Source organism: Mus caroli, unplaced genomic scaffold (assembly GCF_978045245.1).
Source record: "Mus caroli unplaced genomic scaffold, Mus_caroli_1 scaffold_16, whole genome shotgun sequence".
NCBI lineage: Eukaryota > Metazoa > Chordata > Mammalia > Rodentia > Muridae > Mus > Mus caroli.
Window position 1 is genome coordinate 19338484 of NW_028227271.1, and position 120331 is coordinate 19458814.

Sequence of the window (120331 nt, forward strand, 5' to 3'; positions counted from 1 at the left end):
TGTCCTCGTGAGTATGTGTACATGTATAATATACACACATGTGCACACATAGGGTCAGAGGTCAGCGTTAAGTGCCTTCTTCCATCATTCTTCACCTTATTCCAAAACAAAACAAAATAAAACAGCACATCTGGGTGACTTGCCGCTTGCCCTTTAGCTAGACTTGACAGCCAGGGAGCTGCTTCTGGGATCCACCTATCTCTGCCCTCCCGTTACTCCCCCATTGTAATGTAATTACTTGTTAGCTAAAGTTGTTGCCATCTCATCTCATCCTAAATGTCTGGTCTGCAGGTCCAGTTACCCCATATCCTAATAACCTTTCTTTTCCACTATCTCTGGTTCCACTCACTGGACTGGTAATCCAATCTTCTACAGGAAGTGTAGGTCTCTCAAAGCAGAAAAGACGCTTAAGTGAGCACAGAAATAAGAGCTCAGAGCCAGGCATGTGGGGCACACCTTTAATCTCAGCACTCTGGAGACAGAGGCAAGCTGATCTCTGTGAGTTTGAGGCCAGTTTGGTTTACAAAGTGAGTCCCAGGACAGACAGGACTGTTACTCAGAGAAACCCTGCTAGGGGTGGGTGGTGAGAGAGTTCAGTTTTAGACTGGGTTTGGAGTAGCTGTGACTTATACCCTGCAGTTTATATTCTCATCAAGAATATTGTTCTGGAGAGATGGCTTAGTGGGTAAAGGTGTTTACAGCCAAGTCTGCACTCTCTCTCTCTCTCTCTCTCTCTCTCTCTCTCTCTCTCTCTCTCTCTCTCTCTCTCTCTCTCTCTCTCCCTCTCTCTCTCCCTCTCTCTCTCCCTCTCAACAAATATAATTTTGGGGCTAGAGAGATGGCTCAGAGGTTAAGAGCACTGACTGCTCTTCCAGAGGTCCTAAGTTCAAATTCCAGTAACCACATGGTGGTTTACAACCATCTGTAATGAGATCTGGTGCCCTCGTCTGGTGTGTCTGAAGGCAGCTACAATGCACTTACATATAATAAATAAATAAATAAATAAATAAATAAATCTTTAAAAATATAATTTTTTAAAACTTAAGAGGCAAGTTAAATATCAGGATACATTTAACAATGATAGAAAGAAACAGACACAAACAGGACCAGGTACCCCTGGTAACAGGTCTCAAGACTTGTGGCTAAGTTGGCAACTCTGTGACTCAAAGGAGCCTGACCCTGCACTACCCTGTGATCAGTGTCTTTGCTTTCCTGGACCTAAGAAGATGTCAGACTGACCTCTCCTCAAGGCCAGTCACCAGGCCCACCACCCCGGGGAGGGAGGCAGCTTGGAATGGTCTGTACCTTTTACTCCCAAGCCGATTTCTTCCTGTTTCTTCTTGCTTGATGAATCTGCATACTAATTAATAGCTGCTACTTCTCTCTCAGCAGCTTAGCCTGCTGACGAAAATTATGACAGAGTTAAAAATGAGCGATTGCCGAGATAGACTAATTACGTCTCCCGGGAAGAGCCTGAGATATTTAGCCTGTCTCTTCCTCCTCCTCACCTTCCCCTGAGAGTAGGTTTGCTTTAATCACTGCTGAGGACAGCAAGGTGTGTTGCCAGTTCTGTTCCCGGGGAGGGGGGGTGAGGGGTGCTGGTGAGGGGAAAAGCCAAAGGAAGGGGGTCTGTCAGTGAAGTGCCTGATGGCCTTTGAAGGGAAAGGGACCAAGCCCCATTGTTCTCTTCCTCCATGACACACCATCCCAGCACCTGCCTGAGGGTACTGAGGCAGAATCAGACCATGCCATCAAAGCTTGGAGGTACCATCTTTGGTTTATAGCCACCCCCACACCTCCATTGTTCTGGGATCTCTGGATTTTGTGTCATTGCCAGTGGCCCCATTTTTAATGTAGTTGATAGTGGAGGAAACCTAAGTCACAGTTCTCCACGATAGACTGATAAAGGGGCTGCAGGGAGAATGTCTGGCTGCAGCCTCCTCAGTTTATCCCTTCAGAGATTCGCAACAAGGCTGTGCCCTTCCCAGGACAGCACACTCTGTAGCTGGACACGAAAAACTGTAGATCAGGGTGGTGGGAAAACGTAACTGCTGAGTGGTGCACTAATGCCCTTTTAGAGATCCTTAGGGCAAAAATATTTTTAAATTTGTTAAAATCCATAGTTCAGATTCATAAGAGGCCTCTAGGTAGAACTAAGAAGGGTGTGTGTATAGTGTCCTGAATGTGTATACATGTGTGTATGTTTGTGTATGTGTGTGTATGTATAGGTATGTATATGTGAGTCCATGTATATATATGTGTATATATATGGGTGCGTCTGTGAGTATGTAATAGGTATGTGTGTATGAGGGTATACATGTGGGGGAAGTGTTATGTGTGTTACTTTAGTTTGTGTGTTGCTATTATATGTATATTGCTATGATGTGTGTGAGTGTGTGTGTGTTAGTAGGGTTTTATGCTGTGAAGAGACACCATGACCAAGTCAACTCTTATAAAGGAAAATATTTAACTAGGGTGGGCTTACAGCTTCAGAGGTTTAGTCCATTATCATCATGGCAGGAAGCACGGCAGCATCCAGGTAGATGTGGTGCTGGAGAAGGATCTGAGAGTTCTACATCTTGGTTGGAAGGCAGCAGAAGGAGACTGCGACACACTTCCTCTAACAACGCCACACCTCCTAATAGTGCCACTCTGTGGGCCAAACATTCACATGAGTCTATGGGGACCTTTTCTATTCAAACCACCAGTGTGTGTTGCTATGTTGTGGATGTGCCCCCAAATTCATGCCTTGGAAACTGCAATGGTGTTGGGAAGTATGGCTTAATGAAGAAGGTGCTGGGTCAGGAGAGCATAGCCCGTAAACGCAAGGATGTAATTACTCCATGCAGAGCATGACTTCCAAAGCAGAAGCTGCTCCCATGTTTTTACCTTAGCACAGGCTTGCAAAGTTCTTCATCAGTTTCTCAGTGAGGTTAAAGAAGATAGACCGAGACATCAAGCTGAAAGTCCAGCAGTCACAGGGGTCAAACATATCCAACCTAAGTGGGGAGGGGGGTAGGAGGTTAGGGGGACCATCTCCTTGTAGGCCCCTAACTGAACTGTGAAGGGCACAGGCTGCCTGTCACCAGGTCAGGTTTATTGTTTCCTGGGGAACTGTTTTAGATGCAATCCAGATTTTAAAGTGTTAACTCAATAATCAGTCCCTGTGGACTCTCGGATCCCAAGTTAATCGTTGGCTTTCTCTGCTTATGGCTCCTGTGTTTCTGGGTCTCTGGGACCAGCCAAGCTCACCTACTTGGTGAGTTCCAGGTCAGCCAGACCCTGTCCACTGTCTGTGAAGCAACCCACAAGGGTGTTCTTTGACCTGCACGTGGACTCACATACATGTTCACACTCGATATACAAACGTGCGCACACACACACACATGTACAGGAGGGAGAAAGGGAAGGTTGAAAGGATTGAAAGGGGTCAATCAGGGTGAGCTCGAGGTTCAGGCTCTGGTAACAGACCCAGGATAGCCTCCTTTTTACCTCTCTGCTCTGTTTTCATCTGCTGGCTTCATCTTCATACAAGCTGTCCCTAGGTAGCCACAAAGGTGGCAGACCTTTAGTGCCTCCTGTGCCTGTTTTCAGGCTTTTAGTCCCTGCAAGCTTAGCTTCTCCTGAGCCCACCTAGACCTGGGAGAAGTAGGGACATCCAAGCAGAATTGCAGAGTGAGAAACGGAACAAATAGCAGCGGCCAATGGAAAGAGAAGGGACCAGGTCAGGGGGGAAGCAGGAGGTGTGGAATGCTGGAGGCTGGGCCAGCGTTTGCTTGCAGTTAAGGTTTTATAAGAAATCAGGTCAACAAGTGGCTTTAACCCCCTACTCGTGGGACAGGGGCTCAAGGACTCTCTGATTCTCAACTGTGTCCTTTCTCCTGTACATGTGTGTGTGTGTGTGTGCACACACGTTTGTATATCGAGTGTGAACATGTATGCAAGTCCACGTGCAGGTCAAAGAACACCCTTGTGGGTTGTTTCACAGACAGTGGACAGGGTCTGGCTGACCTGGAACTCACCAAGTAGGTGAGCTTGGCTGGTCCCAGAGACCTGGAGGTCTTCCTGACTCCACCTCCCACTGCTGGAATAAAAAGCCACTGCACTTGACTTTTTTTTTTTTAATGTGGGTAGAACTCTGTTCTCATGTTTGTAAGGCAAGCAACATTACGGACTAGACTCTATCCCTGAGGCTCCACCACTGCATGTCTTAATAAAATGTGTGGGGTTTGGTGCTTGCAGCCAAGACCGATGATCTGAATTATTCCTGGGACGCACGTGGTGGAACAAGAGAACCAACTCTCAGAAATTGTCATAAAATAAATATTGGGTGAAAAATTAAAACCCTAGATTTAGTTTTGCTTCCTTCCCCATCCCCTTTTCGAGACAGGGTTTCTCTGTGTAGCCCTGGCTGTCCTGGAACTCACTCTGTAGACCAGGCTGGCCTGGAACTCAGAAACCCGCCTGCCTCTGTCTCCTGAGTGCTGGGATTAAAGGTGTGCACCAGCATGCTCATCATGTTTCTCCACCTTGATAGGAGCTGCTTACGATGTGCCAGGACCTGAGCCTTCTTACTAGAATAGACGAGGTTGGTGCAGGTTCAGAATTTGCTTCTTGAGATCTGGTGTTGTTATTATTATTATTTTATCATTTTGCATGCTCATTGCAGAAAACCTGAGAAATGTAAACAATTAGGAAGAGAGTCATTCCTGATGATGTCTCTAGAAGGTAGTCACACTGACAGCTGGCTACTTCCTTCCTATCTGGCTCGACTCATATTGTCTGCATAGCCTGAGTTGGTGTCTCAAAGATCATGATTGGGAAATCAGTGAGGGAGGCCCACAGAAGTGTCAGCCTCAAGACAGACCAAGTCAGCCTCTGGAGCTGGTTTGAAGCTCTGTGCTGATGGCCCCAGGGACTCCCATAGAGAGAATAGGAAGATGACAGGGAAAGGAGCCAGGTGAATCCTACAATACTGTCAAACAATCCACCCACTGTAATCCTAACCATTTCTTGAAGACCGGTGGCTGCACCAAGCATTGAAACCCAAGATTGGTTCCAGCAATGCCTGACTTTATTGGACCTGTCTGTCAATATGATGCGATAGGAGGGGCAGGGTACATGCCTCCAGAGCTAACCATCCTCTTCTGTCTCCTTTTCCTAAGTTACCACAGAATGAGTGAAGATGGTATCTGAATTCCATGGCTCCTAGACAGAAATCAGTGAGCCCTGGGCAGTGGCTCTCCTCCATACTTGGCCTATTCTGAAGAGCACTCTGGATATTCTCCATGGGGCAGGGTGGGTCCTGGAGGCTATTTTCCTCCATCATGTAAATCCATGCTTAGAGGAGTTGCACGCCACAGATTACACAGTCAGTGACCAAAATGATTCTTGCCGCTATCGCCTTCAGTAGTGAAAATCACACACACCACTTCATAAAGAAAATAATTTTTTTTCTCCTGGCAGTTCATAATAGCTCTCTGGAGTCATTAAGACCTCCGCAGTCTGTCCAGGGCTTGGGAAGGGGGGGAGTGGAGGAGATGAGAAGGGGAGAGGCTCAGCCTCGCACAAAACCCAGCAGGATAAAAATTGGCAGGCAGCTTCCTGGAACTCCAGCCCTTAACCACTTCTGCACTTAATGGGCTTGTAAATATCACCAAGTCCTCTTCCCCGGCTCTGTTGACAGCCTTCTGTGTGGCTGGCATCCAGCCCCCACTCTCAGCAAACTCTTTGTAATGCCCTGAGGAACAGCAGGCCGGGTCGGTGTGCACTGTACTGCGAATGCTATCCAGCACACAGCCAGAGGTTAACTCTACAGATTCTTCTCCTTTGTCCCTCTGTCCTTATCAGGGACGGTGGCAATCGTTGTCACTGACAGCTTTGTTGGCGATAGTGACAACAGTCAACATGTACTGGGCACACGCCATGGGTCTTGCAGGACTTCCTATGAAATCCTTTCTAAATCCTTCATATTAACCAGTTTTGTTCAACAGTGTGTGAGGGAAGCCCCCAATGTCATTTCCATTCTGCAAATTGAGAAACTGAGGCAGGAGATTTTTTTTTAAAAAAAGATTTATTTATTTATTATATGTACAGTGTAGCTGTCTTCAGACACCCCAGAAGAGGGCATCAGATCTCATTACAAATGGTTGTGAGCCACCATGTGGTTACAGGGATTTGAACTCAGGACCTTTAGAAGAGCAGTTAGCGCTCTTAACCACTGAGCCATCTCTCCAACCCAAGGCAGGAGATGTTAGTGACATGCCCTGTGTATGAGTCTAATCAGAAGCAGAACAAAGGTCTAGACCCAGATCACAGGCCTTGGGAGTCCAGCTACATACACAGCAGACTAAGGGCCACTTCAGAGATCATAGCAACTGGTTTTGAACTTGTTTCTCCACTGGGAATCTCAGTTTCCAGCTCTACTGATAACTTTCCTGTGCCTCAAAGCTAAGAGTCATCCCTTATCCCCTGCATATTTATAGTAAGTGCTCAATTCAGACTTGATGCCTGGCACTGACACCAGCATCAGCACCACCACCCCACAAGCAGACTGCAGCATGATTTTATTTCATAGTGACGAGCCCTTCTTTGGTTCTCATCTACTGAATGGAACATTGCAGTCTCATCTAAGACTCGTCAGATAGAAGCATGCTTCCAAGGCAGGAGGATGTCTGGAAGGGTGTGCTGAGGATCACACTGGGGCATTGGACTGGGAAGTGTAACTTTAATTTTTTCAAATGCCTATTTTTAATGATGGTCCTAAAACATTGTAACCTCCCTTTTAGCCCACCACCTACCAGAAGTAGTGGGAAAGAAAGGATACTGGAAAAGTGGACCTGTTTAGAAAGGTTCTTTGGAGCAGCTCCCATCTGTGTTGTTTGGAAATTGGCAGCTCAGTTCATAGAGAGTGGTACTATTAGAAGGTGTGGCCTTGTTGGAGGAAGTGGGCTTTGAGGTTTCAGATGCTCAAAGCCAGGCCCCATCACTCCCTCTTCCTGCTGCCTGTGGATCCAGATGTAGAACTCTCAGCTACCTCTCCAGCACCGTGTCTGTCCACTATGACAATAATTAGACCAAACCCCTGGACTGTAAGCCAGCCCCAATTAAATGCTTTCCTTTATGACCATGGCCATGGTGTCTCTTTACAACTTTCCACCAAAACCCTAAGACACTGGGTTTCCCTGGAACACATGATTTTCTTGCCTTAGCTTCCACAGTGCTGGAAGTATAAGTATTAGCTGCCACACTTATTATTGTTGGAGGATTCATGGCTATTTTTCCATTAGAGATACACAATACCTGGGGCTCCTTTAATGATATTGGCAGGTCCTGATTAATGTCAAGATCTGTGAGTCATTGGGTGCGGGAAGCAGGTGCGGCCGCAGGCCTCATGAAACCCACTTGTTTACTGCCTTGCCCAAGCATGCGCAGTGAGGCTGCATGCGTGGGCTGCCTGTCAGGCTGGACAGTTCCTCATGATCCAGACCTGTCAGCCTGTCTGTGAACGACCTAAGCTTGTGCCTGGAGCATGTGTGAATTCTGATTGGATGAGCTGGGGTGGAGCTAGAAGGGGAGGAGTCGCGAGTAGTGAGGGGAGTTGTTGTTTAGCCCTTGCCCTAGGTAGAAGCCAGAAGTAGAGTAGTGAGGAGTTTTAGCCCTTGCCGTGAGTAGAAGTAGAGTAAGAGAAGTAGAATAGGAGTAGTTTAGCCCTTACCCTAAGAAGAAGCTGCTGGGGAAGGGAGCTGTAAAAGAAAAAGCCCGAAGTAAAGTTGCTGTGTGAACCCGACTTGGTGTCTGTGTCATTCGTGTAGCCACCCTCGGAGGACCTGCGACAAATGGTGGCCCGCACAGGACGGGGAACTCATCACGTCGGTCAGCAAAGGTAAGTAAGAAAATTTTAGTAAACAGAGGTAAGGAAACCTTAGTAAACAGCGGTAGGAAAATTTTTGGTAAACAACAATAGGAAATTTTTGGTAAACAGTGGTAGGAAAATTTTGGTAAACAGTGGTAGGAAATTTTGGTAAACAGAGGTAAGGAAACCTTAGTAAACAGCGGTAGGAAATTTTAGTAAACAGCTGTAAGGAAATTTTGGTAAGCAACGGTATTTAAAGAAAGCACAGGCCTGTAAGGTTCCCAGGAAAAAAGGGACAAAGCATTGAGGTTCTCAGGAATAGAGACGAAGGGAATTTCAGCAACTAAAGAAAGCAAAGGCCTGATAGGTTTCCTGGAAAAAAGGGGTCAGAGCACTAAGGTTCTCAGGAATAGAGACGAAGGGAATTTCAGCAACATGGGTTCAACTGCGATTAAAATGACAGTAAAAGTGTTAGTCATCTGGATCTTGGTCAGGGCGTGCTTGAGGGACACCAGTGGAAAGTACAATAAGGAGATTGCTTCTCAGGCTAGCCGCTGAAAGCCTAAACAGCTTAGACAACAAACCAAAGATAAGAAAGAGAAGAAGGAATCTAGCTCTGAAGGGTCTACTAGTGACAGCGACGGGACTGACAGCGACAGTGACGTCTGTAGCCGGATGTTCCGCTGGAGGTTGAGGCACTGTAGGCCACCCGAACTGTCAGCCCCTCCGTTGCCTTCTCCTCCCTTCTATAAAGATGAGGGAGACAAAAAGGGAAAGCGTAGTATGGATGATATTTTGATTTGTGGATCCTCTAATGTGGACGTGGAAGAGGTATTTGGGACCCTAATTAAATACCTCTTGGAGAAGTGGAATTTGGTGATAGCCCCAGAAAAGGTTCAAAAGACAGAAGTAAAACACTATTTAAGTACTAAGTTGAGAGATGCTGTTGTCGAGCCACTAAAGCTGGAACTAAGGATGAATAAAATGCATACCTTGAATGATTTTCAGAAATTGTTAAGAGATATCAATTGGATTCAGTCATATTGTAATCTTCCCAATGCAGAGTTATGCCCATTATTCGATATTTTAAAAGGAGATAACGATTTACAATCTCCTCACCAATTAACACCCTTAGCCAGAGCTTGACTCATATGTCAGGAATGTGTGTAACCTCTGTTCAGTATCAGAATTTTTCTAGAGCTGCAAATCTGTGGTGTGCAATTGGTGCGATGCTGCTAGGAAATTGAAGTCATGATCTCGACACAAAGATGAAGGAATTGTGAGCATCGATTGTTGCCGTGAACAACACCCATGTGGAGATTGCAACTGCAAAGCAATGGCTGGAGATCATCCAGGGAACTGTGGGACTCTTAAAAAATTGGGGAGTGATGGCCTTTTGAGCGCTCCTGCTGACTGTTGTGTGTGGAGGAATGCTTTGGTGGATGGCATGTATGCGAAGGTGGCACAGGGCTGATAAACGAGCCTTAGTGAAGGCTATGGCAGCCTTGGAAGCAGGAACATCCCCCCAATGTTGGCTCAACATGCTGGATCAGTAATCAATGACGGGTAAGACCCTCACTTGCGCATACCAACCTAAGACAGGATGGCAAAAGTGAGTTTGTCACTCCCACAACAGGTAAGGATGTGGCATGGATGGGGGCAACCTAAGACAGATGCTGATCCCAGAGCTGCTAATAAAACAAAAAGGGGGAGATGTGTGAAGTGGGTGCTCCACAGGCCCCGTGAAACCCACTTGTTTACTGCCTTGCCCAAGCATGCACAGTGAGGCTGCATGCGTGGGCTGCCTGCCAGGCTGGACAGTTCCTCGTGATCCAGACCTGTCAGCCTATCTGTGAACGACCTAAGCTCGTGCCTGAAGTGTGTGTGAATTCTGATAGGATGAGGTGGGGTGGAGCTAGAGAGAGAGGAGTCTCGAGTAGCAAGTTGTTGTTTAGCCCTTGCCCTAGGTAGAGGCCAGAAGTAGAGTAGTGAGGAGTTTTAGCCCTTGCCGTGAGTAGAAGTAGAGTAAGAGAAGTAGAATAGGAGTAGTTTAGCCCTTACCCTAAGAAGAAGCTGCTGGGGAAGGGAGCTGTAAAAGAAAAAGCCTGAAGTAAAGTTGCTGTGTGAACCGGACTTGGTGTCTGTGTCGTTCGTGTTGTTGCCGGCTCATAGGACCTGCGACAATTGGGTGTTTCAACATGACAATATTTGATCATTGTTTCACTGAGTATCCTCCTTCTATTAAGAGATGGAGCCCTCTGGGGCTGGAGAGTTGGTTCAGTGGCTGAGATGATGCCCTGCTCTTACAGAGGAGCAGAGTTCAGTTCCCAGCATGCACCCTGGGTAGCTTACAACCACCTGTGTGACTCCAGTTCCAGGGGATCCAATACCCTCTTCTGGTGCTTGTACTCATGTGCACATAACATAATTAAATATAGAAAAAATTAAAATATTTAACAAAGAGAATCCTCCCTTCATCCCATCTGGCGACCAGGCGGTAAAGTCTGCGTAGGAAACGCCCCATTCTTTCTCTCATTTCTTAAGGTAACAAATGAGTCCCTTTCATGTCCCAGAGGTGGCCATTTACCTTCCTGTGATTATCAATGTGAGCTCATGAGCACAAGCATATTCCATAGGTCTCAATCTACTACCATAATTCCCTTTGGTCAGGGTTCAAATCGGGTTCTCCTAGCTAGCGAGGAAACTGTGTCAGCTCCTGAGTCCTTTTGGAGGGTCTTAGCAGCCATTCAACAGTTTCCTGGCTGTCTCCTATGACAAAACACTTCACACTTCTCTTGCACAGTTTTTTATTTTTCTTCATCAGCTATTTTCCCCAAGAATACCTCTATTTTTTTTTTTTTAAGTAAGAAATGAACTTGAAGACTGCAGCCCAGGCTTGAACTCAAGATGTTCAGTGCTGGGTGACTCAGTTAGCCAAGGTTCAGGACCTTCTCAGTATACAGGCTGGGCTTGGTGTTTCCATCTGAAGGAGACTTGGGGCTTTGGGATTTTTCTTGGCCTCTGGGTTACATGTTCAGTCAATTTTCATGACTGTAATGAAATAACTGAAACAGACTAACTTACAAAGAAGAGTGGTTTGTTCATCTCACAGTTATGGAGACTGCAAGTTGAAAAGTGGGGTCCAGGCTCTGGTGAGGGCTGCCCGCCCAGGCCACTTCAGTTCTTGGTGGAGTGTAGTGGCTTCGGTGTGTTCTAGATGTGAGATTCAGCTTGCCAGTTCTCAACAACCTCTGTGGGAGCTGACTAGGGCCCTGATGCCTAGGGTGCCTTGGATAGATCACTCTGCCAGAAAGCCTCTTCTTTACTTAAATACCAGCCCTTTCCCCTGGCCTCACCTCATCTCTTTCTTTCTGGAATCACCACTTCCTGCTATTTCTTTATCCCTGGCAAACCTCAGTGTTACTTTATGTGGTTATCAATTTAAAAAAAAATCCACTTTTTTTTTTTTTTTTTTTTGCAGTGTTAGGGATTGACCCCAGAGCCTCGTCATGCTAGGCAAATCCCTAGATGTCTCCAGATCTATGTGTTTTATACAAGTGACACCACACAATATTTGTCCCTTTGTGTCTGGACTCAAGGTCCATAGGGGATGTGTCAGAATCCCCTTCCCGTTTAAGGCTGAGCACTGTTCCTTGTATGGATGGCCACAGATGCTCATCCACCACATAGCAGGCATTCGTCTAGGTGAGATTCCACCTTTTGACTGCTGTGACTGGTGCTGCTATGCTCACAGGCTTACCGTTTCCTTTCTCAACAGTCATATAAATCCTATTGTTCCCAAGACTCACATCCCTGGTGACAGCCCTATGGTCTGTCTCTGTCTGTGGAGCCTCTTATTTGAGGACTTTGTGGAGCTGGCTGGCTCTATGACCATTTGTGTCCTTCCCAAAGCCCAAAACCCTGAACTGCACGCCTCCCGATCACTAGATGGCGCTGGAGAGCAGTTTGGATTTGGTCTTCTAGAGGAAGCTCTTTTTCTCTTCTAGGCTAGGGAAGGATTCTCAGGCCAGGTTTGGGAGGGAGAGTGGGTAGCTTTCCAGTGTCCCTGTCTTGGGTCATGTGACCTTCCCACTTGACAAGGGTTTTGGATTTCAAATGCCTTTATTAGGCAAGCCTCTGTAGTCTGGGTAAGAGCAGAATAGGTCTGGGAGTATTACTGTTAGAACTCCTGCGAGAGTGCTGCAAACCCCTGCATTTGAATCTCAGGTCCTTCAACAAGCTGTTTGTGTCCCTTCCACCTCTGTTCCTCTTCCTGTAAAAGGTCAAGGTGTCACAGGGTCAGATTCCTCGTGTGTGGGTGGGGGTGGGGAGTGTCTCTTCCTGAAGCCTTCTGTCCTCTGGGCTTCTTACAAGGACACTAATCCAATTTGACAAGGGCTCTGCCCTCATGATCTCATTAAATCGCAAGTATTCCTGTAAGGACCCTCCCTCCAAGTGTGGTTACACAGGAGATTATAGTCTCAACAAGAATTTTAGGGGGTGACACCAGTATTCAGTTCCTAATGTCTCACAGTACAGGGGTTCAAGATACTCTATCCCGTACTCACTGATCTCCCCAGGTACAGCCCCTCGCCCCCAGTTCTAACAAACAACGCCCCCTCATAATAAAATACAGAGTCCCATACAGACTCTCCTATCCCTCACTTCTGGAAAGACCCCTCGCCTGCCATCTGTCAGGCCCAGCCGGAAATCCATCCTCAGGGAGTCCTTTCTTTATAAAAGACATCCAATTATAGATACTAAATATGCAGTTTTGAAATATATTATTTGTACCCTCAAAGTTGGTTTTTTTTTTTTTTAACTATTGCTCTGGACTGAGCAGATGGCTCATCAGGTAAAGCACTTGCCACACAAGCCTCAGGATCGGAGTTTGGATCCCCGGAACCTACAGGAATGATGGGCAGGTATGGTGGGCATCCCAATACCTGGGAGGCAGAGACTGGATGGCTGGCTAGACTAGCCAAATCAGCAAGCTCTAGTTTCACATGGGAGGTCCCAGTGATTGGGCGTGTAACACTGGTCTCTATGCACATGAACGTGAGCACATGCACTATGTGAACACACACACACACACACACGAATGCATACACACACCAATTGCAAATTCTGTTTGTTTTATTTCCTCTTTGTCTTAGGGTTTTACTGCTGTGAACAGACACCATGACCAAGGCAAGTTTTATAAAAGACAACATTTAACTGGGGCTGGCTTAGAGGTTCAGAGGTTCAGTCCATTATCATTATCAAGGCAGGAACATGGCAGCATCCAGGCAGGCATGGTGCAGGAGGAGCTGAGAGTTCTACATCTCCATCTGAAGGCTGTTAGTGGAAGACTGGCTTCCAGGCATCTAGGGTGAGGGTCTTATAGCCAAGACCCACAGTGACACACGTACTCCAACAGGGCCACACCTTCTAATTGTACCACTCCCCGGGCTGAGCATTTACAAACAATCACACTCTCCTTTTGCCCATCCATTTAAAGTTTTCATTTGTGTCCTTGAGACTGCATCTTGCCGTGTAGCAAAGCCTGTCCTTAAACGCTGGGCCTCCCTTAACTCCATGTTAGGATTATAGCTGTGTGCCACTGCACCTGGCTCTGTGGTTTTTGGTTTTTGTGAGACAGGGTTTTTCCATATAGCCCTGGCTGTCCTGGAACTCACTTTGTAGACCAGGCTGGCCTCGAAATCAGAAATCCGCCTGCCTCTGCTTCCCAAGGGCTGGGATTAAAGGCGTGCGCCACCACTGCCCACACAGCACATGGCACCCACTCACATTATTCAACCTGGTGGGCCAAAGTGGGTGCCTCAGCCCGTGAGCCTACTCCAAACCGCATCAGGACACCTCCACTTCCTGGCTTCCCGAAGCCCCCTTTAGGTCCCTCCCTTCTGCTCCTCTTCGTCCCTTATCTCTAGGCTGCTTTCTTCCAGCCCCCATTTGCTGGCGTTTTCTAGATTTGCATATAAACTAAATCCTACTAGCTGTGACCCAGTGTGTCATTCAGCCCATCTGTCCATCCAGCATCCCAGTGTACAGACACCACCGTTTCCTTCCCCATTTTCCTGCTGATGGACTCCTGGGTTACTTTCAGTCCGGGGCTGGTAGGGATAACACTGTATAACGTGTGTAGAGATTTGGGGAGCACGCTCGCCTCATCCTCAGGAATCTAGATGTGAAGCAAGCCCCTGTGGTAGGGATAGTGGAGCATACGACTGTCAGTCAGACTTCTTGTTGTGACGGATACCCAAGAAAAGCAATTTAAAAGGCAGAAGGGCTTATCATGGCTCCCTGCTTCAAAGCTTTCAATGAATGGCCCCTTGGCCCTGTTGCTTTGTCTGTGAGGTAAGGCAGAACTTTGTGGAGGCAGGCATGTGTGGAGGGGCGGAGCTGCTTACCAGGAAGCAAAGAGGAGGAACAAGAAGAGGCTAGGGTTGAGGTATACCCTTCATAGGCACCCCTAAGCTTACCCAGAGACCCACTTCCTCCACCTTCCATTTTTATCACACACACACACACACCCTCCCCCCATGGTGGATTCAGATTTTGAACACATTGATGGATTAAACCAGGGCTTAGGTCAGAAATCCCCTCCCAGATGCAGGAGCGGCAGTTCTACTTTACAAATCCAGATGCCTTTCAGTCCAGGCAAGTTGAGAAGCAAGATTAACAATCACATGACCTTTCTCAGAAGCTGAGCGGTGTCACCAGCGATGGCGAGGGCTCCATCTGGCCTTACCCTCAATATTCTTGGAATTAACTTTTACATCTTTCTCTTAAAATTTTCTTAGAACTATATTTATGTGTGTGTATGTGAGTGGGTGAGAGTCCTGTGGGTGTGCAGGTACATACATGTGCCTGTGCACGTGTGTGTGTGTGTGTGTGTGTGTGTTTGCGCGTGCACACACATGTGCATGTTCTCTTGTGGACATGTGCCTTTCCCATAGTTTGGTGCTTCCTGCTTCCTCCTATCTTCATGACAACCAAGCCATCCTTTCAAGTGGAAGTGCTTACCCCTGAGCTGTCTCCATCACCAGACTTGGGATTTCTGTGAGATAGGGACAGATCCCTTTGCTCTGTGTCAGCCCAGCATGGCCTGGTGGGAGCCTAGAGGAGTTGCTTTAACTCTGCAGGAGTTTCCTCAGTTGGAGGCTGTGTCTTTACCTAGCTGCTACCCCTCTCTTTGCCATAGCCACGTGTCTGGGAGAAACGTGCCTAGTGTGCTACATGATAAATAGAAAACCGAGAGGTCCGTCGTTCCACTGAGGTACCCGAGTTACCATGTAGGAAGGTCTCGGAGGAGAGTAAAGTACCTGGAAGAAAATGTGTGTAGATCTAAAGGGAAAATCTAAAGGCTATTTGCTCCTCTTAATGTCGTAGAATCTAATAGGCACTGATTATATTAACATATGAGAATTCTGTGCCCAGGAGACTGCAGTGCCTCGGGTACAAATAGATTTCTATGATTAATTTTTAAAAACACTTTTAATGGAGCTAATCCAGTTATAGTGAGAGGAGATAATGTTGGCCGCCGTCCAGCAGCTGGCAAACACGCTGCGTTCGCCACAGTGGGTAGATCACACCTTCTCAGGAAAAACCATTTTTCAATGGGACTTCGTAGATGGGGGACTTTATAAAGCAGATAATACTCTTTCTGCGGGTTTTGTTTACGTTTATTTTTATTTTATGTGCATGAGTGTCTTGCCTGCATAATACATGTACACCACGTGCATGCCCGGTGCCTGTGGAGGCATGAAGAGAGTGTGTAGATCCCCTAGGACCAAAGCTAGACACGGTTGTGAGCCACGGTGCACGTGCTAGGAACAAAACTTGAATCCTTTGAAAGAGCAACAAGCATTCTTCATGGCTGATCCATCACTCTAGTCCTACTGTCTCGTTTTTTGAGACATTAGGATCTTGCTTTGTAGTCCTGGCTGGCCTGGTAGTCACTATGTAGCCCAACTTGGCCTTAAACTCAAGGTAATCCTCCTGCCCCAGCACCCCCAAGTGCTGGGATTATAGGTATGGGCCACCAAGTCCAGCTACTTTCTTTCATTTTTAAAAATGGTAGCAACATATATAGCATATAAGATGTCACCATTTTAAATGTTTTTGATGGAATTGTGTTCCTCCAAAAATGGACTGAAGAGATGGCTCAGCAGTTAAGAACACTTGTTGCTCTTCCAGAGAACCCAAGGTCGGTTCCTAGCATCCAGATCAGATAGTTCACAAACTCCTGTAACTCCACCTCCTGGGGGCTCTGAATTTGAGGCTGTCTTCTAACCATCCAGGGTATCTGTGTTTATGTGTATGTAGACACAAAGACATATACACATATGCATAAAAACTAAAATAATTCTTTTAAAAATACACACTGAAGATCTAGTTCCAGTGTGATTGTATTTAGGGATGGGACCTTTCAGGGATCATGTCAGGTCCTAGTCAGTACCGATGGTGTACTCATTAGAAAGGTCACAGCGAGAGCTGGAGAGACAGCTCAGAGGTTAAGAGCAGTGCCCAGAGGTCCTGAGTTCAATTCCCAGCAACCACACGGTGGCTCACAACTGTTCAACTCCAGTTCTCCAAGGAATATGACATGCTCAAACACCAATGTACATTAAGTAAACAAACAAACAAATAAATAAAACTTAAAAAAAAAGAAAGGTCACAGTGTGGGCTGGGGAGATGGCTCCATTTGGAAAGTGCTTGCCTTACAAGCATGGGGACTTGAGTTCAGTCTTCACAACCCAAGTGAAGAGCCAGGTATGGCGACTGATGCTTGTAATCTCAGCAGCAGGGAGGCACAGACAGGAGGAAACTTGGAGCTTGCTGTCACCTAATTTAACTAGGTCAGTGAGGCCAGGCCAGTGAGAGGGCCAGGTTTTTTTAAATACTTATTTATTTTAGGTATATGAGCACACTTAGCTGTACAGATGGTTGTGAGCCATCATGTGGTTGTTGGGAATTGAATTTCTTAGGACCTCTGCTTGCTCCCGTCAGCCCGCTCACTCAGTCCCTGCTCACTCCAGCCCAAAGATTTATTATTATAAATAAGTACACTGTAGCTGTCTTCAGACACACCAGAAGAGGGCGTCAGATCTCATTATAAATGGTTGTGAGCCACCATGCGGTTGCTGGGATTTGAATTCAGGACCTTCAGAAGAGTAATCAGTGTTCTTACCCGATGAGCCATCTCACCAGCCCGAGAGGGCCAGTTTTAAAAAGCAAGATGGATACCATCATGAGAAATGGACACCTAAGGTTGTCCTCTGTCATCTAAATCCATATACAAACATGTATATGTACCCTCAAACATTCATGCACCTGACCATATGTACACACACACACACACACACACACACACACACACATACACAGAGGATGTTCAGTTAAATTTGAATATCGTTTTTGTTTGTCTGTATGCTTGTTTGATTTTTGAGACAAGGTTTCTCTGGGTAGCTTTGACTGCACTAAAACTCACTCTGTAGATCTGGCCTTGAACTCAAGAGATCTGTCTGCCATTGCCTCCAGAGGGTGCCTGGCTCTAGATTTGAATTTCTTACACACGGTGAATGATTTTTGTATATGTCTATCCCTTGGGGTGTTTGAGAGACACACAGACCAACCAGCCCATTTGATGCTTCTCTGTGGTCAGAAATTCCTGACATTCTGTATTTTGCCTGTGATCCCGTGCCTTGGCTCTGTGGGTTTACACATCCTGCAATGCACTTAGCTTTAGTCCTTTAGTCACTGAGGTCCAGGGAATAAAACTCACGGCCCTGAGGTCTCACCATCATTTGCCTAAGCTCTAACTCTGTAACTCCCTACCCAGTGCTCTATCTCCAGCCATCCCTGCTGCCTCAGTGGAAGCAAGCCTGGGCCACCAGGCTGTCCCTCTTTCTTTCAAAGCTACCCTTCTCTGGAAGACAGTTTTGCTGCTATGGAGGTGCACTGTGGACAGCTTTCTCACAGAGAACCAAGGACAGCATACATTTGTGAGAGGCACCATCTGACCCTGTGGCAAAGTCTTGACTCAACTCTCCAAAATGACAGCCTCTCGCTAGGACCAGGCCACACCAGGGCTAGGAGTGCAGCCAGTGTCATTAGATGAAGCACCCTCAGCAGGCTCTGGCAGCCCTGAGCTGCCTGCCTCGTGCTCATCTGAGAGATGAGAACAGTTCAGCATCTTAGAACCTTCAGCACCAGGAAGCTTTTATGATGCCCAGGTTTCTCTCCAGTGGCCTTTCTCAAAGATGCCTTTAATCCCAGCACTCGAGCCAGAGGCAGAGGCAGAGGCAGAGGCAGAGGCAGAGGCAGAGGCAGAGGCAGAGGCAGAGGCAGAGGCAGAGGCAGAGGCAGAGGCAGAGGCAGAGGCAGAGGCAGAGGCAGAGGCAGAGGCAGAGGCAGGAGGCAGAGGCAGAAAGGATCTCTCTGAGTTCAAGGCCACCTTGGTCTACAGAGTAGATTTCTGCAGATACTGCATGCATAGGGTACACAGACATCCATACAGGCACTCATACACACAAAATGAGTCTCAGTGAGTTTCTCATTTATTTCTAAAACAAAGTGCTATGAAACTTGATATCATACCGAGTATACTTTTGGCTACGGTACAATTAAAACAGAAACCAAGAGCATAAAGAGAATGAGCGTGTCCCACTCAGACTCCATGTGTAAATATCAAAGAAGAAACTGGCGGAAGGGGAGATAGCCACATAGATGACTTTAAACTCTGTGGAAGCAGCGTTAGCAAAGGAAATTGGTTTCAAGGTTAGTTTTATTTAATTCTTCGTGAGCAAAGTATTATCTGTTCAGCATGCAGTCCACACAGGAACCAATGAGGTCTGCAGAAATAGCTCAGTATGTGATGCAGTCTACATAAGTGAGAGGGGATGCTAGCATTCTTCCCAGGTGTCTTTCTTTCATTTCTGTTGCTTGAGGAGAATGGTGTTACTTGGCTCACAGTTCCAGGCTCCAGTCCATCGTTGTACAGCCCACCCACAATGGTCTGGGTCTTCTCATATCAACTGACATAATCAAGACCCATAGATGTGCCCACAGACTAGATAGTTCTTCATAGAGACTCTCTGCTCGGGCGATTCTGTGCTGTGTCAAGTTGACAAAGCCAACCAACACATGGGGGTGAGTGGGGCACACTTTTAATCCTGGTGCAAGGGGAGCAGAGTCAGGCAGATCTTGGATCTTTAGCCAGTCAACCTAGCTTATTTGGTGAGCTTTGGGTTCATCGAGAGACCCTGCCTCAAAAAAAAAAAAAAAAACAAAAAAAAAAAAAAAAAAACAAAACCCAAAACAACCAACCAACCAACCAACCAACCAACCAACCAACCATGCTATATGGTTTGATAAACAACACCCAAGGTTGACCTCTAGCCCTGTGTCCACACATACACAGAAAGAAATTATTAACAAGATTCACTTTTCAGCACTGAGGAATCAAACCCAGAACTTTATAACACTTCACAGATGCTAGGCTAGGGCTCTGCTATGGAGCCACACCCCAGGCTAGGGAAATTTATACATGTCATTAGACAGTACTGCAGACACAGATGACAAAGATGTCTAGACAGTTGTCAGTAGGTAGAGAAATAGTGAAGAAATGAAAGTTTGGTTGAAAATTAACCTTACACCCTTGTGACTGAGCCATTCATGGATCCTGTTTGACCCCAGCTCAGACCATGGCTCATCTGACCCTGTGGACTGAATGTAAGGAGTCTCTCAGGGACAGGGACTCATCCTGAGAACATCCCATAATTCCTGTCCTGTCCACCCACTTACAGTCATGCCCAGTGTAACATTTTGATCCCAGTGTAATAGAGGGCTCATAGTCTATGTCAGCAGTGACACAGGAGCTGTCCTAGCTTGTGTAAATACAGTCTGTGACACCAATGTCCTGACTCTGCATTTCTCAGAATGGTGCCCTTTGTTAGGAACATGTGGCTGTATTTACCAAGAACTGATCCTCCTACTTGTCTCTTGCTTTGATGTAAACCCAAAGCCTCTCTCTTGACCCTAAGAGAATCTGAATACTGCTTCTAACTGCTACAGATGGGGGCCTCAGACTGGACCCTCTTACCTTTGCAGGGGTCCTTCTGCATCGTCAACCAGGGAGGGACTCCTCAGAAGAGATTGCTAGGTCTTGGGAAAGTGCCTTTCCACCTCTGCAAGGCCCTTACTTAACCTGAGACCCAATCTTGCTCAAACAGTGCAGTCTGGCAACAGGAAAATGCTGCTTTCTAACTGAGCTTGACTGCTCCCTCTGCCGGACTTCCATTTTTGTTGGGTTTTTGTTTTTGTCTTTGTTTTGTGGTACTGTGGGTTGGATCCACAGCTGCAGATGCACTCTAGCATGAAGCTACATTTCTACCTCCCCCTTTCCATTCTGTCTTCTTGAACTTCATCATTTGCAACTCTTTTTATGGCAAAAGAACACTAATAGTTAATATCCCTCACTCTCTGTTTCGGTCTTTGTCTATCTCTGTCTCTCTTTGTTTCTCTGTCTCTGTGTCTCTGTGTCTCTGTCTCTGTCTCTGTCTCTGTCTCTGTCTCTGTCTCTCTCTCTCTGGGCTTGCTATGCAACCCTGACTGGCACAGAAGTCACTCTGTAGACCAAGCTGGCCTCAAATTCTCAGAGATAGATATTCACCTACCTCTATCTCCCAAGTGATATCTATACTTAGCCAATGATGGTTAATCTTGACTATCAACTTGGTAGGATCAAGAAGCATCTAGGAGACAAGGCTGTAGGCATGGCTATGATGGAGTTTCTGGACTGGGTTAATTAAAGTAGGTAAATGAATCCTAACAATGGGCAGCACCAACCCAGGGTTGAAGTGCCCGAATCAAGGAGGAGAAGAAGAAGGAGAAGAAGAAAGAGAAGAAGAAGGAGAAGAAGGAGGAGGAGGGGGGAGGGGGAGAAGAAGAAGAAGAAGAAGAAGAAGAAGAAGAAGAAGAAGAAGAAGAAGAAGAAGAAATAGAACTGACTCTGTTTGCATTCTTCTCTCTAATTCCTCCTGACTGTGGAAGCAAAGTGGCCAGCAGCCACCGTGCCTTCTCCATCATGATGGGCTGCACACTCACACTGTGGGCCAGAACATCCCTTCTCTTCCTTACGTTGCTTTCATCTGGTGTTTTGTCACAGCAGTGAGACGAGTATACAAGACAAGTCTCATCAGCGCTTCTGCTTCTCCCCAGGTTCTGGGGAGGTGGAAAGGAATGGAGTTTAGAAGTCAAGGTACTCAACCCTGCTAGCCATTCTGTCCCCAGGAACATCTGGAAGCACTAGAGACATTTGTCACAGTTGGGCAGAGGAGCTGCAGGTGGAGAGAGCCTGAAGCTGCTGCTCCTGCCCTCGGTGTCTAGGACGTCCCTACTACAGAGGATGATGGTTCCAGCCTTGTGGGTTCCAGTGCTGAGTCCTAACCTTCCTGTTCCCTCACCTGCTCTCTGGATAGTCTTGCTCTCAGCCTGGCGACAGCCTCATCTCCTTCCCCTTTCCCATCTGCCTTCATGAAAGGACATCAGGTCTTGCTGAGCCTGAATCAGCAGCCTAGATGCTCTCCTAACCCAGACCCTCTTCCTGATCTCTGTTCTGAAAGAATCTTCCTCAGGTGAAATATCCACAATCCCCAGGCAAAAGCATATTTCATGTTCACTGACAGAGCTCAAGTATTACTCCAACAGCAGCCCGTCTGTCTGTCTGTCTGTCTGTCTGTCTGTCTGTCCTGGTCCAGGGTGACACTGGCTGTCTTTGGAAAGAAGACTGTAGTGAGGCTCCATCCGCTGTAGCCAACAGCATCCTCACACGTATGTGGATTATAGCAACCATCCCAATTCCTTGGGACTCAGAGGCTCTGCTGGGTATCTCTGAACAGCTGCAGTGCATACATAGCTACGCTCATCTTTTCTGGTCCTTCATACCTCCAGTCTGGGCTGGGACAACTGGGCTCTCTCTTTCCTGATCCCCTGCTGTGTGACTCTAAACATGTCCCGTAACTTCTCTGAACTGAATATGATACCCATCTCAGCTTATTCCAGTGGGAGTGGCATAGTTACTGTCGGCTTGGAACGAACACGGCCATTTCTACAGTCAGGTGGCCTGCCCACACCCAGGGGAGGAATGGCAAACAGAGTATCCTCATTAAGAGCAGTAGCCCCGTGTGTCTTAGTCAGGGTTTCTATTCCTGCACAAACACCATGACCAAGAAGCAAGTTGGGGAGGAAAGGGTTTATTCAGCTTACACTTCCACACCAAAGGAAGTCAGGACTGGAACTCAAGCAGATCAGGAAACAGGAGCTGATGCAGAGGCCATGGAGGGATGTTACTTACTGGCTTGCTTCCCCTGGCTTGCTCAGCCTGCTTTCTTATAGAACCCAAGACTACCAGCCCAGGGATGGTACCACCCACGACGGGCCCTCCCCCATTGATCACTAATTGAGAAAATGCCCCACAGCTGGATCTCATAGAGTCATTTCCTCAAGGGAGGCTCCTTTTTCTGCTATAACTCATCTTGTGTCAAGTTGACACATAAGGCAGCGAATGCACTGTGCAGAGAGAAAGAGCCCAGATGGAGGTGAGCAGGTTGTTACCTTCCTTGTCCTGTACTTAAGGATTATATAGGCAGTGCTGGGAGGTGGCTTAGCTGGTGAAGTGCTGTGCTTTGCAAGCCTCAGGTTTGAGCCCTAGACCCTGCCTTTAAAAAGCAAAGGGTTTTAGTCTCACACGTGATCCTAGTGCTGGAGAGATGGAGACTGGTAGATCCCCGGGGTTTGCTGCACAGCCAGCCTGGCCTGTTTGGTGAGGTCCAGGCCAGTGGGAGACATTTTGAAAAAGCAAACAAACAAACAAACAAACAAACAAACAATCAAACAGGGAAAAAACCTAACAGCAACAACAGGTGGAGGTGCTCTCTTGAGAAACAATACCTGAGGTTATCCTCTGTCCTCCATACAGATGTGTGCACATGTGCACAGACACATGTGCATCTGTGTATACACAAGCATGCACACACACACACACACACACACACACACTTCACACACACACACACACACACACACACACACACACACACTTCAGTAGAATTACAGAGGCCAGAGTGGGACATGGTGACTCAAGCTTAAAATCCTAGCACTCAGGAGGCTAAGGCAGGAGAACTGGTACAAGTTTGAGGCTAACTTGAAGTTCATGATTGAGTTCCAGGCCAGTCTGGGCTACACAGCAAGAACTTGCCTCCAAAACCCAAACAAAGGAGCAGGAGAGACAGCTTAATAGTTAAGAGCACTTGTTGTTCTTGCAGAGGACACAGGCTCAATTCCCAGCACTCACATGGCTGCTCTCCACCATCCACAATGATAATGCTAGGGGACTCCATTATCAGGGACTCCATTATCACCCTCTTCAGACCTCTGCAGGCAGCAGGCATACATGTGGGGCACATATATACGTGCTGGCAAAACACCCAAGCACACAGTTGTTTAAAAGTAAACAAACAAACAGAACTTTATATAAGTAAACAAACAAACAAATAAACAAACCCCAAAAGGAGACGTCCAGAGGGAGATCCACTGGGACACACGAGTTCACTCTTAGAACTAAGGATGATCCCCTTCTGGGAAGTTCTCAGCATTCCTCTGCCTGACTGAGTCACTGAGTCACTGATACTGTGTGTGTGTGTGTGTGTGTGTGTGTGTGTGTGTCTGTCTGTCTGCCTGGATGTGTGTATGTTTCTGTCAGTTTGTCCGTGTGTATATGTGTGTGTGTATGTCTCTGTGTGTATATGTATGTGTGTGCATGTGTGTACATATCCATATGTGTATATGTATGTTTATGTATGTGTGTGTGTGTGTGTGTGTGTGTCTGTCTGTCTGCCTGGATGTGTGTATGTTTCTGTCAGTTTGTCTGTGTGTATATGTGTGTGTGTATGTCTCTGTGTGTATATGTATGTGTGTGCATGTGTGTACATATCCATATGTGTATATGTATGTTTATGTGTGTGTGTGTGTGTGTGTCTGTCTGCCTGGATGTGTGTATGTTTCTGTCAGTTTGTCTGCGTGTATATGTGTGTGTGTATGTCTCTGTGTGTATATGTATGTGTGTGCATGTGTGTACATATCCATATGTGTATATGTATGTTTATGTGTGTGTGTGTGTGTGTGTGTGTGTGTCTGTCTGCCTGGATGTGTGTATGTTTCTGTCAGTTTGTCTGTGTGTATATGTGTGTGTGTATGTCTCTGTGTGTATATGTATGTGTGTGCACGTGTGTACATATCCATATGTGTATATGTATGTTTATGTGTGTGTGTGTGTGTGACAGTCTCTAACCCAGCTTAAAGCTTTGTTTCAGCCACAAGCTGCTCACAGCTCCCTGTGGGTAACCCATTTCCAGTTTGGAAAGGGTGTTTGGCACCAGTGTGACTAATGACTTCTACATTAGTCTGTGTGACAACTGCGGAAAATAAAAAGTGCGGCGTCATTTGAAGCTGTTTGAAAGCATCATCACTCTAACCACTCCTACTCATTCGCTCAGCTCTGCCTCGGCAGGACTATGGCAAGACACATGGTGCACAGACATAATTATAGGTGAAAACAGTCATACACATAAAATAAATCACCACAAAAACCATTGAGGTTTTTTTTTTTGTTTGTTTGTGGAGGCCATGTGGCGGTCAGAGGACAGCTTGTGGGGGTTGTTTCTCTCCTCCCACCATGTGACTCCACAAATTAAACTTGAACCAAGAAACAAGCGCTCTGGCCCCAAGCCACGTTGCTGGCCCCAAGCTCTTGTGTTATATGTATCTAAGGCTACAGCAGCATTGACATAACCTAGGTTCAGAGAAAGACCCACCCTGAAAACAATGGAAGTAACACAGGTTCAGACATCATAAGCTACAGACCAACTTCTGATTGTGTATACCCCATCCTTGATCTTACTGGGGGCTCTGTTGGGCTTGCCAAGTGCTGTCCAGATGTGACATCACAGCACATCTGTCCAAGCTACATCACTGGTGCCTGGCAGAGACAGGCCAGAGGCTTCCTGCTGCCATAGGACCTTTAAGGGCATATTATGGAATTACCGTTTAAGTCATGATGGTGTCTTCAGTGAATGGGTACCCCGTGCCCTCAGAGGATGGGTACCATTCAGGGTTCACAGCAATGCCAGCTTGTGAGTTCTAGTGCCTCCTGCGAACTTTCCCTCAGACCCTATCATCTGTGCCCTGGAGAAGAGGGATCCTTGAGGTCAGGGGCCGTCTTCTCCCTCAGACTGATCTCATTCCCTGGTTTGAATTGGCTTAAGTCAGGTTCTAGGGGACTAAAGAGGAGCTTTGGGGTGACCAAGGCAGAGAAGGGGATAGAGAAGGGAGCAAGAGGAGATCCTGGGATAGGCTCCTCTGGCTATGAGTATGGCAGACATCCTAGAAGTTTCTTGGGCAGATGTACTGCCTATACAGGCTATATCTGTTGAGGCCTGCCCTACTAGCATATCTGTAGCCACCTTGTTCCATGCCTTCCAGCTATTTCATATCGTTGCTGTAATATGCCTGCCAGTCATTGATGCAGGAAAATAACTTGACTCAGAACAGGGTCATGCTGGCCGCATAGCCAGTTATGTTCCGTATGTTATGAGGTTTGTTAATCTTAAGAAATTCCACAACTATAAACTTCATGTAGGACTCATCAAATTAAAGATCAAATATGAACTATTATGTCTAAAATGGCTTGCGTGAGGGCTGACCACTGGGCAGCACTTCCAGCACCTGTGTATGAGCTCATTGTGATTTTTGCGGTTTTGGCCTTTATAAGCTGGCCTGAAAAATGTCCAGTGCACAGCTTTGAGCTCTTGAGACTGAGCTGTTGCCCTGGTTGATTACAAGGTGTGTGTTTAATAAACCATCCTTATCTGATTGAGATCAGTGTTCACATGGTTTGTGGGATGACTCCTGGACCCCAACAATATCCTCAATAGAAGGACACATGAGGATTGCTGCCCCTGTTGGGTCCTGTGGGCATCTGGGATCAAGTGGTGTTTCTTTGTTTACACAAGGTGTCACAATGGAGTCCTGGCTAGCCTAGAATTCCCTATTTAGGCCTGCTGGCCTGGAACTCAGAGATCTGCCTGCCTCTGTCTCCCAGAGTGCTGGCATTAAAAGTTTGAACCATCTTCCTGTCTGTACAGTGTCCTCATAATCTATCCTCCTCTTCAGTGTCCCCTTGGTTCACCCTTCTGTACTCATGGTATCTTTGAAGTCTATCCCGATGGTTCTCAACCTTCCTGATGTTGCAACCCTTTAATACAGTTCCTCATGTCGTGGTGACCCTCAACCATAAATTTATTTTGTTGCTATTTCATAACTGTAATTTCGCTACTGTTATGAACCATATTGTATATATCTGGTAAGCAGGATAGCTGATATGTCACTGCAAGGGCTTGAGGCCCACAGGTTGAGAATTGCTGTTCTAAGGGGAGGTGAAATACATCCTGCATGGAAGCTCCCTAGGCTCAGAAAATAAACAACTCAAAAGCTTCAGGAATTCCCTGAAACTGACCTGATTCACTGAGTTCCGTCTTCCCCAGGCTTATATAAACAGTAAGGACTGCTGAGCCGGCTCAGTCAGCTGAGCTGCCTGGAAGAGGCTCAGACCAATTGCAGACTCTCCAACCTGTTGTGCCTCCTGCTGACTGTGCAGTGTTTCCATCTTTGCGTGAGCTGTCATCCATGCTGGGGTGGGTTTTGGCACAGTCAAAAAATGCCTTTGAGTCATTTCTGTGCCTGTAGGTAATTCCTTATTAATACTCCCACAAGTAACACTCAAAAAAGTTCATTGATTGACCAAGTTAGACTTTGCTGCTACCTGTACTTTTGGGAGTAGACATTTGTTTATGTCTCCTGAGGATAGTGTCACACAACAGTGGAGAAGCAAGCAAGGTCCCGTGCCACATCACTGTCGACGGAAGCCTCGTCTCCAGCCACAGACAAACCACGGCTGCTTCATTTTGCTCACAGGCTCCAATAACCACCCAGGCCATGTTTTTCTTTCTTGGAAAGTTTGGGAGGTGGGCGGTGACATTTTCAGCTGCTATTTTCACGCATCATTCTTAGTCACTGTGGGCAACTGGAAGCCAGCAGAAAACCCTCCCATTGCCCAGGGATGGATGGTCCCTCCCCTCGCTCCTACCTCCAGGAGAGAGTGGCACGAAGAGCCCCACAAAGCAGAGTCTTGGCACCTTTCAAAAGAAAGCGAGATAAACGTAGTCTTCCTGATAGAGCCAAGTCTAGAGTGATACCCGGCCTTTTTGAAGATGTTCTAGAATCTATCTGAACCATCTAGAACATTCTTAAGACTAGAAATAGCAAGTATGGAGCCTTAAACACTTGAAATAGATGCTCAGAGACTATCCCCTGAGACCTGTGACCAGTACTAAAAACGGCTCCTCAGGCCCTCATCCATTCATTTGGCTCTGGTTTCACAACCCTGAACTTCTCACTTATGGTAGATTAAAAGCAACACATTCTAGGACTGGAGAAATGGCTCCGTGGTTAAGAGCATTGACTGCTCTTCCAGAGGTCCTGAGCTCAATTCCCAGCAACCACATGGTGGCTCACAACCATCTGTAATGGGACCCTATGCCCTCTTCTGGTGTGCCTGAAGACATCAACAGTGTACTTACGTACATAAAATAAATAAGTGAGCCCCCTCCCCTTTTAAAAGAGTGTTTCCTGCTATTTTGGGAGACCTGAATTCAGTTCTCAGCATCTATGTTGAGTAATTCATAACCACCTGTTTCTCTAACTCTGAGGGATCTAATCGCCATTTCTGGACTCTGGGAACAACTGTGCTGATTTGTGCATGTCTGCACATAGACATGCATACATCCATGCAGAAATAGGAATAACAAAAATAAATATTCAAAAGCAACAAATCCCTAACATTTCCATCAGCACGCCTGCAGAAGAAGCTATTAAAGAATTTCAGGGAGGGATGGTGAGGAACCCAGGGGTCCCGGATCTCCAGAATCTTTAGCTTAGCTGGCTGCCGTCAAAGCAGAATTTACGTGGTGATTTCCCACTTTACTTGGTGCTGAGCAAACCGAACACTTCCACAAGCACTATTTTCATTTCAGGAGGCTCTTAGTTCCTTTCCCCTTTGTGATAAAAACAAAACAAAACAAACACCATCAGAATAACTTAGAAAGGAAAACATTTACTTAGGCTTCTGATTTCAGAGGGTTAGAGTCTATGATGGCAGAGCGAAGGCATGGTGATGGCAGGAACAGATGAGAGCTCGAATCTTGTCCTAAGTGAGTGTGTGTGTGTGTGTGTGTGTGTGAGAGAGAGAGAGAGAGAGAGAGAGAGAGAGAGAGAGAGAGAGAGAGAGAGAGCGCGCAAATGGATGGCATGGGCTTTTGATATTTCAAAGCCCAACCAATGACATCTTTTCACGAGGTCACACCTCCTAGTCCTTTCCAGATAGTTTCACCAACTGGGGACCAAGTATTCAAATGTATGAGCACTCTCATTTAAGCCATACATGCCACTCCTTGGATACCATTGGCTCTCAGCCATGTCATAATGCATAACGCATTTAGTCCAACTTAGTTCCCAGAGTCTTTCACATCCCCAACACTCTTTAAGTAGTCCAATGTTCAAAGTGTCTTTTGAGACTCAAAGCAATCCTTTCATGGTAAGTAACCGCCTGTAAAATCAAAGACTGGTTACATACTTTCAACATACCCGTTACCGTTCCAAAAGGGAGAAATTGGGGGTAGAGTAAGGAAATGGTGGGCCAGAGCAAGACTGAAAGCCAGCAGTAGCTTCATGCCAAAGGGCTTAGATGGCTCCACCCTTCTGACTTCGCTGACTGCAGCACACTTCTCTCTCTCTCTGGGCTGTCTCCAGTCCCTGTCCACAGCTCTCCTTGGCAGATACTCCACAGCTCTGGCACCTCTAACATCTTGGGGTCCCCATTGCCACCCAGCCTTTACTTTCACAACTTGACACAATGGCTTCTCAGGTATTTCAGGCAAGGACCTCCCCTGCCACCCACCTGGCCTCAGTGGCTATAAGTGGGTGTGTCACTGAACTGTTTTGGGTTTGCCGTCTGTGAAACAAACAACACCCAGCCCCCCCCACCCCCCCCACCCCCGTTCATCAACATGACCTCAGCAAGTACTGTCTGTAGGGAGCTATCATAGAGCCCAGCGTTAGAGGTTTGGGGCTGGAAGATGGATGATAGATACCTAAGAAAGAAACTCGAGCGGATTTCAGATGAGAACAGGTGCTGAGAAGGATAATGTAGGTCACTGGGGCAGAGTGGCTCAGTGAGCAGGGATTGTCACAGACTTGTTGGTCAGCGGAGCTTTGGGGGTTGCAGCCTTGGCACCGCCAAGAGGAGGAGGATGAACCAGGTGGGCTGCAAATGCAAAACGGACAGGAGAATAGACTGCAGGAACTGGAGAACTCAAGATGAACCAAAGGGCACGCCTCTGGCCTTGGTATCCATTGGGTGGTAGCAGATTACGTTGCAGTAGTCCCTGTTGGTTGAACCCGTTCCTCCTGATGCGATGGGGAAGGCTCCTGAGTCTCACAAGAAATGACTGAGGAAACCCCAGGTCCTTCCCCAAAACAGTAAAGACCTGTGACAGGGGGGTCTCTTGGGGTGCAGCTAGCTGCCTGCACGCTGGGTAGGATGCTCTAGGGATGTAGCTGTATGAGCTCCACACCTAAGCCCAAGTAGTCATGTCTTGAAGCAACTTAGAAAAGGTCTAAGTGTATTCGTGACACAGATGGATATCCCAGGAACCCTGTTGCCTGGAAGTCAGATGGCTCTGTGCTCGGTCGATGTGGGAACTCATGGGGTGGACGAAGCCAGTTTATGAGAACTAAGCCAACACAAGGACACAGATGGAATCATTCTCTTGTATTAGAGCCGGCACAGCTGGAGGCTTGTGTGTGCGTGCCTGTGCAGGTCAGAGGTCATCATCAGGTGTCTTTCTCTAGTGTTCTCCACCTTATCTGTCTTGTCAGTCAGGGTCTCTCACTGAACCTGGACCTCACAACGTGTGACCTGGTGGTGGTTGGGGTGCTTGTGGTTCCTCTGTGGACACTGCCCATCCAGGATCTTGGGGACAGGAATCCGAATGTCATGTGGAGGAAGGACCAGCACACAAGGCAACAGGTGCCAGTGCCAGGACTTGCCAGTGAGACTGTGGTGTGGGACTGGTCTGTCAACAGCAGGGTGCTATTTATACAACTCTATCATGATTCATGTCTCCTGCTTAAGTGCGTCAGTGCCTTTAGAGCACAAAACATGGTATTTTAAAATGCTTTTATGAGTGGGGTGTGAAGGTGGGCTGGGGAACCTGCTGTTAAACCCGGGCTACAGCCCAGAAGTGAAGTTCCAGAATTCCTGAACCGGAGGATTGTGTCACAGAGCCACAATACACACACACACACACACACACACACACACACACACACACACACACCATGCAACAAAACCTAAACACTCAAGAAACAAAACAAAACAAAAATCACAAGTCGGGCTGGAAAGATGGCTCAGTGGTTAAGAGCCCTGGCTGCTCTTCCAGAGGTCCTGAGTCCAATTCCCAGCAACCACATGGTGGCTCACAACCATCTGTAATGGGATCCTATGCTCTCTTCTGGTGTGTCTGAAGACAGTGTACTTGCTTACATAAATAAAATAAAATCTTTTTTTAAAAAAAAATCACAAGTTGGGTGGTGTCTTGCTCATTGCTCCGTTTAATCCTAGCTGGACTGAAACTCGACCAGGCTGGCCTGGAACTTACAGAGATCCACCTGCCCCCTGCCCTGCCTCCTGGGTCCTGGGACTAAATGTGTGTGCCGCCACACCCAGTAAGTATGGTTTCTTTAAAATTACCGTCTGATGTAGACGTGTCATCCCTGTGAACCACCTCGCTGGCTGCTTCACACCAGCGAGCCGGTTTCTCTCTGAGGAGATTTGGGTCTCTTTGCTTCCTAGTGTATTTTTGGAGCGCCATAAGTAGGCTTGCTTCAGAGGCACCCATTCTGATCTCTGTTTTTTTCCCCCTCTGGTATAAAAACCAGTTTGTCGCTCAGTCCTATAAATACCACCTTCCCCTCAGCTTCCGGGACTACATGTGATGAATCTAACAGACCTGTTTCCCTCAGCATTTGCCTTTTCTTGTTTGACTTTCCTCTAGGAACAGCCTTCCGGGTGACTTCTTCAGGACACCAAGAGGCCCAGGCTTCTGCCAGCCCTAATTTTTCATGCAGAGGCATGGGCACTTCTCCGGGTATCTTTTCCTTCTGAGTAGGGGTTGGGTGGGGGACACTGTCTAGAGAGTTCCCTATTGTGCACTGGCTTAACTGGCAATGTAAATAGCTTGCTGTTGACACAGCCTGGAAATGGCAGCTTCTAACCAAGATGAAATTGGTTATAGAAAATGCGGGCACTTCGAGCTAGAGTCCATATTCCATCGACAGTGTCTGCATATCTGACTGCCTATCATCCCTGAAAGCTCATAACATACCCATCAACTCTTTTCCTTTATCATGACATCGCTATGCTATGGAGCTTTACTGTGTGTTTAACAGGAACCAGAAGTGTTCTAGGATTCCTATATTATTTTACACTTCGAAAGACACCAGCATCACCTTTCATCACCTGACTGAGGCCTACCAAGATTAAGCCACTTGTAGCCAAGTGCAGCTAGAACTTGAACATGGGTGCTGTTTTAGTTAGGGTTTTATTGCTGTGAAGAGACACCATGACCACAGCAACTCTTGTAAAACAATTTTTAATTGGGGCTGGCTTACAGTTCAGAGGTTTATTTCATTATCCTCGTTGTGGGAAGCATGGTGGCATGCAGGCAGACATGGAGCTGGAGATGTAGCTGAGAGTTCTATATATGGTTCCTCAGGCAGCAGGAGGGGGCTGTGAGCCGCACTGGGCATGGCTTGAGCATCTGAGACCTCAAAGCCCACCCCCAGTGACACACTTCCTCCAACAAAGCCACACCTCCATTAGGAACCACCCCCTATGTGGTTCTGGGGGCCATTTTCTTTCAAATGCCCACAGGCCACCTCTACCTGGAAGATGGAGAGTTTATTACTATAATGTACTGGACGTTGAGACTGGCTGGATGATCATGTCCTATCCTATCTGTCTGGGAACAGGCCGGGAAGGTCTCTATCCCTCACCCTCATGCATATACCCCCTGACACAGGTGTAGGGCTCTCCCCTGACCATCTTCCTGTCCTGGCTCATCAGATCCTCATGCAGAGCCAAGTTTTCCCATAGAGTTGCACCCAACCTTCTCTGCCAGGCCCACATCCACTCTGCATAAAACTCTGCACAGACTGCGTCAGGAGATCTCGTTGATGACATGGTTCGGATGCTCAGTCATTTCCTCAGGGGCTGTGGGAGCTGAGGGCCAGGGTTAAGCATGCCATACTTCTAGCCTTTTCTAAGAAGGCCTGTGTGTTCCAGGACTACCAGATAATCCACCATCGCAATGATGATTGAGCCACGAGCAGAGGCTCCTATTCCACTCAGCAGGCATCAACCTCTCAGAGGACCTCCCAGGGTGGCAAGGTTCTATCAGCCTCAGAGCCATTTCTAACCTTGTGGTTCCTTGGTCTTCTTCCTCGGGAGAGGCTGGTGACAGTCACTATTCTGGGCATCCATGGAGTGGACACCCAGGACACGCTTGGATGGTCACTGGTAGGGGTAGGCCTTGTAACCCCACCACTTAAGCTTTCCTCCAGCTATTCTCCCTTGCTTCTTGCTCAGTTGCTGCCACTAAAGCCACACACTATCTCCAGAATTAAGGAAGGGAAAAACCATCTTACAGGCACCAAAACCCTCACAGCACATAGCCCACTCTCCCATGAACCTCTTTATGGTGAGCTTCTCTGTGCCCTGGTCCCTGAAAGTCCCATGGAGGGGTGCAGATGCCAGAGAGAGGCACTGTCCTCTGGTCACTACCAGTCTCTGCTCCTATGTTTTGGTGAGGCTTTCTCCAGACTCACCCCTAAGTGTCCCATGGGAAGATTGAATACCCTACCCATGCCTCAGTTTACCCCTCTTCTCTCATACATTTTACATGTCCCCTGTGTCTTCAGTAGCCATCCGTGAAACCCCTTCCCCTCAATGTGTTCCTGTTCAGGAAGGGCTTTGGGATCACGAGTAGTGGGAGCTGGCACTGGCTGGGGATGCCAACTGCACATCACTCACTGTCAGTGGTAATATTTCATAGCCTCCCAGAGGCAGAGGACCTTGTTATAATGGTCCCTACCTCGTAATGAAGAGATGTAGTTACAGAAAAGCTAAGGCACTTTACCAATGCCATATAGCTGTCTAAAGATTACCATTGCTGGGATGAAACAATGTTTGACCAAAAAGCACACTGGGGAGGAAAGGGTTTTTTCAGCTTACACTTCCACATTGCTGTTCATACCAAAGGAAGCTGTAATGGTTTATATATGCTCTGCCCAGGGAGTGGCACTATTAGAAGGTGTAGCATTGTTGGAGTAGGTGTGGCATTGTTAGAATAAGTGTGTCACTGTGGATGTGGGCTATAAGACCCTCATCCTAGCTGCCTGGAAGTGAGTATTATGCTAGCAGCCTTCAGATGAAGAGGCAGAACTCTCAGCTTCTCCTACACCATGCCTGCCTGGATACCGCTATGCTTCTTGCTTTGATGTTAATAGACTGAATCTCTGAACCTGTAAGCCAGCCCCCAATTAAATGTCCTTATAAGAGTTGCCTTGGTCATGGTGTCTGTTCACAGCAGTAAAACCCTAACAACGATAGAAGGCAGGACAGGAACTCAAAAATGGCAGCAACCTGGAAGAAGGCTGATTCAGAGACCATGACGGGGTGCTGCTTACTGGCTTGCTCCCTGTGGCTTGATCAGCCTACCTTCTTATAGAACCCAGGACCACCAGCCCAGGGATGGCCCCTCTCACCATGGGTGGGCCCTCCCCCATTGATCACTAATTGAGAAAATGTCTCACAGTTGGATCTCATGGAGGCATTTCCTCAACTGAGTTTCCTTTTTTTAAAAAAAAATTATTTATTTATTTATTTATTTATTTATTTATTTATTTTATGTATATGAGTACACTGTCTCTGTCTTCAGATACACCAGAAGAGGGCATCAGAGCCCATTACAGATGGTTGTGAGTCACTATGTGATTGCTGGGAATTGAACTCAGGACCTCTGGAAGAGCAGTCAGTGCCCTTAACCACTGAGCCAGCTCTCCAGCCCCTGAGGTTCCTTTCTCAGTGATGACACTAGCTTGGGTCAAGTTGACACAAAACCAGCTGGTGTTACAGAAGCCAAGTGCAGAGCAACCAGAGCACATAGCCCTGACCTGAACTATAGAAGCCTTCCCAGATGAGCCCTGAAAGAAATGGGGAGCTGCCTATGACAGCATATCCTGGTTCCGTTTCACACATGTGACAGGAGTCAAAGAAACAATCTTACTACAATGCCTGAGTTCTAGTCGATCACTGGCATCCACTGGAAAATGAGTTATTTATTAAGGTGCGTGTTCGTTTGAAACACTTGCTTTAAACAAGCCATCTCCAATGCGAGAACTTAAAACAAAAGCAGTGTACTTGGGCTGGAGAGATGGCTCAGCATTTAAGAGCACAGACTGCTCTTCCAAAGGTCCTGAGTTCAAATCCCAGCAACCACATGGTGGCTCACATCTGTAATGGGATCCGATGACTTCTAGTGTGTCTGAATACAGCTACAGTGTATCATATACATAAAATAATTTTTTTTAAAAAAGCAGTGTATTATATCATCATCCCAGTGGCCACAAATTTGTGATCAGGACGTGACCAAGGCTCCTGGGGAGAAGCCTTCTAGCTCCTTCCAGCTTCTAGCAGCTCAAGGTGTCCTGTGGCCTGTGGCCACTTCACTGCCACTTCTGCCTCCATTTTCACTCCGCCTCCTTACCTTTTCTCCTTGGGACCGCCCTCCTCTGACACCGGACTCATCCAGGTGACCCAGCTTGGTCTCCTCTCTCCATCTTTATCTTCCTCAGGAGATGTACCATTTTCCAAACACAGCCATGTTCACAGGCTTGCCTTTGTAGTTGAGACCATGGGAGAAGGGGGTAGACACTGCTCATTTCTCTCCATGGGAAGGAATTTTAGCAAGAAGGGGGGGGGGAATCAATGGGCTCAAGAGTGCACAAGGCTAGCCTGGTCATAATTCCCCCTGGGCTTTACTCACTGTGTTGGGACAGAGATTCTACAACAGTCAGATACTCCCTGGTTGAATTGAATGATAATCCTGTGCAATGCCCCTTCCCCTGGTCCGTCAGCAAGTGTAGAGCTTTGAAGAAACATGTTACTAGGGTAGAAAGAGAAGGGAGCATGAAGACTCTAGAGGCAAGTCATTGAGGTTTCCAGTGTGGGCATGAACTTAGTGCAATAGTTGGGGCTAACATCAAGCAGTTGATGTTAGTTGTATCTGTAGCTTCCCCCATGAAACAAACATATAAGTGGGTTAATTACTATGATCTGTCCCTTTCTTTCTTTCTTTCTTTCTTTCTTTCTTTCTTTCTTTCTTTCTTTCTTTCTTTCTTTCTTTCTTTCTTTCTTTCTTTTTTGAGACAGGGTTTCTCTATATAGCCCTGGCTGTCCTGGAACTCACTCTGTAGACCAGGCTGGCCTCGAACTCAGAAATCCACCTGCCTCTACCTCCCGAGTGCTGGGATTAAAGGCGTGCGCCACCACGCCTGGCCTGTCCCTTTCTTTTGATGCATAAAAAAAAAAATCTAAACATCATAAAAGCCTGTTCATGGGGGAGCCCTCAAAGAAGGGTATTGGTATCCCAGAACTAGCCTCCCTGCCCATTGGTGCAGGGTCTGCCCTGACTGGTTCTCTCCTTGTCTTAGACAGAGTTTTTATTCCTGCACAAACATCATGACCAAGAAGCAAGCTGTGAGGAAAGGGTTTATTCAGCTTACACTCCCACATTGCTGTTCATCATCAAAGGAAGTCAGGACTGGACCTCAAGCAGGTCAGGAAGCAGGAGCTGATACAGAGGCTATGGAGGGATGTCACTGGCTTGCCTCCCCTGGCTTGCTCAGCTTACTCTCATATAGAACCCAGGACTACCAGCCCAGGGATGGCACCACCCACAATGTCTGTCCCCCCACCCCGCCTTGATCACTAATTGAGAAAATGCCTTATAGCTGGATCTCATGGAGGCATTTCCTCAAGGGAGGCTCCTTTCTCTGTGATAACTCCAGCTTGTGTCAAGTTGACACACAAAACCAGCCAGTACATTCCTGAGGCCTGATATGCCAAGTTACACAGGCTCCTTGGCTATTGTAAGCTTCAGGAGCAGCATGTGACAGAAGCGAGGTGATCTAGTACAATCCATTTTGACTATTTTGTTGTGGCTGGTTGGAAATCTCCGTGGAGGGTTTTCAAGTGAAGTTTGAACTCAGCCAAGAAGAGGACGATGACTGGCTGTTCATGTCTGCCTCCCGAGCAGAAGGTGGTGGTGGATCCCTGCCCTCTGATTATGGAGAAAAGATCAGGTTGAGGTCAAAATCCTCCTGCCACGCACTGCCTGAGGGCTATTCCAAGTTCTCTGAACCACCCTTTCTTTCTTTCTTTCTTTCTTTCTTTCTTTCTTTCTTTCTTTCTTTCTTTCTTTCTTTCTTTCTTTCTTCCTTCCTTCCTTCCTTCCTTCCTCCCTCCCTCCCTCCCTCCCTCCCTCCCTCTCTCTCTCTCTCTCTCTTTCTTTCTTTTTCATTTTTTAAAATATTTTTATTAGATATTTTCCTCATTTACATTTCCAATGCTATCCCAAAAGTCCCCCATACCCTCCCCCCCACTCCTCTACCACCCACTCCCACTTTTTGGCCCTGACATTCCCCTGTACTGGGGCATTTAAAGTTTGCAAGTCCAATGGGCCTCTCTTTCCAGTGATGGCCGACTAGGCCATCTTTTGATACATATGCAGCTAGAGTCAAGAGCTCAGGGGTACTGGTTAGTTCATAATATTGTTCCACCTATAGGGTTGCAGACCCCTTTAGCTCCTTGGGTACTTTCTCTAGCTCCTCCATTGGGGGCCCTGTGATCCATCCAATAGCTGTGAACCACCCTTTCTTATTCATAAAGTAAGAGAATGGGCAATGTGACCTTGGGAGTCTCTTCCAACTCTGAGAGTTCAGTCTGGGGAAATACCAGAGCTTAGCTCTGTATTCGTTACTTTCTAGTCCTCTTCACCCCTGGAACAAATGCCTGACAACCTCAACTTAAGGAAAGAGGTGAAGCCGGGCGTGGTGGCGCACGCCTTTAATCCCAGCACTCGGGAGGCAGAGGCAGGCAGATTTCTGAGTTCAAGGCCAGCCTGGTCTACAAAGTGAGTTCCAGGACAGCCAGGGCTATACAGAGAAACCCTGTCTCAAAAAACCAAAAAAAAAAAAAAAGGAAAGAGGTGTTCACGGGATCCGTCTGTCACAGTGGGGAAGGCCTGGTGGATGGAATGTGGGGTGATTTGCTCACATTGTATCCACAGTCAGGAAGCACAGAGAAATGAAGAATGATGCTCGGCTGGCTATTTCTGTTTTCCTTTTCATTATTCTGGTCCATGAAATGATGAGGTGCAAATTTAGGTTGGGTCTTCCCTTTTACAGATACCAGTAACATTAACAATCACAGGTCGACCCCTTGTCAACTTGACACTCACATTGACACTGTACAAAATACAATCCCATCCCTGGTCCCTAAAGACTTGTTCTCATGTTCATCTTGATACAATTCCATCTATAAGAGCATCCATGCCTTGCCTCCCCAAGTTTGTGTGTGTGTGTGTGTTAGCTATTTTTCTATTGCCATGACAAAACATGACCAATGAAACTTATTTAGAAAAAAATGTTTGATTTAAAGGCTCATTCTGCAGCCCGAAGTTATTAATGGTTTCAGAGGAGGCTAATGGGGAAGTGGGCCAATCGCCTAGCAATTAAAGAGCTCTTCAGCACTGCACATGTTCAAACATCACTCCTTGACTCTTGCTTGGGTCTCATCTTCCAGCCTTTGTGAGGCTGTGACAGTGGCCTCTGAAGTAAGAAGGCACCTGAACTCAGGTTTCACCCCCTGAATCTTTCCTGGTGGGCAGTCCAGAACAGCAGGGTCACAACCAGCCACCATCTCACGCAGCTCGCCAGATTTCAGCATGTTTACTTAGTCCCAGGTTGACAAGAGGCATGGAGGGGATACGGCCACAAACGGTATAACCATGCTGCAGGCAACAGTGGATTGCCAAGGCTGTGAATGTGCCCAGGATCACCGTGGGACCTAGAAAATCCCACGAGTTAGTGACACTGTTGTCATTGTGCTGCTGTCACATGATGCATTATTGATGTGTCAACCACTTCTGGTCATAAGGAAGCCCAGCTGTTATCAGCCACATGGTGCTACCAGATAGGAAGTGATTATGTTGCCAAGGTATTTACTACATCATCCTGACCTGTAAATCCATTCCATTGAATTAACCAAAGTATTGAATGTAACTAGCTTGTGTTGTGCCAGCAGCAGCGTGCGGGTCGCACGTTTACTGAATCCCTCCATCCAAAGGCCCAGGACATCTTGCATTTTTAGGAGCACTGGTCCACCAGTAGCTACCCCAGGAACACATTCTTGGGAAGGTATTGTTTTAGAGCTTTTCTCTGACCTGGACTCAGGCAGGTGTCTTGAAGTCCCATTTCCCTCATTTCTTCACATACATTTAGTGTCTGGTTAGTTTTCGACTGTCATCTTGACACAACTCAGAGTCACTGGGATGAGGTAACCTCAGATGAAGAACTGCCACAGTCAGATTGGCCCGTGGCCATGTCTGTGGAAGGTTGTCTTGACGGATGACTGAGGTGGGAGGGCCCAGTCCACCTTGGGCAGCACCATCACTAGGCAGATGGTCCTGGGCTGTATAAGAATGCTAGCTGAGCATGAGCCAGGGAGTGAGCCCCTAAGCAATGCTTCTCTACGGCTTCTCCTTCTGTTCCTGCTAGAGTTCCTGCCTGGTCCTCCCCTAGTGATGAACTCTGACCTGGAAATATGAGACAGACAAACGCTTTCCTCTCCAGGTTGCTTTTGGTCAGTGTTTGTCACAGCAACAGAAAGAGAACCAGAACACCCAGCAGCCACACACCTACCTGATGTTCCATTCTGAGCCACTCCCTCCTCTCCTAATAAATCAGAACTAATTACTGCAACGAGCATTCATCGATAACACCCCTCATCATTACAACAGTAATCTTCATTTTATTATTATAAGTTATATTAGTCACTCGTAACTCCTTAACTACTATTCTCACTAGTGGCTACCATATAGTGGCAGGAAGATTTTTATGTAGATCCTCCCTAGAGGGAGATAAGACAAGCCCTAATTCTGCTCCCCCCACCCAGCCTAGAATATTGTCTCCAGGCCTCAACCCTCTGGCCAACCCAGCTCATTTTGGATATAGGGAGTAGAGCATCAGGCTTGGATCTAAAATGTACTCGGGAAGGGAGCCTATTATCCAGCATCCACTGGTCTCCTTGTTCTCATATACATGAAGGGGTTAATAATACCTATTGTGCTGGCTAGTTTATGTCAACTCAGCACAAGCTACAGTCATCTGAGAGGAGGGAATCTCAATTCGAACAATGCCCCCATAAGATTGAGCTGCAGGGAAGGCTGTAGAGCATTTTAAAAATTACTGATTGACATGGGAAGTCCTAGCCTGTCATGGGTGGGGCCATCCCTGGGCTGTTGGTCTTGGGTTCTACATGAAAGCAGGCTGAACAACCCTTGGTACGCAAGCCAGTAAGCCGAACACCTCAGTGCCCTCGGCAGCTCTTGCCTCCAGGTTCTTGTCCTGTTTGAGTTCATCGGTCAATTGAAAAGCAGCATCCTGGGCTGGAGAGAAGGCTCAGCGGTTAGGAGCACTGACTGCTCTTCAGAGGGTCCTGAGTTCGATTCCCAGCAAGCACATGGTGGCTCACAACCATCTGTAATGAGATCCTTTGCCCTCTTCTGGTGTGTCTGAAGACAGCGACAGTGTGCTCATATAAATAAAATGAATCTTAAAAAAGGAAAAGAAAAGATTGAAAAGAAAAGAAAAGAAAAAGAAAGAAAAGCAGCGTCCTAATTCAAGCTCACATCACCAAGGCTGAATCCTTGCTGACACTCACCAGACAAGTGACGAACAGGTAACCCATCTACCCCAAGACTCACTTTCCCTAGATGCAGAATGGCGATGGCGTGGTGCTCTCTGTCTTCTCTCTAGGTGGGTGGGGTCCTCAGTAAGTGATGGAGGGCTAGGCGAGCTGTTGTTCCTCAGTCTGTCTCTATCCCTGGACAGCGTCCTATGACGTGGAGGTTGACAACTCTCTATTCTCACCATCCTGGAGCTACTCCAGAAGACACAGGGAGATCTAGAGGATGATGCTGGAACAAGAGCCCGTTTGCCTTCTGGATGTCCCAGTGACTTCCCCAGGATGACGCTGGCCTACTCTCTCTCAGGGCTGGACCAAAGAAAAAGATCGATTCTCTGTTTTTTTTTTTTTGCAAAGGGGGCCCAGGTTCAGGTTTACTGTTGGCCAGAAGCCAAAATGTCACAAAGGGCTGCAGAGATGGCTTGGTGGGGGTTAAAGTCAACTTTGTCAAGCCTGAAGACCTGAGTTCTGTCCCTGGGACCCAGGAGGTGGAAGTGAAAGATTGGCTCCCAAAAGTTATCTTCTGACATGCACACATGTGGTTTGCATGAACTCGAACACACACACACACACACACACACACACACACACACACACACTCATATGAACCTGCACCTGCACATGTACAAACAAACACATACATACATATGCACACACACACACACACACTCATGCACACATTCAAACACAAACGTGCAAACACACACACATGCATGCATTCACACACTTTTGTTTGTTTGTTTGTTTTTGAGACAGGGCTTTTCTGTGTAGCCCTGACTGTCCAGGAACTCACTCTGAAGACCAGGCTGGCTTTGAACTCAGAGATCTGCCTGCCTCTGCCTCCCAAATGCTGGGATTAAAGGTGTGCACCACTACTGCCTGGCTATACACTTTTTTTTAAGTGGAAAAAAAACATTGGCAAATGTGGGAAAGAAAACCCAATTCCACTGTTCTTGCTCTGCCAGCTTCAAGGTTCAAAGCTGAGGGAGGGTGAGGACTTGGTATGTTCCGGCAAAGAGCCCTTCCCTTTCAAAGGGCGGCCCACGGCTGCATGCCACGCATTGACTCATTCTCAAAAGCGAGTTGAGCAGCTGATTTGGAATCTATGATGACGTAGGTGTGAAAGCACTAATTAGGATGCTCTGCTAATAATAGAACCCCAGGGATAGAGCATCCTCAGGTGGAATGGGAAGGGGGGGGGGCTCCTGGTTTCATGGCTCTCACTAAGAGGCTCCTGGGAGTGAAGGCTGTACCTCACCCTGTGCTTCTTGACCATGGCCTTCCTTCGGCTTGTCAACCTGCACTTCTTTGGACCCAGGAGGAAACTCAGACCTCCTGAAAGGAAACAAGGAACCCTCAGCACCCACCAGGTCGCCAGTGCCAGCTGTTGTCTCTGAAGGTGGTCAATTCTCCGGAGGTAAGGAAGCCTCTTTCCTATAGGTCTTTTCCTGCTCCAAAGAAACTCTGAAGCTGGCGATCTTTGAGAGAAGGAGGCTTGTGTGTGACATGGTGGTAGTTGTACTTCACATCAGAAAGCCCCAAGACCCCTACACCAACCAGGATCCCAGAACTTCTGACCAGTTGCCACTTTGCCCATGCTGGATCCAGGAAAGCCAATCCCACTGCACCCTCCCCTGCTTACTTTTCTTTGCTTGAGAACCACTTGAATTCAGGGAGCGTGTGCCTGGGTATCTAATCTGGATTCAGGTAGAGACAGCCCACCTAACACATAGGCTGGGTGGCCTTAATTTCTTCATCTGTAAACAGAGCATGGCATGATCATCTCCAGGCCTGTGCCAAGCTGGTTACACGCTCTACCCAGTCCTTGCCAGTATTGCCTTAAATGCCTTCCCCATATCTTAGTCCCATACTTGGCCCCCACTCCCCCAGTTCTGATCTTCATCTCTCTGCCTGTGTTTCCTCATTTGGTAACAAGTGGAAGTGATAGTAGTGTGGGTTGCTCAGAGCCACCTGTTGTGTACACTCCTGCCCTCACTCCTGGAGCTGCATGGAGTGGTGGGAGCTGCCGCCAACCACAGCCTGAATATTCATTCTGCCACCAACCAGCTGGTGCAGGGCAAGGCCCTCATTACCATCCCTGGGCCTCGGTTCCCTCATGCTTATCCTGCCACAGGAAATGAAGCTTCAACAACACGGTACAGGACAAGTTCCATCTATGGGGTCCATGTCCACAGTAGCAGGGACAAGGCCTCAACCCCACCCTGCTCAGGTACACTACAAAGGACAGAGCTGAGCCAAGCTCTGCCATGGACAGATGCGACTGTGAGGTCTCAGTTTGTCCATCTGTAAATGGGGAGACAGTAAGGATTGAAGGCGTTCACGGGCAGCTGAATCCGGCTCACAATCAGCATAAAAGCTAATTTCACACATGAAATTACAGGTCTAACCCCTCCATTCAACACTACGAATCTGAGATCATAGAGTGGACACACCAGCAGGCAATGCTGCAGGCCTGGGAGATGGCTCAGTTGACTGTGTGTTTGGCACCGAGCCCTGGGTTTGATCTCCCGCACCACTTGATCCAGGCAAGGCGGGGCATTCCTCTAACCCAGTGGTATATGCAACCTGTGTGATGCAACACCCTCAGGGGACTTGAACGATTCTTTCACAGGGGTCTCCTTAATACCATTGGAAAACACAGATATTTACATTATCATTCATAACAGTAGAGAATTTATAGGTTTGAAGTAGCAACAAAAATAATTTTATGGTTGGGGGCCACCACAACATGAGGAACCATATTAAAGGGTCACAGCATTAGGAAGGTTGAGAACCACTGATCTAATCCCAACCCTGGAAAAGACTTCAGAGTTCTCCTCTGATACATAGCCAGTTCCAGGACAGCTGGAAGTGTTCCCCCACAAAGCAGGTGACAAAGATGAATGAAGTTGAAAACAAAGACGAAGAGGGGGAGAGATAGGTGTCTTGTGAAGTCATAGAAGATGCTCTTTCAGCTGTGTGGCTAGATCATTATCAGCCATGGGCGCTTACCCCACATGGCAGTATAGGGTACCCTGCATGGCAGTATAGGGCAGGCCTTTGAGCATCTTTCCAAAAGAGCCGCTCTTCTGAACTGCTGATGGGTAGCTGACTGGAATGGGCACCCATCTGCCATTAGCTACTGGAGAGTCCCAAGTATCCTTGGAGATTTGGAGGCAGAGTCTCTGGTTTCTGAATCCTACCTCTTAACATCGTGTCATTTTTCAAGGAAAACCAGCATGAAGGTTCTTCAAGAACAGAGGAGCCAGACAATGCAGATATATCGCTCTCAAGTATTTACCTAAAGGAATCAACGTCAACCAGTGTGATGATTTCCATATGCTTGGCCCAGGGAGTGGCACTCTTAGGAGGTATGACCTTGTTGGAGGAAGTGTGTCACTGTAGGCATGGGCAATGAGACCCTCCTCCTAGCCACATGGGAGCCAGTCTTTTCCTAGAGGTCTTTAGATAAAGATGTAGAACTCTAAGCTCCTCCAACACCATGCCTACCAGACGTTAACACGGTTCCTGCCTTGATGATAATGGACTGAACCTCAGAACCTGTAAACCAGCCTCAATTAAACGCCATCCTTTTTAAGAGTTGCCTTGGTCATGGTGTCTGCTCCACAGCAGTAAAATCCTAACCAAAACAGCCAGCACAGAGATACCTGACCACCCAGATCTTAAAATCAGCCTAGGTGTCCTTTGATGGATGAAGGGATGAAGAATCGTGGTATTTGTGCACAGTGGAGTTTTATTCTGCCACACAAGTGAAGGGACTTATATCATTTGCAGTAAATGTGACTGGGCCTGGACGTCATTACATAAGTATAGAAGTATGACGACTTACCTGGGTTAGCACTGTGTGATCACTACTCTTTGTCCTTGTCTTCTTCTTCTCAACTTGCCTTGGCCCAGCCCCCCAGGGTCTCCACAGCACCTTTCCAGTGGGCTAAAGAGAGCTGGCCAGCCACTGTGAGCCAGCCTCCAGAGCCTGGCTAGACAGCAGGGTTCCTGCTTTGGTGGTTGGCCTGATCCTGAGGCTGTCTACCCTCACTGTCAGTCACACCCTCAGTGCAGACCCAGTTGAGACTAAGGAGGGTCTTAATGAATGACAGGGGTCATTCAGTCTTATCAGGAAAGGTCAAGGGTCTTAGACACTCTAGGCCAGGAGCCAAGGATGACAACCAGATAAGTATCCTGCTACACATAGAAAGACTAGCAGTGTGAGTGATGGGGGTGGGGTGGAGGAGGGACATGAGAGGGGGATGTGCCTGGGAGGGGAGCTGGGCTGTTAGGGGGGTGCTGAGCTCAGGTCAGTGCATGTCCAGTGGAAATGCTAGACGTGGAATGCTGGAAGGCTGTGTTCAGAGGCTGTGCCATTCAAGTCCTTGGAGCCAGAGTTGCATGCCAGGGTGTAGCAACTTACCTACAAACAGCCATTCCTTCCACAGCCATAGAATGAGCACGGGTTCTGGTGCCCCCGTGGCTCCTGTGGATACCTCCTATAGGCTCAGATGTTCCCATGTGTGATTCTCCAGTTGATGGGACAACTTGGGTACGTTTAGGAAGTGTGGTCCCACTGGAGGAAGAATGTCCCTAGGAAGTGACAAAGCAAGAGTTCTAGTTTCCTGTTCCCACTTCCTGCTTCTAGTTTGAGAAGTAAGTCCCTAGCTTTTGTTTCTTCTGCCTCCCTTCTACCACCACGGACTCTTTATTCCTCTGGAACAATAAGCCCAAAGAAATTCGTAGTTCTCTAAGTTGCCTTCATCATGGTGTTTTCTCACAGAACGAGAAAAGCAGCTAATACAACTCCCCTAGGGTAGGCTTGCAGCCATGGTCAGGCAGGGGGCAAGCAGGGCAAGCAATGGATAGCAATCCAGCCCTTCTACTAAGTAAGTCCACGTGGCAAGATGTGGGCAAGGCGCTTGAGGGGTCTGGAGTGTCTGTGTCTCGTGTGATAGATTCCCATCTTGCATAGAAGTGAGGTTAGGAGGTTTAGAGAAATGTGTCTGACTCTGTTCAGGGTAGATTTGGGGCTCAACTCCCAGTACCCCCTCATGAGTAAGCACGGCTTGGTTGACCAACAGAGAGGGTGATAGGAGTTTTATTGTGGAAATTAGGGGGGAGTATTCCAGAAAAGACATTTGAAGTGAATCTTGAAGAAAAGGATTTGTGAAATGTGGAATGAGGGAAAGAATATTCTAGAGAACACTGGTCAGGTGAAGGGAAAGAAGCCTGTAGGAGCTCAGGACAAGCTACATGTTTGCTTACAAGAACACCTGCTCCCAGCTGCTCAGGAAGCCAAGGCAGGCGGATCAAAGTTCAGAGTCTCCAAAGCAGGTGGCTGGGGATGTACCTCCGTGGTAGAGGATTTGCTTAGCACAGACCGGGCCTTCGGATTGATCCTTGGTTGCTTTCTTTGCCTTTCCTGCACTGTCAGAGAGGCTCCCATACCACGGCCTGTGCCATGATCCTGGAAGTAGGTGACATGTCGATCATTACTGAAGCCTGAATCAATCGACAGTGGGCAAAACTACAAACCACACTGGGTCGTCACCATCCGACCAGCACATCTCCTTCGGTGGGCATCTGCTGGAGTCTGTGCTAGCCAAGGAAAGCCAGAAAGTCTACCCTGTTGATGAAAGGACCACATGGCCAGAAAGATAACCCTGAGTTTTTGCCAAAAGCCAATGACATTTACAGAAATCACAGGAGGGAGTCTCTTGGCCAGCACATGCCCCTCCTGGTCCTCCAAACACCTAGGCTGCTGTCCTCCCCAGCAAAAGACATGAGTGGAGCTTTGAGCATGGCTCCTGTAACAGAGGCTTGCCTAGTATGCTCCAGCCCCTGGATCCTCTGCACCTCTAACTACAAAAGGGGGAGAAAAAAATGAAAGAAAATAAAAGGGGAGTGGGAGACATTGTCTTGACTTGAGTCTAACCCAGAAGTGGGAGGAACCAGTGAGATCGTTGTCATCTTTGTCGACTGTGACCAATACTGTATATGGCTCTAACATCACTGGTGTTCTGGTGTGTGTGTGTGTGTGTGTGTGTGTGTGTGTGAGAGAGAGAGAGAGAGAGAGAGAGAGAGAGAGAGAGAGAGAGAGAGAGAGAGATATTTCTCCTGAGGGGTAAAGGAAATATGTAGACTGTTGGCATCCATTGAAGAGACATTTCTGACTGGTGTGCCTGAGTTTTCTTTCCTTTCCTTCCTTCCTCCTTTTCTTGTGACCCACGGAAAGAGTTAGTTATGAGTCTCTATCAATTCACGGTTACTCTGACACAGAGGCCCCCCTTTCCCTGGCCTCTTTGAAACACACTAGTGTGCTAGCGCCCAGCAGGGCACAAAGCCCCGACATTAATTGATGAGGACAGGAAACTCCGCCGCAGTAATCTCTGAGACGTTGACCCCGGCCCCGGGACTGGGAATTCTGAAATGTCATCTCCGCAGCTGTAGTTATGATTGCTTTATGTCACACTGACCTGTCGTGTTTACGATTTTTAACAACTGTCTGGAAAAAAAAAAGTCTAGGGACATCTGTTGAGAGTTTAATTGTGAGTGTAAAAAAATCATTAAAGGACCAATCAAGAGATCAGTTTTCATACTGTTTAAATACCACAGCGGCCATTAGGCGCTGGGACTCCGGCGACAGGACTGATTTAGTTCCCCAGTCTCAGTGCTAGGCGCTGCGGGAGAGGACCCGGTGATTTAAATAAAACCAGAGAGCGAGGCGAGAAGGGGGAGTGGAGGAGGGAGGAGGTGCAAGAAGCAGGAGGGTGGCATCTCAGTTTGCTGCGGGAAGTGTCCCTCCGGGAGTGGGACTGTGAAAGCATTCCCTGCTCCCCGTGCTCTCGGCTGCGCACCGAGGAGATCTCTCGGGCGCTCAGCTCTCAGAGCCGCGACTTTGCGCTCCGCTCAGCCGCCACTTTTGTTTCCTGAGCCTGGTCGCTGGGCCGAACGCAATGCGCACGCGCGGGCCGGGCGGGGCGGGGCGGGCCGGGCGGGGCGGGGCGGGGCGGGCGGCGGGTTCCCGGCACCGCCTCCTGCCGCCCCGGCCCGCTCCATCCGGGCACTGCCGAATTAGCATCGTGCCGAGGCACAACTTTGCCGCGGCCCCAGCGAGATCCAGGCGCGCGCGCCGGAGGAAATATAGTCCCTGCCGGCGGTCAGCTGGCGCGGGCGGCGACAGGGCGCGCGCTGGGGGGCTGCGCGGGGCTCCCGGCGCCGGGGGGCCATGCGCCGGGCGGCGCAGGCATCCCGGGCACCCGGCGCAACTTAGCGGCAGCCGGAAGAGTTGGGCGCCAGCTCGCCTTTCTTCCCTCTCGTCAGCCTCCTTTCCTATCGGCGCTGCAGGAGGGGACTCGTGTCTCTCTGTGCCCGGGACACCGGATCCGAGCTCTCCCGGTCTGGTTCCCGCCGAGCCGCACAACTTCCTGCGAGCTCCGGCCAAAGTGAGCGCAAAGTGCTGCCCAAGTTGCGGCGATGGAGCTGCAAAGCCGGTCCGAGGCGCTCGCGGTGGAACTCGCGCGCCACCAGGTAGGTGGTCCCGGAGCCTGGACCGGGGAGCATTAGTGGCCCGGGGAGTGGAGGCGAGAGGGATCAAAGCTCCGTATCTAACTCTTGGTCTCAGGGGTGCTGGAAGCAGGCCCCTTCCTGGAACATGTCCCAGGGCTGGGATGGAACCCTTAGTTCTCCCTCTCCCCCTCGCTTCCGTGCGATCCAGCACTGTTTGCAGATCCAGGGTTCGTGGGACTCCAGCGTGGCGTCTTCTCTGCCACTGCCCCGTTTGCACAACTCGGGCACCCGGAAAGGGGACCCTCCTAGAGCTGCCCAGGGAACAGGGTGCATGGACAGGCCAGCTCCTAGCCTCCTGCTCCTGGCCCAGCCCGGCACCGACCCTCACTGTTAGCAAAAGTAGTTTGGCGATTGTGACTCGGGCGAGAGGCGGCCGGTGCCCGAGCGATATTGCGGCGTGCGCGTGTGTGTGTTGGGGAGATTAGGACGCGACTTGAATATTTATGAGCTTTGCTCGACACGGACTCGCCGTGTTTACTTGGCTCTTTGTTCGTCCCCCCTCCCCCGGCACACACTCTTACACTCACTCGCACCCGCACCCCGGCCTGCAAACTTGCACGGCTCGGGGCGCGCCGCCGGGTGGCCTCGGCCCCCGCCCCGCCCCGGGAGCTGCCCCAATGAGGCGGCAGCCACAGGTAAGCTGCTTCGCGCGACATTGCACGGTGGCCCGTGTGAGGAAAGCGGTCCCGGAAAGTTGGGGCGCGTTGGGGTTGGCTTGGTCCGCCAGGTATTAGGTGGTGGGGATGCGGGGCTCGGGGCTCGCCTGCTCGCCCCCCCCCCCCGGGGCGGCCAGGCTGAGCCCGCTCCTCTGTGTCTCCGTAGAACGGCGACCTCAAGAAGCAGCTCCACGAAAGGCAGCCACGGATCGCAGCGCTCAGCGACAAACAAGTAAGGAGGGGGCCTATCCCCCACAGGGGACCGGGGTCCAGGGAGGGTCGCCGGGCACTTTGGCAGCACCCTAAAAAGTGCCTGTACGGTCGCCGCACGCTCCGGCTCCCGTGGGGTTATGGCTGCAGTCCTCAAAGTTGCCGTCCTCCCTTTCTTGATAGAAAGAGCTGATTTGTGGTGGCTGAGGGGAGCGCGAGGCTCCGGCGGCCGGCCAAAGATCTGCGCCGTACCTCCGAGGCGCCGGCTGCCCGGCGTCCATCTTGAGCGGTGGACATGTTTTGGGAACGTGGACATTCCCCGGCCTCGGCATCCCCTGATCCCTGCTGCGGTGGGAGGGGGACACAAGGGGGCGGCAATTCAGGCCTGCACCCCAAACTCCTTGGAAGCCATTTCCGCGTGGCACTGCCGACCCGGTTTGGTGATCCTTCTCCTAGCCGGCCTCTTCCCGGCCATCCCGCCGGCCTCACTTTTTATTCTCGGAACCTGACGCCAGCTCCCGGGGAACAAAAGAAAGGCGCCCCCGGGACCCCCCAGTTCTGCCCTAACTTGAGCGTCTATGCCTGGAAGGGGCTGTGGGGACCCGCGAGGAGCTCCAACCATGGGGGTGCGCGCCCGCCGCCCCCAAGGCGAAGAAAAGTTGTCCATTGTGAGTTAGTTACGCTGAGCTCAGCGCTCCGGGTTTCAGCACCACGAACAGATGCCGCCGCCGGAGCCCGGCCGACTGCGCGCCCCCGAGCCCCTCCCCCTCCGCGCGCGCCCCCGCCCCTGCGCGCCGCCGGCCGAGAACTTTGAGCTGTACAGCCAATGGTGCACCCGGGTCTCCGAGGCGGCGGGCGGGGGCGCGCCCCTCCCTCCCCCCGCTCGCCGCCCGGGCCCAGGCATAGCTCTCGCTTCCTTCGGAATGTTGCCGCTCGCCCGGGACTCGGGCAGCCCGAGGACCCCCGGCCCGGCCGACTTCCCTCTCCCAGCCCACGGGGACCCCCCTCTCCCCAGCGGCGCGGAGCTCGCAGTTGCCCGGGAGGATGCTTCGGCTCGCAGGCCGGTGCTCCAGGCCGAGTCTTTAAAGTTGCAAAGTGATGGGAGGGGGCGCGCAAGAGCAGAGGGGACGCCGGGCTGGACCGTAGGCTGGGGAGTCAGGCATTTGCCCCTTTCTGTCGGAGCCCGTCCCCCCCAACCCCCCACCCCCGGGCTGCGCGCCCCCGTCCGCGAGTGGAAGCTTCCATTCTCGCCGGAGGGGGGCCTGCGCGCGGCCCCGGCGAAGTCGGGGAGTTCGCGGGGGGAGGGGACCCAGGCCCGGCATTACCATTTTGATTGCTTCGATGCCATTTTTGGAGGGGGAGGGGTTGGAAGACCCTTTTCCGCAGAGCACAAAGATGTTTAATCACTGTGTAGAATCAAACCAGATACTTTAAAACAAAACAAAACAAAACAAAACTAACAAATCTGGAACAGTGTGATAGCCTGGGTAAAACGCGAAGTTGTGAAGTCTTAGGCTTGGAGTAGAAGATTTAAAATGGAAAAACCAATGCTAGGTGCCTCTCTTCGCAACAATGTCTCTTTATGTGTGCGCTTCGTGCCAGTTAGTTTCACTATCTGGAGTAGGTCTTTCCGAGCTTATGTGCGATCGTTTCTTCTGGATTGTGGCAACTATTTCAGGGCTTTAAATTTTTTATGATAGTAAATGAGTAGCTATTTATTATCCCATATGCCGGAATTTAGATAAGGCTACAAAGGAAATCTTTGAAAATCCTGTTTGAAGGTAGAGGCAGCCTGGGGGGGGGGGGGGGAGGAACCCTCCTACCCCCAGGATGCCTTTGCCTTTAAATTTGAACTCCGGAGTATTGCCTGCAAAGGAACAGTGCCTCCATCTTTTTGTGTGAGTGCTTTAAAAGAAAGAAAGGAAGCCAGAAAACTTTTGTTCTCTGGCCTTTTAAAAATGTTTCCCGTTTAGATGCCTAAAAATAACATTTGGTAGGCAGCCAGGGTTTGGCCTGGCCATCGGAACTTGTGTTTGTGAAGGCAAGTCGGCTTTTCTGTTTCTCTTTGTGGCCTTTTATATAACAAGGGCTCATAAAAGAAGGAGAGGAGGGGGGCCGAGGCAGGGTTCAGCATGCTAATAGAGTTGCCCGTCTGGCTGCAAGAGCTCTCAGGGTTCACCTATGTAATGAGCTGGTGGTTTTAACTGTCTGTGCTTTCTGGAGGACTTTGGTGGTGATTGGCAGTTTGGCTGGGACCGGATGGATTTACAAGGTCAGAGACTACTCGGTTTTGCATGGGCAACCCAAAACTTGCCCTGGAGAAGTTAGTTGCAGTGCAAGAGTGAGGGTGAAAAATTTCATAAGTCAGGTGTAGTGCAGTGTATATTTTAATTCAAGGAAGAATTTAAAGGTACAATCTCTCTATATACAGTTATTTGGGGGTTTGGGGGGGTCATAGCTTTTCCACCCCTGGAGGTGTTTTCCTGTGCTGCCCCTTGGAATATGAAATAAAAAGGTTAAGTTTCAATCAGAAGTTCACAGGCAAGTGATGGAACTATATATAGTTAGAGGACAGTTGGCCTGTCAACTTCCTCTGTTAGATACACAGTAGCAGTAAGGTAACTCTGAAACTCTACAGTTTGTTAACTTCCTCTGTTAGATACACAGTAGCAATAGGGTAACTCCAACAGACAGTGCCCTTGACACTGGGATATTTTGTTTTACTTTTCAGTTACTTTGAGAAATACAGATATATTGAGAGGACTCCTAAAAGTGGCTTGGTCAGAGGAAGGGGGAGAAATTCTGTGTACAGTTTTCCTCCCATCATTGGGGGCATCTTGTGGTTGAATACAAGTTTCTGTTACATACCTTGTGTTTTGCAAGGGGAGTTCATATCCCCCTCCCCTCAAAAGAAGGGAGGTGTGAAGGTGGAATGGTGACCCCCCCAAATAACAGGCAGCGTGCCAGGCGGGCTTTGGACCTGGGGTAGACTAGACTTAAGCCATGCTGTGTGAAGCCTCTATTAGCTGCCTCAGTGGTTTTACTCCGAGAATTTGCAACACATGCTGAGATGCAGTAACATTTTAATCTGCATTGTCAAGCAAGAAGCACTTTGTGTAAATAATAGGGGAATCATAAATACCGGAAGCTTCTCCTCCCTCCTTTGGAGTTCTGCACAGCCTTTCAAGCTCGTCATGGCCTCACCTGCCCTGCCCTGCAATCCAGAGTGAGCTCAGCGAGCAGGGGCTCTGTCTGAACTGCTGCTGCAGCGCTTGGGGCATGGCCGGGGAGACCCTGAAGATGAGCCCAGAGTCTGGGATACCTCCTGATCTGTTGATTTTATGGACTCTGGATTCTGAGGGGCTGTCCTCAGGTGTGGCGATACAGATCTGTCTTTTTGAAAGGGATTATGTATCAGGTGCTTAGAGGCCCTGCCTGAATCGAGCCTTCTGTATGATTCACTCTCTAGGTCAGACACCAGAGAGCTGGACACGGGAACCTGTGTGCTGGTTTATCCCCAGAGCACTCACTCCCAACACTGTCTGCTGAAAGGCTCTTTTGTTTTCTGAGCTTTTTGCTCTAGAAGAGTAAACCTTAGTCTTCTTCCCAAGCAAGAGCGAGGGTCCATGTTGAAACAGAATGGTTACACATTAAAGAGAAGACAAGGGTGAGAAAGGCTCTGTGTTTTATTTTGCAAGAAACTGCTTGGGGCAAATGCTTGGACCCTTTCTTTCACCAGAGCCCTCCAGCGAGCGGGACCCACTCTCCACCACCCTGGACCTGCTCACTGCTGTCATCTCCCAGAAGAGATCAAAAGCCCTTTCTGCTTGTGTGTCATGGGGACACAAGTCACCCACAGGAAGTTTGACAATTTTCCTACATCAGTCCCCGAGCCATGGCTGCCATCCATTTGAGAGCATTTATCACCTGGAAGCTAGGCTCTGCCTTCTCCCTAGGCCTGGACCACTTGTGCTTTCTGTCTGCAGGAGTTGTGTGTTTCGGACATAGCTTCATGCAAAGCTGTAACTGTGTGTGCTTTGTATTTGAATAACCTGAGAGTGGAGACAGTACAGTTTGCTTAACTGTTCACCTGTTGATGGACATGTGAGTGTATCTATCTTTTAGCAGGAATCTGTCCAGCCCTTCCTATTACGTTATTCATCATACTGACTTACATGGGCTATGATCACTCGGGGGCCGTGGGGGGCGGGCAAACCTTCAGTGGTCTGTTGTTGCTCCCGAATGGAACCCTAGGGTGCCCCCTGCTGTTTATCCCTTGCTGGGGTTGTTTACTCCTCCAACTTTTGCACTTGGCAGAAGACATTTTGGCTGCTCCTGTACCCCAAGCACACCTCTGCCTTTGAGGAGGGCTGGGTGTCTGCTGCCTTCATCTTGCATGGTTTTCTTTGTTAGGTTGTAAGTTCCTCCATTAGGGAGGGAGCATTTTCCTATGTTTGTTCTCAGGGTAGGTAGAAAATCGGGATTAGCATGGATGAGCTGATGCTTCCAGGGTGAGCAGACAAGGGAAGGTGGATTTTAAAAGTATGTCTTAGAAATGAGTGGGTGGAGAAAAGAGGGAGACCCACTCCCTGGAAACCTGATGGGGTCAGGTGTGGATGGCTGAGTTTCTAGGAATAGGTCATGCCATGAGTTTTAAGCTGGGTAACCTGGCTGTGTCCTCAGAACTCAGACATGGCCAGGTGGGGCTGGTGGCCTGAGTAAACCTTGCAAGTAAGAGGTAGGGTTGCTGGTAGGCTTCCTGGTGGTTAAACCCAGGGGAGGAGTGGAGTTACAGGTGGTCTGTGAGCAGCTCTACATGGGGACTGAAATCTGAGCCTAGGCCCTTTGGAAGATCAGCAAGTACTCCTAACTGCTGAGCCAGCTCTTCAGCCCCTACCCGACTCTGTGTGCTGTATGTGTATGATACATGTGTGCAAATGTCGGTTGAGCCTAGATGGAGACATTAGATATCCTGAAGCTGGGGTTATGGGGAATGTTAATGCCTAGATGAACCCCAAGTCCTTGGGAAGAGCAGCAAACACTCCTAATTGCTGAGCCAGCTCTCCAGTCCCATGGATCTTGGAGACCAGGAAAATAACTGTCATTCTCATGCTCTGAAGTGGCATTTCAGGGATAAAGGAGAATTTTCACTTTTAATATTTTTTGAGATAAGATCTAACTATATAGCCCTGACTGACCTCAAACTTTAAACCTCTCTGCACATACCCCCCTTCCCCCCCCCCCCCGGGCAGTTTAAAAGTCACCTTCTAGCTTTTAGTTCCCCATCCTGCCTTTGAGGCCCTATCAGTATGAGTCCTGGGGCATGCTTAGCTGCTTGTCCTGGATGGGTATATGTACACAGACAGACAGACAGACAGACAGACAGACAGACATCTGTTCCTATTCCTCATGGGCCTCTGTTGGAAACATTGCAGTTAATCAATCTCACAGGCGTGTAAAGGGGTCCTGCCCAATACCGGGGTTATGGAGGACTTCTGTGTGGTCTTCACTGATGAACGTTCTCATACAGCTGGGAAGGTAGGCGTGTCCACCCATTCCTCAAGGCACAGTGAAGTTTTGATTCAAGCTGTTTAGCTCTTGGCAGCTGAAGAAGCAGTAAGCACTCTCTGGGCTGAGGGGCAGCTCCTAGGTGGTGAATTTGCACTAGCAGAGAAGGTGGGGACAGAGCAGGTGGCCTGCGGTACTGCCTGTGCCTAAAGAGGCTGTCACAGTGTGACGGTTTGTATGTGTTTGGCCCAGGGAGTGGCACTATTAGGAGATGTGGCTTTGTTGAACTAGGTGTGTCACTGTGGGCATGGGCTTAAGACCTTCATCCTAGCTGCCTGGAAGTCAGTCTTCCACTAGCAGCCTTCAGATGAAGATGTGGAACTCGCAGCTCTGCCTGCATCATGTCATGTTCCCACCTTCTGGACTGAACAGCTGAACCTGTAAGCCAGCCCCAGTTAAATGTTGTCCTTATAAGAGTTACCTGGTCCATGGTGTCTGTTCACAACAGTAAAACCCTAACTAAGACACACAGGGACTCTTAGCAAACACCTTCCTACCACCTGGTTCTCAGGATGTTTGGGTCTTGGGTCAGGCTGGGCTGGCCAGTCTTCTCCACTAAACAGATAATAGAAGGGAGACTTCCTAAGGTCAGATGATAAGGTCTCTCAGCGAATGGGATCGTCCATTCAGTTTGCCTGTGGCATCAGCATCCTCTCTGGCGGGATGTTCAGCTTTGTTGGGTATGACAAGATGGGCAGAACCTTACCTCACTCCCCAAATCCTTAGGTGCCAGGACCTGCTCTGGCCAGACCACCTTGGGTAAGCCATTCTGCCTTTTTTGCATTTGTTTGCAATGTGGGCAGGGATGAGACACCCCGCCACAGCCCCAACCAGGCCTTTTGGAGGAAGTGAGACAGTGGTTGGGAAAGTTTCACGGGAGCCCCGAAGTCAAGGGAAACTTTTGAGTGAGTGGCCTTACTGCTTTTAGATTTGTGCCTTCCCGAACAACCTCCAAATTCCCAGCCGGTCTACAGACTGTTCGGGAAGTGTGCCGTGGCCGGTTTTTGTGGGAGGTGTCATGCACTCGCCACCCCTGGGACCAGTTGATGACGGTGACTGCTGATGGTGGCGTCCTTTTCAACTGGTCCAGAGAGTTCACTTTGATATTTTGCCTCTCAAAGCACCTGCTGTCAGAACTGTGCGCTTGCTTTCAATTAGGCCTGAATTTTTTCAATGAGATGACGCTGATAATAACTTTGGCAATCCCTTGGTGCCTCATTAGAGCTCCTGGCTATGGGGTTCACCCAGTGATGGAGCAGGTTCTCTGTCTGATGCCTTTGTCTCTTTGGGAACAGAATCGTGGGCTCTCCGTCTTTTTATTTCGCTTGTGCGTGTGAGTTACTGTTCTGTTTGGAAGTGTTAGCTCTGGCTCTCTGGTCTCGTCCTTGGCAGTGGAGACTCCTATCACCTGTGGGGAGGGCTCCAGAGGCCTCTGGCTCTCCCCCCTCAGAGAGACCTCTCAGGAGGGTCTCACTTGCCTTTAAGAGGCCAGTAACAAAGGTCTGTGTCAGGTTTTCAAACTGAGCAGACCCGAACTGTAAATTGGCTCCAGACTTGGAGTCCTGGTCTTTCCTGGTCAGTGTTTGCCACCTTGGAAGCTTGTGACCCTCAACAAGAAAGGGGGGGAAGAAGCAACACTTTGCTGCCAAACAAGATCATAGAATACAGGGCAAGTGGTCCATAAAGTGGTTTTATGGAGGCAGCAGATGATTAAATGAGATGTTGCAAAAGCTCTGGGATTTGACGTTTTTTATTTTTACCGGCATTGCCGAATCTACACCTTGCTTGTTGGACATCTGCACCTCAGAGCCCCTTCTGTCTCCCATTCCTCCTCACTCATCCCTTACCTGGCCCTCTGAGGAAGGACTGCTGGTAATTGTAATTTTGTCCAGGAGTAGGCTAAACCACAGAGGTGGGGTGAGTGGAAATGTGGCGGTCACACAGTTAGTAAGTGGAGATGCTCTGGGTGTTAGCTACTGGCTGCATGGGGTGATAGATGTGTGTGTGTGTGTGTGTGTGTGTGTGTGTGTGTGTGTTTGTGTTGAGCCTGCAGAGAAATTCAGGTCAGAGCAAATGATTGGGCACAATTTCCCACCAGTCAGAGACCATTCTAGAGGTCATGGTGGGACTTTTCCATGATACAGAAAGTCCTAAAACTTTCAGGGGGTCTGGGCAGATCTCTCTCTGTTCTGTCTCCCTGTTCTACCTAGTGCCAGATTGGGAACATGTGGCAGGGCAGGTTGGGAGGTCCAGCAAGTGGGACTAGAGTGGACAGACCCTGGATCTATCGAGGAGCCTGCCTGACACCAACATCCATCTTTGTGTTTGTGCGACCCTGGCCTGAGTTTCTCTCTGCAGGGCTTGGGTTTTTCTTTTTGATGGCAGCTGACATCCTGTTCTGCATTAAGGTAGACAAATTTTTCTAATTTTGAAATATTAGCAGAATAGAGAATGTTGTCTCTATTCTCTAGAGAGACAAGAATGTTTTCCTTGCAGGTATCATTGCGGGGTAGTGTCGAAACCAATGCTGGGGCTTCTTTCTGGCAGCTTCCTTCTGGTTTCTTCTGATGGACAACAACAGGCATCCGTGCTCTCAGCTGGGCTGCACTTTAGCCCCTTTGTGACAAGGAAATGGTGTATCCACGGGGATCTTCTTTTCTCTAGGGTAGGATATCCCGGAAGAAGTCAAACCCTCAGTCTGGGAAGGAGCTGGCTTTGGTCCTAAGGTGGGGTCTCAACAATTCTGTGCTGGGCCTGATGCCCAGCCTGCAGCAGGGCAGTTGAGTGGAGGAGATGTTCTCACTGTTGCTTTATTAACGTAATTGCAAGCGGCAGAAAGCCTTAGAACCCAGACACAGTTGTCTTTTTTGGGTGGGACAGAAACCTCAGAGTCACTTTTTCTCTCCCTCTCCCCCTCCCCCTCCCTCTCCCCCTCCCCCTCCCTCTCTCTCTCTCCCCCTCCCTCTCTCCCTCTCCCCTCCCCCTCCCTCTCTTCCTCCCCCTCCCTCTCTCTCTCCCCCTCCATCTCTCTCTCCCCCTCCCCCTCCCTCTCCCCCTCCCCCTCCCTCTCTCTCTCCCCCTCCCTCTCTCTCTCCCCCTCCCTCTTTCTTTCTTTCTTTCTTTCTTTCTTTCTTTCTTTCTTTCTTTCTTTCTTTCTTTCTTTAAAAGAAAGCATCTTACTATGTAGCCCTGGCTGTCGTGGAACTCTTGTGCAGACCACCTTGCCCTTGAGCTTAGAGATCTTCCTTCCTGTCTCTGCCTCCTGAGTGCTGGGATTAAAGGTGTGTGTCACTATACCCTGCTAGCAATTTAGAGATGCTCTAAGCCTTAATATTCCTGTGAACACAGCTGGAATTGGGTGCTAGACTTGAGAGTTGGTAGATGAAGATGTCTCTCAACATCTCCTAGAACTAGTTAGTGGGTTATGGTTGAACATATCTGAAGTGAATACCAAGGCATATTGGAGGACACATCCTCTCACAAAGGAGAAAGTGAGTCTGTGAATTGAACAGGCCTGGGGACTGTGTCTAGTGATCAGAACTTTCTGAAAGGTTTAGTCTTCACCCACCATGCTATGACCAAAAGGAAGAGAGTCCTATGATAATTTCTCTTAAAAGCTGCCTCTCCCAGGGACTGCTGCTTTCAGAGCTTGGGTCCTGCCTGGGATGTCCTTTTTGTTCTGACAACAGGATCACCCATGAAGAAGCCGTCCCCGGGTGCTGCTCTTATGACTCTAAAGTGATTCTTAGAGGCCTGGTGGCAGCAGACTTCCAGGCTGCACAAGTAAGGAATGGGCAGCATGGACAGAGCCCCTGAGCTCTCTCTGTTCCAGAGTTGTGTGTGAAACCTGTTGGCTTAGACTCGTTGCAGGGCTTTAGATGAAGGTTGGTTGTCTTAGCCCCAGTGTTCTTGTTTGTTGCTCAGCCGGTGCATACTCCTTGTTACATTTGGAGTCTACATTTGGGGATAGAGGTCTACAGTGGGCCCGTGAGGTGGGTAAAGTCCCTAAATAGAGGTGCTAGATGTCAATAACTAGTGAGACCATTGGGGGACATGATACCTGCTGTCTGGTCCCTTCATGGGTGTACCAGAGTCTTAGAAGATAGCGGTGGTGGGGCTGAGGTGGCTTTGCCTACAGGTGCCAGCAAACTGTCACCGAGACAAGCTGCAAGAAGCTTTCTGCCCCTAGGAAAGGGAAAGGGCAGGGGTGGAATAGAGAAGTAAGAAGGGAGGAAGTAGGGGGAGGGGTGATCTTATGTCATTCAGGCAGGCAGACAATCTACACATATAAACAAACTTCAGAGTTATTAAAATATACATCAGAGACCCCTGTCCAGAACTGTGAGATAAAGCTCACCAAGAGGGGTTGATCCCTGCCATCAGCGGAGTGTCACATACCTGGATTTAATGACACTGCTTGGTGGTGACATGCATGCTGGGGCAGGCTGCTAGGTGACAATTCCATCTGCCCATACTGCACTCCCCGCTCCCTCAGTCTGTCCTGGCTAAGAAAGAAAAGGGCATGCTAGATACTGGTGTGGCCGTGGGGTGAGGTTGTCATAGCTGCAGGCATAATGGCAAATGTAGAAACTTTGAAAGATGTGCAGAGGGCCACCCGTAGCTGGTTTCTTAAAGCCAAGCCTGGTACTACCATGTGGCCCAGAGTGTTGAGTACTGGAGACTGGAAGGACACTGGGGTAACAGAGCTCTCCATATCTGTCTTAGTCAGGGTTTTTATTCCTGCACAAACATCATGACCAAGAAGCAAGTTGGGGAGGAAAGGGTTTATTCAGCTTACACTTCCACATTGCTGTTCATCAACAAAGGAAGTCAGGACTGGAACTCAGGCAAGTCAGGAAGCAGGAGCTGAAGCAGAGGCCATGAAAGGATGTTACTTACTGGCTTGCTTCCCCTGGCTTGCTCAGCTTGCTTTCTTATAGAACCCAAGATTATATATACCAGCCCAGGGATGGCACCACCCACAAGGGGCCCTCCTCCCTTGATCACTAATTGAGAAAATGCCTTATAGCTGGATCTCATGGAGGTATTTTCCCAAGCAAGGCTCCTTTCTCTGTGATAACTCCAGTTTGTGTCAAGTTGACACCCAAAACCAGCCAGTACAGTATCTTACACCCTTTTTGCATATTCTCTGGTATGTCCCTTTGAGACCTTTGTCACCTTTGTGAGTTTGTGTGTCCATGGGCACCTGAACACACTGACATTTAGCTTGTACAGGACAGTACTGGGTCAACATGGTGCCAGGACAAGGACAGGCAGTGCTGCCAGCCTCAGGCAGGTGATAGTCAAACACAGTAAGTGACATACGGCGATTATGGGATGGCAGGTACTCTGGCCAAGTAGAGCAGGCCCAGGAATATGGGGTACATGAGGTCATATGGTCAGGCCAGAGGTTGTCCCCAAGAAGATGACATTGGAACCAAGACCTGCAGTGGCAGTGGGGACAGGCTATTCTCTCACACTCTCTGGACAGAAGAGTCTTTCACTGCCTAAGGATGGGTCTAGTGTTTGTATCAGGGACCTGTGTGGCCAGAGGACAAGTGACTATGGAGAAGAGAGCTGAGGTGGGCTTGGTTGTCTCCCCGCTGTACTAACCCCCTCCCCCGGTTAAATCAGCTCCTGGCCCTGCCTGCTAGGCTCAGTTCTGCAGGGGTCAGAGTTGGCACCATCTAGAGAAGAGCTTCTGGGGGACTTGTGCTGCCAAGCCACCACTCCACCTAAGGGAGACGAAGTCATGACTGCTAACCGGGGCCAAAGCCAGGAGCTGCTCACTATCATGGAGATTCTGGGTTCAGAAATGCTAAGGGCTTCAAGGTTCTCTGATGGCTGACCCAGCAGCCTCTGGGGTTCCCAGGGTTCCGATGAGAGGGTTGATTTCAGAATGGTCCTGTGGGGCTAAGACCGTGATCTTTGAGTGCGTAGTGAAGCCTTCTGATTGGTGGATCAGTGCAGAGGACGCAGGCTTCCAAACACTCCTGGCCAGAAGTGACATCCCTGAGAGCTGACTGCCAGGCTCCTCCCTCTTCCAGCACAGGGGCAGGCAGCCAGTTTTTCCCTCAGACAAGGTCTGGTTTCTTCCTCTGGGTCAACCCTTTGATAGCTCTTCTGGGCCCCGTCACAGTCTTGAAGTGGCTTCCCTCCCTCACCTCTTGTTCCCTGCCAGCATCGCATGGTGGCTACTTCAGAGAACACGAGGACTGACCCGCTGAGACTCTGCAACCATGAAACTCTTAAGATGCTGGGAGGTTGTGAGGTGTCTGAGCTGCCCAGGTGTCCTGGTATAGAGTCTGTGAGGTGAACACAGCGGAACATAGCATCACCAGAGAGATTGTATAACCACACAGCCATTGAGGTTCCTCAAGGGTGTTTGCCATTTAGCTCAGTGAGTGAGGCTCTTAAGGTAAAATAGGCCTGCAGCTCTACCCCAACACTGAGGCCCAGGTCAGCATAGCCAAGTTATTTTATTAATGCATTCTGCTGAGTGGACGTGAATGGGCGGCGTGGCCTCTTCTACTGTGGATCTAATTATAAACACAGGGGACGGCACCAAATAAGCCGCCTTGGAAGGAGGAAGAGTCTGGCAGCCGGGGTTAACGCGGCCTTTAATGAACTTCCTTGGTACTTGTATCTTAGCAACACATTTTATTACATCCCAGTGCGGCTGGACTTGCGTAGTAATTTATCCCCCTTTTCGTGCCCCAGCCCTGGTGACTCAAGAGAAGGATGTGTGTGTACCCCTCCCATGCTTTCCCAGGGTTCTGTTTGCCTCTTTTAGGTTTTATTTAACCATTAGGAAAGATAAACATGCCTACTCTAGTCCCGGGACTCTCTGGCCTGGGGTTGCTACCCAGAGGGATGGTGTCCCAGACTCTTGAGGTGTGCAGACCGTGCCCAACTAGACTCCCACAAGTGGTGCCCACTGCCTCGTGGATTCTCTTACGCTTCCTGGGCTGGATTATTTCTTATCTGCGATTCAGTCTTGCGATCACACTAATTTGGAAGTGAGAGTGTGAGCAGCTCCCATTGCAGCAGCAGCAGCCTGTAAGTGGGGAGTCACGGCAAAGAGGTTTCTGCTAGATAGAGCCTAAAGAGAGACCTCCGGGATAGAGGCTGGACTGGGGCTGCCCACATCTCAGGTTACCATCCCCTGTGCTGTCACTGTCCCTCAGCTATGTGGTTCCTGGGGCCACTGTATCATATGAGTACAGTTTGAGGCTTAAAGCGACAGTGTGTTAGTTAGCAGGTCTGGATAACAGAAGTCTGAAATTAGTGTTATCTACAGAACGGAGTTTCTCGATGGCTCCAGGGAAGGAGCCTCCCCACCTGTCCCAGCTTAGGTCCCAAGTGTTCTTTGGCTTGTGGACACTTCACTGTAGGCTCTGCCTGTGTCTTCACAGTCTCTGTTCCTGCTTTGGTGATCTCTGTCATTTCTCTCATTTCTTTTGGTTTATGTTTTTGTTTTTGAGACAGGGCCTCATGTAGCCCAGGCTAGCCTCCAATTCCGTCTTGGGGGATTGAGAGATCTGGGCTTCGAGCATGGCAGGCAAGCTCTCCATGTATGAACGGAGTCACGGCCACAGCCTGTTGCTCTTCCACGCATCCATAGATTTGTTCCATTGTGCCTCGTTGTATGAGGTAATGTTTTTTGGGTTTAGGGGCCACTCTGTCCTGGAATGGCCCCCACAGAGTTAGGTCAAAGGCCCTGTTTCCAGGTCAGGTCACAGTTCAGGGTTCCAGGTAGACATGAACCATGTTTTTTACCTGAGCCTGGCATAGCTGAGGGTTATAGGTTAGGTGTGCCCCCCCTGTTAGAGGAAGGGATGGCAGGCTTGCACCAACCACATTCTGGCTTCCCTGTAACTGTGTGTTCTTTCCAGGGAGAGCTGAGGTGGACAGGCTGCTCAGCTTCCTCCACCGTGGGTCAGAGAAACAGGCTGATTTTCCAAACCATTGCTTGGTAGCGGGTTTGAGTATTTGAATCAGCAGCTGGGGATTTGGGACCTGGAGAAACAGGCGCGTGAACCAGGTTGCTGATGGTGTGAGGGTCGGCGTAGAATGCTCCTCCTGCTTGACCAAGAGGCTGAGATTTTTTTTTTAAATATTTATTTTTATTATATGTAAGTACACTGCAGCTTTCTTCAGACACTCCAGAAGAGGGCGCCAGATCTCGTTACGGATGGTTGTGAGCCACCATGTGGTTGCTGGGATTTGAACTTCAGACCTTTGGAAGAGCAGTCGGGTGCTCTTACCCACTGAGCCATCTCACCAGCCCCGAGGCTGAGATTTTTAAAGTCAGTTTCTGGATCTATAATGGTGCAGGGAGCCCTTAGAGTGGCACCCAGTTGCAGAGGTATGGAGAACTAACTGGTGTTGGGGCTAAAGGGGCTTAGCAAGCAGCCTGGGTGGGGCCAAGAGGCTCCACAAAGCCATCTCCATCCTCCACTTACTACCACATTGTCACTTGCCTTGCCTATTCTGTAAGCACCATTTGCTACATCCAGTTGTCCGGAACAGGAAGGGGCTGAGAGCACTGAATTGGGTATGGACAGAGCTGGCTGGGCCCACTTCATCATGGACAAGCTAAGGGTTCATGCTGTGTAGACATGCCTCTCGGTGGGCCTGTCCCTGCAAGTGTCCAGGTTTATGGGTTGAGGCTATTGCTGTTATCAACAGTGGTGAGGCAGGAACTGGGGGAGCTATGAGGAAGTGTTTCCTTCCTGGCCCCGGGGCCTTGGGCTGGAAGCTCAGTTGGCCTTACACCTTTCCTAGTGGTTTGCTGATGTGATGATCTCTGACTGGGCTCAGACAGCCCTGTCCTGGTTGAGGATGTTCATTCTGACTCCAATTCTGTCACCTGAACGCTCAAAAACACAGAGGCCAGTGCCCGTACTGTGTCACTTCTTGTTCCCTTTGCACCTTGACCCCTGTTCATCACTCCACCATGTGGAGACATCCTGTAGAGCAGTATGTGGAGGTACCAGTTGGGGACACCAAATCAGAGTTTTCATGTCTCGTGAGACCCCGTGGTCTTTACACTCTCTTCTACATCCTGGGACCTCTTAGATGCTGTGCTGCAGAGGGGTTCAGTTCATGCTGCGATGAGAGTGCACAGATGACAGCCCAGAACTCACGCAAAGACGGAAAGACCGTTGGAGTTGTGGTTACTGCCTCTGTTGTGTTAAAAAAAAATGGCCAGGGAGAGTGAGTGGGGTTGAGCTGAGGATGGGTCTCTGTGGCTCTCTCTTGTGCCTCTAGATGCCACATCTGAGACACTGCTCAAGCCATGTCTGGGAGAGAAGCACTCCCTGGGTACACTCATAACATCTTTACCTCAGTTCCTCCATGTGTGCCCCTCTCAGATACAGCCTCCGATAGACCTTCCCTTCTGTTCCTCAACCTGGTCCGCTGACCTCATTCCCTATGCCTGGCCCGTGTGCGGCACCGACAGCTTTCTTAATTATTGCTTGATCTGGGGCCACACAAGGCCAAGCTCCTCCAATACCACGTTCCTTGTCCTATGGTCTGCTGGGAGGAGGTGTTCTAGCTGCAGGAACCATTTGTTCTTCTGGGGTTGCAGTTTGAGTGTCTTGGGTTAGACCCACGATTGACTTTTTGGGGGGCAATCACCCCAGTCATTCACCAGTATGCCTTGAATAACCACTGGGTGTTGGGTACAGAGGACACACTATCACCCAGCAGTGGGGGGTGTCGTGTCTCAAGCACAATTGCAGTCCTGTCCAAGACTTGTGACAGATCAGAAGCTGGAGAGGAGGCAGTAGCCTGGCTTTACCCTGTGTCACCAGCAGCACCCTACGCAGGGCTTTGCATGTCTTCTGTGCAGCCTTCACCCACGGTCACAACTCAGGGACAACTCAGGGCCTGCTGGAGGGCAGATGTCAGCCCTGGGTGGGTGTGCAGCAGGGCTGACAGCAGGCAGGCATGCTGGCTCAGGCCTCTTGTGTTTTTGGCACCAGCTTTGGGTCTGTAGAGCTTGGCTCCTTCTGGACAGGTCTGTTGTAACATTTTCTCTATTTTCTACAGGAAGGTTCCAAGTGGAGAGAGCCTGCCCAAGGCACCTCCCACAGCAGGGGGAGAGGGGTGGGGGTGGGGGAGGGGACAGCAGATTGCTGAAGTTTCTCTCTTACTCCTGCAAGCATTATTACCTTCTCTGCAGAGAAAGAAACTGAGACTTGAAACTGTTTATTGTGATACAATGTAGGTGATATAAAATCTTACTGCTATTAGATACATGGTCCGGCAACTCAAGCTGGTTCAAGCTGGCCAGTCACCGATACTCTGACTTATCTCCAGAACCCCCCAAATCTGCTAAAGCTGAAACTCTGTCCTCACTAAACAGCTTTCCACCCGCTCCTCAGAGCACCTTACTACTTCTGCATCTTGGTTTCCTTCAAAGAACTTCAGCTAGACAAACACAGATTGGCTTAGTTCATTCAGGGCTGTGCCAGTCATGCCTGTCCCTGCACAAGCAAGAATGGGAACCCACTCTCTCTCTCTCTCTCTCTCTCTCTCTCTCTCTTTCTCTCCTTCCTTCCTTCCCTCCCCCCCCCCTTTCTTTTTTTTTTAATACATGATTTTTCAGCGTAGAGCTGGCTGTCCTGGAATTCACTCTGAAGACCAGGCTAGCCTTGAACTCTTAGAGATCCACCTGCCTCTGCCTCCCAAGTTCTCGGATCAAGAGCTTGCATCACCACCACCCAGCAATTTCCTTCTTTTTAAAGGCAGAGTAATAGCTTCCCGCGTACAGAGCCCTTTGTGTTGTCATCCGTGGCATCAGGTTCCTTCTCCCTTTTGACTCTTATGACGGCTGCTGTCAAGTGTGTGGTGTACAAATACCTCCTTTCAGTCTTTGGGGGTACAAAAATACACTTGGTACAAGCAATGGGATGCCAGGATACACTGTTTCTCCTCCTAGACAAATTCAGGACAGAGGCTGAGAGAAGTCTGATTGCTAACTTGGTTATTCTCTGGAAACCGAGCCCAGTACTGACCACTGCCCATCTTGCTCAGTGTTGTGATTAAGGGAAATTTATTTCTTTCTCTCTCTCTCTCTCTCTCTCTTTCTTTCTTTCTCTCTCTCTCTCTCTCTCTCTCTCTTTCTTCCTCTCTCTCTTCCTTTCTTTCTCTTTTTTCTTTCTTTCTCTTCTTTCTTCCTTTCTCTTCTTTCTTCCTTTCTCTTCTTTCTTTCTCTTTCTTTCTTTCTTTCTTTCTTTCTTTCTTTCTTTCTTTCTTTCTTTCTTTCTTTCTCTCTTTCTCTTTCTCTCTTTCTCTCTTTCTCTCTTTCTCCCTTTCTCCCTTTCTCCCTTTCTCTCTTTCCCTCCCTCCCTCCTTTCCTTCCTTCTTTTCTTTTTTCCCAAGACAGGGTTTCTCTGTATAGCCCTGGCTGTCCTAGAGTTCTCTCTGGCCTAGAACTCACGGAGATCCGCCTGCCCACATTCTCAATGTCAGTGTGAGTATCTAGTGGGATGTCACTGACTGTCATCAGACCTCGGAGGAAGTATGTCCATGTCCATATGTCCCCAAGGCAAAGACTTGCAAGGGTCTGGGGAAGCTGTCAGGAGACACCACTCCCTTACAGATAACAATGCCAAATAAATGTCAAGTATTGAAAATTCCCTTGATTGCTGAGTAGTGGTAGTACACGCCTTTAATCCCAGTACTCCAAAGGCAGAGGCAAGGTGGGTCTCTGTAAGTTTGGGGCCAGCCTGGTCTACAGAGTGAGTTTTATTTCAGGACAGCCAGAGTTACACACAGAGAAACCCCATCTCAAGAAACCATTAATTAAATCAAATATTGGTGTTCAAAGTGTAGCCCAGCTGTGGGGTTTGTTTAGACTTTATATTATATGAGTTGTTCCTTTCTGTTCCTCTTGTATGATCATCCCAGGTGAGGGTAGTCGGTCCCTCTGAGCCCTGTCATTCGTTAAAACAGTGACATTTGTGTAGCAGTGTCTTGAGGTGGCAGGCACCATCATACGTGTTAACCCATTGGAACATTTCATCTTGTGAGTAAAATGCCAAGGCTGAGGGCTGGTGAGTCTCCCCACACCAATCTCCTCCCCTCTCTCCACTAGCAGTCAGCCCATAGCTCATAAAAGGTGGAAGATAGAAGAATGGGACCTGCCAACCTCAGGAAATAATGATCTCCTCTCCCATGAGCCTCATCTGGACATGGAGCAGCCTCACTTTGGTGGCATGAGTTCCCTGGCCTGGAAGGAGCCAAGTGGTGGGAGTGACCAGGCAGGAACCCCTGGAGGACTTGGCTAATGTTTGTGAAGTTTACTTAGAAGCAGAGCTTAGGGCTGACATCCCTGGACACCACTCAGAGGCTCTGTGGACACCCTGCTAATACATCAGTAGGCATTTCTCCTCTTCTGTAAACTGGGGAGACACTTGGGTGATGGCAGAGGTGATGAGCACTTATGCCCAGGGATCAGAGAACCTGGAGATCCCCTCCCGAGCAGTGACACTTCTTCATGACATCAGCTCAGATTCCATCCCCAAGCCTTCTTAGTTTTGTGACCTTGGGCTGGCTCTTCTTGAACCAGGGTCAGCCTCTGTGTACCCAGTCTGTGAGATGGGCATCACCAAGTGCCTTGCAGGACTGGAGGGAGGAAGATACAGGATGGGTGTTGCAGAACCTGGTACATGTGGCTTCTGAAGTGACGTGGTCTCTGCTCACATCTCCTGGCTGTTCCCCTCTGATGTCGGCTGCACAGATGCCCACTGTCTTGGGCTTCGCTCTGGTGCCTCTTCTCACATCAGTCCGACATTTTCCTCTTGCCAACTTTACCCCCTAAATACTTCTTTTCCCGCTTCTGCTGCTGCCCCTCCTCACTTCTCAGCCACTCTCAGTTGGGAAAGGCCAGCACTTAGGTGGCTTCTCTGCCCAGTATCCATCCTCTGTGCTGTCACCAGTGTTGTTTATTCTAAAGTCGACCCTGACATGCCAGATGCTCTCACTAACTCCACTGCCGATGGCAGTTGTTCAGGATGTTTGCCTGACTTCTCACTTGGGTGCACATATGGGAGAGGGAGAGATTCTGCTAGAGGCTACATGGGCGTCTGCAGCACTACACACCTGCCCTCGGCCTTCACGGGGAGGCAGTTGGCATCAGTTCAGAAGCCACGGCCTGAGGAATAAAATCCAGGACGTATTTCCAGTGAACAGATGGGGCCCTTCACAGACTGGACCCAGGGTCTTCAGCAGCATCTCCTGGCACGCTGTTGATCATTTGACAGACTCACCAAACACCTGAGGGGTCACTGGACTTTCACCTAAGACAGTGCTCCCACTTGGGTCCCCCACCCCCACCCCCAAATGAGGCAGAGGCCATACATGAAGGCCCAGGTCTTAGATCATCTCCTTCTCATGATGGAAACTCTGGGTTCTTCTTGACTAGATTGTATGGTAGTGGTGCTCATGATGGTGGTGATAGTAACCATGATGGTGGTGCTAATGGTGGTGATGGTGACAATGATAATGGTAGAGACTGAGCTGGTGATGGCGACTGTGCTGAGATGATGATCACTATGTTAATGTTGATGGTGGTGACGTGATGGTGACTGTGATGGTGATAGTGATGCTGGTGGTAGTGATGGTGACCATTATGTTGATGGTGGTGACCATGCTGGTGATGCTGACCGTGATGGTAATAGTGACCATGATGGGGGTGGTGACTGTGACAGTGATGCTGGTGGTGATGATAACCTTGATGATGATCGTAAGTGTGGTGGTGACTTTGGTGGTGTTTTTCTGATGATGATGATGGCAGTTTAACAGTGATTAGAGCATAGTGGTTTTGCTCCCAGTGGTGGTGGTGCTGCTGCTGGTGGTTGAGTTATTGTGAGGCAGTGACAGCCCCTTGTACTAAGCATGTCTGTGAGGAAACGTGGCTCTCTGCATTAGCAGAGAAACATCGTGGACGACTTTTGTAAGTGACTTGAAAACCCCAAGCTTTTGCTGGAGCTTGCTGGCAAATCACACTTGGAGCTGCAGTATCCTGCTGGTGAAGGAAAGGGGTGGACATCGGAAGTGGAAGTAGGAAGCACAGGCTTATGTGGTAGCGGAAGTGCTTGCAAAGCACGATTGCTTACTTTATACCCTTAAAGATGCAGTGCCCTTGTGTGTCTGCAAAGGAGAAGCAAAACCTTTACAATTCCCAACCTCTCCAGGGTGGACCCCTCACAGGGAAGAGTGAGTGCTGAGTTTCCAGAGACAAATCCCACAAAAGCCCTGTGGAGCTGTAGGCAAGGGGACCTGAAAGCCAGGTACCACCTTTTAACATTGATGGTGTCCCCTGTCATCTATGATATGACATGTCTCAGCTCAGTGCCTTGGGTGCTGAGATCCTGGCTGTCCATCTTCTACCTACACCTGTACCTCTGTTGGTGGCCATGGGCAATGCGGATGTTTGAAACAGACGTATGAGCAACAGGGCTTACCTTAATGTGATTTGTCTGAAAAATTAAAGCTCCCAGTGAAGAAACAATGGGTTAAATGGCTCTTCCTGCTTCTGCAGATTAAGTTGATATTCATGGAGCAAAATGTAGGTACTCATAAGCAAATACAAGGTGTGCTGGGGACTTCCACCATATTCCTAAGAACAAGGGGTCATAGATTTTTAAAAAAATAATAAACATATATATATATATATATACATACATATATATATATATATATATATATATATATATATATATATATATGAGTACACTGTAGCTGTCTTCATACACACCAGAAGATGGCATCAGATCCCGTTACAAATGGTTGCGAGCCACCATGTGTTTTCTGAGAATTGAACTCAGGACCTCTGAAAGAGCAGTCAGTGCTCTTAACCGGTGAGCCATCTCTCCAGCCCCCATGGTCATAGATTTTTAACTGAGGTATGCTATCCATGACCAGGATACAGGCTTCTGCATGTCCCTCATCATTGCCACCACCATCTTTACCACAACAGTCCCTTGACTGCCTGCCTGCATCTGTCTACCTATACAAGTACCTGGTGTCTCCCCACCCGAGGGGGTCGGGGTGCAGGGTTCTGTGTTGACACGTGCCACCTACAAGATTCTGGCCCCTCTGAAGTGTGATAACTCTGGCTCTGTTTGAGGTAGACACTTAGTCCAGACACTGGAAAAACTGGAAAGATAGGGTTGATCTTGCTTTTTTTTTTTAACTTTTGTTGGCTCTTGTCTTCTTGGAAAGCTGGCAGTAATGATTATTGTGATGAACAGGATGATAATGATGTCAAAGTCAAAGTGATAGATTTTAAGTGGAGACTGATGGGGATGGTGGTGATGGGGATGGCTGATGGGAGGTGGTGATGGGGATGGCTGATGGGAGGTGGTGATGCTGGTGATGATGGACAGATGGTAACGATGATGCTATGATGATGGTGGTGATGACGGATAGGCCATCGATGGAGATGGTGATTATGGTGATGATGGTGACGGTTGACAGAGATGATGATTGATGGTGGTGGTGAAGATGCTAATGATGGCAATGGCTATGGTAATGATGCTGATGGTGGAGACGTTGGTGATAACAATGGTAAAGCTGATGAGTGATGGAGAGGATGGTGAGTGAAGGGAGGTGGTGCTGGTGGTAATGATAGCAACCAGAGTGACGATGGTGATGCTGATGATGACTGTTATGATTATGATGGAGAGATTATTAGCATAACAGTGATGGCAGTCATGCTTTACTGATGTCAGGGAATGCCTGAGGAGATTCAGGGATAAGGAGCCCTGTATTCGTCAGGATTCTCTAGAGGAACTGAACCGATAGAATGGATCCCCCCACCCCTCTCCCATGCCTAGGCTTTCCCCATTGAAACCCAGGGACCATTGTGTGCTCAGGGTGTCCTCTCACTACATTTCCTATCCCCAGACGCTGGCAAAGCCACAGGTGTTGTGTCGCAAAACCAGACATGTGATAATTTGGACTGTACACGATTACGGTTTTTTTTTATTGATTGATTGTATGTATGGCTATGCCATGGCTTGCATGTAGAAGTCATGGGACGAGTTGTGGGAATCGGTTCTCTCTTTCCACCATGTAGGAATTAGACTGAAGTTGTCCGGTGTGGTGGCCACTACCTTTACTGGCCCCCGACTGTACTTGATTTTACCTCACAGCTCCGTAGCAGGAGGGAAACACATGGTTCCAGTTTGGTCTCAAGTGGTTGCTGTTTGAATGTTATTGTTTGTTGGTGTTGGGTTTTCTAAGGCTAGATTTTAGAACATTTCTTCTTAAGAAAAAAAAAAGAGTTTAAAGATTTAAGTACAAAGGTCCTTCTATCCTTTTAACTTAGTGATGGTAGAGGCTTCTCTAGGAGGAGCAAGGATTCAGTAACATGCACAGGCATAGGCACACACACACACACGGAGCGAGAGAGTGAGAGAGCGAGAGAGAAAGAGAGAGAGAGAGAGAGAGAGAGAAGCCTTTACAGTATGGTGCCCTGCACCAGTGAGTTGCCATAAACCCAGCACCCTGGGATGGCCAGATTTCCCTGAAAGCCGCCAGTTCTGACTAACTTTACAGCCCTTTCACCTGTGCACACATCTCCGAACAAACCCAGTTTTATGTCGTTCCCTGGAGCTTTGTCTCAGGGTGCTGCTGACTCCATTGGATCACAGTTTGGTTGCTGTTCCATTCTTAGATTCTCTCCAGTCAGCCTTTGGAGCCTTCATCCTCCCTAACACTGCTCCTCTGTGACTTATCTCTAATGAACCACTTAAAAAGTGAGCAGTGATCACTACATGAAAAATCTCAATATCCAACGCCGTCTACAAACCTTGTTATCAATAATTCCCAGGAACAAAGTCTGAAATTAATGACAGTCAACAGCCTCACCTCATGTGGGACGCCTTCCCTTGTCTTAGTTTGTATACCAAACTCTGTGGTCATTGCTTGGTAAGTAGCCATGAGATGCTGCGTTGGGGAGCCTTTCAGGACGAGCTAAGCTGTGTGATCCTGTAGATGAGTTAGGAAGACATGGGCTTCGTGAGGTCCAAACTCGGCTGGTAGACCTACACCTCTTAGTGAAATTGACATCTCCAGACTTGGCTTCCTCATTTGTGAAATGGGTTTAGCAGTTCTAGTGTTGAGGGCTTGCAGAAGGTAATGGTGACCTATGCTTACAGTTGGTGCTCAGGGCTTACTTCCATCTTCTTTCCATCGTCCTATTGTCAAACTCATTTGCTTCCTTCTGCCATGAGATGGACCATGGCCAGACACTGCTGGGGATCTCTGGGCCTCACCACAGGCTCAGAGTGGAGAGTGATGTGATCTAGGTCACACCTGGCAGAACCAGGTGAGAACCAGGTTAGGTCCACACACCTGTTCCCTCTAGAATGGTAATTGAGAGCATGGTGTTTGCCCAAGATACAGAACAGCCAGGCGCCATGCGGGAGTCCTGAAGTTCCCCAGGCCAACACAACCCTTCCTGGGCAGTGGGGTAGTGTGTGAGGCCAGTCATTTCCACAGCAGGATTGCCATGGTAACTGGGTCCATTTACACTAAATTGCATTCATGGTCACTCTTTTGTCAATCTCCTTTCCAGAGTTCTCAGAACCACTCCTTCCTGTCCTTGAGCAGAGAGCCATAGGACCGGCTGCCATCAGCTCTGTTTTCCTGTAGGTCCCCGGAGGAGAGTTATGTGTGACCACAGGGATGACAGTGGTCCCTGTTCCCCCACAGGGATGACAGTGGTCCCTGTTCCCTCCAAAAAAGAGCAGTTATGAGCCAGTCCAGCAGAGATTTGTTCTGAGCCAGTTCCATTCTGTCCCAATCAGAAACGCTGGTTGATCAGTCAGTCACTGTCAGTCAGTCACCTGGTGGCTTTGACTCTTAGTTCCCTCCTCAGTGATATTAGCCTAATCCTTAGGCTGTGTGTTTGCTGCTCTGTGGCTCTACTTACTGCATGCCAGGCGCTGGATGAAATGCTAAGCAAACTCAGTTCTGGAGACCTAGAGTCTGCAAGCTCAGAGCCAAGGCAGAGGCAGATCTGTGTATACCACCTTGGTAAGAGAAGGGAAGTTTCCAAGGAGCTACCGGCCTCACCAGGGGCTGCTGGAGAAACGTCTCCAAAGATGCTGAAAGTGACAAGGAAGGTGTTTGTTTAAGGACAGACCAAGCCAGCTCCCCCCCTCCCTACCCCCCCCTCTCTCCCTCCTTCCCTTCCTGCTTCCTTCCTTCCTTTTCTTCTCCTCCCTCCTCTCCCTTCCAGGCTCCAGGTCTCTCACTTTTCTCTCTCTTTCTCAGTGCAATCCAGACAGCTCTGCGTGTTCTCAGATTCCTTTTATGCCCTTGGTCCCAGAGACAAACAGCTGGCCACCCTACTCTCGATCCCCACCCCACCCCCACCTCCACCCGTGTCTGCAGACAGCAGCTCAGAGAAGCCGACAAAGCTCGGGAGTTATTTATTTCTCATTCTGCAGAAATGTTTATTTGAAGGCAGGAGGCAAGGTGGAATGGTTTGATTTGATTAGCAAGTCTAAATGTATTAGCCACAAGACAGAAACGATATTACAATTAGTGCTAATTAGCCATACTGATGACTCGGGGCTCGGTGCGGGGTGGCAGATGTTAGTTCCTGGTCCCGGGTTAACCTGAGAGGGCACAGTCCCCTTGTAAAGTGTCTTGGTTCCCTGGGGTGGCCGGCCCTGGTCCAATTATGGTCAGGACTGAGTAAAAGCTAATTAGTCACCTTGGAGAGACTCAGGTGCAGCACTTTATACTTGTGTGTAAAGTGACTGCATGGTGTTTAGGGGGCACGTGGGTAGGGAGCAATGGCTGTGGAACCCCTAGCTTCCAAGCTACCCTGAATTAGCACCACCAGTGACCAGGGGCCTCCTTTGTACCCTCCCGTCTCTCTCTTTTTTAAATCTTTTGTGTGTGTGTGTGTTCACACTCACGTGCATGCATGGTGCAAGCTTGCACGAGAGTGCTGTGTCAGAGGACAGCTGTAAGCATTGCTTCTTATCTTCCACCTTGTTTGAGGTTAAGACCTCTTAATGGTTGTTACTTTGTAACTGACTGGCTGTTCTGTGAGCTGCTGAGGAGTCTACTTTCTATCTCCTATCTTGGCATAGGAGAAGGAGGAGTCTCTATGTCACTGTGTCCAGCTTTTGTCCTCACGCCTGTACAGCAAGCCCTATCCACCGCCTTTCTCCAGCCTTGCTTTCATGTCTTTATAGGTCTTTATCATAGCACAGTTCCCTCCAAACCCCATTGCTCATGTGCACTGAAGGCTGCCTTCTAAGAAGAGGCCTGGGCAGCCTCTCTCAGGTTACTTTCTTTTCTTAGATGTGTGGTGGTGCTGAATATATATCTGAGTCTACCTAGGAGCTACGTGACCACATCTTCACACATTAACTTACTCTTTAACCAGGTGTTTCCATGGCCCCAAACAATGAATAGGACCCCCAAACTTGCCCCCCAGGATTCCTAGTTTCCTCAACAGAAACAGATACACAAACATTCTTAAAAGAGGAGACATCAAGTCCCCCTTTCATGGGCTGGGGAGAGGAAGTGGTTGCACAATATGGTGTGTGCGCTAAATGTCACTCAGTGATGTGTGTGTGTGTGTGTGTGTGTGTGTGTGTGTTAAAGGCAAATGAAATGCAGATTTCACCCGAATTTAAAATGCTAAGAGGGAGTTTAGAAGCTATGATGGTAATCTGGATTGTCAACTTGAGTGGATTGAGAGACACCTAAGAGGGGACTAAAGCACACCTTTGCGTGTGTCTGTGACACTGGGGCTGTGTCCAGAGTGGATTGACATACAGGGCAATAAGTGAGGAAGAACCTTTCATATGGGCAGTGCTATACAATAGGCTGGGGCCAACATGGGCTAGTGTGGGCTGGTATGGTCCAGTATGGACTGGTGTAGACTGGTGTGGTCATATTCCACTCTTCCTGAGTGAGTTGTCTGTTGTGGCTGCCATTTCCTGTGACATCAAGTCTGACATCAGCTTCTTGGGCTTTTCATCAGACTCTCACCAGTGACCCCTGGGAGAATCCAGGCCTTGCAGACCAAGGCTGCATCATTGGCCTCTTATTCTGAGACTCCTCGCTTCCTTTAATTTGGGTATTGTTACTTTTCAAATGATACACATTTTATCATTCTAATCTTCAGTATAAAATAGAATTTGTGTGCATCTATAAAGCATGCCTGCAGGTGTGGGTGTCTGTATCCAGGGTGAGGACCAGGTGTGTGGCCTCTAGACTCTGGCATCTCCAGTTTCCCAGAGAAGGCTGTGCACGTTTCAGAGACAAGGTGGGAGACCAGGGTGTGAAGCCAGCTGTGTGAATTGAAATGTAAGCTGTAATTTGCCTTTTCCCCCTGGAGTGGCATAAACACTGTAAGTTTTGTTTTTAATCAAGCTAAAAATCTAGAAGCCAAGGAAAATGGATGCGCGCCCTCTCCTGGGTAAGTTGGGAACGGAGCCTGGTAGCCCTAGGTGAAAGTGTCCCTGGTTGCCCGCCCCCCCCCCTCGCTAAGCACCACGGACAGCTCTATAACCGGTGTGATTCTTATGAGGCCAGCACCACGGACAGCACCAGATATGGGCTCGCGCTCAGAGTGTGTGTGTGTGTGTGTGTGTGTGTGTGTGTGTGTGTGTGTGTGTGTGTGTGTGTGTGTGTGTGTGTGTTCAGAACCACGGACAGTTACTCCATTTCCTCTGGGAGAGATTGCCACAGTGCCCAGCTTGTGCTCAGAGTAGACAGTCACAAACCTCTTTTGCTGTCGGGGGTGGGTGGGGGGAGGCGATGAATAGTGGAGCATCGGATGAGTACAAGCAGGCTGGCTGTGGCCAGACAGGAGCAGGCAATGCTTTGAGTTGTAGGTCAGTTCCTGTTTCAGAGGTGACAACCAAGTCCAGCCAGCCAGGTACTGGTGTCCTTTGGACTGGACTCCCCAAGGGGCTGGGCTACTGAAGAGAGCTGGAGTGTCTTTCCTAGGTTGTGGCCTCCATCCTGAGAAAAGATGGGCTTGGTGCACAAAATGGGTTTCTGGAAGATTCCCTGCACTCTTAAAGGCCCTGGGCTGAGGATATGGGAAGCTGGTGTATGTGGTGTGTGTGTGTGTGTGTGTGTGTGTGTGTGTGTGTGTGTGAATAGATTAGAAGGAGATGGGGAATCAGCCTTCAGGAGGCAGTCTGTGGCTCCATGCTGGGAAAGAGAGAGACGGGCAGGATTTTCTTGGCTTTAAATCCGACAGCATTCATTAGTTAATTCATGTTTCATTTTGATTTACTTGTTCAATGATTGGGTGCTGAGCAATGTTACATGATCGAAACTTTCAATAACAGGGAATGCTCTGCCATTTGCTGATATGCCTACATCGCCACCCGCCACACAGGGCTTATTAAATCTAAATAACGTTCACACTCGGCAGCTCCGATTTGAACAGCAAACCTAGCCCGGGAGGGAGATGGATGCCTGCCGTCTGCGTGACTATCTGCTCTCTCTGATTCTCGCTTGATTTGCATGCAGTACAGCATGGGGGCCCTATCCTCTAGCACTGGTTCCAGGCTTTGGCACCTGGCCTTGTCTAGCACTGAAACAGGACATATATAGTGTGTGAGGGTAAACCTTGCGCAGTGTGGCACCAGCACTTGGGCATGCCAGTCAGTAGCTTGTGTGAAGATACATCACACCATACCAAAACCTGGCGGTACAGATCATTTGTCCTTAGCTCTGTCCATGATTACAGCATCTCACAGATCTCTCTGGGCAAAGGATGACAGGCTTGCATTATGGTCTGTCTCCCTGGTTTACAGCTCTTGGTGCGTCTGAGGGAATGGGGGGAGGGGGTCAGTCTGAGCCAGACGTCTTAAGAAACAGTCTCCCTCTAAACTCCAAGTCATGGATGTCATGAGTGTTAAAATATACACACTTTGTGTTGGTTCTGCTCACTCTGCCTAGGTCATCCCTGTTGATGGTTTAAGAACTGGTTTGATGCCAGCTCACCCAGCCTTCACAATGATGAGCTAGGTCTTCCTTGGCTGGCTATCTGGCTTCTGAGGTCAGGAGAGACACACCTGTCGTGGTACCTCATCAAAGCTAGGAGCTCAGAAGGGCCCTGTATGTGTTGATGTATGCAGTAGGTGCTCCATGTGTGTTAGCGTATTTCAGAACGGTTGTTACCCTTCTTCCTACTAAGCGTGAGGGGAATTTTTTCTAATCTTCACAGCATTTTTTCCCGTTTATTTTTGCATTTATGTATTTGTCTGGGGGTATGTGCATGATGTGGCGATCAGAGGACAACTTGAGGGGATTGGTTTTCTTCTGTGGGTTTCTTCTCCTCTACTGTGTGAGATCTGAGGGTCAAGTGTAAGTCCTAGGACCTGACAGTAAATGCCTTTTCCACTGAACCATCTTGCTAGCCCCAGTCTTCGCTTCAAGGCTCTAGTGGTACTCTTTTTTTTTTAAAAAAAGATTTATTTATTTATATGTAAGTACACTGTAGCTGTCTTCAGATGCACCAGAAGACGGAGTCAGATCTCGTTAAGGATGGTTGTGAGCCACCATGTGGTTGCTGGGATTTGAACTCCGGACCTTCGGAAGAGCAGTCGGGTGCTCTTACCCACTGAGCCATCTCGCCAGCCCTCTAGTGGTACTCTTAAGAGGTAAGCTCATGGGTGTGCCCCCCGACTTAGGCTTTGTCCCTGGGAGTCGCTATCTCAAGCTGCTATGAACACTTCCTTGATAGGGCCTTAAGTATTACTTCAGTTCTTGGCTTGAGCATGTCTGCAGCAAGCTGAGATTTTTGACCAGTGGTCTCTCCAGTCTGGAGATTGGTTCTGTGCCCCCTGTTCTCTGAATCCAGGAAAAGCCTCCGGATTCAACTTCCTTCCCTTTGGAGGGTGGTGACTTACGGAGTCCCCTTTGCCTATTTAGAAACCCTTGAAGCAGACAGGCTGGAGACCAGCAGGCCCTGGTTCTCCACAAATACAGCCTCCAGGGACTACTGTATTAAAAGTCCGGTTCCCAGAATCCTTCTGCAGACTGTGATTGCTATGGTGGGAGCCAGTCAGGTTGGCACCAACCCTGGCAATAATCTGAGAGTCCTTGCTGGAGTGGGAGCTTGTTATAGTGACATTCATCTGGTGCTGAGCTAGCTGAGGACAACAAGCCTGGAGAGGTGGGAATATCTGCTTGCCTCCTCCCTTGTCCCTCCTTCCTTTTCCCTTCTCCCTCCTGCTTCTGCTTCTTTTTTCTTCCCCACATCCCCCACCTTGGTGTAGCTGGACTTAAGTTACTTTGTGGGTTCTCTTTTCTTCCATCCTTTCAACCCCCTAACGGTAGATAGGAGAGAAAAAAAAGTATAGAGGGAAAAGGGGGTGATGTTATCTTTAGACTACTTCCTGCTGATTAGGGGTACCGAGTTCCTTGGGACAAGTTTGATCTTTGCAGTCAGGATATCTAATTTTTTTTTATTTGTGCAGGACTACTTAATAAACCACAATTAACCAACAACCAACAACCCACCTTGTCTCTTGGGGCCCTAGCATTTATATACCCTCTGAAAAGTCCCCATAATTCCAAACATCACACAATCAGAAATTATCTGCTGCTGACAAAAATCACACCTCTGCTAGGGCACAAGGCAAATCATAGTCAGCTGCTGTGGACAGTCTGAAGCAGTCCCACACCTGGGATTAAAGTGAAAACATATTTAAACAAACCAAGATGCAAAAATTGTCACTGCACCTTGGTACACCAGGTACCAGGCCCACATTTTGGTTGGCCCAGTTGCTAAGGGACACACACACACACAGAGCTTGGGGGAGGACCAGGGTCAGATTGTATTTATTCCAAAAGGTCAGATCTGCCAGGATAGAGTGTGAAGGAGGTTGACTGACAGAGCGGGGTTTTGAGGTTTTGTTTTGCTTTCCAGTTACTTTGAGAAATAGAGACATACTGAGAGGACTCATAAAAGTGGCTTGGTCAGAGGAAGGGAGAGAAATTCTGCCTCCAGTTTTCCTCCCATCACTGGGGGCGGGTCTTGCAGTTGAATACAACAGGTTCCCATTGTGTACCTGTGTGAACAGCTTCCTGTTGCACTTAGGAAAGGGAGGTTTTGGGGTGTGGCTTTTCAAGGCTCTCCCTTTCCCTGAAGGAAATGTTTACTCATTATCCACTTTCCCAAAGTCAAGCTGACTCTTTCTTAATCCCCCTCCAGATCTTTATTAGGACATTAAAGCCGTGGGCCTGAGGAAGACAAGCTAGATCCTGGTGTCTGTAAGGCGTGAGGAAGAACAGAGGAATTTGAATTTCAAAGCCAGGCTTTTATCTCTCATTAGTTATTTTTCTGCTTCAAGGGCTCTCCCAAGACCAGCCCTCCTCCAGAAGGGGAGCACCCGAGTGAGTGAGAGTCTAAACAGCGCTGCCTCTGCCTGGTGTGATGTGCAGTGTGAGCAAGGTCCATGCCACTGGGAACCAAGTGACTGGCCCAGGAAAGTCAAAGGCCATGCACTGGTTATGATGCAGAACATACTATTAGATACTCCTCTGATGGAGAGGTGGGGAGCGGCGGGGATGGCTGCTGACTCTGAGAGAATGGAGTAGCTGGTACAAGCTCCTTGTGTAGCAGGCAAACCTGGCAACAGGCAGGCATGGTGCTGGAGCAGTAGCTGAGAGCTTATATCTTTACCCCCAAGCATGGGATAAATAAAGCTAACTGGGAATGGCTCAAAGCCTCAAAGCCCACCCCTGCTGACACACCTCCAACAAGGCCACACCTCCTAATCCTTCCTAAACAGTTCAATGAGAACTAAATACTAAGTATTCAAACATATGAGCCTATGGGCCATTCTTATTCAAACCAGAGCTCCGCCCCCTGTGACAGCCGGTGAGTGCGTGCCACAGAAGGTCCAGGAGGTGAGGGCTGTAGAAACAGAGGGACAGTTCCAAAATCTGATTCTCTAAGGTATCAGAGAGAGAGCAGCACTCAGGAGAGCAGAGCCAAGAGCCGGGGAGAGGAAGGTGTGTGATGGAGAATCAAGCAGCAACAGGAGGGTCTGAGGTCTCTCTCATGGGTTCAATGGATGGGTTTGCAATGGAAGCTGGGGAAATTGGATGTGTCCATCCGGAGCCCAGAAGAGAGTACAGAGAACAGCCTGAGGAAGAGTGACTGTCTCTAGCAAAGAACACAGCGAAATCCGTGACTGTTGATGTTGCAGAATGCAAGATTTCCTAAGACCTTCAACACTGGGGGAGAGTGAATGCATGTTTAGTTATGAGAGATGGTGGAGTATGCACCGCCCCCAGCAGCCAGCCCCCAAAGCAGAAGTTATTAGTGCTGTACACCAGTGTGTGGAGGGTGTAACTTTCAACCTAGGGTCTACATATGATCTTGCAAAGCTCCTTGAGTGTATTTGTTTCCATTTGCCTTTCTCAGTGAGCCCCAGGCCAGATGATCCCTGGAAATAAGGAGTTATACTTAGAAAACAAAACCGTAATCTGAGTGCAGGAAAGGGGTTCCATGAACTTGGGGGAAGACCCTGAAGGTGATGGGGTCCTGGAAGAGCCCCTGTATGTTTGCGCAAAAGAGGTCACTGTACCAGGGAAGTTGTGGAGACTGAGCAAAAAACCAAGCCCTTGAAAATTCAGGCATGGGAAAGCAGTTGGTAAGAACAGTCTCTCTCCTGAGACTGTGTGCATTATTTAAGCTCCGGTCTAGAGTCCCTTTGAAAGCGCTTTTTAGATGCTGGAGCAGACATGATGCACCGGTCCTTCCGCACAAATGCACTTTTCCCTCAATGGTTATCGTGGAGCTGACCCCCAAGCTTCCTAAGGGTTGCAAGAAATGAATGCAAGCAAAGATGTTCCCAAGGAGCTCATCCTTATGTGTGACTTCTGGGCTCCTGGGTTACCATGGGCTCAGGAACTGGAACTGCCACAGAGGCCAGGACTGCAGTAGAGCTGGCAAGAGGCACTATGGCATTTGGGGATGGGAGGGTGTCCAGAGATGCTGAGGTGGAAGATTGTGCAGGGGGCTATACACATGGTACTAGAGGAGATCGGGTGTCTGGCTGTGGGACAGTCATGTGGGTGATGGCCACCAGCCACAGCTCCCAAGACCAGAAAGCAGGCCGACACAAAGATTGTCATGGACAGTGGCAACGATGGCTACCACTGCTCTTTCCTGAGTCGTTTCCAGGGATTACCTGGGACTTCAGTCAGGCTCAAGTTGGCATTGGGCCCAAGAGTGCATGGGTAGCACGGGGCAGGCTTGCAAGATGTGCACCTGACAAGCTCCTCAAGGCAGGTGGCCACCTCACAGCCATTTGACTGACCGGTAAACCCCAATATTTCTGCCACTCAGCTAAGTAAATTGCCACCTGCAATGAGTAAATTAAGTATTGATGGATTTGACTATGAGATTTCATTTATAGCCTCTTTCTAGGACTATAATGGGGTTGAGGTGGCTCAGTGTTGAATCTGGCTGTCTTTCTTTTAAGAGTTGAGTAGCAAAGAAAAGACACTCGTCAGACACTTGTAAGGTCAGGGATGCCTAGGGACTCTGATCTTAGTTGTTAACGTGACACAAACTGGAGTTCCCTAGAAAGAAGGAAACTCATTTGAGAAATTGCCTCTTTCAGATTGGCCTGTGAATGCATCTGGGGAATTCTCTTGATTGAGGTAGGAAGGCTCAGCCCCACTGTTGGTGATGTCATCCCTGCGTAGGTGGTCCTCGGTGGTGTAAGAAATAGCTGAATGTGAGCCTGGAACAGCATTCCTGCATGATATCCTTGCTTTTCATGGCTTTGCAGTACTCCATTGTGTACATGAACCACATTTTCTTTACCCATTCTTCAACTGAGGGACATCTAGGTTGTTTCCAGTTTTAGGCTATTACGAATAAAGCTGCTATGAACATAGTTGAGCAAGCGTCCTTGTGGGATGGTGGAGCATCTTTTGGCTATATGCCCAAGAGTGGTATAGCTGGGCCTTGAGGTAGAACTATTTCCAATTTTCTGAGAAACCACCAGATTGATTTCCAGAGTGGTTGTACAGGTTCACATTCCCAGCAGCAGTGGAGGAGGGTTTGTTAAGAGCATGTTTATTAAGTGAGCATACGAGGCTGGGCATGGCAGCACACACCTGTAATCCCAGCACTTGGGAGACTGGATGTGTTAGTTTTCTTGTTGCTGTGGCAACAAGAGGTAGGAAGAGCTTGTTTTGGCTTACAGTCTGGGGGATACAGTCCATTGTCATCGTTACAGTGTCTCTAGAAGCTGCTTCCACAGTGGCCCTAACCAGCAAGTACAAACTGCCCATTTTGCTAGTCAGCTTGCTTTTGGTTTTGGGGGACTCTTGGTGGGGTTGTTTTATGTTTTATTTGTTTTGTTTTTTGTAGACAGGGTTTCTCTGTGTAGTCCTGGCCATCCTGAAACTCCATCTGTAAACCAAGTTGGTCTCAAACTCAGAGATGTATTTCCCTCTGCCTCCTGAGTGCTGGGATTAAAGGTGTTTGCCACCATCATTCTGAAATCTGCTTGCTTTTAATAGCTCTCTGGCTTTGGCAACACAAGAAAGTATAGATAAAAATCTAGAGGCAAAGTTAAGTTATTTAAGAGCTATGGCATTGCACTTAGGAGATGCAATACAAACTATACATCGGTAATTTTTTCCAGCATCATGCTGGCTTTAGGTATGTCTGCATCACTCCATTAAGCTACGACGCATCTAAGTAAAAATGGAACAAAATTAAAAATAGTTTATAGGAAATAAGGCATTATAAGGTTTGTTTAGATTTCTTAGATTTCATAACCCTGTAGTAGTTAGTAGTTAGGTGCGTTCGGTTTCACATCTGAACTGTCCAAGGATGTACTGTACAAGTGCTAGGGACTCAACCCCTTTGACATGCTTTAATGTCCATTTGACTTTACACCCAGACTGCTCATGTTAGTGACTCTTTCTACATCGTTAGCAGGGCTTCTCTTGGTTTAGGAAACATCAGAGTCTCTTGGACACTCCGCCATGAGTAAATCATTTGACCTTAAAAAAATAAAAGAGGGGGAAACTGTTGGGAGCCAGGCTGGTCCACGGCTTTCCCTAAGGTTCTGATGGTGTATAGAGAGGGAATTAAGTCTTAGTCTAAAACCAGGAACATGCATGGTGGCAAGCCAGTAATGGCCTGGGGCCAGGATCTTGGGGAAGCTGCAACTTTGGATCCTGGAAACTCAACTCTTGCCTCCTAAAGAAAGGGCTGTGGTCATCAGTCCCCAGACTGCTGTGAGCTCAGTCAGTGACACACTTGAGACACCGTGTGTTCCCTTTGTGCAGCATTGCTTGACTGGCTTCCTGCTGACTTTGTCCATTGGTATGACAGCTTTCTGCCGAGTCTGTCATGTTTTCCTTCTGCAGAGTGTATATAAGATGCTGCAATTCGTAATAAACTTGCTCAGCCTAAGACACAGTTTGTATAAGAGTTCCTGATCCCAGCTTCACTATCTTTATTTTCTGATCCCCTGGCTCTTCTCTCTGGAACCTGTCACTGAAGAACAACTTGCTGGGCCAGGTCAGTGCCTGCCTGCTAAGTGCCCGGAGAAGAAAAGGACCTGGTGGTGTTGACCTACATGGGCATGGCTTTCCTTCTGCAGTGTATGAACGTGAACTTGTATGGTTCAAGGCTCTCTGCTCCTGCCTTGGCTGGACCTCAGTTTTCCCATCTATAGAATGGGGAACAGAGTGAGTGGCTGATGCCCACAGTTCAGTGTGAAGGATCTGAGTCAATGAAGAGGGTGGAGGATCTCAGTGCCCTGGGACATGGGAACCCCAAGAGGGGAACCCTTAGTCTCAGGAGAGCCCTAGACATTCAAAGCACTGTAAGGCCATAAGAGATCTAGAACGAAGTCCTGCTTAGTGTAGCCTAGTATCCCCCATCCCTACCCCAGCCAGTGTGTACCTCACTTCCTCATCCCCAAGGCACCTCCCGCATCTTCCCCTGCAACTATCTGTGGTTTATGCCACGGCCTAGCCAGCCCTGCTTACTGTGTGGCTCTCCAACTTCCTGCTGGCACTTTGCCTCAGCTAGGAGGCTAGGTGGCATCACACTGTGGGTACCCAGTTCCACTTGGTGCCCTGGGTGTGTCCTGGGCCTCTTCATGGAATTTCAGGGTGAACAGCCAGTTCTGTGTCAGGTACAGAACAAGGTGGGCCCGTATGGCTGGGTCTTTCGGCTCTTCTCTTACTTGTGGGCTCCAGGTACTAAGGGTACTGGCCAGACTCACCTTCTGCCCTTCACAGAGTCACATGATGTCCAGAAGTCCACAGCACACACAGGGCTCAAGATGTTCTAGCTCCAGCCAGTAGTTTGTCTCCTCTCTGAAGCCCCAGGATGTGACCTATCCTTTGAGTTGTCACCAATAACTGGAGACTTCCAAATCTGAGACAGAAGCACCCCTTGTGCACGGGGCCCCATTCTTTTTTGTTGTTGTTGTTTTTGTTTTTTTGGGTTTTTTTTTTTGGAGACAGGGTTTCTCTGTGTAGCCTTGGCTGTCCTGGAACTCACTTTGTAGACCAGGCTGGCCTCGAACTCAGAAATCCGCCTGCCTCTGCCTCCCGAGTGCTGGGATTAAAGGCGTACGCCACCACGCCCGGGGGGCCCCATTCTTAAGCACACACTGTATCCTGGCTTATTGTGGAAAGAGACTGGCTAGCTATGATGGTGAGGCTCATAGCAGACAGGGAGAAGAGGAGAGATGCTAGTGGAGCTAACGGGAAGGCCCACAGTTCATGCCTGGAGGTCAAAATGATTCAGGTAGCCAAAGGGTCACACGAGGCCAAGAGGAGGCATACACGGGGTCACTGCCTAGTGACTGCAGTGCCCATGGCCTGACAGAGGTTGCTGATAACTTAAGACTCCCTTCTGCATTTGTACCCATCACTGACCTTGCAGGTAGAAAGTCCGAGCTCAGGATGTCAAGGGCTCACCTGAGTCTCCAACCTTCTGACCCTGGGCTGTGAACACTTCGGAGGACAGGACTTTCTCTTGGTAACTTTGCCTTTATCAGTTAACGTCACCTGTTTCTGTGGATCCCTCTGGGCTCCTGCTAACTTCCTTCCTGGTATCAGGAGTTTCCATAAATGTTCTGTCACCTATGTCTGAAGCGTTATACGTTCTCAGAGGGGAAAGGGAAAAGACACCAGCCTTGGCTAAGTGCATGATGGGCCCTACTTATTTAAATCCAATAGCAGCTTTGCACGCTGACTGCTCACAGGGCTGTTGGTTCTAGGGTAGAGCTTGGGGTGTCTGACCCCTGATTCCCTGTCCTTTCTTCTTCCCACGACACCTTAAATTAGTGGGGTCTTCTCATGGAGAATGTAGCTCCCACAATACCCACTGGCTCTTGGCCTATTGCATGTCTGTCCCTGACCGCAGCCCTGCCTTGAGCTATGTTAGGCTTCCTGCTGGGACTTCCTAAGTGCTCCTGGCAGGGGACAGGATGGATGTGTGCTGTGTTTGACACTGTAGGCTTAGTGTCCACTCTACAGCTATGGCACACCAGGCTGGGAGCCAGAGTGGGCTTCTGAAGTCCCTTTTCCTCTCTGTCCTGGGCTGAGCTGCCCTTCTCAATGATTTCCTGTGTAAGCACCATCCTGAAGGCTGCATTGGTGATCAACGAGGCTTGGGTGTACACAGCGGCATAACCTCTGTGAGCTCCAACACTTACCCTATGCTACCAAGAACTCCTTACCCTCTTCCTGCTCCATGTCTTCATCCTGGGTCCTCTCCCAGGTGCAATAGACATAGTCAGGACTGGCTACTTCATTCCAGTGTTGGGGTTGCCCCATAGAATAAAGCTCACCCCATGGGTGCTCCCCCAGCTGCCCCCAGAGCTCTGCCTGTCTAAAAGGGAGCCGTAACTGGCGCTCGACTTTTTTTTTAATGTGTGATTTCTTCTTTGATATATAATTTACATACATTGAAATTCACAGATCTTAATTGTACCATCTGATGAGTTTTGACAGTCGCAGGCATGCAGGTAACTCACACCCCTGTGGAGACGAGGTAGGGAATATTCCCATTACCTCAGAAAACCCCTGTGCACTGCCTCATCAGTCCCCGAGAGGCGTAAAAAGAACCGGGACAACTGACTGTAATGATACGTAACCAGCATATCCCGAATACTATCATTTCCAACGTATAATTAATGCTTTAAAATAGTAATGAGATTTTGCTTTTTTTCCCTTACCGCCTTTAAGACAGCGTGTGTCTTATACCTGGTGCATAGACCAAGTGCCAGCAGGTGCCGGGTGCTGGCAGGTGAGGACATTCAGGTGGGATGTCACATGGAGAGGACTCGGAGCAAGAGGTCAGGAGGCAATCAGAGCCTTATAAGGGTGACAGATACGGAATGATATTGTTTCCAGTCAGACCCCAGCAGAGAAGTGCCTTATAAACGCACTCTGGTGGCTGGTGCAGCTTCCCAGTGCCACCTCCTCCAGGCTCTGCAGGCAGCAATCTGGGAGGCTTCCCCAGGGACAGCACAAGGGATCTGCAGTCTCACCCCATAGCTCTCAGAGAGAATGCCACTATTATTTCACTAGAGACGGAGTCATGTGATATGCGTGTCTCTCGCTGCAGATACCGAGCCTGGCTCTCTTTTCTCTTTCAGTCCAGACAACTCAGGATTTGAAGTTCACTTTCAACACATTGCTAATTAGAAATGCCAACCTTCTTACAAAGCTTCGTAGAGACAATGGGGTGCTGTGTCCCCTGAGGGCAGCCGTGCCAACTGGCGATATAACGTCTCGCCACACACGTGGCTGCTCAGTCCAGCTTGCACGAGACCTGGGCTTCCTGTCCCCAAAGGGATAAAGTCAGTCAGGGCCACCTTGTCCTCAGCTGACACCTGCCTCATCCCATCTCACAAACTCCCCTTCGAAAACCAGCACAACCCCATTTTCTGGATGGGAAAACAAGGGCTTTGGAGGTTAAATGGCTTCATCCAAGGTTGCCTGAGCCATGATGTCCTACAGCTTCACTCAGGTGACAGCTCAGGTTTTTATGTCCTTCTAGTGCCAGGTGTGTATCAGACACTGTGAGGAGACACCCTGAGGACACAGTGGTCCCTAGGGAAGCCTAGACATGGGAAGTCTGAGGGACTAGTGCCACCTCCCACAACCATAGTGGCAGGCCTCTGAGCCACATGCCTATGGCTACTGACCGGCCTGGAGTGGCATTCAGGACAAGCGACTGGACTATCCCCATGGTAAGGTTTCCCTCCCTCAGAAGGATTGTTTATGTGTAGTGCAGGTATGAGTATATAAATTACCTCTTGAGCTGAGCAGGCCAACCCCACACCCATTCTGTGCTCCTGGCAGGCCTCACTGAAGGCAGGGACACCCCCACCCCCACCCCCGGGTGGTCTAGTGAGCCACTGGGCTTGAAGTGCTCTGACATCCACAGTCTGAGTGGCAGTGAGGGTGAGCCGGGAGATGTGGGGGCTCTAACGGCTCTGTAGAAGAGATGCCAAGGAGACTGAAACTTTGGCACATGGGCCTTGGACCATCAAGCTCTGGCTGCAGGGTCTCCCGTCCTGATGTGCCTGTACCCAGAGTGCTCTGGGTACGTCCTCCAATCTAGCCATTCTTAAAAAGACAGTACTCTGGCAGAGGGCTCTTTCTGACCCCAACACCCAGCACCTCTGGGCCCTGCCTCTGCTAGGAAGTTTCTGTCTCTTTGCAGTCTAAATCGGATCTCTTGATCATACACACAATCCCCTACCTCCTTCTCTCTTCCAACCTCTCCTTCTCTTTCTCCCTCCTTCCTTTTCATTCCCCCCACTCCCACGTTTGTTTGTTTGTTTGTTTGTTTGTTTGTTTGTTTGTTTTTAATTAGGATCTCATTATTAAGCCTGGACTGGCCTTGAGTTCTCCTTGGATTCCTTCACACTCATGCCTCAGCCCCTCAAATGGCTGGGGTTGGAGACGTGTTCTATCCTGCCAGGCCTGGAGTCCCTCTGTCATCCCTGGAAGTCCTTAAGGAGCACTCTCAGATAACTTAACTGCTTGTTACTGGTCTTAATCTTCCAGATTATGGAGCAGGTCCTTGCCCCTGCACCGGGCTCACCAGGTGCCTGCTGGAGGACCTGTGCCCTTGATTCTCTAGCCTCACCAACACATTGGCTGCCCAGTATCCCACATCAGAGAGGCAAGGGAGCTGTGGTCAGGGAGGGGCCATCACTTACAGAGAAGCAAGTCACAGATGGGACTCAGAATCATCCCTCCCATAAGTCACCTGCCACATAGGGCCACTGGGACCCTCAGGAGGCAGTGCGGGACTTCTGGTCACCCTGTGCCACCTTCCTGCTACCTTTATCAGGAATCCCTCCATATCCCTGACTGAAGACAAACTAGGCACCTGGCAGCCCATGTCCTGCTGGCAGAGTTAGGGGGCCCAGCTTTACAGTTAATGTGCTCTCAAAGCCCTCCTGTGATGGGCAATGAAGGGTCACCTGGAGCATGCTGCCTGAGGCTCTGTGGCTGTGAGCACAGCGGAAATGAGTCAAGTCCTGTAAGAACATTCCTAACAGAGACCAGAGATTAGCTTAGAGTAGCAGTTCTCAACTTGTGGGCAGTAACCCCTGTGGGGTTGAACAACCCTTTTATAGGGGTCACCTAAGACCATCAGAAAACACAGATATTTACATTATGACTCATAACAGTAGCAAAAGTACAGCTATGAAGTAACAACAAAAATAATTTTATGGTTGGGGGGTCCCCACAACACGAGGAACTGTATTAAAGGGTTGCAGCATTCAGAAGGTTAAGAATCGCTAGCCTAGAGCCTCCTAGCCTTCTGGATTATTCAGGCACAGCCTCAAGCAGAGCAGAGTGGTGAGCCTCGGGCACCAGGTCGTGGGATGCTATAAAGTGAGTCTCACCCCCTCTCCAAAGAAAGGGCCAGCACTTTAAAAATGAGGTACAAGTCACGTACAGTGAGAGACACTGTGCTAGACATGCAACCTAGTAAACGTAGGCGAATGTCTCCATCCAGGTAGTTACCACCCAAGGACCAGTGACCCTGGAGGTACTTAAAGGTAGGCCCTGCATTTCCTGACTCCAGGGTCCTCTCTAGACAGGTTCACATAACAGGCCTTCCCGTGGTACTAGCAAGAGTATCTAATTGGATGGAGATGACATGGTCGTTGAGAGGTGTGTCCACGGTTGCAGGTGGACACTGGATCTTCTGAGTGTCTTTTATGTGTGGGGCCTAGCATACATCCTCATTCTGGGACGTGTTGTAAGGACACAGACTTGGCTATGTTCAGAGCCTGATGCAAAGACCAGAGGCCCTAGCATGGATGCTGGGCCCTGAGACCCAAGCAATGATGGTTCCAGGAACACAGGAAGGAGCAGCCCCTACCATCTATGTCATTTGCTAGGCTCCAGGGCTGTCATTCAGCCCCAGTCATCAATGTCACAGGTTGCTGTGTGTTCTGGGAACAGGGAGGGGGAAACTAACTCCAAGGTCCTTCCATAGAGGTTCCAAGCTCCACCCCTTCCTCTGGGTCATTCCTGCCCAAGCCCCCAAGCTTTTGGGAGTCTGGACACACACTTGTCTTAGCTTCTCTTAGATATGTCCCTCTCAGCCTGGGCATTACCATCAGGCAGGGTGAGGTAAATTCCACAGCAGGTGGAAAGGGGGGATGGGAGAGTCCTGCTGGCCTCCTAGGCCCCAGAGTCCAATTTTCTTCCCAAGATGCTTTGCATTTCTCAGGGGAGCTGAGGGGACGAAGCCCTTTCAGCTACAGTTGTCTTGGCTGCCTTCTGTGGCTGAGCTGTGTCGCTTCAGAGGTTCCCATTTACATGCAGAAGTTTGTCCCCCCCCCCACATACACACACTTCTGTGTTTGCCAGGATCCTCTGGCCGTGGTTTTTCCCTACCCCCACCAATCACAGCCCCTGCTCTTTAGACTGCAGTGCCATTTAGAGTGTGCATTTGTACTAAATAGCATAAAATTACATCCTTTCAAGTTAATTAAGCTACTCCACTACCCCAGTGCTGCAGAAAGGGTATTTCCGATGTCAGCCGAGTGGAGCCTCTAGTTTCTCATGCTGACTGACAACTGCCCTCTGAAAGGGCCCTTGCAGTTGTTGGAGTGGCCTGGGGGGTACCTTACCCTCGCTGACCAAGTCTCAGTCAGGGTCACCAGCTCCACAGGCCACCTGCACTGGCAGCTGAGCCATGAGGCCAGGTGTCACTGCCCCCGGTCACCTTGCTTCTCATAGCTATAGCAAATAACCCCTTCCCAAGATGTGAAGGACCCAGTCTTCCAAGAGCTCTTGCTTCCAAAGTATAGTGCAACAGTCTGGCAGTTCCCTGAGAGTCTGAGACGCAGCTATTGCTTGGCACCTGCCCTGTACTGGGGCTTATACTTAGCATCCTGGGAGAGAGCAGGCTGCAGGGCAGGGAAGGACCTCATGGGAAAACTGGCCCCAGCAGGAGGGAGTGCAAAGGTCCAGATGAGTCTGTAGGCCATGGTGTGCCATCTCCACATGCTGCCCTCGCCCACCTGCCTTGCTATGGCCTTCCAGCAAGCGAGGGAGGCAGCTAGCTGGCATCTAATGTATTAAAGGGATGAAAACCTAACCCTTTGGCTGCCCGCAGGTGTCAGTGGCCCTGCCTAAACACAGTGTTATGCACACAGGGTCTCTGATCCAATAGAGATATGCCTGCCCCAGCTCTATTCGCTAAGACATGCTCTGTCACTTCCAGAGTGACCAAGCTCCTGTGCATGACATTCAAGGCCCCCATAGACAGAGCCTCTCTGCATGTACCTCTCCTCTGCCATCTTCCTTCCCACTGGTTCCCACGTGCCCCTGCTGCTGCTGGCTTCTCTGTTCTCCCTTCTGGTTCCTATGAACTTCATCTACTGCCCACTTGGAACATTCTGGACCTTTAAAGGTCCAGCCCAGACACCACCACCTCCAGGAAGCCTTCCTGCTCTCTGTCTCCCCATGCTTGTTTCCAGTTGTCCAAAGCAGAAGGCCTCCCCATGATTAGCTCCTGGTGAGCAAGCACGGGAGCGCTTCTGTTCTCCCCTGCGCCGAGCCCTGCAGGGTACCACTGGATGGAAATTCACATTCAGGTGGGTGCGCCTGGCATTGGTCCTGACTGCCACTGTGCCCTGCGTGGCTGTGAGCAGTGGGTTGGGGGAGGCAGGACAGTGTGCAGATTTCTCTGGGGATTTGTGAAGACTTCGGGGAGCACCCATCAAGCTGAGGCCAGTGGAGGCTCTGTGTCTAGGAAACAGGAGTGGGGACTCCCAGGTTGGAGTGCAGGGGCCAGACCCAGAAACTTGTGCCAGGAGCATTGTTTGCGAGTGGCTTTTTCCTGCCAACTGTGATAAAGGCAACCATTGAGTTTCATCTGTGAATAACAAGCTGGTTCCCATGACAGTCAAAGCGGTGCTTATGTTATATTAATATTTATTAGCCGCTACCAATGTTGGGGCTCACTTGTTATCTGAGTCACATATCACAGCAGTTCTGTAAGAATGCAGGAAAATCACAACCCAGACGCAATTAAACCGCTGCACTCTGGCTGTGTCCGCCAAGGCTGGGGCCACATGGAGCGGAAGTAGGAAAGCAATCGCCCTCCCCTCAGCTCTCAGTCTTCTCCCATCCTGCCAGATGGAGGAATGAGCCTCACTGGGCATAGAAAGTCAGACCCTGGTTACGGCCATCTGAGCGGGGGTTATCCTAAACAGCCAGCGAGAGAATCAGAGACTTGGAGATTCTTTCCCTGACATCCTAGGAGCCACAGCCAGTGACCATCCTGGGCTCAGACCCCAGTGCCCTGTGCCTGGCACCTGCCCCTCAACAGATGACTAAAGTTTTATGGAACATGCTGGCATATTAAGTGTTCAGGATCAGCCTCAAGACCTTCCTGCAGGGGCATTGGGATACAGGCAAATGTATGACCCTGTGACCCTGTGACCCATTGCCATCCTAGGCTCGACCCTGAGGGGCACGTCACAGTCTCTGCCTGCAGCACTCATGTCCTTACTTGAAGCCATGGTCAAAACCACGTGACAGAACCCAGAGGGGTCATATGGCTTGAGAGACAGAAACCTTCATCTATGTGCCTGCTATGACAGTGGTCCATGGGCCCACTGCACATGTAATGAACCTGAGCGCTGAAGGGCCAGTCATGTGACCTGGCCTCACCCCAGTTCCATCTTGGCTCCTCTGTCTCCACAATGACACACTTTGTGCCACCTCCCCAGGAAGTCTTTAGAGATCTCAGCAGGATGGGGACTAACATCCAGAGAGCCTTACTTAGCTTGAGCTGGCCCCTCCCTGTTTTCTCTAGCTCACCCACCCTAGCATCTTGTTAGAAAAACTGGGTTTTTATTCCCACACCAGCTGAGACCAACTCTCACCAACTGCTCTCCATTGCTGGGATGTGTCTATTAGTAGCTGAGAGGTCAAGTGATCCTAAGCCTCGTGCCAACCCCATCTTGAGCTGTGACTTCCCAGATGCAGAGAGCACCAGAGAGAGTGCATTCTCAGGGAGGGCTGGGCCGGACTTCCTCTGTGAGCACAGCCCTGTCACTTACCACATAGGTTAGTTTTCTTGACTCTGAGGTTTGGCTTAATAATGTAGCCTAAGGGAACATCTTCTACCTGCAGAGCCTCAGTTTCCCCAACTATATACAAAGAGCAAGGTTGTGTGTGTTTCCAGGTGTGACCTTCTAGAATGGTGGTTCTCAACCTGTGGGTCTCGACCCCGTCGGGAAGGGCATTGAACAGTCATTTTTCACTGGGGTCACCTAAGAGCATTGAAAAACGCAGATATTTACATTACGGCTCATAAAAATAGTGAAATTACAGTTATGAAGTGGCAATGAAAGTGAATTTATGGTTGGGGTCACCACAACGTTAGGAACTGTATTAAAGGCGGGAGCCTTAGAAAGCTTCTGTGTTAGAATTCGCTCTCCTGGGCTCGGCCATCTTAGCATATAAAATTTTTCAAGGAACTTGAGTCATATGACCTCTAAGCTGCCATCTGTAGCTCTGGCCCTTGGTCCTCCCGACTAGCTTATAACTTAGGGATGGGAATTCATCGGGGGAGACGTGTCTCTCTGGTGACTCATAGAACAGCAGTCATTGCTGTTTGGCCCTTGTGGAGTTGTGGAACTCAGCTCTCTGAAGTCACGAGCAGGAAGCATGCCATGTGTCCCTGGAAGGCAGCTCACGGCCACTCACACAGCAGACATCCCCCCGGCCCTGGCATTCCCTGTCCAGTCTGGATGTTGTGGTGGCCGTTGCTATGGTGACCCCTTCTGGCTTCTTTCAAAAAAGTTTCTTGTGTGATGGCCTTGGCAGTGTGACTTCTGATGTCCCATGCACCACTCAAAGCCATGTTAACCACCTGGAGTTTGGAGGGGAAAGTGAAGAGAAGATCTTTGAGAGTCTGAGGGAGGATCCCACACACAGTGCATTTGGTCAGTCCTCCACCCTTACAGGGACCCTCTTCTCCACCAGAATCAAACAAGAAAGTTTTGTGTATTGTCACTAAGAGTTGCACTGGTTTGGGACTTAGAAAGGAGCTGCACAGAAGCTATCAGAGGTCAGAAAGTGCAGGGATGTGTGGAGGGTGGAAAGGGGGCGTTGATGGCCACAGAGATGAGAGCCCCGCTGGCCATATCAGCCACAGCAGTGGGACAGAGACAGGTGAGATGGAAGCCCTTCCTTCCAGAGGGCTCTTGCTGGCTTCCACTTAGCAGACTGGCTCCAGCTCTATCTCCAGCCTGGATTTAGGAGGAAGCCTCAGGCCAGAAGCGCTCTGACCCACCCATAGGTTGCAGTGGGGCCTTAATATGCTGTGCTTATGTTGGGAGCAGACAGGTAGACTTCGAGGGGAGAAGGCAAGGCAGATGCAGCTTTCCAACCAGAGGGTACGTTTTTTAGCTTTGTGTCGCGTCGGTCATGAGGCACCCAAGATAACTTGAAAGAGGAGGGGGTTATCTAGCTCATGGCTCTGGACATTCAGGTCCAACATGGCTTTGGGTCTCTAAGAGCATGTGGGTCACATGACAGAGCAAAGTGCATACCTTATGGCCAGAAAGCAGAAGCACAAGTAGAAGAGTCTCATAGCCACACTAGACTATGTCCCCAAATCTAAGGATCTAAGCCCCACCTTCTGCAGGTCTACAGCACGCACACACACACCCGTAAGACAACAACATCCTGGGATCCGGCCTTTCTCACATAGACTTTTCCAAAGGGGGTCGCCAGGATGGGCTGACTCTAGTCCTGGGGTGATGTTTCTTTCACACACACAGTTCCTACTGTCCCCTCACACCAAGGCTGTGCAGTGCCCAACCCACAGAGCCACCCCATTTAGTCTTCATGGCCCAAGTATCAAGATTCCTTCTGTGGCCATTGGGGAGGGACATCAGCAAGAAACACTAAGTGGCTCCGTGTAACCGATGCCACAGCACATCTGTGCTCCCTCATCTATCCCTGCCAAAGCTCCTGAGGTGAGCCTCCGTGACACTCGGAAACATTCGCCAAAGACAAGTTTTTCCAAAGCCACAAGAGCTTTTGCCCTGAAGATTGAAGGGCCTGCCTGAACCGGACTCCCCGTCCACGTGTTGGCTTCTCCTCGCCTTCTCCCAGACTGCCTGCTGGACTGAGCTAATACAGGGAAGTTATCTTTGACTTTTATGGCCCCTTTTCCCCCTATTAAAATGCTCAGAGCCATAAATGTCGTCATCAGCAGCTCGTTTATCTTGACAGAAGTGCGGCTCTAAGTGAACCAACCTCTGAAGCGACTGCTTCAGTTGTATCGATAAATTCCGGCGTGGAGCAGAGAGGTCAGCTCTTCGAAGACAAAATGCCTTCCCGCTTATTAATGAGTGCTTTATGAGGCCGTGGAAGGATGGATGCCTTTGTGAGCTTCGAGACCGAGCAGAGCACACCCTCAGTCCGTGCAGCATTGGCAGGGGGCGGGCCATCTGTGAGAGGTGACAGGGATATTCTGAGAGGACTCCTGCCAAGCCACGGGATACTGGCACTCTGTTAGCAAAGTGTTTGCTACTGACTTTCTACAAGGCATGTGGGCTTAGACTGAGAACTGTCAGGATGCTGATGCTCAGGCCGTGGTCTCACAGGACAGTACAGAACCTGTCCCCACAAGAGCCTGACTCTGGCACCCTGTACTTTCTTAAAGGCACCTTATGTTTAGTACACCCTAAAGAACAGACCGGGCACCCCAATCCAGGCAGTGGTAACACAGCTGTGAAGTTGAGTGACGTCAGTTAGGATCATGATGGAAGCATCCAGTACGCTCTGTTTTGCAAACCTCCCACGGCCTACAGGACCCAGCCCCCAATACACTGCTGTTTGTGTCTCTTGGTGACTTAGAATCAAGCACAGAGTGGAACCACAGCTGTCCCTGTTGTTGTCTCTCTGGAGACTCTGGGTCTCAGGCAAACCTCGAGCAAAACCTCGGGCAAACCTGGGTCATCCCTCACTCTCTTGGCTTCTCCTCCCTCCTCTCCTCTGAGTGTAAATCACTAAGGTGACAGTCGAAAGCTGCCCCTGTCCCAGTCAGGAAAGAGGGCTGAAGCAGAAATGAAGGCCTTCTGAATAAAGTATGGGTATCAGTGCTTACACGATAGTGACAGTCAAAGAGACATGCAGAGCTGAGGGGTCTACATGGAAATCGTGCACCAAGGTAGATTCTCAGAGAAGTGGCCCCAGAAATGGACCCTGAGACTCCTCATGCCCAGTGTAAAAGCTAGAGCAGCTGGCCAAAGCAAGCCCATAGGGGCTCAGAGAGCCACACATGGAAGGGTGCTCTGTCCCTCATGGGCAGAACCAGCTGTGTTATAGGCATCTTAGTCAGAAGAGAGGCCCCAGGAGAAGTAGGTCCTTGGCTCACTCCCAAGAGTTTCAGGGCCCAACCCTCACACCCAGCCACTCATGGGCACCCAGCCACTCATGGGCACCCAGCCACTCATGGGCACCCAGCCACTCATGGGGAGAACCCCGGTAGCAAACAGTGGAGTGAGGTGTAGGCCTTGGCATGGCAGAGCCTGCTGGAATGTGGCAGCTTTCTCCAGGTGGGCCTCTGGAACCTCCTGGAAGCATGTTAATGGAATGGCCACCCTTGCCTGCCTCCCACCTCCATGGGTCTGAGCAAGCTGCCCCAGTTACATGAGCTGGTATCTATACTGGGAGATGACAGCTTCTTCCTATTAAAGTGGTGTGGAGCCCACAGTGACAGGCAGACAGTCCTCAGAGCTGGTGTGTGTGTGTGTGTGTGTGTGTGTGTGTGTGTGTGTGTGTATTCATGTGTGATGTGTGTGAACCTCCGCCCTGGCTTTTGAGACAGTGTCTCTCACTGGGACCTGGAACTTGCTCATTTGATGAAGCTTGCTGGCTAGGGAGCCTTAGGGAACTACTTTTATCTGCCTCCCCAGTGCTGAGATTACAGGTGTGTGTCCCCACACCCTGGTTTTTTGTTTCATTTTTGGTTTTGTTTAGACAGGGTCTCTCTGTGTAGCTCTGCCAAGGCCCACACCTCACTCCATTGTTTCCTAGTGGGGTTCTTCCCATAAGTGGCTGTGTGAGGGTTGGGCCCTGAAACTCTTGGGAGTGAGCCAAGGACCTACTTTCCCAGGTAGATTAGGCTGGCCTTGAGCTCTCAGAGATCCTCCTGCCTCTGCATCTTGAGTCCTGGGATTAAAGACGTGTACCACTACTATGCTTGAGAGTTCCAGCATTTGGGAAGAGGAGGCAGAGCCAACCTCAGCTAAGATAAGTTCAAGGCCAGTCAGGAATCTATCAGCTGTGTGCACGTATACACGCACACACTTGTACACATGAGTTTTGTCTCACTGTATAGAAACTTCATTGTAAAAGGGAAACCAGGATACAGTAAGGTTGACTGTGTTCTGAGCAATGCTTCTCTCTCTCTCTCTCTCTCTCTCTCTCTCTCTCTCTCTCTCTCTCATTTCCAGGGGTACATGGAGAGCACGAGTGGATTAGGCCATTTCTGAGACCGTGACCCCGGGCTGCGTGCTGGACTCTGACCGTTTCACACTCTGTCTTTCAGGCTTTGGGATCCACCACTGCAGTGCCTGTCACAGGTCCTCAGGTCAGCTCCCTGCAGAGGTTGGCCGGGCAAGGAGCAGCAGTGCTACCTCAGGTAAGCATCTGTCCGTCCCCAGTCCCTCAGCACCACCCCTGGGTTCCTCCTTCAGGCCTTCCTTCCTCCATCCCCTTGGTCCATTCATGAGGGGAAGCATTTGGTTCAGAGTTTCCACAGGGAGGAATCTGGTTTTTCAAACAGTGAGGAACTGTGAAATCCTCGAGTGGGTCACAGCCAGGAATTTTTGTGAAGCAGTAAGTCTAGTCAGTAGCAGCCAGAGCGGATACTGCCAGGCAAATGCCTCTCAACCCTTTGCTGTGCTGATCGCACTTGATGTATCTTGAGGTTGAGTCAGAGGGTTTGAGGAACGCTTCACTAACACCTTTCCTGGTAAGTGGCACCGGTGCAGGGTGCAGGCCCTCAGCGCCAGCCTAGATTCTCCAGATGGACTCCATATCCTGGGCAAGTCACCTAGCCTCTTTACCTCTTAGATGGAAGGCTCTTCCATCAGAGGGGCAGATGGCTCTCTGCTGTGTCTGTTGGCCTTGATGGTCACAGGGAGAACTTATACCTGCACCCAGGACATAGCAGACACCTAGACCCCTGGGAATTACTGCCTGGCACCTTTTCTTTCAATGGCTCAGCTTTGGTGAGCTCCTGCTAGGTGTACCATACCTGCCTAGGGACCACTGGATGCAAAGATAAGGACAGGACCTGTCTGTCTTGGAGCTATGGGGCTGAACAGATGCTCCTAGCTCAAGGATAAAGACAGGTAGCTGTCCTGGACCTTTGACCATGAGCTAATGCAACCCCCACATGCCCACCTGTTCCAGAGAGGGTCAGAGTCTCAAGGATCTGTCAGGGAGGTGTGAACAGCTGGTAGGAGCTCTGAGATGGCCCGTCCAATATTAAGATCCACAGAGGTCTCCCGGCGTGGAGATATTGTAGACCAAAGTTGAGGGTGAGCCCTAGGAGAAAGGTGCAGAGTAAGGAACCTAGGCGGAGGTCCTGGGAAGGCCAGAGGTTTCCCCCTGAGGGAGAGAGGTGAGAGCTACAGCAGCTTCAGATATGAGGCCATATTATTGTCCTTGTCTGTTGGCTGTGGACAGCTCCACACGGCTTTTCAGAAGCTGGAAAGGAAAAGCAGGGCTCGGCTGTGGTCTGTGCTGTTTCCTCTGGGGCTGTTGTTCCCTGGGCAGCCCCACCCTTGTTCTCCATCTCCCAGTAGTCTGTGCTGCTCCCATCCCCACAGAAGCACAGACAGGCAACTGACAGGCACCAGGTCCCCGTGATCACTCTTCACTCCCTCTGCTTTGCCTGCCCAGCCGCCTCCTCTTGCTTACAGCTCCTGGGCTTCTTGTCTCTCATTCAGCACTTGCTGCCCTCTCCCCAAATCCTTTGCCCATGCCCTGGGTTTGCTCACTCTCAGGTGGTCATTTTGGCTGAGAGGTGCCAAGCACACACCTGGGCCCATCCTGCTAGCCTAGGAAGCTCGGAGGGGTGGAAACAGACCTTGAGAAGGGAACGTGGCAGACTGAGGCTGTTCCATGGGGATCTGCTGACCAGGGTCTCCATGTGGCTGTGGGAAACACTGAAGGCTCTAAGGTTCCCAACTATTTCCTCGGGATGGGCAGCTTGTGTTTGAGCCTGGCTAAACTGTCCTCAGTGACTATCATGTGCTTCATGGCTATTCCCCATGTTTGGTCTGAGTTAGGGAATGTCATCTGGCCAGCATTACAATGCAGGTGGCCAGGGAGGAGCCAACAGTGTCATCCCCTCAGCATCCCTAAGAAGTCATCTGCCCTGACTGGTCCTCCTCAGAGGCAGGAACAGCTCCTCCTCAGCACTAACTAACCGTCTGCAGCTGAGGGGTGGCAGAGACAAAAGCCCTTCCTCACCCCTCATCAGTACATGTGGTACTGTGCCCAGTGTCGGGGACCGGTCCCAATACCTGACAAGGATAAGCCAGAATGGATACATTAGCCAGCTGTGGCATGGCTCCCAAGGTGGGGAGAGCTAGTTTGATTTTCTCGGGGCACACTAGAGCAAGAGATAGTAAGGCTTGTGAATCAAGGGCCGGCTTGTGTCAGGCTATGGAAGATCTTATAGACACGATGCCTGCTGACTGCTGCACACTAAGGTCTTAGTGGCTTTCCCAAGAGCAAGGATCCATCAGGGTCTTCCCAGTGTCACTAGAGTAGAGCAAGGGAGAACAGAAAAGCCAACACACAGCTTCAGCAGTCCTGGCTCAGGTCCCTCTGCCCTAATGACAATGACACGTGTTGTACTATGGTTCTCCTCGGCTAAGCCTCTCTTGACTTTCCTCAGTTTCCCTCCATGGAGGCTGGTGATAGCCAGCTATGCATCTTGTCACCTTCTTGTGATCACGAGTAGGTTCCATCACCCCCAGTGCACAGGTGTAGACATTAAGTAGTGTCCCCAAGGCCACCTACATTCCCTAAGAACTAGGATGGGGCACACAAGCTGACAGGAACCATGGTTTCCACCGTGTGGTGACTGCCTGCAGCCCGTGCTTCACCTCCATGTGTGTGAGATCTTTCGAGGGGTTGGTGCCCATGGCGTAAGATCTACCACTCTGTTTGTCACTCTGTGGCTCACCTAGTCAGGCCCAAGGGCAGTGCTCTCAGCACCTGTGACACGGGCTTCCTGTGTGGACTTGGTGTGGTCTCCCTCATGGTTTGCTCTCTGGGCCTCAAGCAGCTTCATCTGAGCCTAAGGATAGGCAGGTGGGTAGGGAGTCAGTAAGTCAGAGTACAGCCAATTGAGAGAGATGGTGGTTGGAGTAGCTTGAGCCTTGGGGTCAAGGTCATGACTTCTGGGAGACCCAGAGCAGGGTCAGAGAAGGTGCTGTCCTTTCCCCTCAAATGTTGGACTCAGCCTGTCTGCATGACGCTTGCCCCACTACTGTGCCTTCATCAACAGCTTGTGTCTGTTTGTCTGACCACACACTGGTCCCTTCCTCCCAGGTTAGGCCAAAGACTCTGATTCCAGACAGCCTCCCTGTCACCCCGGGCAGGGACCGGCCACCCAAGCAACCCCCAACATTCCAAAAGGCCACTGTGGTCAGCATCAAGAACCCCAGCCCAGCCCTCCCCACTGCCAACAACACCGTCAACCATGTGCCAACACCCAGCAGCCAGACCCAGGCCCTCACTGAGCCCACCGCCATCACCTCACCCCTGAGCAGTGCCGGGGTGGCCTATGCCATCATCTCCACCACCCCCAGCAATGCTGCCACCATCACCCCCAGCACCACTGTGCCCGTGGCCAGCGACGGCATCAAAGTGCAGCCCCTCCTCATCAGTGCTGACAAAAAGGTGAGTGTTCACCAGAAGCCCCAAGAGGATGTGCTGCGTGTGGAGGCTCAGAGGCCGTGGTCCAGTGGGAGCGGAGGCTTAGACAGAGGGGTAGCTGGGCGATGACTGTAGAGTGAAAGGGCAAGACTCAGGTGAGTGTGTGGAGGGATTATGAACAACAGTCAACAGGATGAACTAGTGTGAATGAGCAGGAAGTGTGAGCAGGTGAGTGTGTGAATGATGCTCGAACATGTGATCTGCGGGAACAAAGAGAGGTGAATGAATGAGTGTTAACACGAGTGAGTAGTGATCAACTGAGTGAAACTGTGAATGAATGAATAAGGATAGGAGAATGGGTATGGGATAAAACAAGTGTGCCTAAGAGAATTGCTATTCATTAATATGGGAATCGTGAACTGCTAATGTGTGGCTAAGTTGGGTAGCTGCAAGAGAGTCTAGTACTAATACTTTATCTCTGCTGGTAGAGTCAGGTGGTCAAGAGTTCTTTTTTATGCTCCAGTTGCCTGGATGGGGAAAAAAAAAGAAGAGAGAGAGAGAGAGCGCAAAAAAAACTCCTTGATTCCTTGTGAGGAATTTAGTTTTAATGCTAAGTCTAAAATCATCTCCCCGTGTCCTAGAGCTCTCTGAAGATTGCCCTGATTGAGGCCTTTGGGGAAACATGGTAGCAACTGTTTTCCCTTTAAAAATCTTTTCCCGATTCCCACCGCCAGAACACTCTCTTGCCTATAGCTGATGTCTTTCCATTTTCCCAGGCAACCCCAAATCACCCTATTCCCTCTGACTCTTCTCAGGCAAGTGACTGAGTGTCCCCAAGCTCACTGTGCCTGCATTTGAGCTGAGAGTAGAGTTAGCGCCCCCTGGAGGCTGGCATTGCCATGGCTTTTGCCAGTGAATTCCCTGAGGCTGAGGTACAGAATTAGCCTCTCTGAGGCCACTTAACCTCAGAGGATTTGCAGCCAGGCCTCCTTGCTTTGTAACCCTGGCCATCTCTCACATAGATGCTCTCATGGGGATGTGGGGGTTATTGGAAAGCAAAGTCCTGGACACAGTTACCTGGTTCCTCTGTGACAGCCCTTTCAGGACCTACCTGACTCCTAGCTACTCCCTGTCCCTCCCTCCCTGGTTCTCTCATCTTCCCTGTGTCTTCCAGGTCATCATCATTCAGCCACAAGTGAAGACACAGCCAGAGAGTTCAGCAGAGCCTGAGCCACCCACGGAGGAGCCATCTCAGGGAGCTCAGGCCACCAAGGAAGAGCAGCAGCCCAGCAAGGAGAATCCTGAGGTAGTTTGACCTGCTGGAGGGCCCAGACCCTTCTGGGCTTTAAGACAAGGCTCTGTGCAGGGCTGGGATGGCCTCCTTGGGCAGATCTTGCCTGGATGTGGCACCGCCTGGTGGGAGCCGCCAGAGCAGGGCTTGCCCAGGGTTCTGAATCTGCACTCTTCATTCTCCAGGCTGTGCAGGCAGGGTAGGGCCATGGTCAGCGTGGATTCCAGTGCCTGGCTGCCTAGCTGACTGTCGGCAATGTGTGTCATGTGTGGTGATTCGTCTACGGACAGGAGGGGGAGGGCCTTGTTCCTCTGGGTTGATAGAGGATTCTGAGTTGTGGACAAACCAATAGATCAGAGGCATTGTCCAGTGTCCAGGGACCTGTCAGCCTTGTCCCTCTCAGGACTAAACCCAGAAAGAGATGCTCCCCTATCTTTGGCAGCATGTAGCCCCGTCTCTCCTTCCTGTCTGTGTTCAGTCCTGGAAACTTGAGGGGTACAGAGCAAGACTGATAGCACTGTAGAGTTTAGATGCCCTAAGAACTTCCTAGAACTTGCACATGACACCTCCTCCCGCTCCCTAGAGCAGTGGTTCTCCCAATGCTGTGGCCCATTAATCTAGTTCCTCATGTTGTGGTAACCCCCAACCATAAAACTATTTCCCTTGCTGCTCCATAACTCTAATCTTGCCACTGTTTTGAATCATAATGGCGTTATTTGTGTTTTCTGACAGTCTTAAGCGATCCCTGTAAAAAGGGTCGTTCAGTCGCCCCCCCCCCCCAAAGGACTCAGAATCCTTAGGTTGAGAAACACTGTTCTAAAGGAAGAGGGGTAAATGAGTCTATTCTAGTGTGTTTCAATCACCTACAGTCATGGGGTGGGACAGCAGCTGACCAAGACTCCTCTCACAGGACCTGGCTTCACCGGGTATCTGTCCTGTGCTCTACTCACAGCCCCACTTTGCTCAGAGCATCCCTGCTCTGCCAAGGATGCATCTCCATATGGCTCTCCTCACTCAGACTCTAATGTCCCTGGTGACCCCTCATCCATCCTACAGGAGCCCAGTCAGCATGGTTCCTACCACATGCCCTACCCTACCACATGCTCCAGCCGCTCACACACCAGCAAAGTCTTCCCTAAGCCCCTAGGCTCCCATCCTCCTGGTGATGGCAATGACCAGTAGTCCCAAAGATATCACTTGCTTTCTGTGGCTCACACTTGTCTGCTCCTCAACTGTTCTCAGTGCTGTGAGCAGGGGACTCAGGATGGGCAGATGTGGTCTTTGCCCTGGGAAGTTCCCTTCTGAGGACAGAGACTAATGAGGCTACCGAGGCTGCCAGAAGGGTGTTGAACAACTTCCAGTGAGCTGGGAGCTACAGGAGAAAAGACAGAGAGGGAGATTACTGGGGGATGAACAGGGGATGTGCACGTGTATCCATGGGCGGGGTGGTGCATGCGTGTCGGGGTAGGGCTTTGCATACAAGGGGTATAATGAATGGAGATCAAAAGAATGCAGAAGACTAGAGGCAGGGGGATGGACAGGGCAGGTTGAAGGTACTGTGTGAGCAATGGCACAAAGTGGGAAAGGACTGGGAACACCCAGAGTGGTCAGCTGGGCTCTGGACAGCATGCGAATTAAGAGTAGAGGGTTAGCTCTAAACAGATAGATGGCAGAAGACTTAAAAGCAGGCGTCCAGGGCGGGGATTTACTCCTTAGATAATGAAAGCCATGGAATATCTGGGCAAGAGAGTTATTTAGTTAGTGCTCTTGCATGGGTGCCGTAGGCCTTGGAGGGTGGGGGAGCCGAAGAGGTAGCAAAGTTGGTAGAGGGTTTGCCTAGCATGCATAAAGCCGTGGGGTTGCCCCAAATCCACAGCACTGTATAAACTTGGTGTGATGATGCCTACCTCTAATGCTAGCACAGGGGTTGGAGACAGGAGGATTCATTCATTCAAGGTTATCCTTAGCTACATAGAGGATTGGGGTCTAGCCTGGGTTACATGAGACCCTGCCCACCACACCCCCATTTAAAGAAATAAACAAACACCCGCACTGGGTTGCCTGGAACATGAAGCTGCTGTGTGAGCCACATCTCTGTGACCCCAGCCTCTGCATCCCATTGGTTTCAGCCAGAAGCAATGTCTGAAGTCCACATGTTTACATGGCAGGGCTCTGGCTGGCTTGCTGCTGGCAGTACTCTCCTGCGCCTGTGGATCCTGCTTTGAGGTGTTTTGTATTCTCCACATTCAGGAAGTTTCTCTGAGTGACATCGCCTTGTTCTCTCAGAGTGCATCTTAGTCAATTATTGTGCATTTTTACAATTAGTATAATTATATCTAACTGCGTAATTAGTGTAAATACTTGTAATGGCTTAAACAGAGCAGTCAAAACACATCCTGGTGTAGAAACCCTTGTTGAAGTTTGAGAGCTGGGCAGCATAACCCTGCAACAGAAGGAGCCTGCGGCAAGAGGCTGTGTGCCAATCCCAGGACACTTAGCTGGAGCCCCCAGGTACTTCTGTGGCCCAAGTAGGACCCCAGGCCATTGCAGGACATGGGCTCTAGTTTTTGTATGGTACTTTTGGATAAAAATCATACTCCACCTCTGAGCTGTTACACAGCCCAAACCTTCTTTAACTTTGGACACTGGATCTCACTAAATTGCCAAGACTGGCCTTGAACTTTCTCTGTAGCCCAGTCAGGCTTTTGGTTGGCTTTATTTCTGCCCCACCCTCCCCAGCAGAGGGATTATAGGCCTGTGGTATGAAGCTAGGCACGGACATCCATGTTTTTGAAGGAACATTAACAGCCTGTGATAAGGCCTGCAGATCTGACTGGCATGCCAGAAGATATTGGAACAGCCCAGGAGATGTATCAGCAGTGACTTCAGGTGGCCAGCAACTCAGAACAATACCTGGACACTTTGGAGGGGCGGGGGGTGTCCAGTGACAGTTGTGAGGGATGTGGGCACAGGATGGTGGGTACCCAGCCTGTGCTCACTGCCTGGTTGGTTGTGAGCACCCTGCATGGTTGGATGTGTCTTAACAGCAAGCAACCTGTGTGCCCAGAACTGCAGGGAACTTGCTGCGTGTACATGGGTCGGTAATCATCTCCACCAGAGCCAGAGCATGCCCTGGTGGCAGATCTGGGAACTGAAGGTGCCACCTCCACTGTTGGCAGCTGAGTTGGGGCAGAGTAGGCTGCAGCAGAGCTTCCCAGGATGCTACTGCAGAGGGTGGCCACTGTGCCAGAGTCAGAACACTGCTGCAGAGACCGGCCACTGTTCCTCGGGCTGCCTCTGACTTCCTCACAGGTCCCAAACTTTCTGTAAAATAAAGTTACTGGTGTAAGAAGTCCCCATTACTTGACTCCCATGAAGCTCTAAGCCTGGTTCATGTCCCTCATCAAAGTCCTTACACTTCCAAGACATTCCAGAAAGCTAATAGAGCTGGGTGGGCCTGTGTTTCTGGTCTTCCTTACCATGGCTGCCAGAGAGCTCCCAGCTCAGACACCCAACATGACAACTGTTTTCAGCCCTCTGTCTGTATCCTCAGGTTATTGTCCACGGACCCAGCCAACCTCCAGTCAAAAATATTAAAAGAGAGACGGAGGGAGAAAAGAGTCTAGAGAGCTCGAAAGGCAGTGCTTGGAGTTGCTGCATGCCAAGCACAGCATGACCCTGTCATCGAAGTGTGGCCGTGTCCTACTGTGGTGCTGGCTTTATCAGAGATCCTCAGTCTCCCTCGGGCACTTCCTGTGACTCCTTCTGTGCTGGATAGCCAGGCCACAATGGTTGCATTTGGACTGAATGTACACAGACGTTGCTCCTGTCATCATTCCCTAGTCAACAACACCGTAAAACAGTGATTTATACGTGGTTCCTGCCACATTAGGGGGTATAAGCCACATAGAGGTGGTTTAGCCGGGCAGTGGTGGCATACGCCTTTAATCCCAGCACTCGGGAGGCAGAGGCAGGCAGATCTCTGAGTTTGAGGCCAGCCTGGTCTACAGAGTGAGTTCCAGGACAGCCAGGGCTACACAGAGAAACCCTGTCTCAAAAAAAAAAAAAAAAAAAAAGAGGTGGTTTAAAGTAGTGAAGAGGGCATGTGTAGGATTTATGTGGATGCTGCTGTTTTGCATAACGGACTCAGCACGGATTCTGGCTTCCACTAGGGCCAGGATAGTGTGCACCTTGCCGGGCTCCATTTTCTATGTTGCTGTTGCTCCTCCTTCCTGTCTTGTTTACTCAGGCGTCTGTGTGCTGAACACACACACCGCAGAGCCCACTCCAAGGTCAGAACGGTTCGGCAAATGGTACCCAGCTGTCTATCTGTGTGTCCTGTGCTTGAGGCCAGAGCCTCCTGAAGGCTGAGCTCATGAGGCTGTGCGCTGCTCCTCCCAACCCATATGGTGGCTGCCAAGAGTCCCACCTCAGTCTCCAAGAAGCCACTATAGGCAGGGTTGGCTGTGCTCCTCCACTTCCACTCCTGACGTCTTGCCAGCTTCATGCTGTTGGTTTTTTAAAGTGTATTTGAGGACTGTGCTTGTCTAGACCCATCCCAGGCCCCTCATTACTCCCAGGAGCCCCCTATATTGATCTTGTCTCTGGGTATTGGAGTTCTCCAGGATTCCCTGGAACAACATGAGTGTCTGGAGCAGTGACTTCAGGATTGGGCACTCCCAGGGTATAAGCCTCCGACTCAGACTAGTTCATGGCTGACCAGGATGAGGGTCAACAGCTGTGTTAACTTAGCCTATCTCTTTTCTTCTCAGAAAATCGCCTTCATGGTAGCTCTAGGCCTGGTCACAACGGAACACCTAGAAGGTAAGGATGGGGAGAGTTTGGTGGGTAGGGCTTTGTGGGGCCCCAAACAGAAGCAGCAGTCTTTGGGGTGCCTCGGGTCATGGTTGTGCCCTATCCAGATATGAGGTTCCTAGGAACCCAGCCCCAGGTAATAGGGGCACAGTCATTCAAGACAAGGCAGAGAAATGTTCTGTTTTCTGATCCCACGACTGTACATTGCACTGTCATGTTCCTGTAGAGGGACCTGTCCTCATCCTAGAGGCCGCACAGTGAGGTAGCAGAGGTCATTGTTTAATCTTGCCATTCACTAATCCATGAGAGCTGATGTTTCTTTACTTCTGTGGTGTTTGGTCCACTCAGCGCATTTTCTCATCTCTGCCGTCAGGGGAGCCATATTCTTATGCTGGTTGGGTTGTTGGGAGAGTAAGGGAATAGTGATTTTCCTAATATGTAGTTGGCCCTCGCTTTGAAAACTTCTCTCCGTGATCTGGGATCCCACAGTACTTATTTGGACCCCGTGGTCCCACACGGGAAGAACACAGAGTGACCCTGGCAATGGTCAGAAGGAAGCTGACAGAAGTAAGGAATGGGCTCCCCAGCCAGCTCCATGGGCGAGGCAGAACGAGTTGCAATGGGCAAAAAAGAGGAGAGGGGAAGGAGGCGGGATGTGTACACAGGCTCAGCACAAAGCTGTGCCTGACTCAGCAGAACCAACGCCTCACTAGCCTGCCGCCACCCCGGGGTCCTGAGACGTAGAGTGAGGCTTGTCTGAGTCACTACCAGTGCAATAAAGAGACACCATGACCAAGGCAACTCTTTTTATTGGAGCTGGCTCACAGTTTCAGAGGGGTCAGTCTGTTATCATCATGGCGGGGAGCATGGCGGCAGGTAGACATAGTGCTAGAGAAGTAGCTGAGAGCTACATCCTGATCTGCAAGCAGAGAGAAAAAGAGCCAGGGCCTGGCATGGGCTTTTAAAACCTCAAACCCAGGGTGACATGCTTCCTCCAACAAGGCCACCCCCCCCCCAATCCTTCTAATCCTTTCAAACAGTTCTGCTTTCTGGTTACTAAGCATTCAAATATATGATCCATCCTATGGAGGTCATATCACAGGGCCTTGTGCTGAGGAGTGTGTCCCTGTCTCCTCATCCCTGTCCCTGACACTCATCCTAAAGCCACCAGAACCATGCTATAAGCAGTTCCTAGAGGCTCTGATCTGCTGGGCAAGGAGCCTGTGACTGCTGTGTCTGTCTTTCCAGAGATCCAGAGCAAGCGGCAGGAGCGGAAGCGGAGGAGCACAGCCAACCCTGCCTATAGTGGCTTCTTGGAGACCGAGGTGGGACTCTTGGTGGTCACCACATGGGTTGGGAGGAGTAGTGCACAGCCTCAGGAGCCCCTCCCCCCTTTTATGATGAATAATTGATGGACCCAGAAGAGTCCCTGGACACTGCACCCTACCCCACCCCCAACTCTCTCTTCCTGCCTTCTTGCCCGTCCTTTCTAGCCAGAGGATGCCATTGAAACAAGATGGTGAACTCTCACTGAGTGTACATACCTGTACAACAGTAGTCAGGGAACTGAGACAGGAGTTTGAGTTCCAGGTGAGCCTGGGTTATATAGTGAGACCCTGTCCCAAACCATAAGCTGTTGGAGTCCTTTCTGAGGCCACTGTGAGTATCAAACACACCTGCTGGCTACAGGTTGAACTGGGTTTCTCATAAGAATATTGTGAAGGTTCAGGGACACAGGCTGCCCACGGATACTTCTCAGAGCCCACTGTGGCTTGCCCATCACCTGGAAGGCTCGTGTGGTGTTTCTCTGCTCTGACAGACTGTAACATCTCAGGCCTGTGCTCTCTCAACCCCTGGGGGCAGCTGGAGGGCAGCAAGCAGAGACCCAATCCTGGGACCTCTGGAAGACTGGCAAGTCCTCCTAACTGCTGAGCTGTCTCTCCAAGCCTATTTCCCTTCTCTAGGATGTGGGTCCAAAATCATTGTCTAATGAACTTGAATTTAGCGGGAAGGGGCACTCTGGCAGGGAGCAATGTTCAGAACTCCAGTTCTGCAGTGCCCTGTCCGGGGAGTAAAATGGCTCTCTAAGCTCCGTCCACCATCTGCCCCTTGCTCTGTCTAGCCCTCCCTGATCCTGTTCCTAGAAGATGCACATACTTGCACACATCCTGTTCTCTTCTCCTGGGTCTAGTGATCAATCCCTGACCCTATGCACAGGAACCTTTCACGTGAATATCAATGGCAGAGGGTGTAGCTCAGTTGGTGGAGTGCTTGCCTGGTATCCAGGAAGTCCTGAGTTCAAGCCCGAGCACTACATAAACCATGCATAGTGGCATATGCCTGTAAGCCCAGCATTTGGGAGGTGGGAGAATCAGTTGTTCAGGGTCATCTATGGTTACACAGAGAGTTCAAGGCTAGCCTGGGCTACATGCAACTCTGACTTATAAATAAATGAAGGAAGAACTTCACATTGTCTTTAGCCTCCAACCAAGAACATGTATTCTGTCACCAGGGCTTCGGTCCTGTGGTTATATTAAGAAACTGTCTCAAAAAAAAAAAAAAAAAAAAAAAAAGAAACTGTCTCCAGGGCTGGAGAGGTGGCTCAGAGGTTAAGAGCACTGACTGCTCTTTCAGAGAAACCGAGTTCAATTCCCAGTAACCGCATGGTGGCTCACAGCCATCTGAAATGGGTTCTGATGCCCTCTTCTGGTGTGTCTGAAGACAGCTATAGTGTACTCATCATATATATAAAATAAAGAAATAAAATCTTTAAAAAAAAAAAAAAAAGAAGAGGAAGGAAGGAAGGAATTAAAAAAAGAAAAGAAAACTGTCTCCAGTACTCTGTGCATAGAACCTACTCAGTGAGCTCTGTATCTGTAGCCAGAGCCAAGGAATCTCCTTAGCCACTCAGCCCCAAACCCTGTGACCCTTGAGCCTTAGACAAGCATGCAAGCCAAGAGCAGCCCTTTGCAGATCCCTTCCTTGCCCTTGAATGCAACTTGGCTCCATTGAGAGAGAAAGCTTCAAAGCTGATTCTAGAACACTCTTTCTGCAATAGCCAGAACCACTTGGAACCCTCAAAGTCTCAGGGATGTGGCCTGTGAGGTCACTAAAACTAAGGCTTCTGCTCTCCTGGGGCTTAGGGAAGCCTCTGCAACTGCGAAGCTTGCGCCCCGTGCCTGGATATGAAATTTGAGGGGGTCCAGTTCATGTCTCCATTTCCCTACTTGACTGTAGAACCAGAGAAAGATCAGAGGGCTGGTGGGAGGGCAGAGCTGGCTTTGTCCATAACCTAGCCTGCTTGGGGACTTTCCTGCCCAAGACAACTTGGGATTGGGAGTTCCTGGGCCTCAGCGGAACCTAGCCTTTGTAAACTTCCTCTCTGCCCCTGGTCCTTGGTTTCTGCCCTCCACCCCACCCCTGTGTCTTCTGCACAGTGTCTGCCCAGTCTTCGGGGCCTGATGTCCTAGGAGGGGCCTGGGCAGGGTGTTGTAGTAGAGTAAGGGTTACATATGTGTGATTCTTTGGTTCCGCTTTGTCCTTACAGAGGAAGCGGCTGGCCTCCAGTTATCTCCACAACCCCTTGTTCCTCACAGCACGAGGTAAGTGCCAGCCAGAGCTGAGGCTTCCATAGACCCAAACTGCTCCCTAAGCCTGGGCTCTCCTCTCTTCTCCAGGAGCTTCATGTAGCCTCTGCTCTCAGGGATCCTAGCAAGGGAGGAGAGCTACTGGGGCGGGACTCCATTCCATCAGATACAGAAATGGCACTAGGAACATACTGCCTACTAGAGTCATGTAGGTTCCTGCTGTGAACCCATGTCCAGATCTGAGAACCAGGCCAAAGGTCACTGTGGTAGGGCCATCCACCAAAGGGCTGAGCTGACAGGGCAAGAGGACAGGTGTAGAGGATGTCCCTGCTTCCCAACCTTGCCTTCCCTCCTATACTGGCTCTGGGCAGTTGGACAACATCAGCTAGTCTAGAAGTACTGAGTGCTAAGCCCAGTTTTGATAGGCAGGGATATACATCCCTGCTTTCAGTAGGGCTCTTTCTCCTGTGCCAACCGTCCTCCATGGCTGGGAGCCTCTATTCCCCCATCATCGTGGTACTCAGAAAGCAGAGGCAAGAAGATTGCAGTCAGTTTCAGGCCAGCCTGAAACCACAGAAAGACTTTGTCTCAGAAGAAAAGAAGCAACTATCAATGATTTTTGGAGGCAGGAAATGGCTGCCTGCTTCTTGGGATTGTATGTAGCTTTCGGCATTAGTTGTTCCCTAGCTCTTGGACTGCTGGTGTGTCCAATGGGCATGACTGCTCTAAATTGGTGACAGTTCCTCCCCCAGGAACAGCATCACTGAAGATGGTTTGACTAGGAGCCTGGAAGAAAAACCATTTGTGGTTCTTTCGGTGTGTAGTTTGAGTTCACAGCCTAAAATGCAAAGAGTCCACAGCTGAAAGGAGCTGGAAGCAGGTGACTCCGAGGGGTCCTCTGAATTCTAGTTTTGTCTCTGAGGTACCTCACTGAGCCACCCGTGATCCTTGTGGCTTCAGGTGCCTGTTCCCAGGTAGGTCCTGACTAGGACCAAGGCAGAGACTCTTCCCCCATCACATGGTGGTTCTGAGAACTCAGGTGTCACTGGGCCTTCTGATACTCCCATCATGCTCTAGGGCAAGGACTCTGCCACACTAAACCTGAGGGACCCAGCCATCACCCATGCTCCTCTCACCCCCACTAACATCTTCTCCACCCTTCCTCCCTGTGCTAGCCAATGAGGACCCCTGCTGGAAGGTACGTGACCCCACCACCCCATCTTCACACAAAGGGTGTGGGACATCTGTCATTGCTTTAGGCTTCTCTTGGTACCCAGAGCTTGCACAGCTACAGGCCTGCACGCCAGGCTGAACCCTGCATTGCTGCAGAGAATTGCCTCGTACCTGGACCTGAGGATGCTGGGGCTCTGAAGCCTGGACCTGAGGATGCTGGGGCTCTAAAGCCAGGTCCTGAGGATGCTGGCGCTCTGAAGCCTGGACCTGAGGATGCTGGCGCTCTGAAGCCTGGTCCTGAGGGTGTTCACACTATACCACCTGTTCTTCACCCTGTGTGACCCAGGACAGAGTTGGCCATCTTTGGTTCTCTGTTACCCATCCCATGGGCTGGCTCCCAGGGTTTCACCCTATGGGCTCACACCCCCAAAGCCCACATCCCTGTTCCCTGAAGCAGAAGCTGGTCAGGACCTGGATTCTGTGCATAGCCTCTCTCACCTATTTCTTTTCATTTACTTTATTTATGCCGTGTGCTTGAGTGCATGTGTGTCTGTGTGTAGGCACCTGTGCACCCTCATGCAAGCGTAAAGGTCAGAGGACAACTTGTGAGGCTCGGGTCTCTCCTCTCATGGTACGAGGCATAGGGATAGAACTCAGCCTAGGCACCAGGTGCCTTTGTGCCCTGAACTATCTCAACAGCCCTTCCCTGATGCCCAAGCTAATTCCAAACGAACCTCAGCCCACATGCTCACATGCCCAGGGGACTGCTTGCAGCCTGCTTTGGATGGCCACATTGCTTTCCAAGGTCATCCCGCAGTGGTAAACACAGGTATCCTTGGGCCTGGCAATTTATTGAAACTACCAGTATCCAGACTAACCAGACTAGGGACACGGGTGATGGAAGAGTCTCCCTTTTCCAAGAGTCCATAGTCCTGGAGGACCTTGGCTTTGAAGCAGGACGTGGGGATTGTGGTCCTGGCTCCACCTGCCATTCTCACTCCCTGTGTGACCCTGGGCAGATGTTTCACCCTTCCTGAATCTTTGCACTAAATAGGAGATGTAGATGGGCCTACCTTTGGGGACATCTCTGGTGTCAAGACACTTATGATAAAGGCTGTCCCTTCCCATCTCTTTGGTGCTGGAGTCGGAAACTGTTGGTAGTCTTGCGGTGACAAGGACTCTTGTGGGTGTCTGGACAGGTGTTGTAGGTCATCAACAGAGCTCTTCTTGGTGCAGCCTGCTGATGGGCTGGGGAGCACAGTCTCTAAGCTTGTGCTGAGGCCTCTGGGAGGGACAGAAAGGGCCTTATCCCTTACCACACTACTGGGTACACGGTTCAATGGGGTCCATTTGGTGTGCTCTGTCCTGTTCTATTCATTGTCCAAGGGACAGCTGTCCTTATCCCCCATCATGGGTGTGGAAGCAGGTGTGTCTCTCCGGAGTGACTGGGTCCCTGCTAGATGGGTATGCAATAGAGGGTAAGCTAAAGGGGCAGCTTGCGTCTAGCCACACCCCCTCCCTGAGGGAATGTAGTGTGAAGATGTGTTACTGCTATGCCCTACTCTGTGGGAGGAGCCTCTCCTGTGCTCAGTGCCCAGTCAGGGTGTATAAGAGTGCCCTGGAACCCTACCTGTCAGGGCACACACCTCGCTCGTTCCCAGCATGCCTTTACAGTGTCACCCTGAGGAGGAGTCTCTCCTTCCTGCTCCCTCAAGCTGCCTGGACCTGGCTCAACCACTTGGCACCCTCCCTTCTCTTGCAGGGTGAAATCACCCATGATGAATTCTGTGCTGCCTGCAAGCGAGGAGCCAGCCTGCAGCCCTGCGGCACCTGTTCAGGGGCCTACCACCTCAGCTGCCTGGACCCGCCCCTTAAGACGGCACCCAAGGGCCTGTGGGTCTGCCCCAAGTGCCAGCGGAAGGTGTGGGCAGAAGGGCTCACACCTCTGCCCTGCACATTTGAGACAGTGTTCTGGGTGATGCCTGCATGGGTGGAGCAGGGAGTGTGTAAGGGAGTAACAGGGGTCTTGGGCACCCATCCCTGGTTTCTGCAAAGGAGAGAGACCCAAAAGGAAGTGTCACACTGAGCAGTGCTGGTGAACCAGACTGATTGATAATGACTACTGTGCCCTGGTCACAGTTGGGAATCTGTGGCTTCCCTGTGGGAACTCTGTGGGAATCTGGGAACACACCTTCCTGGGGATACATAGCTGGGATACATTCTCAGAAAGTTCTACAATCTGTGTACTTTCTTATCGCCCCATCTGCCCCACAGGCCTTAAAGAAAGATGAGGGTGTGCCCTGGACTGGGATGCTGGCCATTGTACATTCCTATGTCACCCACAAGACAGGTAAGGTGTCCCTGGGAGTGGGACAACACCCCTGCATTCATATGGGACCTTGGGGGTTCTGGGTGGGCCCAGGTTCTTCTGGGCCAGGGCACTGATAAAGAAAGGTGGCCGAGACCAGTCCCTAGCAGAACGTTTCCAGCCCAGCTGCTCAGCTGCCACTCGGCGGGTCTGGCTTCTCTCTCCCAGTGAAAGAAGAGGAGAAGCAGAAATTGTTGCAGCGTGGCAGTGAACTGCAGTCTGAGCACCAGCAGCTGGAGGAGCGGGACCGGCAGCTGGCCTCAGCTGTGAAGGTGAGCACAGGTGTGGGGGCATGGCCTCAGCTGTGAAGGTGAGCACAGGTGTGGGGGCATGGCCTCAGCTGTGAAGGTGAGCACAGGTGTGGGGGCATGGCCTCAGCTGTGAAGGTGAGCACAGGTGTGGGGCATGGCCTCAGCTGTGAAGGTGAGCACAGGTGTGGGGGCATGGCCTCAGCTGTGAAGGTGAGCACAGGTGTGGGGGCATGGCCTCAGCTGTGAAGGTGAGCACAGGTGTGGGGGCATGGCCTCAGCTGTGAAGGTGAGCACAGGTGTGGGGCATGGCCTCAGCTGTGAAGGTGAGCACAGGTGTGGGGGCATGGCCTCAGCTGTGAAGGTGAGCACAGGTGTGGGGGCATGGCCTCAGCTGTGAAGGTGAGCACAGGTGTGGGGCATGGCCTCAGCTATGAAGGTGAGCACAGGTGTGGAGGGATGAAGGTGAGCACAGGTGTGGGGCAGGGGTGGCCTCAGCTGTGAAGGTGAGCACAGGTGTTGGGGAGGGGAGGCCTCAGTTGTGAGGTGAGCACAGGTGTGTGGGGGGGGTGGTGGCGTAAGCTGTGAAGGTGAGCACAGGTGTGTGTGTGGGGTGGCCTCAGCTGTGAAAGTAAGCACAGGTGTGAGAGCATGGCCTTAGCTGTGAAGGTGAGCACAGGGGTGGGGGTGGGGGTGGGGGGTGTGGGGGAGAGGGATGCCTCATTATCCTCTCACTGAACACAGTCTGACCAGTACCCATAGGTTCAGGGTGCAGTTCTGATGTGGTCCATGAATACTAATCAAGCGGCCTCTATATGACCTTGGCAAGGCCCTGCCTTTCTGAACCTCAGCTTCCTCCTCTATAAAGAGAACACAGTCCTCTGTAGATTGACGATAGACAAAATGATGAAGATGATGGTGGGTGGTGGTAACGGCAATGATGGTAGTGGTGGTGATAGTGGTGATGGTGGGCAGTGATGGTGATGATGGTGGTGGTGATAACGTTGATGGTCTTGATGATGGTGGTAGAGACAGTAAGGCAGATAGTGCTGACAGTAGCAGTGATAGAAGTCCTAACAGCAGTTGGGAGAAGCTGTTTTTCTGTTTTATTATATTTTATTTATTTCAATAGGGCTGGGGATTGAGCCTAGAGTTGCATGCATGTTGGACAAACACTTTATATCCCAGGCATGGAGGGAGAGGGAGGGGGCTAGAGGTGTGAACGCACCTGCAGGCTCACATACTTGTGTGCACACAGGTTCAGGCCAGAGGAAGCTGCCTTCCTCTGTTGCACTCCGCTTATTCCCTACATAGAGGGTTTACCACTAAACTTGACATCTGCTCAACATCTGGCTTGGCTGTTGAGCTTTTGAATTTCCAGGATCCACCTGTTTCTGACTCCCAACATTGAGGTTACAGTAATACATGGTCATATTCGGCCTTTATGTGGCTGCTTGAGATGCCAGCTCAGTGCCTTTTTAGCCTGTGAGGATTCTCTATAGCAGCCGTTCTCAACCTTCCTAATGCTGGGACCCTTTAATACAGTTCCTTGTGTCGTGGTGACCCCCAACCATAAGATTATTTTATTGCTACTTCATAACTGTAATGTTGCCACAGATATGAACTGTAATGTAAATATCCGATATTTCTCATGGTCTTAGGTTGACCCCTGTGAAAGGGTCATTCAACCCCAAAGCATGACAACCCACAGGTTGAGAACCACTGCTCTAGAGGAACAGAACAGATAGAAAGAATCTCTCGATAGATAGATAGATAGATAGATAGATAGATAGATAGATAGATAGATAGATAAGGAATTTATTAGAGTGGCTTACATGCTGTGGTCCAGCTAGTCCAACAATGGCTGTCTACCCATGGAAGTTCCAAGAATCCAGTACTTGTTCAGGCCACAAGGTTGGATGTCTCAGCTGGTCGTCAGTATATGCCAGAATCCCGAAGAAGTAGATTCTCATGCCAGTGAAGGAATGGACTTGTTAGTGAGAACAAGCAGGCGAAGAGAGTAAGCTTCCTTCTTCGATGTCCTTTTTAGAGGTAGGCTTCCAGCAGAAGGTGTGGCCCAGATTAAAGTTGTATCTTTCTACTTTAAATTATTTAATTAAAACAAAAACAAAAACAAGAAAACTCCTCACAGGTGTACCCAACCACTTGGGTTTTAGCCAATTCCAGATGTTGTCAAGTAGACAACCAAGAATAGCCATCACAAGTCCACCCCTTGTCGATTTGACAGAGTCATAGCTCCTTATGGTCATGCTTAATTTCCAAATGAAACCAAGAACTAAAATATACAATTGCAAATTCATTATATATTTAACCATATCATAATTACGCCTAATATGATATCACTATCCTTCATACAATCACAAACACATTATAAATTTAGAATTGGGGGCCGGTGAGATGGCTCAGCAGGTAAGAGCACCCGACTGCTCTTCTGAAGGTCCTGAGTTCAAATCCCAGCCACCACATGGTGGCTCACAACCATCTGTAACGAGATCTGACTCCCTCTTCGGGTGTGTCTGAAGACAGCTACAGTGTACTTTATTAAACATAATAAATAAATAAATAAATTTAGAATTGGTGGCAAAGTCCATTCAGGGACATTCTTTTAGTAGCTCAGCTTACATATGATAAGCACTGATATTCTCATAGTTGATGCTACACTGCATGATAAGGAAATCAAAGAAAGAAAACACAAGTATCTGTGCATATGCATTCCTCTTGTTGGTGTTGGTTGTTTTGTTTGAAACAGGGTTTCTCTGTGTAGCCTTGGCTGTCCTTAAACTCACTCTGTAGACCAGGCTGGCCTCAAACTCAAAAGTCTGCCTGTCTCTGCCTCCCAAGTACTGGGATTAAAGGTGTGTGCCACCACCACCCAGCCTTACAAATGTATTCTTATCAAAATATGACAGAAACACTCATATAAATTATAATCCTCATTTCTGTAGCTAGTCACCTGACCTTAGCTAGTATTTATAACTACCTTTCTTTACTACCCATCTGTATTTCCTTCACCCTCTGCAAGCACCTCAGCAGGTCGTGGCTCTTTTCCTGGAGGAGTGACCCATACCTTCATTCCTAGTGGGTCTGTGTCCTTTGTCGTCCTGCTTGGATTAGGTTGTTGTAGTTTCCCATGGACTATAGTCACAGGACATGGTAGTCCTAAGAGATGCTCTAAAGGATCTCTGGCCCTCCAGACATGATCCTTCTTATCTTCATTGTGGAGAGGCAATCCAACTTTCCCTTGGTGATCTAGATCAGTCACCCTCCTGACCCTGTTATTTCCTTTCTTAGCCTGTTGGCTTACAGGCAACAGAAGCTCAAAGGGGCTGGGTATGGGGGTGGGGGTGGGGGTGGGGCAGTTCAAGCTTCCAGTTCAATGGAATGTTAGTTGTGGCTCCTCACTGGAGTGCTCTCCACTCTAGAGCCAATTTCTAGGCCAGCAGAAGATGTGGCCCAGATTAAAGGTGGATCTTCCCACCTCAGAAGATCTGGACTAAAAGTGTGTCTTTCCTCAAAGATCAGGATTCAAAGTGGGTCTTCCCACTTCAGTTCAATATAGATGTAGTCAAGTTGACCACCAAGCATAGCCAAAACATGCCCTGAAAGAGTCCCTGATTACTCGTATCCTAGTTTGAAGGGTGCCCCAAAGGAAGTCAGTATTTCACTGCCACCCTTTAACCTAGTGTCACCATCATCCGACTTAGGCCTTAGTCCCATTGCAGTGCCATCTCTGTGTGACACACAGAGAAGCTAGAGAGAAGGCAGAAGAGGAGAGCATGCTGGCAAGCCTGTGGGCTTCCGTGGCTGCTGCTGGCCAAGCTCTATGGGGACAGTCATCCCTGCCACTCCAGCCATGTATTTTTTCGTGAGGTCTTTGGCCTGTTTCAGGTTCTGCTGGGGTTGGGGGTCAGGGGAAGGCTTTGTGAGAGGAGGTGGGCTCATCAAGGTGGCTGGTCCAGGATGCTGTAGAACTCAATGCTGACACTGCCTCCAACACTTCTGCTCTTGACAGAAATGTTTGGAGCTGAAGACAAGCCTCCTGGCCCGCCAACGGGGCACACAGTCATCGCTGGACCGCATCCGGGCCCTCCTCAGACTGATCCAGGGTGAGCAGATGCTTCAGGTCGCTATGGCAACCAGCAGCCCCACCCCGCTTCTGGCCGGGCCCTGGACCAAGCCTTCCACCACCACCACCATGCGCACTGCCCTCCAGCACCCCCAGAATCACAACTGACCCCAGGGACCTGTCTAACATTCATGGAAAGTTACTGGGACCTTGCTCTCAAGACCTGGAGGATCTGTCGGCCTTAATTCATAAACTCTATGAATTTTAGACAAAAATAAAACTAGACAGAGTGATGAGGAGAGAAAGGAGGAGTGAGATGAGTGTCCTAGAGCCAGAACCAGCCTGAGGTGGATCCCTCCACCAGTTGCAGGGTACACCCGGAGGCCAGGTGAAGGTGTCTCAGATCCAGGCACACTAGGCCCTCGCCCGAGGCTGCCAGGCCTCCCTGGCCTTTGGGTTTCATGACCAGCTCTCTCTTTGCGTTGTCCCCCTCAAGACAGGAAGACTTTAGACTTCGGAGAGTGAGGCAGACTGGGCCACACACGGCTTGTGAGGACTCAAGCTGACAACAGATAGCTGGTTAGTGGGGTGGCGCGGGGTGTGCCTCTGGTGCAAGAGAGGGTAGTTAACCTAGGTTATTCTCCAGTGGCCCTGGGGCTCCCTGTGCCCCGCTGGCCCCTAATCCATCAGTATTACCATGTTGAAAATCAGTCATTTAACTGGACAAGTGACAGGCCAGCTTCTCTTGGGGTCACCCACTGCTGCATGGGCTGTCTGGCCTGGCCTGGCCTCTGCCTCTCCCTTTCCCAGCTCACGCTCTTGTTGCTGCCCACCCGCCTCTTCCTATTGCCAATCCCTGGAATTTTCCTCATGGAGTTCCAGGCTAGAGGGAGCAGTCACCCAGCAGGGGAGGCACCTGGCAGGTTTCAACTCACAACCGGAAACCTTTCAAGCACTCTCCTTTGCAGGAGCCGCCAAGCATCCTGCCCACTTCATGCCAGTTAAAGACACTATGCCAAAAAGAGCTTCACACTTTTTGTATAGCGTTTTGTTTTTGTTGTATGATCCATAATGTGAACTGCGCCCCTGCCTGCCTTCCTCTGCATCTGATGGTCTCTGCTCCGATACAGGAACTGGTACACTCGCCTGAGAGGGACCAGATGGAGCACCCAAGAAGGGACTTAGAGATCCAGGGAGAAGGCAGAGAGAGTGGTGCACTTGGGGCCCTGGCCTTGGGAGACTCCAGAGCCCTCAACGCTCTCCTCAAAGCGGTCTCCATATTTGCAGGGAGTGTAGGCTCCTAGGCACCCTGGGGGCTCCTGCACCTCTGTGAGCCATGCAGCCCACTTCCGCAAGCCTCGCCCTGTCCCGAGGGACACAGCACAACCCATATGTGACCAGGAGCCACAGGGCTCCCCCCACCCCCGAGCATATCACACGGTGCCGAATTGCAGTGAGCACGCACGCGTGCATGCGCCAGGGCCACAGACGCACACCTGTGCACGCAGACACACGTGCAGAGCGGGAAGGCTGGCTGGGATCCCGCCACCAGCTGTTTTCCCTCTTGTCATTTCTCACGACTCCGGGAGAAACTGTGCTGTAGGATACAAATCTATTTTAATACACATTACACTGGGTTGAACAAGATTTTTTATATTCTTTTATTGATGAACAACGTGGGCCCTGCGAGGCACACGCCTTTATATATTGGTTACGCGGTGCCGATTATGCGTTACCGCACGGCTGGCGACGTAACTGTCTTCAGGTTCTTTTGTTGGTTTGATTTTTCTTCCTGGATGGATTGAGTTCGATTTTGCAAGAAACGTGGGAGGATGTTGGAAGGTTGGACCCGGGAGGGGGAGCTGCTGACGCGTCTCGAGACTTAGTTTTGATTTTTTTTTTTCTTTTCTTTTTTGGGACCAAGGGGGACCGTCCAGTGGATAGTGGCTAGAGAAAGTGTTTGTCTTAAATATTCCAGTGTAGTTTTCCTTCTGTATGATGCATTAAATCCAGTTTCAAAGTTCGGTGGTCCTGTGTCCTTGCTTTCGGTGTGAGGCTCTAGGGAACCCTGGGACAACTGGGTGGGTTTAAAAATGGCTGAAAGCCAGGGTCACATGACCTTGAAAGTGACCACGCCAAAGGAAAGTGGGAGCGCTTGGTGTCCACCCCAGTCCTGGGAGGTAGCAGACTCAGGTTATAAAAAGCACCAAAATGACCTTGGCTGGTTCCCGAGTGGAGGGCCCGGCACACTCACGCTTCTCACCCGCTCTTCAGGTTCTCCGCCTTGCCTACTGGGCACAGAGTGCACCACACCACCGCTGTTATACCTGAAGCTAGGATGGGAGAAGGGCCTGTTAAATGCTACCTGTGGCGCTGAGGACGGAAACACGCATGCGTCCATGCACTGACAGGCTGGATAGCCCACCACGCATGCTCACTGCAGCCAGGGCCTAGTGCAATTGCTCAGGGGCACATTGTGGTTTTAGAAGCTCCACACTTCGGATCTGCCTGCACCATCTACACGCTCCCTAGCCTTCTGTCTGCTGAACAATCTTCACAGCCTCCTTTCCAGTCCCTAGATCTTTTCTGTTCTCTTCCCCGCCTCCACCCCCTCTGCCCCATAGCTCCTCTGGGACAGTCTAAATAGTCTTAGTAACTTTTAGGCAGATCCAGTAGGTGCCCTGCTCATGCGGCCCACGTGACTTACCAATGACGCCTCACTATTGAAACAGCTCACATGACCCCTCGGGAATGACTGTCCCATGTCCACTTTAGGCTATTCCCTCCTACCTAACCTCCGTATTCTGGAGACCTCTCAGTCTACACCAGCCTCTGCTCTCTCCAGTGCTCCTTGGACAGCTGTCCCTTCAGTTCTTGTATCTACACTGGTAGCCATCCCAGACTGACATCACGGAGGACATCTCAGATACGGCACAGTCTGGTGCTCCGGGGTCTCTGTCACTTGGCCCTCCATCCCCTTGTCACCTAGATTTGCTGCCACCATCCACCTGCTCCTTCCTGTTCAGGTGCTAGTGACAGGTGTGGGTGGAGCACCTGCCAACCGGTCTGCTCCGGGTGTGCTCAGCTAAAGTTAAGTCTTTATCTCACCCATCTTCCTTGTGGCATCCAGGGCCCCATGGCCCTCC

The 120331-nt window shown here is 49.7% G+C and overlaps 1 protein-coding gene across 1 annotated transcript; it reads left to right on the forward strand.

The window, feature by feature from the left end:
* Window positions 1-47213: 47213 nt before the first annotated feature.
* On the forward strand, window positions 47214-119205 carry Phf21b (PHD finger protein 21B). The gene is made up of 13 exons (XM_029470050.2): window positions 47214-47660; window positions 48522-48587; window positions 96267-96359; window positions 99290-99640; window positions 100791-100922; window positions 105680-105731; window positions 106971-107047; window positions 109270-109324; window positions 110485-110507; window positions 112245-112403; window positions 112757-112832; window positions 113019-113122; window positions 117132-119205. The coding sequence occupies exons 1-13, from the start codon at window positions 47607-47609 to the stop codon at window positions 117351-117353; spliced, it is 1464 nt and encodes a 487-aa protein (XP_029325910.1). The 5' UTR covers window positions 47214-47606; the 3' UTR covers window positions 117354-119205.
* The last annotated feature ends 1126 nt before the right edge of the window (window positions 119206-120331 follow it).

Coding starts and splice junctions, on each gene's coding strand:
- Phf21b (XM_029470050.2), top strand. CDS start 47,607: ATGGAGCTGCAAAGCCGGTCCGAGGCGCTCGCGGTGGAACTCGCGCGC. Junction 105,732..106,970: donor CACAACGGAACACCTAGAAG/GTAAGGATGGGG, acceptor CTGTCTTTCCAG/AGATCCAGAGCAAGCGGCAG. Junction 112,404..112,756: donor GCCCCAAGTGCCAGCGGAAG/GTGTGGGCAGAA, acceptor TCTGCCCCACAG/GCCTTAAAGAAAGATGAGGG.